The sequence below is a fragment of the Rhopalosiphum padi genome, chromosome 1 (genome assembly GCF_020882245.1).
Source record: "Rhopalosiphum padi isolate XX-2018 chromosome 1, ASM2088224v1, whole genome shotgun sequence".
Classification (NCBI taxonomy): domain Eukaryota; kingdom Metazoa; phylum Arthropoda; class Insecta; order Hemiptera; family Aphididae; genus Rhopalosiphum; species Rhopalosiphum padi.
In genome coordinates this window covers 83,872,281-84,001,707 of record NC_083597.1, presented here as the reverse complement: position 1 = coordinate 84,001,707, position 129,427 = coordinate 83,872,281, and the positions used below count along the sequence as shown (strand labels likewise).

The 129,427-nt window shown below is 24.9% G+C and overlaps 1 protein-coding gene across 6 annotated transcripts; it reads left to right on the top strand.

The window, feature by feature from the left end:
- Positions 1-25,007: 25,007 nt before the first annotated feature.
- On the top strand, positions 25,008-126,092 carry LOC132917305 (G-protein coupled receptor dmsr-1-like). 6 transcript variants are annotated; one of them, XM_060977995.1, is made up of 5 exons: positions 25,008-25,506; positions 62,200-62,258; positions 108,956-109,387; positions 122,578-123,379; positions 124,996-126,092. In XM_060977995.1, the coding sequence occupies exons 3-5, from the start codon at positions 108,975-108,977 to the stop codon at positions 125,038-125,040; spliced, it is 1,260 nt and encodes a 419-aa protein (XP_060833978.1). In that variant the 5' UTR covers positions 25,008-25,506; positions 62,200-62,258; positions 108,956-108,974; the 3' UTR covers positions 125,041-126,092. The 6 variants fall into 6 exon arrangements, with proteins under 6 accessions (XP_060833978.1, XP_060833976.1, XP_060833974.1 ...); XM_060977993.1 differs by having other exon boundaries at positions 25,009-25,506; positions 122,578-123,404; XM_060977991.1 differs by adding an exon at positions 27,522-27,559 and having other exon boundaries at positions 25,011-25,506; positions 122,578-126,092.
- Positions 126,093-129,427: the final 3,335 nt, after the last annotated feature.

Genomic DNA, 129,427 nt, shown 5'->3' with positions numbered 1-129,427 from the left:
AACTATTTCAATTTATTATAAGGGGGTCAAATAACGTACAGAAAATTAAATTAAATTAATGTTAAAATTCATTTTTCAAGTGATCGTTGTTTAATATTCAAATGATTTTTGAGAAAATATAATTAATCTCTAGTAATTATGTTAAATATTCAAATATTAATAAATAATTTGTTGGTTTAGATTTTAATACTGATTAGTATAAAAATACTCCAATCTAATTAAAAATAATCACCAATCGATGTTATTTCATGATACTTGAAAAATACAGAGGCATTTATATACCTGAAGTAATAAAATAAGTTAGGCGAACTAACTTAATTCATGGATTCTATTATTTCATGTGCGATTTAAATTTATATACTAATATATAATATGAACCTGTATATCATGATAAAATCAAAGTTTTTTTAGATTAAAAAACTTTTGAATACTTACATTTGAATTAATTTACATGATTAGATTGTGTCTGTGATACTGATATAGTGATATATTCAATTCTTTATTATTTGCATATATTTTTTTTATTAAGAATATTTAATTTAGCTCTAGCTAGATTTTTTTTAATAACTAGTGAAACGAATAATTGTAATGGAAGGATGAATACAATGGGCACATGAAATATAGAATCCTAAAGAAAAATCATTATTTTTTTTTAAGAATTTTACATAAATATATACTTATACTTACAGTTAGTGTATAAAAAAAATAATGTACAAGATACGAATAATATTGTATAAACATGAAAAAAGTTACTTTACTGTTTTGATCGTTGGTAATCATAAATTTACTCGTTATTATATAAATTACTAAATCTATCATATACATAGATAACATGAATAATTTTAATGAATAGCTGCTTCCAAACAAAGTGATTCTCACAATATTTTAGAGGACAATAAAAATCTACGTTCTACATCCTTTGTTTCAATTGGTTAAATGCTGTGTTCTACACATTTTGATGAGTATCATGGAATTTCAAGTATCATATGTGTTGAACATATTGTGTTTGTATTTCATTGATGATGTTTTCTAGCTGTAATCAAATATCAAAACTTTGATATCTGTAAAATGTAAAAATAAATTATTGACTTGTCGGTTTTTTTTTTTTAGAAATAACTAAAATAATCGTGTCTTGTGACATAACGATTGATAATATTTTAAGAAAAAAATTTAAATCAATAATTTAAAAACACTTTTTAGCAGAAGACAATGTATTAAAGAGAGTTTTGAACTGTTTCTATGAAAGATTCCATTAGATTTATTACATCTCATTTATGTTCTACCATTATTACAACAAAATGACTATTGTCATGGCATATTATTGGATGAAAAAATGTTGATGGAAAACGTTTTTTTTAAACTTGATTATTCATAATATTTCGATATCGATATCAATAAGTTAATGTTATAAATAATAGCTTAAATTTAGTATAAAAATATTTAAAATCATAATGGGCGTAGATTAAATTATATGCATAAATAAATTTTTTTAAGTTCTAGCGACGATTTTTATTTTAGTTATTGACATTTAAATTAAAACTAAATAACAAAACCGCTCGACGAAAAATTGTAATTCTTCGGTTAATTATCTAATTTTAACTTTGAATTTAAAAATAATGTCTATATAAAAAAACAGTTGCCTTAATATATTTTCAATGTTAAAAATACTGTTGGATTAGTTTTGTATTAAACTTTCAAGCCTTAGTTATTACAGTTGATAATTTTAAATATACATTTCAAAAAAATTTGAAAATTTTCACGATTTTTAAGTATATTATCAAAATTCTTCTGTTACTTTTTATTTTTTTTATAGTTTTTAATTGTCGTATGAAAAATGTGTGCTATAATAATCTGTGTATTAAATTGTATAATAAAACTGACTAGAAAATACAATTTTTCTATCAACATCAGTTGAAAAAAAAATTAAACATTCCAAAATGTATAGTTATTTATCAATTTTGCAATTTAATGTTACAAAACCGATTTAAAGTTGAGAATTGAAGCATTTTTATTGTTAGAAAAGTTGATGACAAATACGAAAAAAAATAATAAAAAAGAAAAACGTACATTATTCTAAAAAACATACATTTATTTTGCTCTAAACTAAAACATAATTTACAATTTTGGTTATTATTTATAACTAATGAAAAATATGAAAAATAATCGCAAGTTAATAGAATGTTAAATCTATAGTTAAACATATAAGAGTTTTCAAAAATAGATTAAGTTGTAATTGAATAAATTATAAATTAAATAAAATTACCTTTTTGAAATCTAATATATTTCTTATTGCTATACTCAGAATCTAAAAGCGTAGAATATTGCTATTGTATTAAATTTGAGTACTGACGATAAAATTTTACCAAGAACAGATACTTTGAAACTGCATTTTAAGTAATAATATTTTACCTTTTATTTTATAAATAACATTTAGTACCAAAAATCAATGCTGTGCATTTTATCAAACCAGATCAATAGTTTTTGAAAAAAAAATATTTTTTTTTTGTGTAAAATATACGACAGCATGTGCTTACAAGATATAACACGAATTATCGAATTACATATACAAATTTTAATTCTCAATATCTAACATTAATTTCATTAACTTTCTAACTTTTGAAACTATAATAACTATAATATGGCAAAAAGCTAACTATTTATACGTAACTACTAATGCACTAACCATATACTTTTTAGTGTCTACCGTCATAATTGTACAATTTATATAAAAAAAATATCATAAATTAATTTGAGAATTATAATTAGCTTACATAGGGCAAATCTTAAAGTATTAAAATCGATTATTTTATATTTATAATTTTGACAAATGTTCAGAAGAAAACAAACTTAAAACGCTTATGAAAAACCCCTAACGTATTTTGGTAATCTTTCAAAATTATTATGAAAAGTGCAGGGAATTTCCTATTTTTAATAACCCAATTATCAAGGAAAGTAGTATTAATAATAATATTCCTCAATGTTTAAAGTTGGAATAAATTATCTGCTCTAAAACATTAAGACGAAACAAAAAAGGAATTGACGCTATTGTACAATACGTACATCTTTCGCTTCTTTCAAAATCTAAAATCATTTCATAGTAATACAAAGTTAAATCTATCTCTAATCTGTTTGGAAGTTCAGTTGATAGCCAATGATAATATTATCACTCTGTATATTATAATATTTGTTGTAAGGTACATTATTTTTAATAATTAAATAATTATACAGCAATAACGGATTCATATAGAGGCAGCACTTCCGGACATCCGTTGAAACAAAAATAATTTCAGAGATATTTTTCATGACATAAAATTAATTTTTAAAATTACTTATTGAATATTCTAAGAATTTTTTTTATTTAATCATTAAATTACATTAACAGAATCAAAAAAAAAAAAATTATAAAAAAATAGACGTTGTTCGTTAAAAATCAGTTAAATTAATAGAACCAACGTTATATACTTTGGTGTTTTGAATTTTAATAATGAATAGGTTATTATTGTTACGAGACTACCTCATCAGAAAAATCATGCTAAAAAAAATATCAAGTATTTATATCACTGTAAAAATAAAATAAATTGTGAAGTATTGATACATTATTTTGAAATTTGTAGAGCATACAAGCTAAAACAACTCTAAATTTGTAAAATCATTGATGTTTGTCAATTTTCAAATAACACTTATATGGTAATAAATGTGGTACAAGTCTTTTTATTATATGTAGTCGAAAATAATTAATAAGCCACGTCATTGCATGCAAAGAGTATTACGTATATTATACTGTTCTCTGCTGAAAATCCAATTTATGCTTCAGAATATTTAAAAAGCTTGGAATTTAAAATAATCGATTGATTGTTTATTTTAAGCAACATTACAGCTATTACAACAAGTCTAATGGTAAATAAAGATTTTCGAGTATCAATTATTAATTAAATATAAATAAAATACTTCAAATGGCTAAAGACTAAACATGTGTTATAAAATCAATACATTTCTATATGGAGAATACGTTAATGGATGTGTAAGCATTAAACGAACATGCATAATGTAAAGTATAATGTGAAAATAATAAATTTGAAGGTATCAATATATTTTACTCTGTACATGGTGATTTTTTAACTTTACTGTAAACGTACTCATTACTTAGAAAAGTATTAACGTTTTTGAAAATATCTAAAGTAAATTTTCATTACGACTCTGATCAATATGTTTTAACTAGTTTGTACACAGTTTATTATGTGTATTATAATAAGTCTCACCCTAATCTTTTGTATTCTTTATAATTTTGATTTATCATTAAGTTTTTGAATCATAACCAATACTCGTATTTTAAATTTCATATTTAAAATTAGACCATTTTTATTAGAAATGTTATTAAATAAAAATCTTATACGCTTATAAATAATTAAATATTAAATCAAAATTCAATTTGTTTACGTTAAAATGGTAAAAAAAATATTCTGCCAAGAAATATGAAATTAAGAATGGAATTAATTTGTCATTCGAAAAGTAAGAAAGTGAAAAAATATTATAATTTTGTTGAAACAAAATTATTTTTAATGACTTCATATCATATGTATAAAAAAAATATTTCAACAAATATTAATACTCTCAAAAAATGAGTGTTTACCTCTTTGTAGACACGAACCACTTTGTATATACACACGTGTTCGAATAACAATATAACTACTCATTTCGACAAAGAATTGTGATACGTCATGATACGTCATATTTTTGTCGAGTGAAAAAAAATATATGCATAAAATAGAGTGAAATTCAAGTGTAACACACATCAGATTTATGTATTCGTAAAAACTGTAAAACCAACATTCTCCGACATAGAGAAATACAATTTTAGCATTCAACTCTATCTAGCATGCAGTGTACGCTAGTAAAGTTCCATTGTCCTTTACTCATATTTCATTAAATTAGTGTATTTTCGGGTCACGTATTTTCTTTCATCGTTGAAATACATAGTTCATTTTACATACAGAACTTTTAATATTAATTATCTAGAAATTACATTGTAAGTATCGTACGAGTATTGTCTCGGTAATTCAGTAAAGTACAGAGCATTTGTCTTAATACTTGTAATGACAGCATTAAATTTGCATAATTATTTTATTGGAGTATATATAATTATTGGTTGTACTCAAATTTATTATTATTGTGTTACATTTATGGTTAATAATTATGTAAAAACAAAGAACGAATTTAAAATTTATTTTTTTCCATTATTTTTTTTGAAACAAATTTAATCAAGAACGGAGTATGATAAATTAAAATAATTATAACTCTTAGTTTTTTTGTCCAGTATAGGCCATCGACCTTTTTATAATAAAATTCATGAGCGCTCGTTATGTTTTAAAAAAACACCATACATCAAATTTAATTGAACGAGTTATGTTTTTAACATCAATGCAAGTAAGAATTAAGTTTTCATGTTCGTCACAATTTCTTTTTATTTGTTTCGTTAATAATAATTTGCACCAAAAATATATTTTTACTTTTTAAAGAACTTTGTTTATCAATTTTTTTTTAGATTCAATTCACTTTCCTTTTATACCTATAATGTATAATATACGACCAAGAATTTATAAGGTGTGGAAAATCTATTCGTTTCTTCAATTAATGGGTTGAATTTTGTTTGTGATATTAGTTGACACCGACGTAAGATAAAGAGTTAACTATGAAAATGTCTGTTTTGTAAGCAATTGTCGGACGTAAACGTGAAAGTCCCACGCAACGACTGATGAAGTTAATCTTCGATGTTGGTTGGTCGTCTACAAAGTCATCGTTAACGGCGTGGGTCCTATAATAGTATTAAGCACGTAGTCGCGAAAACTACTATTTTAGGGAATATAGATGGTCGGCTAGACTTTGACAGTCGCTTGATGAGTTTATCGCTGAATAGTAGAGATTGTCTTCATTATTATTGTGATCCGTTTTTTTTTTTATCGAACTCAATATCTTCATGAGTAAGTAGTCTTGACGAGTAAAGAGTTGAGAATGAAATGAGTATTGGCCTCTAATAATATCTATATAAATACCTGTTGTTTGATTGTGATTCAATAACTAATAAAAGCGATCGAAAACACAGTTTTTTTTATCATTCTCTGTCTAAAGTATAGACATTTTTGATTGGTTTTAAAATATATTGCATATATAATAGATTACCTATTGTATATATATATAAACAGGTTTACAACTAAAACTAATGAATATTTTGAAAAAGAATACCAAAGAGGTCAGCAAAAAGAGACATAATTTAGTTGGGTCAACCGTTCTCAAAAATAATTGATTTATCATCTGTCTATTTGGGGTTTTTAAATGTTAGTACAATATACTATACGAAATAACATCGAATCAGATACTTTTATTTTATCCAAACTGCCAATACATAATATGTATCTTCTTTCAGGATTACATTTTTAAAACTTACTGTAGGTATAATAAATAAATTATAAATTATATTAAATGCATTAATTAGATTTATAAATGTATTTGGTATAAATAAAAAATAATATTGTATTACTGAAATACAAATTTTATTATTACTTGTGAAATCTGTATTTTTATACTTTTATTATTAAAAATAAAAACAATATGTATCGAAGACGCCATTAGTATATAACTACTTAATTCTTCTACAGGTCATCGTTCATATCAATTTGTTCGTTTCTATGAAGTCGTTTTATCTTACAAAAAAGTTGTAGTAATAAGAATAGTTAAATAATAAATATTTAACATTAAATTTTATTAAATTTTAGTGAAAGATGGTGATTTCTGAGTAAGTTTTTATTCTTTTTAAATTTCAAAATTATTTTTCGTCCGAAGATAATATGATGGGTTATGATGTAAATATTTTTAAAAAATTAAAAATATTAAGAGAAATTGATATACCTTTAGACTGATCATAATAGAAAATGAACAAAATAATTCTATGTTTAGGTATATTGTAATGAATTCATAATATTCGTAAATGAATATTATCATTATTTAAATATTTATATATATTATTGTAAATTTCCAAACCTGCTTTACTACGATAAGATAATTTTTACGCACAGTAAACATACATTGACATATTACGCAGGAGCTTATAAATATTCAAACTTATTATATTTTTAGAGTTAATAATAATTTTAAATTAATACATTAGGTAATACCTATTTAAATTGAAATTGATAATTTGTGGTTAGTAGTTATGTTTGAGTACCTAAATTCACATTCTTTATACTATTATGTTAAATAAAAAAATGTTTTATTTATAATAAATTATAAGTACGTATTCAAGAATAGCCCTGCTAGACATTTTTACTTACAATACTTATACTAAACTAAATTTATGGCGAGACTTAATCATTTATGCGTCATGGCTTATGTATATTTTACATGTTTGTACATTTAAACTTAATATTATTGTTGAGGTTAAAAAAATACAGCCTTTATTAACTTTATTTTCATATAAGTAATACATGATATTGGTTAGGTAGTTATATGTTTTCAGTTAAATATTTTATTAAACAAATTGTACAAATATATTATACTTGGATTGCTTATTTAAGTATTAACACATTTAAAATGTCATAATTACACAATAATGACGAGTAATTTATTATATATTTTTTGTATACCAATATTACTGACAGGATTTTAATTGAAAAAAGAAATAATAATTATTATTACAAATAATTCATCTGAATGAAAATAACTATTACAACATTGTTTTCTTAAATATATTTCTATCGAGTAAATGATCGGTATAATTTAATACAAATTAATTTGTTTAATTATTCATTGCGTATTTAAACTATTCATAATATTTCCTTCAATCTGTTTAGTATTGTCTTCAATTGATTTGAACATAGATAACTTAAAACTATCAATAAATGTCAATTACCCAAATCAATTAAATTCTACTTTAAATAACTTGTGTCATAAATAATTTTAGATGTATTGATGAATGTCGAATTATGCAAATTAAATATATTAAAACGATCAGATAGGTAAACAACTTCTCACAGAAGAACGATCAGATAAACTATGGAAAGACAACTAAAACTTAAACTAAAATAAATCTCTTATTCTAAGTTTAGGAAAATATTTAACGAGCATTTAACAAGATAATACGCAGAACAAAACCAACAAAGATAATAGTTTATTTAATTAGTTAATTTCAATGTATACACAAAGATAAGATAATGAGTGATTGTAATGTTGTGCGTAATGTGGGTTATATTGTGAGAGGAAATAAGATTGTTATCAAATACTTAAAGTTTTATTATATGCATTCATATACAGAGACACAGAGTTCACAGTTATGACGTAATGATTTTTTAAGTAATGTAGTGATGAATTTTCCGTTGTCTAAATTACACGAAAACCGAAACAATCAAAACATTATTGTGGTGAACTTTTATTTTATTTCAAAATTAGATAAAATCTGTGAAAATCGTAGATATTAAAATTATAGACATGTGTCACATACTAATGTTTAACAAAATAAATTATAATTTAAAGTATTGAAATGTTCATTATACATTTATACTCCAACTAATAAATTTAAATGATTAGAAAAAATAAATTGGAACGCAGTTGTAAGAAAAATAATTTTTACGATTTTAAAATAAATATAGTATTAATATGTTCAAGATATTAAGACATGGAAATTTGAAACAGATAATACTGAATAAAAATAATATATATATATATATTCATAGAATCGAATAAGTTCCATCAGAAAATTAAAACTATACATAATTACGACTCAATTTGACTCAATAGTTATTTGTATAAAGACAATATTATTGTTAAACAGGAGTCAGACTATGTTATTGCTTAACATAAGTTTCCAGTTTCCTTGTGGCCTTCTTAAACAGTTTACCCATTTCAATAAGATGAAACTTTCATCAAGTGGCGTACAATATTCTTAATTGGTATTAAAATAATGTATTTTAGTTACACAAACCAAATGTGGATTATAAAGAGGTTATCAATTTTAATTATTCAGAGATTAAAGTTATAGATAAAAAAAAAACCTTTTTTTCATTGTCAATAAAAATTAGTATCACTGCTGTATTATTCACGCTTCATCCAACAACATTCTTACCACTTTAAAATTTAACGGTGATTAAATCTCTTGGTCAACAAGCATAAAACATCTTGGAATTATTCTAGACAAAAAAATAACCAGGAACTCGTATACTTCTTCAAAATTACAGTAAACCCATCAGCGACTTAAAATTCGTTTTTGCTTCGTAAATCGGTAAATCAGCTTTCTTAATTGAAAATACCCTTTTAGAAAACAATTATTGTTCGTTCCTCATTACTCTACGAAGTTCTTGTTTGGGATTATTGTACCAAAATACATATAAATAAAATTCAATCGCTTCTTGGTTCGTATGGAATACTTCACACTGACTTCAAGGTACTTACGAACAATTGATATACTTTTAATAAACTTCTTCAACCAAATAATATTCGACAGCTGCGTGAAATTCTATCATATAAACGACATAACTACCTTTCAAACGGGCATGGACGATGTTTTCATACTATAATAATAATAGGAAAAAAAGTTTGTTATTATTTTTATTTGTTTAAGAAATGCAATTTATGTATCATGCTTAAGTATATTAGTAATTTCTACTTGCAATACAATTTTTAAAATATTTCAACTAATTTTAAGCAATTTATACCACGAACCGGTTCACACAATTGACTATTCTATGTAAAGTACGATAGGATCGATTTATAAGTTAGTAAAAATAATTTATGATATAATATTACCTAATAACATAATATATGCGATGATTTTTTTTCAACAATTAGCTTAATCTACCTAATTATTAGTAAAAAAAATAATAAGTTAGGCAGTACTTTTTATAAATATACTGTTAAATAATATGTTAATATATGCTAACATACCGTCTCTCAGAAAGTCAGAACCATTTTTTGTACCTAATCAATAATATATTATTGAATTCAAATTGAACACAAATATTATAGTAACTTAGAAATGAAATACATTTGAATTGTGAAATTACAGTAGTGTGAGTTCTTCAGTTTTTTTTTATTACTCTTTATTTTGCTTTGACATGTTTTGCTTTAATTCGATAAATTTATTGATTTAAATTTTCTTAGTGCAAAATTTAAAATACAGTATTAACGAAATTACTTATTATTAATAAGTTATTAAATTAAAATTAAAGTTATTTCTGATCCGTATAATTGATAAATTACATACAATTTTTTAAGTGTATTCCATAAATTTAAATTGTGTTATTTTTAAACAATTTTTTGTAAAATATATACAATTTAAACGATGTTTTAATAATATTATTAATCTATAACTTTATTTTTAATTAAAATTCATATTCTCTATAAGAGTTAATCAATTTTAACTAATATATAACTTTTTTTTACTGTTGATTATTTAATGTTGAATTATATAATTAAAATAAAGTAGAAAACATTTTTTTCTAGATGAAAATGAAAATTTTTTTTGTGGATTATTTATTTCACAAACAAAGCTTTCGTTTGGATGATTGTAGGTTTTGTTGGGTGTTCTTTGATTTTCTTTTTATTACCTTTCGGTTGATGGCTACATTTTTTACCATTATACTATACGATCCAACGCGTGTCACATTTAAATTTTAGATCGTACTATTTTCGTTACAAACATTGGATACCTCTATAGATTACGTAGGTGAGACCCTATTTTCAATATTATATTGATCCTTATTTCAACCTTTTTTGACATTATTACAAGTCAACTGTATATTTGTTTTCATTAAGTACGGTAACTTAATTATTCTTCATTTTTTTGTGGTGCTTGACATAGGTATAATACTTGGTTTTTGCAATTTTCTCAGTGTACTTTGTTTTGACTTAGGTTATCTATAGGCTATACTGCTATAGGTTTATAATTTAGATAATATTAGTTTATTGTTCGCAATAATTTTGGTTTTGGGTTCACCTCGTAAATTTTTAAATCGTGTTGTTTACGGTCCACACATTTGTTATAATTTTTTTCTTTGTTCATATATTATGTCTCTTGTACTTTTAAAATTATGCACACAGAAAATATTGTATATGATTAGATAATAAAATAAGTCTAAGAAATTTAAATATACTATACTGTACCAAAAATTGTATTATTTAAAATACACTGAAACTCTTTGAAGATGCAATATAATATTATTCAATTATTTTATTAATTATCTGAGTAATATGGAATATTCTTTACAATACAATTAATAGTGAGTTTGAAATTCTGGGCCATATTCATGTATTATTGTATATATTAATGCATGTGTGTACCACATATACATTGAATAGACATTATTATTATTTAACATTCATAGAATAATTTTACTCCCTTTTTGCATAATTAATTATTTTGATTGAAATTGTTTTCCCCGAAAACGTAAAAAACGTGTTTTCTACCTTATATGATAATTTGCTCTTAGTAGTTCAATTAGTTGAAAATGTTTTGGTGACCTGCGGTTAAATTGTTCTGTCAAGTTTCCAACTAAGTAAAACAACTTACAAGTACATATTATAGTTTGATATCCATTTCTGTTATGTCATTTTCCTGTCATGTACAACTATTTTATATGTCAGTCAAAATCATCCAAAATATAGATAAAAAAAATATAATTAGCTGAATAAAAGGAATTTTCATTGTTGTTTCTATTGTATAAAATGTCAAAATATTAAATGATTCTCCTAACCCTTAATTGAAGGGAAATTGTTTAAACACGCCTTATTACATATGTCATATTGGTATCAAATTGGACTTGTCAACTAAGTTATAACTTAAGTATATACAAATACGATGTATATATATACCATTAGTAGGCTACCAACTTATATAATGAAAATATACTAAAAGGTTGCTTTTATCATTTGCATTCTCTCTGTTTCATACACATGACATATAGTAAATTTATATACTGGATTATTACTACAGTTTGTTCAAAGTTAATATAAGAACATTTTTTTTATTTTATAGCCAACAGATCTTATTCCTTAAGCGGAAAGTTAAGATTATTCCAACCCGTGCAATATTTGATTTATTTATTTTTATTTGCAAAAATATTTGTTATTGTATTAAATTTAAAATATTTAGTTAAAAACAGATAAATATTTTTATTAACAACATTTTTTTTAAGTTATTTATTTAAAATTTGTATTAATGTAATCTTACTTACAAATATATATTTATATAAATTAAAAATTATGAAATAATTCAATATAAGGCAAAACCACTAAATATGTTCAGTAAAAGTGCATGATATAATGAATGGATTTTAGTTGGTACAACTTAATTTATTACCAAAACAATAAAACATAAAATTATTTTAGTCAGCAAAATTTTAAAATATTTAAGAATAAAATCAATTTTTATACTATTCATGTTTAAGTAAAATAATTATATTATCAACCTGTATAATACTATAATATAAATTTGATCGTAGCTTAAAAAAAAATTATAACATACAACTTAATTTTTTGTAGAACTTTAATATGAGGTATATTTTACTAAAAATTGAATCATTCTCAGTAAAATTAAAATGATGAATATTATTTATTATAATACTTTCTATATTTTACTAAAACTATATTTTTAATATGTATTTAATTTTAAAGTGTAGGTATTCATAAAGTTTCAAGTATAGTTTTGTAGAATTATATTTTTAGATATAGGTATATGCTGTATACATTTTATTCAATATTCGTGTAAAATGTTCATTAAAAAAAGTACATGACTTATAATTGTAATTTAATTTGTGTGGATAGGTAAATTTTTAATGCACAATTTTTTTTATTATAAAAAAATTTAATAATGTTTACAAATATGAACGTGTTATTTTTACGTTTTACTAATTTTTTCATATTATATGTTATTTTATGTGTATATACCTATTATATTGGTTTAAAATTTAAATTTTTAATATTTTCTAATCTAATTTCGACGAGTATATATAATGTAATGAAAAAGGGTTATGTGAACCATCTAATACAACTGGAGAAGTGGAGATAGTCGATGCAATTTGTTCGGGGTACTCATCAATCAGTAGTGATTGATGATAAATGTTTCCTATTTATTCACGGAGGAAGAATGGACTATTGTGGTCGCTTTTGAACCGGATATATTAGTACGTGTGAGGTATCTACAGGATTAGTATAGATAGGAAATTACACAAGAAACCAATAGACAATAATACAATACAAATAAAGCTAATTATTGTTTTAAACGTTTATACTAAAGTTATGTATTTTATAGTTTTATAGGAATTTATTCTTCTGATTTGTTAATAATACTAAATCAATTTTAAGTAAGAAAATATATTTGAAAATTGTATAAAAGAAATGAAACTTAATGTGATTCAAGCCTAAGAGAATGCCACACTTAAATGTGTTGTCCCCGTCTTATAAACGTATAACATAATAAATATTTATGTTCAGCGGTTCCAATTTCGCTTAGTAACATTATCTTCAATAATAGAGTTAATTGACCTATTATGAAACTTAAAGGTAAGAATTATTATCTTTATTTTCTCGTGGGATTTTAATGATATTTTAATTTTTAAGTGAGTTCCAATAGATACTCAATACTCATAACTTGCTTAAAAATAAAAATATACGAGGAAACACTGATAATATTCTTACCATAAACTTTATTAATATTGTATCAAAAGGTTACTACGTAAAATTTAATTTGCTGAACACAAATGTTTGACATTGTACCTTTGTAAGACAGAGAAAAATCACGCGGGTGAAACTTTCACTTAAGAATAAAGTAAAAGATAGTATTTTAGTTTTAAATATAAATACGAATTATTCAAATAGTGGAATACCTATAGATATATGTCTTGAGAACTATATGACAGTTAATTGATAAAATATTAAGTAAATAATATAGTAAAAATAGCTTTTAAATTTTAATAAATAATATATTATTTAAGATGTGTATTATATTTTATCTACCACAAATTTATTTTATATATTTTAGGAAAAGTTTGTTGTAAAGTATAAAAATATTTAACTATATTATATTTTTTAATTTAAAAATAATTAAGATAATCTTGATTTATTTAATATTAAATATAAATAAGAAAACTATTCAACAATGTTAGTGAGTTATTATATTTTAGGTATATTAAATGTGTGTGATTTTATATCCACTAGTGAATTAATTTTATACACTGTGATCATTTTTAAATTTTAATATTCGTATATTAGAATTGTACCTAAAAGTAAATTACTTTTGTTTTACGGTAAGTTAGATATATTATTTTGATAAAAATTAAACTTGTAAATACAGAAATTATTTTGAATTTAAAATAATATTTAAAGACAAAAACCAAAATGTATAAATATTGAAAATATACGATCTATAACTTTAAACTCGCGTATAAAAACAACAACAACATTAATTTTTCATCCATCTACATTGGTGTATATATTTTAAAAAAAAATAGTACGCAAAATACACATTGGTACCTATATCATACTTTAGACTTTAAACGGAGCGATGAATGTATTGGTTTTACAATATTAATTGTTTTTTTTTGTATCTGCAATTACTTGTTGGAGCGGCAATAATGTTTATGCACAAAAATACTCTGAAAATATTATGATTTGGAATATGAAATTATAAATGTATATTGTCATTCATAAAGTAAAAACTTAAAAATGGTAGAGCTAAAAATTGTAAAGAATATAATTAAAAAAAAAAAGTAATATGTAGTAGTAACAACAAATTAATTAAAAAAAATAGAAGCTTATTAAAATAAAAATGGATATAGACATTTAAATAGACCAACAGCTTGCGGTATAACGAAATCCCGACCATGAATCTCGATTGATAACCGCATCATAGCTCGCAAGTTTGTATTTTTGTTATATTATGCAATGGTGAACCAGTCTTGATCACGTCCGACCGACGACACGTGCAGTCGCCTGATTTCCGAGGATTATATACTAAGTGTCACATCTTGGTAGGATGAATAGTCAAATGCTAAAATTTCAATATTGTATTGTTTACAAATGGCAAAAAATATTTTGCATAGGTTTTCATCATAATATTTTTTGTTCGTGTAAAAATGTGTTTCCAGGAAATAGTTAATATTCCATAGAAATTATGAAAACAATAAACATCGAATAATTATTATTAATGATTAATACAATTATTATTTTATAATAATTAATTATTGATTTCTATGATTTTGATTTCAAAATTAACCATTTCCTCAAAATATACTATCAAAATTACTGAAAATTATAAACGAGCATTTAGCGTACAGCCGGTTTTGGTAAAATTAATTTCGATTATTTTAGTTGAAAATTTAAAATGAATAACCATAAAGATTTAAAATTAAAAAAAAATATTAGCACTATTGTTTTTTGTACTTGATATAATGTTCCTAAATGCTGTGCTCTTTTTGTTCTATTTATAAGTATTTTAAGTTTTCGAATTTTTAGTCTATTTTGGTATAATTTTTATTTATACATAAAAAAACTTAACAATTTAATATACAAGGTTCCAACAACCGATTCTTATAGTAATTTTAAAATTTACAAAAAAATGTATTTTTTAAAAGTTTTGAAAGATCCAATTTTTACACAGATTTTGTTTCTGTATATAATATTTTTTGTTTTCTATAAACTCTATCTTAATTCCAGACAAACCAACTTTTTTCATTTAGAAATAAAAATTGTATGAGAAGATTCTTCATTACGTAAATATTTTTTTTTTCATACACATCATCACATTAACATTTAATGAAGTTTTTGTTTGATATGTTTATGAACAGATGGTACAAAATAAGAAACTAAAATTGTTTATAAGTTGCATAAAGTTAGTAAAATTTGTCACAACTAGGTACCTACTCTCTTTTCCGTCAAGGATAGGTGAGGACTGTGCTAGACGGCTCATGGAGCTGGGTATTATCCCTATCACAATGCTATTGTAGGTGTTACCAACTAAGTCTCGCATCCCTCATCCTATGGCACCACGCGTGCGATGAAGATCACAACAGATCCATTTTTTCTTATGTTGTTACACGGGACTCATCATGTATTGTTATAAAGATGGTTTTGTATAATTAGCCCGCTGTTGTTATTGTTGTTATTGTTATTATTATACAATACACGACATTACTGAGGTGGAAAGTAATACTATCATAGTTCCCACCTCAGTTGTGAATGTTATGATACCACAGGAATAATAAAGGTACCTACTCTCCAAGTTGTCTAATCAATAGATTTGATTATTATGTTATTAAAATTATGTTTATATACTTATTGAAATGACAAATATACTTTAACTTATATTTATTCATCTACTACGTATACTTTAATTATATTTTGTATATTTTATTATGTGTCAGAATTACTTAAAAAGTCAGCTTCTATTATTGTTAAGGTTATTAGATTTTAGGAATAATTTAAATGTTAAATATTTGTAGCCCAACAATAAAAAATAAAATCATTTTTAACTTAAAAGAGGCTGATGAGTTTATAATTACTAAATTAAAAAAAATATATATATAATATAATACATTGGATTATAGTGTTCTTAATCGAATGAATAACAAGGCAAATAACAAATAACAGTATCGCTCTCTGTTCGTGAAATGCATTATTACTTATTGCATAGCCTAAAAAACCAACGTTTATTATTTAGCTGACTCATATAACAATATTTAATTTAGTATTATTTTTTAATAATGTATTAAAAGTTTCTCTAATTTGAATTTACTTATATAAAATAATTATATGATTGTGTTTTAAAATATATTAAATGTACAACAATGTTTATCAAGATTAATTACAAAATTATACTTTGAGAAATAGTTTATCAAATATTGTATTCAAGTTGTTTCGATAAGTTTTAAACTATTTACTCTTTTATTTTAACTATTACATAGGGGCTAAACTGTTTGCATATGACTTGGCCCTCATGTAGCATTGTTTATAAACAACAATAAAATATAGCGATCATCGATCTATTAAGAAGATTGAAGAGTGCTTTCCTCAGTACTTGGCTAGTATGCATTTGCAGTCTCTAGGGCCTAGCGAATGATTTTTATGACTTTTATAGATGTTAGGGGAAATAGTCTCCTTCTTATCGAAATTTACTAATCAACTTTCGTTATAATATAATATAGTTATTCGTCAGCCTGGAAACATATTTTTGCCTCAACTCTTTTCAAGCCGATTTTACCCCGTCACTTAAGATTTCACGTTCTGTGTGTCCTTTTTTTGAGTTAGCTCCCATTGAATTGAATGCCATGTATTTTCTTTCACCTGTCTAATACACTATTTTATAGATGATTTTGAACGATTCTTCAGCTTATATCAGCCATGTCTTCATGATTCGATGATAGATCCTCAGAGATCGGACCATACGTCTACACAGTAAATGGAGAACGTTAACGTGATTTGACTGACAACCCAGACGAATGATGAGTTTCACTCTAAACTGTTTAGTATGGGAAAACGAACAGGGTATGCTCTGCCGTGTCCACTACACAGGGCGGTGCACGCAACACGGATTGGGCTTGGCAGCCATGTCTGTGTGATGGAGATAGTGCTGACTACACCTATACTCTGTGAGCATCTGTGTCATAGAGTATGATATCGATATGAGGGTTTTCGCAACCTTCCTCTCAATCCACCGACCAACGTCGGTAATCAATTGATGAGTTCAAGTCGCTTTGGAAATTTGAAACTATCTAGGTATATATTATTTGTAATCAGAATAATCGCTACTTTACTTATGTATTTAAATTTCATTGAATAGCTGAATACTGAAATGATTTTAAATAGTATATACAATTATCCCGGATACTTAATATGAATTTTCACATTGTATTAGTTTATTCATAAATTGTGCGAAACAATTTTTACTACCACATAGTAAATTACCATAGATAATAGGAGTAATAGGCCTAATATTAGCTAATAAAAATATGTGAAATATTATATTATCTATTTTTCTTTCAAGTTTTAAGCAGCTTTGATAAAAAAAAATTGAAAAATATTTCTATTTCAGTACATATTAATTATACATTATAGTATTATAAGTGTTTAATTATACTAATGTACCTAAACTTTCAGTGTTTTTATATGATTTATAATAAAATATTTCATTATTATAATTATGTATGACATTTAACTTTTTGGAATATTATATTATATTATTAAATTAAAAATATAAAATTGTATTAATAATTAAAATAAATGAAAAAATAAGTTTTTTCTAAAATAAAAACACACAATATAATAGATTAAACTATAATAAATTAAATTAAATTAAATCAGGTTAACAAGTTAGAATAGTTTGTTATAATAGTAGTTCATATTTTATTAAAATATAATTTGTAAATTAATAATTATAATAATAAAATTATTTTACATTGTTATTTCAATTTTCTTAGTTGAATTTATTTATGTATATCGTATTTGTTAAATACATTACATTTAATATTTGAAATATGTTTAGAAAAAAATGTTTATACCATTTTTTTTTTATTTAAAATAATGATACAAAATGCTAAAAAAAAATCCCAAGTATACTTTTATGCTAAACAGTATGGAAATTTGTTTGTTGTTTTTATCTCTATTCAATTAAAAAAATTACTTAATCACCATACAAGAATAATTTTGTACAGAAAAAAAAACATGTAGCTATTGAATAGATATATTTATATTTAAATACTCATAAAAAAAATATATGCAAGTACTTTTTCATTTGAGTATTTAAATGAAATTTGAAATGACTATAACAAAAATTTATATTTTATAAGTATGTTTTATATTTATATAATACAATTCTTTACTTATAATATTATTCATACAAATTCTATAACTTAAGTTTTGATTTTTTTTTTATGTTATAAAGTATGTGATTATTATTCTGTTTTCTGAAATAATACTAGAATATTTTATAAAAACATGAAACTAGTATTGTTACTTTTATCTGTTGTGTTTATATGGTTGTTCATTACTATTTACCGATACAATTGTATGTTTTTGTAAAGTAAGGAATATGGTTTAATTAATATTATTTATTAGGATAGAATATATTTAAAGAAAAAAAAAAATTATATTTGTCTATAGATCTGTACAAAAAAAGTACATATAATGCCTTTTTTAAAATTACGGATCGAATATAATTTTCACATTTATTGCTAATGTGTACTGTGCAGTGAATCGAGGAATGACGGATTACTGACCCGCAATTAATGTAAATTTATGTAACATGTCTTATTATTAATACGCAATCAATCTTAGGCATCAATAACCTAACTAAATATCTATACAAAAAATAATCCCTTTATTGAACATAAAAAGAATGGTTTGCTTGTACCAATTAAAAAGGAGAATATGGCCTATTTAGATCAAATTTAGGAAACTGTGTTGACCAAAAAAATAGAGTAAGTATTTTCTCTCAGTATAATCAAACATATGGACACAAAACATATAATTCTTTGAAATTAGATGATAACATTAATTTTTGAACATATTATAATACCAATTATCATATTCATTTTAATTGGATATTATTTTTTGTATGAGTTATGATCCTGAATGTTATTTCGTATTTTGCATTTAATAGTTTATAAAAATATAATGAATATATTTAAAACTATATTAAATTATTCAACTATTTTCATAAAATAATAAAACGAACTATTTAATATAGCCATTTAGGAAACTAGGAAAATATGTTTCATCTAAAATGTACATTTAGTATATATTTTAAATAATATATAAGCTATATTTACGCTGTAAATATTATAATACTGTCATAAAATACCAAATCTCAAAATAATCTGTTTCATAAAATGCATTACTTCCATTCAACTTAAACTTAATTTATATTTATTTTTTATTATGTTGTACGAAATTAAATAATAATATCTGGACGGCGTATTATAATTAGTTCTGATTTTACAATTTTTTAGTTAAAGTGGTCCTTATAAAAAACAAAATGGGAGAATCACTCTATTTTGTATCTATTATCATTAAAGCACTGACAATTGTTACGGGTGTGTTAAATTTGAATTAATAATAATAAGATCATGGGATATAAAAAAAAAAAGATTCTGAGCGGTGACTATTATTATTATTTATATGGTATAATATATTGAATTAACTATTTCCAAAAAAGTCGTATATTTATACTATATTAATTTGCTATTAAAATTTAAAATGTTGAACTTTTTGAAATTATTTCCCAATATTTTAATTTTGGTGAATTTTTCAAATTTTGAATTTCAAACGCTTAGAAAAAAAAAAAATAATCTATGTACCTACATTATTTAGGTGTTTTTAAATTTCTATATATATCGTACAATTTATAAGGTGTCTTGTATTATATATTTAAGGTTATTGACCGAGCATACGAATTTTATGTGGCACAGTGGCATCTCATATTATTTCATTATTACTCCGTTTATCATCAACTTTAAATATTCATTACCTATACTTGTTTGAAAATCAATTTTATTATATAAAATACATCGAAAAATGTTATTCCTCGGAATATGAGATTAAAATTATATGTTCTTATTCAAAAAGATAAACAACTTAAACAGTGATTACGATTATAATTCATAAACATTATATTTTAAAAATTAACTATATTTTCAAACAAGTACCTTGTACATACTCAACACGCCGAGCAGTTTGTATAGAAAGGATGATGCATTCAGTTACATATTGGATGACCTGTATCATAATATGATGATAATATGATATCATGCCCTTGTAAGTTCTAGGAATTGCTACAATTCCATACGCCTTTATGACGTTTATGTATAATTTATGTGTCTGTATTCGCCTAACCTGTATATAATTGTGTACTGTGTAGGTTTGTAAAATCTAAGTAAAACTTAGGAAAATAGTCGTGCGACATACAAGAATTGTTCTGCATTATTTGTATACTAGATTTGCATTGTATATACTATTATATTGTGTCCGACAAGGGTTACGGTATTATTTGGTAAGGTGAGAATTAGGAGGGGCGAAAGACAAAAGCACCACGAATAATGTGCGGGATTTTAATCTTTAGATTATGGTGTATAATATAATATATTATGTAATGTACCTACCGGCAAAACACATAATATTATTTGATGGAGTGTTACAGGCATTTAAAAAAAAATAAATATTAATTGCAATAAAAATATTACAACTCAGTGTTAGTGATGTACTGGCACTTAAATAAATTGCATAAAAACAATATTTGATAACAAGGATTTATGCAATAAAAATTAACGAATAATTTAATATTATTAACGACCCGCTATTTTTCAATACGGTTATTAAATATTACATAATAATTGTATAGTTTGCTTTACTCTATATTAATGGTTTGTATAAATTCTGTCTTGATTCATAAATTAATGTACAATATGTTTCATATTTGAGAAAAAAAAATTAATTTAAAACTTCATAAATTTATTGTATAAGGTTATCTATACATATATGTAAATTGACTAAAAAGTTTCTAATACTATTGAAAGATAGTAATAATTATTTATTATAATTTTAGTATAATGCGAATTCGATACTATAAATTAATATAAAATGTATTAAGAATTAATTAAATTAATAATAACTTACCAATATAGGTTTATTATTTATATGATTAAGATAGGTGTATGAGTGTACACATAATATATATCACTTGTGAAACGATACTACTTCTTGATAAATGCTTGCATTTATGATTATCGATTGTTTATTAATATTACAAGTTTCCTGGACGTATATTTATTACTTCAAATAAATAATTTACAGAGCACACTCACCAAGTATATAAACTCGATCAAGAAAGGGTTTATTTATAGTTTTGGAATTCCGTTATAAACGTTTCGATTGTTTTAAAACTAGCTCAAGCTTATTATATCGCAAAAGTTTAGACAAAAAGTGAATGAAAGAAAAAACTGAAATTTGTTATTATCTCGGGGACGTTGACAGGAAAAGAGAATAAAATAAATTTTCATCTAATTACGTTTTTTTTGCAGACAAATTGACTTTTGTGAGATTTTTTTATTATTCCATACAACAGACTATTGTCAACTACAATCGAAGCCCAGCTCTGTTTGTAATGGGCCAGTCAGCCACAGTTATTATCGATAAGCACACACGTGTTAATTAACACATTAATGGGGCGGATATTTGAGTATGGTCTGAGTAATAGGAAGTTCATCTTCAGGTAAAAATATTTTTTCAATGAAAACCAGGAACCGTGTATGGTTTAGTTGAAATGTATTATTCTATTAATAATACAAATTAGAACATTATTACAGAGGTGTTCGTTATTGACGCTTAAATACGTTTTAATTCATCAGTTATAATATAGCCAGTTCATCGTTTGTAAATTCGGGATATTGGTCATACACTTATAAAAGTTATAAGTTACTTTTAATACACTGAAATGTTGTCGTAAAACCTTGGACGTTATATAGAATATAATATGTAAATGGGTACATATGATTTGAAAGATCAAAAAAATCGTGGGTATACAAAAAAAACAATAGCTGTAGCTATATGATGTACCGAAATTGCATATAATTACTAACTTAACCACGTTTATTTTTACCGGTTTAAATATATTTTGTAATTTATGTCTTTGAAATTGTACTAAATATAAAATTATTATCTGCAAGTTACGAGTGATAAATTTCCCAAAAAAAGTGAGGGGAGGGCGAAAATAATGTAGCAAACGTGTAGTTCTAAGGATATAGTGGAATTATAAATAATAAAATAATCGACAAACACAATATTACATATTGTGGTCGAGGTCTTTTTTAGACAAGCGATGTTCACAGTTTTTTGCTTTTTGTCGAAAAAAGACTAACAACATGGAGCTTGACTATGATACAATAATTGAACATAAAATACTTTTTTTACAACACAATTGAACAAATTTGTTGGTTTATCAAAGTATTTACAAATACTAAAAAAAAGGATAAATAGCTTTGCGACGTGGCTATTTGAAACTTTGAATGAAATATATTAATTTAATTAATAAATTATAGTAATACAAAATATATAATGGTATGAGTAAAAAATGACACGATTTTATGGCCATATGCAATGTATTGTTTATATGTTAATTTATTTGTTTGATAATAATAATAATAATAATAACATATTCAGGCTCACTGGTTAATGCCTAGCGTGAATTGTTAATTAATTAATTAATTATATTTTAACATATAATATAACATTGTCGATAAAGCTCATGTAAGTTTGGTATCATAATAATTGGTGTAACAATGCGTGAAAATAATAAATTACAAAATGTCGGCAACGCGAATGTGGAAATATCGTATAAAATATTCTATGCTCAATCGTGTTGCTAAAAATGCATATGCTCAATCGTGTTTTACCATGGGACCATTGAGAGGTTATATATACAAAAACAATGAAAATAATGGGCTGCATAGGTACTGTTAAAAGCTTTTCACTAAATTCTCGTGTGACAAGCATTGATGTCCTATTTATTCTTTTATTATCTATTTGTGAGATTCAAATTGCACGACAAAATTTTATTTCATGTCCGTCTCCTCGCAAGTCGTAATCACTTGAATAGACGGCTACGCTGTATCGCAAAAATATATGACACACTGCTTGGTTAGGAATGGAATTTCTTATCTAGTTGAACTTTCTAAGTCAATCACGTACCGCGTGGCTTGTGTCACTATCGTAATACGTCAGTAATTTTTATTGCACTAAATTACTATAAAAATATATTATTTACTTTATACCTTTAGTTTATAAATTTTTTTTTTTGTTACACAAACGGTGGCAATGTTTACAAGCAATACTATGTGGGACGGCCAGACATACTAGGGGGAATTGGGATATCGAAGATTCCTGCCCTATTTGCATTACCGATTCCCTGAATTGTAGACGACTGTCAACTATGATATATTTATTAGTTGTATAAAATATTCAGTATTCAATTTAGAGATTGTTACTATATATTATTATAAACTTGTAAATAAATTAGTCACTTTACTTCCAACCAGAGTTAAATGTTGAGAATTTTAAAGCTTTTGTAGAAATTAATATTAACTAACCTAACCCTGGTTCTGTTTCACCGAATCGGTGTGTGACTACCATATATCGATACATTGGCTAAAGCTATATGCATGCTTATACTCGTATTATTGTTCAATATATAGGAATAAATTAGACATATTTTTCATGGACCTTATTTCTCATACATAACTCCGATTTTGTACTTTAATAATGAATTTATTCAAATGTTGATTTTGGAATATTTAAAAACAATAGTTTTTTAGTACAATATGTTATACAAACAATACTAGTATATTTTTATACTACTTAAAAGGAGTGTCATAGATTTATATTAAACTACAATTTTCATATCACCATAAAGTTCTCATATCTTCCAAACCCATTTTAAATATAAACTTATGTTTAATACCTACATTTAGTTAAATTATTTAAAAACTGTTCGTTTGAATTTTGATTTCGATTTGGCTTAGAGTATATTTTAAAATTTCAAAAATCATATTTTGTATAACTATATTATTAAAGAAAAAAAAAACAGTGAACATATTATAATGTTTGGCGGATCATCGTGTGTTTATAGTTTTGTTTAACATCGAGGGAAAAAAATGTTGTAAAAACATGGGAATTTGTTTCGGTATTAATTTCACTGTCAAAAGGTGTGCGGCGGGCGGGGGAAAAGTTAATTGTCCTAATCAAATGTTTGCACCCCCTCGTGAAAAAATTGAAATGACGTCGGCAATAAAAATATATCATGACAGTATACCATGGGCAGCGTGTGATTTTTTTTTTTCGCGCGACATACTGCAGCAGCGACAGTGCGACCGCCCCCGAACGAACGACTACGCGATGAACGCCGACACCGTCGTCAGAGCTTGCGCGCGTCAACCGCCGCGGCGCGACTCGCGAGCAGATGGTGTGACCGCCGCGCCGCGAGTATAACAACAAGAATAATAATAATAATAATAATAATAATAATAATATACTCTCCGCCGGAAAGGTTTCACGCGCGCACGCCGACCACTGCCGTGCACGTTGTAACAGTGCGACGTCGTCGTACCGACCACCGGGGCTGTTGTCGCGATCGGCAGTCGTGTGATTCTCCGGCGCGTCACTCTACTCCACAGCCGACTCGCGCCCGTCTCGAGCAATCTCTGTCACGCGATACCAATCATAACACATAATTTATCATCGCACACGGTCGCATAATATTCGCCATACGGTAATAGCGTTGCACGGACGGCCGTCTATAATAATATATTTCAACATACGTAAATACAGTTTCGATCAAACGATTTATATTATTCAACCAGAATAATATTATAATATCATCATTACGCGTCGTATTGTATTTTATTTATAGTTGTTATTTTTTTCGCGTCGCCTTCGGACAGCACAATGCCACGGATATTCTTCCGGCCCCCCTAACAATACGTGAGTATTTACGTCCGCTCAGATTATAATATTATATTTCTGTTCGATGTGTATTATATGCAGATACGTGCCTGCCGTGGTCGAATTCTGTTTGGGGTGTATTTAAACACGGGGCGATTCGTCCACCGTATATGATGCTCATCCCCGTTTTTTCCCTTTAACAACACGCCGGTTTGTAATTCAAATCCTAATTATTGAGATTTTTAAATGTATAATATCTGCTCAACCACCATATTTCCGTTTCACTAAATTTGCACGTCGTTTGAGAAGCGTTTAGGTACCATTTTTTTTTTCAAACAATATCTAATACATTTTTTTTATTGTAAGTTATTATAAGCACATGACCTAAATAGTATGACTAAATCAAAATTCAGACGAGTAGTTTCTGAGTTATTAAAACCTAAAAACTAGTAGGATTATGGTCCTTAACATTGGTTGTACAAAATTATAAAATATATGTCACATCTATTGGATATTATAATATTTTTTATTATACTCAGATAATTTTTGGGAAATACGAAATGTTGATAAATGTACATTAATTACTAAAATTATCAAATAATCATTATAGCCTAGTTATATCTATTATTATAGGCCTATTGTTCTTGGTACACAAAATAAAATAAATCATATTCGTTTGAATTTCGATTTATATAATTACGAGTACATCGACATTTTTAAAAAAGTTGTTGGATTAACGATTTATAGAAAACACGTGATTGTTAATTTAAAATTATAAATTGGTTTTGCTACATAATGCAAGACACTCTTTAAATAGTATGAAAATCTTAGTATTTTAAAATTTAACCTTTGACTATTTTTAAAATATTTAATAGTTTTGGAAAATTTTGATTTTGATTTATTCATTAATTTAGTATTATAGAAATAAATGGAAGTGAGCACTTGGCGAGTCACTCTGTATAAATGCATGCGTGTGTGCGGACGAGAACTTTCTATTATGTTATTATTGTATTTTATTAAACGCCAAACAAAAGCAATTAAAACGTGTTTTGATTTGTTTGGGTCGTTGTAATATTCTTGAATGTTACAAAAAACTCGTATAATTGGATATTATCTATATTCTATATACTTTATTAGGAATATATAATTATAGTCGGACGAATGCGTAAGGTGTTCTGCTATACTAAAATGAAAAATAATCGTTCTGATTCGACTTACAATTTATTAAAATATATTTGATATAACTAACTATATATTATGTATTGAAGCAAACAAAAAATCACAAAAAAAAAACATGATAAACTATTATACATGATATTTATTTTTACTTAAAATTAGCATTGACATAACTTTTTAGTCAAAAATGTGACTACTTTGATGAAATAAGATATTTAAATTTTATTAGATTTGTATTTTCAAGTAATTTTATTTTTATATATTTTTAAAACAGTAAAATATTTTATTATAAAATAACATGAAAATTAAATTGCTAAAAAAATTGGAGATCGTTTTAATACAAGAAATAGCTTTTTCTCAATCGATAGTTTTTACTTAATATGAAATACATTTAAAAAATAATATGCATGCTTACTATTTGAATAATAATTTTGATATCAATAATTTAGTTAATTATATAGGTGCTTAATTAAAATTTATTAGAACAACTATTTTTAAAATATGTCGCTGACATGTAGACTTGATTGAAAACCTATTGTATAGATACTCGCACATTCGAATAATATTTAAATTTATTTTTAATATTTTAAATATCTTGTTTATTAACGGAATTGTATTATAAACTAAATTTATATAATATAAGGACAACATTTTATATTAATAATTAATGTTACCACTTTTTTTTTAACAGGAATATATTTACGGGATTCTAATTTTTTATTATATTTTCAAATTAAATTTTATATATTTTAATGATTTAAGATAATATAATATACAATTTTTAATCATAATTTTTTTGTTTATTAAATGCATATTTAATAACAAGTAACCATTTAGTCTAAAAGTGCAGTAGAATTCACGTTTATATTTTGTTCTAGGGTCACAATTAAACTACAACGAAAAGGTTTTGTAAAAGGTATGTTACGTTTATTTATAAGTTTTCCACGAGGCTCTTCTTATATTTTCACCGAGTATCATTTCAATCTTAAATCCACTATACTGATTTCGTTCATTTTTTTTTATTTATAATTATTGTTTACCATTATTAATGTCAATAAAATTAATAATAGTGTTGGTTTTTTATTAATGGTGTTTTTTTCTAATTTAAACACTTAACATTTTTATTTATAGGTTAGTCTATCAAGACCCGTAAAGTGATAGTTTTGTGATTTAAAAATTTTGAACTTTTTTTAATTCAAATGTGCATATATAATATTTAACTTTTAAAGTAAACATATTATTGTTATTATTATTATTAGTTAAATGTTTTAAATTAAAAATAAGCTAATAAAATATTGTCTTGAATATTTGGAAATGTTGAAAGTTTTTCTTAGAAATATACTCATGCAGTGAAAGCTTTAATCATTAAATACTCTTATTTTACCGAGAACTTTTAAATTAAATTATTTATCGTTAAAATGGTAATTGATAACTTAAGACGGTTAAAATATTATAAATTAATTAAAATTAATTATTAATTATTATACTTTTAAGTAGTAAAATATTGCTTATATTATATTTAATTTATTAATTTTACGAAACTCAGACTGTGGTTGAGAGGATGACAATTGAATCCACGGTATATAATATGTGCAAAAATGTTATGCATTTTAAACAATTGTAATTATTTTTTTTCCAACTATCTCAATAACAGGAATAACACAATATCATAGTAGTTTATATTATTATCTTTAACATATTATCATAATATATTCAATTCTACACTATAAAGAAACAGTTGAATGAATTAAATAATACTTTGATTTAGAGCTTAGGATTCGTATAAATTTTTTCATTTTTATTATTATTATTATACGTTTTTAAAAATGTATTGTATAGATTCTATGCCGAAGGTGGCACGTTGATAAAATTGAAATTATTAAAATGTATGCTATTTATAAAGTTTCGTTTATAACTGTGTTAAAAGAAATTCAAAGAAACAAATCATATAAATTTATAAAATTATAATTATAAAATAAAGGTGTGCCTATATTACTATATTACTGTGAATAGTAAATATAATATCATCACATAGAAACAGATTGTATAGAGTAGGGGTGGCGAACCTTTTTAGGGTCAAGTGCTAAATTTTTTCAATAAAGGTTTTGAAAATTTTTCACATGCTAAAAGGAATTATATTTTCTAAGGATAAAAATAAAGTTACAGATTTATTATATATTATTTCATTAATTTAACATTTTTCAATTATTTTCCAGAGCGTATTGCAAAAATCTGTATCATTTAGACAAATTATGAATTAATAAAAAGTTATGAAAGAAAACTTTATACATTAGTAAGCAATTTAATTATAACCATAGCGAAAAAAATTTAAAAAAAAATATAATACAAATTAAATCTAGTTATAAAATAAATATTCTATATTACTAAAAAAAAAAATTTAACTTTAACTATAAATATTTGCAAATGTGCTTCAAAAACTTTTATTAAATCTATTAGGTATATCTAGCTTCCTAACTCATTTTAAAATCATAAAATAAAATATTTTCTGAGAATATTTCAATATTTATTAATATCTATCTAAAACTATACAATTATGTACTGTTGCACTTTGAAATTTGAAATAATAGTAGGTAACACTTGTGTTGAGATGGTGATCGAAGCAATATAAATTCATTGATTTTAGTTGTTTTTCATTTCAAAATATCGGTATCGTTTTATTTATCAATATTAAATACCTAATTAAAATATGTTTGTATGATATTAACTATCATTGGTATTATACACACTAACAACACGATAAATTATAAATACTTAAGTAAATGTTTTTTTTATGAATCTCTATTATTGTATATTCACTAAAAATATAACATACATTATAATATGTAGCATATATAGTACATTTTATAGTATACATTATAGAATTTAAGTAACTCGTATAACATATAGTTTAAATATTAAATGATGAATCTACTTTAAAAAAAATACACTATATTACCTATATGGATTTATTCACGATATTTTTGAAAATATTGACGTCAATATTAATCATAAAATATTGGGTATAAGGAAAATGTTGTAGATCAATAACTGAGGTCAAAATTAATCGCTTTACTTTAAAATAAATGTTATTGTTACTATTATACTTATTAAAAAAAAAATCTTCTGAATCTGACATTAAAAAACTTTGATGTTGAGAGTTTTTAATATTAGCATCTATTCTGTTGTTTGTTACGTGTCGTAAACATACAAAATGGTTATTCGCATTATCGGATATTTCTAACAGAAATGCCCAAACCCTATCTCCCTAAGGCGGAACGAAAAAAAAAGTTTCATTCTATTATTATACGTCTTTAGATCGATTGTGCTCAGAAACAGTCTTTAATTATTATATATATAACAGTCTCTCTGAGGTTCGTTAACGACTGTTTCATAATATGGTATTTTTTGAACGTTGTTTCAACCGGTATATACCACGTGTGCTAGTGACAACCACAAATACCGTGGTGGCAATCTTTAAGTCATCGGTTACTCGTAAATTTCCGAACTAGCTCTCAAAAACACCCGTTAGGCCACATTTATGTGTGAGTGGAACGTGTTTGTGTAAAACAATAACAAGGATTATCGGTTTAACTTTGACATTTTTTTCATTTTCACATGGAAAATAATGAAATTCGCCAACAGCTATTGATCCATTGAATTGACTAAAATGTATTGCTTGAATGGTGTCGACGCTGTATATGATTTACTATGGTAAATGGAAATTGTATAGGCCATTTAACATTACTTAATGTACTAATCTTGATGTAAACGGTTTTGGTTAAATCACTTAATGTACAAGACAGCCTACTCCAGTAAAATACTGAGTAGCAAAAAACAATACGGACATGATTCTTCTTTGTCTTCGTGTTATTTTTTATTGCAGAACAAAATAAACCTCGAGAATAGAAATTTTCTTTGTGATCTTATATAACACTATATCTAGATATTTTTACAATGTTGAGTAGGAAACATAAAAATCAAATACAAAGTTATCAACTACTATAAAATTATAGTTATCTAACACACACACACACACATACATAAAATAAATAGTGCCTATGTTATTTTTTTATGAATAGTTATTGAAAAACAATTTTAATCCACGGCGTAAATATTATGTTATGCTAAATTGCTAACAGCATGCATTATGTATTTCCGAAATACTCTGTAGGTAATAATAGTACGTCAAGTTAATCTGATTATTGATCAGACCACACAAATTAATTATTTAGACTTCATTTCATAAAAGGACTTTTTTTATTAGCGATTAGAAAATACTTTTTGGCTTTCAAACTTATTACACATTTTTGCACTTTATCCTTTACATCGCTTGCATGAGAAGTATATTTTTCTTTTTTATAAAATAATTTAATACACAAGTCCACCAATAATACATGTCCTTTATTTGAAATATTCCAAGTTGTCTTTCTTTTCTTCTTCTCTATTTCCTCTCTCTCTTTCTGTCACTCTCTTTTTACAACCTTTTCTTTCTTTTAGAGATTGAGATACCCTAAAAATTATTATTCTAAGGATATAATTTACGCATAATATCGTTATGTATTTTAAAAGGGGAAAATATATATATTTTTTAAATATTAACTTAAAGATATTCTTAAGTTATTCAAGATTTAAAGGAAATCACTTAATACCTTAATCCATAAATATAGATTATTCGTTTTAAATAATTTTCATCCTAAGCATCTTGTAAAATTATGTAAAACAACATTTTTGTGAATGCTTACATATGATAATTATGGTTTAATACAACTTGATAGATTATAGTTATCATACTTTTAAACTATTTTTTTTATAAAATTCATTGAAATATTTGTCGTTAGTAGTTAGTATATCTATCTAAATTTATATATGAGAATAGAATTAAAAAAAAAAACACAATAAACATTTTAAAATAAACACCATGAGATTAAAATGTTTAAATAAACGTTTAAATGAAATTAAATATAACTTTATTATTAAATTCGAATTTATCGTTCTTAAATGTATTCTTATATTATTTAATCAAAATAAACCTATTTATGGTAAAAATTATTATTATGAGTATATTATTAATAGATAAAAGTACACAAATGTATTATATTAAATAAAATATCATTCAGAATTCAATATTTAAATACTTAAAAAAAATTAATTTAACGTAAAAACTAGTTGTTTGAATTATTCTGTGCTAAATGTTATTCTACGTGTAAACACTACCTGCACTAGGGGAGCATTAAGTTGACTGGAATGACAATTTTCAAAAACGATAGAATATATAATCTTGGGATGAACATGCTGACCTATTGTACCTGCTCTTTGCTGTAAATTAAATGTGCATCACTGAATACGATAACAGCAAATACGATTATGTTATACTCAGTGGAAGGGTGATAAGTCTATTCATAATGGACATAAATATAGAAGTTCCAATAAATGGAAACTGGTAGATTTTCATAATAATAATTGATTTGTATGTATTTTAAAATATAAAAAAGATATAATCTAAATATATTATGTATATTTGTGTATAATAATATATCTTTATGTATTATTAACATAAATAATTGTATATAATATTTTAAACTTTAAAATTTGTACTTAGGTATATATGTACATCAATGTGCTTTTAAGTTCATAAAAACTGTAAAGTGCTGTTTTATATATTTAAAATTTTAAAATTTTAACCAATGTCTCTATTAAGGTGTTATAATTTATTTTAAAATATTATATATAATATGTGTATTACTTTTATTATAATTAACACGACAAAATATATTATTACTCGAATATTAAATATAATGCTAAAATACTTAAATCAATATATAGTACACATATACTTACACTATACAATTATCACCATATAAAGGTGATATGAATATTAATAAAGAAGTATTATTTCAAATATAAAATGATATAGACAACACATGCAATAATATATATATATATAAGATTTAATTAGTATCAATATTAGTATTTAATTGTAATTAGTTTATGAGATTATAATATTGCGTAAACATAGATCCTCAGAGTATATCTGCTATTTGGTATACCAGTGTAATAGTTGTATCAAGTTTGAAAAACCATACAAAAAAAAATAGACCAAAATTCAGAGGTCCAGTCATAAAGTTCTATCATCTTGTTACAACAGCAAAAAATAATATAAATGTATATAATTTAAGTATTTTTTGTTCTTATATTGTACAATGTTAACTATAAAAATAATAAAAATATAAAAAATGTTACCCTAATGGCCAAGATGTCGAAGCGTACGTGATAGATTGATATCAAAGTGGGTGAAAAATAACACCACAATAGTGATTGTATCAGTTTATTGTATGTTTATGGATAGGAAAGCTATGAAATAAATATTATTTTTAAACAAATATCTTTATAACAAAAGTATACAAAGGGTGTTAGCACTGAAAACATGTAATATCAAGTATATTTAACTAAATGGCAAACGTAAAATAACTAAATTTATCATATAGTTATAATATTATTGTATTATAAAATCAACGTAATTATTAAGCATTCAAGTATTTTGTGATTTATTTATTTTCTAAAACATAAAACAGTAAACGTGTAAGTACTATAAAAATAATATGATAAATTATTAAGAGTAAGCTATATATATATGTGTGTTTTCTCATTGTAAAAATTAATTAGGTTCTTAAAATAATAAAAATTGCATCATATCGTTAATATAATATAATATTATGTATGTGTAAGTATACTGAATATGTCTATTAAAATCTTTATACCCCTCCCCCCACCATCATGAAAAATCCTAAATACACTACTAATATATAATATATTTCATTCAATAACTATAAAGGATCAATATTATTATTATTAATTGTATAATTTCCTCCCTATAGTAGTAGTTAAAAATAACGTGTAATGAATCACGTAAAATTGATAAAAAAAAACAAATTGGACACGATTTTTTTTCACACATTTGTTTAACTAATTCAAGTAAGTTATAGATAATTCTCAGACTATTAAAAATGAAAGAGAAATGGTTGTTTAAATTAATTAATTTAAACTCATTAAAAAAATGAACCCAAACACTTTGTTTTTAGTGAAAATTAACCCAAACGGAATCATAATGGATCTAACGTAATAAATAGAAAAAAAAGATTTTTACCCATTGGACCGATACGTTTATATCCACAAATGGTATAGTTTAAGTATTATTAATTATAATAAAAAACGAAATTTAACTATAAAATTATATTCTAAACCGATATTTTCGTCCGTATTGCTTATTTGTGTTTAAATTATCTGCATTATATTATATTATAATATTATCCTTATTCTAAGGAGTTATTATTTTAATTTAAACTCAATGCTCAATTAAATAATTTTTGTTTCTTTTTATTTACTATTTATACTTTTACTTATTTTTATATGAAAGAAAAAACTTAATTTAAGTTTATGATAATATTCGTAAAAGACTTAATTTTATTTGTTACAACTTCAAATACGAATGATAATTGTTTGATAAATTTGACGAGTTTTGCGTGGTATCATTAAGTATATAATACTATGGTAATACAAAAACAATCATTTGTTATAATAAATTCACACTTTAAAATAATTATTCTAATTAATTTTAAAAAAAAATAATAATAATAGTATTATCATGGCGATAACATTTTTTAAAAACAGTTTATACTTTTCTTCATTACTTTATCTGACATTTGATAAATCACATTATCGATCTAATTAGTAAATGATTATATTATGAATGTCAGGTAATATTACTACTAAGCTAATAAACATATTTTATTAATCCCGTGGAGATGAACTCTATATAAAATTAATAAATAAGTATTAAAATTATATTTTTTCAATGCTAATAATATAATAACAACAAGTCAACAAAATATAAAACAAATTTTCCTTTGAATATTTCATTATAAATAAATAATACAAATTAAATTATATTTTTGAGTAGGTATAAACACGATAAATGAACTATATTACATTAAAACAAAAAAAAATTTGAAAAATTATGATAGTTAATTATTAAAAATAAAACTTTTCTTGGGGCAAATACTAGCATGAAAACTAAAATTTTTTTTATGTGAATTCCATGGTTTATTTATTTATTTATTTTTACATTAATTATTGTTTGAAAATTAACTCATGGTGGTATCTTCTATTTTCCATTGAATAATACAAAACAATAAATATTTGTTAATATTTATAAAATTATAATTTATTTTAAATTATATTATAATTTTTAAATTGGGTAAATTTAAACACTATTTCATAAATTTACATTTCTTTTCATGGCGACATCAAAATTGCTCTAATAGTTACTTTTAAGGTAGGTATTACTATTATACATATTTTTTTGTATTATATGAATAAATATAATTTAAACAATCGAACAACTTATAATTATTTGCGTATAACAGTTTTTTATACAAAAAAAAATGAAAATATCTATGTAGTATATCAGTTTAAAGAATATTATAATTTTATCTAACCTGTCTAGTAGGTTGTAAAATATATCTAAATCCTTTGGGACATCAGGATGATAGGTATTATAACCTCCTTATTCCTTCCACACCAGGAATATCAATAAATACAAAATATGCAACTAATCCACATTTAATGTTTATTTTACACAAGTGTTGTATAAACGGCTATGTTCAAAAATATAATAAATGCAATAATAGATTTATAATTGAATATAAATTATGTTATATGTATATCTATAGTTTATTTTTCTTCACATTTAAATTTCACAATTATCATTGAATTTTTATGATGTTAAAATTGTATAATGATTTAAAATAATAATATCACCAATAATTTGATTTTTTTTTTTTTATAAACAATCAATTATAGCTGACAATTTTACTGTAATAATAAATAGTGCATGCAGTATACAAATAGTTTTATATACATAAATTCGATTCATTAATCATTATTTTATTTTTGAACTTCTCACATAGTTCATCTAGGCATATATTTATTTTGTTGCCACAAAAAAATCTGTATAGATTTTTGTATTGATTGAGAAATATTAAGGTTGTACGAAACTATTAATAGACAAAATACGGGTAATTGGGTACCACTATGTTGTACTTAAAACAACACCTAGTTGAGTAAATTTACTGTAACGGATGTATTAAATTTGAGTTCAATGATATATCGTTGTATACAAAAAGCGATTCTGAGCGAAGATAGTTTATCAGCCTATATCACTAAGTTGATATATTTCATGTTATATTTATTGGAATTATATTTATACATGCTATTAGGTAAAGTAATTTATTTTACTATTAGGAGCATAGACATATTGTAGGTTGTAAAATTTTTTTCCAAAACCAATGCATTTGAAAATGTTATTACTGTGTGTACAAAATGAAATAATAATAACGTAAAAGTTTTATATTCCGTGAATAAGATTTTTGAATGTATTGAAAAATAATTAATATCGTTATTCATAGCTTAAATATGTAATTTCGTCTTAATTTGAACTTAAAATGTCTCTCTTTCTCTCTCTCTCTATAGATATATACTTATTATGCTTATATATATTTTAGTTTTTTTATTTCAGTATGAACTGCTCATAAGAAACTTTGTATTCGATTTTCAAGCGTTAGCTATAAAATTGTATATTTTATAAATTTTCAATTGCAAAACGATTTGCAAATGTTCGTGATTTTGACAAATATTGTTAACATTTAAACTTTAAATGCTTATAAAAATAAATAATACTCGAATACAAAAAATATTTTTATATTGCTATAAAAATAGTTTATGTAGGATTTTGCATTAAATTGTCAATGATTTTTAATTTAGTATTTTTATCAAAATTTATATAAAAAAAAAAAAAACGGAAAAATTAAAATGTCTATAAATAACCCCCAAAAAATCAAAATATTTTTAAAATTATACCATTTTATTTAAAAAAGGCTAGAATGTTACACTAAAAGAAGTAAGAACAAAATCGATTTTGTTAAATACCGGTTTTGCCAAATAAAATTTTTAATTTTTATCTCTTTAAAATATAAGCTATATCAAATGTTATAATATCATAAACCACCTTTAAAGTTGAAAATCAAAGCATTTTTCGATTACTTATAGTTTATGCATACACACAAAACGAAAACCACACAGACTAAATCAATATCTTCATTACTCTGCTCAAAATTGAAATTGCATTTACGTATATAAAAATTTAACTAAATCAAAATTATAATATATTGTATAATTTATAAAAAATACATAAACAATTACAGCATAAGTTCGGAAAAAACAACAAAAGCTATGATCCATTAAATTACATAATATTGTAGTTATATTTTATGGCAATACATATATAATAGCATTATATTAAATATTGCAAATATTAATAAGCCGATTGATGTTGATTTTTCCAAATTATCCGCAATTCTATACAATTTGAAAATTATATTTTATACACGTATTATAGTTCTATATTTGTAATTATAATTAATTGTAATATGTCTTCAATAATATATTTCCCGATATCTATTGGGAGTATGAGGGGGTAGGAGTAATGTATTATATTATTAATAACAATTACTCTACAGGAAACACGTTCAATCCTTTTGTATAATTGTCAGATTGATAACTGTATTTTTTCATCGAAGAGAAGAAGATTTTATATCTCACATTTAAGATTTAACTTCAATGTTTTAATTTTATTTCATATAATGGTATAAATTAATATATTAATTATTATAATATATTAGGTACATTATATTTTATTACATATTACGTATAAAGTTTAAAATAGAATATTTAAAAACGGAGTTCAATGTGTGTTGTAGAATATCTATTTCCCTTTATAAATTAAAATTTAAAAATTAAGTTAATAATTAAATTTAATTGATTCCAGTGAACAGGATCATTATTCACGTAGTGTATTTTCGAGGACAAAATGATATTAGTGCCGGGCACCTTGACTGCATCTCGCACATGTCTCAATTATTGTCGTGCTACACAATTATTCAACATCGTAGTTATAATATTATATACGCACGAAAACCGTATCCAATCGCATGTCTGAAACTCTCTCGACATTAATATTGATATTATGACACGCCTATAAAACGGTAAACAGGTGCATGGAGTGCGAGTTTCGTAGACGCAAAGGGCGGGTGTTGAGTGCCTATTAGTAAATACACTTTGGAATTGTCAGAGGTAATAGCGAGGGCACACATTCGTGAGATATCGTATTGATAATATTATACCGACTCGACACCCGCCAAGTTCAGTGATCGGCGTGCACATTAATGCCTACACCACCCATATAAAATGCGAATAATATGCGATACACACGCTTCAGCAGCGTGTATAATAATATATTATGTGCGCCATACTAATGCAATAACGCACAATGTGTTATGTAAAATATAATATGATATTAAAGTGGAGATTTGAAATATATTAGTGTAGAATATAAATAAAATATTGGTAGAGGTTTATAGTCAATTTGACGTCATTAATAATATTGTGCAATAGGTATTATCTTGTAAATCAGTGGCATATTTACGGATTTTTGTTGGGAACAGATGGAGAATTTAGAAAAATGTTCTATTTAATTAATCGCAAGTTGTAATATAACTTTTCACATTTAAAAGTGTAATGTGCGAATCTAATATTTTTTTCAGCATTTCGTGATTTTTTTAAGATTGAAACGATTTACGTTATATTATTATTATCATGATTTTATTTATCCGAGCTTTTCGGATTAATTTTTGACTAAAATTGTAAAATAATTATATATTTAAAACAGAACTGAAAACAATTTGAAAAGAAAATTAACTTGTTAAGATATCATACAATATTAGTCAAGTATATAATATCAATATTCTGCCTAAAAATATTAGCTTCATTATGTAAGTAATGGTAAAGTTTTCATCTTGAAATATTATTAAAATCAATGAAACGATTTGCTATACACCGTATAATTTATAACGAATTGAAATAAAATATAAATATTTGTAAGTTAATTTTAAAATTGTATCGGCCTTATAACCGTTAATTTTATGATTAGTACCTGTTTTTTTTAAACAAAAATGTGTTAAATAATATAATGAAAATAATTTTATTGATTTATGAATACAAAAAAATAATACAAAGTATGGAGACATTAATGTATAATGAACTGTCTAGAATTAACTACGCGTTTATTTAAACCAGCCGTAGTTTATTTTTAAATATTATTAGTATAATATAAACCGCTTCCATGTCGCTCACCATCGAGTAAAGAATAACCTTTGCTTGCTGAACAGCATCAGCTCATCGTTTTTTAATGTTGCATACAGTTGTATCCATTATAAATGCTACTTTAATAGTCATAATCTTATATTGATCACTACCAATCAGTTAGTTTATATTAATTTATTCTGATCTATAGCGTATTCTAACAAACAGTGTTTTTGTTTGCCAATATTCACGAAGCAGCTAATGTACGATTCGTTTCTTACATTTCACGAAAGGGGCATAGTAATTTTAAAGTAAGGTTAAATTTAAAGTAGTTAATGACTAAAAGTTTGTAAAAAAAATTCCTCGAGATAAAGTAAGTGTTAATGGTGAATCCTCAAAAAAATGTCCTGTATGTATGTGTGTGCTTAAGTGCAATTCTTTGTGTGTGTGCGTGCGTGGTGTATGTGTATTGACGTTTATTATGCCATTGTAGAATAATTGAAAATTTGTTTTTACTGGTTTGCTTGTTTATGCTTGGTCGTGTTTGATGTGTATACCCACGGGATGTTAGTATACATTGAAGGGAGCCAGGATATAAACCGAATTATGATGGTGGTTCATAATAAACATGTATCCTGAGGGGTTTTTGGTAACCAAATATTCCTTTTTGATATTATATCGAACATATTTAATATGAAATAAATTATTTAATAGAAAACAATTTGATTTATTAATTATATATTATATGAGTTTTATAACTACAATTGCTATTTAATTATAATTGACTCTTAAAGCATAAAAATGATGACAATTTTCTGACAAACGGTTGTGATTTAAAACACAAATTACTGCTTTATTTGGATATTATTTAAACAACTTTTAATACATATGTATCTTTAACTCTTAGGTTTTTTTCATTGTTTTATCTTCAAAATTGAACATCTACTATTATAAAAAATAATACATTTGTCCATCCTGTTTGTATATATTTTTTATGCATTTTTTTTTAAAAACAGTGAAGCTGCTAAGCTATATATTATATACATAATGAGTTTGAAAACTTATAAAATTTAAACCATATAAAGTCAGAACAAAACATTCCAAATTTTCGTTAATTATAAATGTCCATCATGGTAGGTATTGATATGTATTATTATTATATATTTTAAAACAATAATAAATCATTATATTCAAAATTTCAAACTAATTATGTTTAAAGATAATAAATAAATTAATATTAAAATATTAATGAATAATGACTAAACATTTTAAATACTAAAACTAATACTTAAAATATATAATACAATTTAGTTTTCATAAAATATAGATAAATTATAATAGGTACCTAAATAAGGCAAAACAGTACAACACCATGTAACTTCAAGAAACTCTACTTGAAATTCTTGCGCGTTCAACAAAAGCAATCATCAATACACTTATCAAATGTTTAAATCAAACTGATTTTTATCGAATAAACTAATATAAATTTAAATAATCTAAACACTATGATTTATAACTGTATTGGCTAATAATTTTGGCGGATGGTGCTTAAAAATATTAAAAATGTATATATTTATACATATAAATAATATATTTTAATTTAATTTTAGACATATATTATCATTATAAATTTATTTAAATTAAATTACAATATTTTAAAATTTTTATTTTTTGTAGGTATATTTTAATATTTAAAATTAATTTAAGAAAGCATTTAATTAAATAATACACACATCGGCGTGCAAACAACTAAATAGTGAGATTACAGTATACACATAGTGTCATAATACTATTATAGATATTTAAATGTTGTTTTTAATAAAAAAAGACAATATATCCTAGACTTTAGAGATGATCATTGAAATTTTTTCTAATAAAACGTATCAAATATCTTGTAGCTTACATTGAATTGGCTGTAAAAATACGGTAGAAGCTATAAAAAATAATAATTGAATATCGTTAAAAAAATTATTTTATAAGCTTTAAAAGTTTTCAACACAAAATATGATTTATCATTTATTCATCAGTTAATGTATACCACCTGTTTTATTTTTTTTAAATACAGTTGATCGATGATAGTTTTTAAGTTTAAAATCCTGTGTCATGCCAATTCATGTAAACGAACAGTGTAAAATAGTGAGACTTGAACGTGTGAAATAATGTTTTTAACTTTTTAATTTATTTTAAAACGATTATTATAATAATTGTTTTTCACTCAAATAATATACATATTAAAACTATCGGGTATGAAATAAATAAATAAATAAATAAATGCGTTTTCTTAAGTTTCTTTTCGGATCTAAAATGTAAATTTCATAAAATTTGATAAATTTATTGTATTGAACTATGAAGATCTTTAAAAACAGTTTATAAGGTTTATGAAAAAAGTCTGATTTTACTTGAAGATAAAACATAAGAATTTCAATATATTCTATTGCATTCTTATGAAAAGTCACCTAGTAAATAAAGTTTTTTTTTAGAGAATTTTATTTTCGATGTTATTTAACTGTCTGTTTCGTTAACAGCCTGATACTACGGAAACAGTCAAGTAAACACGTACTTAAAGCCACATAAATAAATGTATTTTGTAAATACATTATTGCATTGATGTGTTGTTAACAGTAAAATAATGTTTTCATTGTCGGTGACATCTTTTATTCTTTTCCCGATATATATGTTTTGAAAACATCATATTGTAAAGTTTAAATAAGTTAAAAAACTATAAGGAATTGTTATATACGTAAAAAATACGTGATTATTGATGGATAATAAGGAGGATTATTTTTATACAAATTTAAAAAAACGAAATTTCATTAGTTAAAAATTAAAACATCGTTGTAAAACCAATATATTCCTCACTTCATTAGAGATTAAAAAGTTTGAAATATTTTAGTGATATGTGTTTTCTGTAATTTAAACTTCAAGTTTGTATAAATAAAAATGTTTGAACTATAACGATAAACATGTATAGTTGAAATTGTATGAAATTAGATTAGATTAAGTTTATGATTATCATAACATCTTGTATATTGAAATAATATTATATACCGTGTATAAAACGAATCCAAATACCTATTAATATTATGTTATATTAATATATTTTATAATTATATATGCATAAATACAACATTTAATAATTACATTATAATATATATATTTGTATGATAAAACTGCTGATGTCGACCATATTGTATATTAGAAAGTTCTGTTCTTGCCAAGATTTAATAATAATTTATCTACTTTTTAAGGTCCTTAATAGATATCTATAAAGCAAAAAAAAAAAAATCACGAGGATATAACGATAGTATAGGTTGAACTGAAGTATAAATAATTTTTTATTTACTGGAATTGCTATTTGTTGCCAAGTTTTAGTCCAAACATTATTTGTAGCTAAATATTTGATAAACATTTTAAATACTAACATATATTATATATTTTTGAAAATGTATTTTAAATATTTTTCTTTTTAACAGATTAGTAAACAATACAAAATTATACAAAGAAATAAAAATAATAATTTAAGAAATGTATATTAATCAAAATAAATTTCTGTTTTGAATACTTAAACAATGTTTTTATGATATAGATGAATTATTGTATGGAGGTTATGTGCACTTACGTAAATAATAAACCGATTTCACTAAGTTTAAGTGATTCATAAATTAACATGAAATAATTTCAAATGAACTCTAATTAAAATGGTTTATTTTATGAATTTTAACTTATATAAATGATAATGTTTGTCCACCCGCGTTTTTAATTAAAAAATAAATCTAATAGTGATTTTCTAAATACTTTACTGTCTAAACCAGTAGTTCTCAACCTTTTTATGCTCACGGCACATTTTTTATAACAATACATTTTGACGGAGCACTAAGAAAATTAAGTACTGGAAAATTTCTATTTTTAACACCTAATAATACTATACGCGTGTACTATGGCCGCGACTCGTGGCACACCTACAGCTAGTTCGCGGCACACTTATGTACCGCGGAACACCGGTTGAGAAACACTGGTCTAAACATTTTAGTTTAAGCTTTATTATTATTAATTTATTTATTTACATAATTAAAATACGAATTTGTTTTGAAATATAATATAAATAATTAGCTTTTAAGGTCTAACGTTGTAAAGCGTAAAGTATATTTATTTAAATTAGCATAATATCTAATTTTATCATCAATCAATACATATACAAATACCAATATAAAATACTAATAAACGAAAATATGAATTATATAATATATTGGTATAATGGTTGTTGATTATGTAGAAAGCTTTATCAAATACTTATTGTTTTATATAGATTTAATAATATTGTTTATACATTTCACACATATCCTGTTATCGTTATGTATGTGTTAGAAATGTTTTTTTATAATTAAAGTTTTAAGTGATCAAATATCACATACCACACATTTAACTAAGAAGATAACAATTTATGTAAATAACTATTGTTTAGTATTATTTAGAATTATACTGCTAGTATTGTTTATTTTATATCAATCAGTATATTTGTGACATTTTTTTTTTTTAATTTATGATAGATGTAGTTTTTAGTATTGCAATAAAATCAAAAACGTCCTAATTATCCATTTTTTTTCTATACAATTATAAATTATCAATATTCCTCAATTGTATAATTTTATACAAAATAAATAAGTTCTTTATTACGATTATTGTTTATCTAAGATTCATGCAAATTATATTAAGTAATTAAATGTTTTTATATTATTTTTAGAGTTTGTACTTTTTTATAGATAGTTTTGTATGTTTATTTTATCAGCCAATGTAAGGAATGGAATAGAATATAATAAGTTCCTGAGTGAATTGAGTGAAGATTCATATTTTTAATTTAAATATTGTACATATACCTTTTACATTGGAAATATAATCAAAAATTTAATTGAAATTGATCTAATCTTAACAATATTTTTTAACGCGTAGAGATAAAATTAAAAAAACGGCAAAAAATATTTATAAAATTGATTATTCTTAGCTATAAAATTTAAAATTTGTAAACGAGGTCATTTTCATCCGTATATCGATGTAACTTTAAATAAAAATATCAAAAACCATAAAACGTAACATTTGTTTAAAATATATAAACATATAGTTTTAACCAAAGCGAAATTCTTTAATTTACCAGTTGAGGATATGGAGGGTTATAATATATTTTATAAAAATGTCCGAATAATCTAACAAAAACACCTATTAGAAGTCAAGCTAATGACCATTGATATCGTCACGTTTTCATTTGATGTATATGGGTTTAACGACAAATGAATTTTCCCAAAAACCATTTTCAAACTATCGGTATTATATTGTTATTATTTTGCTCGGGGGCGTTAAATTATTTGTTGTTTTGTTGACCCAAGCGCCTTGTAGACCAGAATTACTGCGGGAATTAATAATACGAAGGAAAAATCACTCCGATTATATTTATTCTATTATGTATGTATGAAATATCAACACGCATTATACAAGTTATATAGATATTTATAGATAAATTGCATTACAGACGACATCGACATTGTATTTCATTCAAACAAAAACAATCCATAAAATAGGTATGTTTGAAATTGCAAATGTATGTGATATAATTTTGTCAGAATCGTATCAAAATAATTATTTTTATAATAATAAAATAATACCAAATAATTATTGGTAATATTTTAAAAACCAAAATATTTTTAGATAAGTAGTATTGACTAAATACATTTTAGATTCGAAGCAGAGTGATGAATTTATTGGTCTAACATTACGTTTTGGATAGTAAAAATGCTTAGAATTCCAATTTGTAGGGAGGTAGGTATTTTTTACCGAATTGGATTTAGTTAGTACTTTGGGGGTTAAAAGTAAATAATTTCCAGTACTTTTCATAATAATAGGGAAGAACAAAAAGTAGTTAAGGTAAAACGGACATTGACAAAAATTGATTTCTTTATTTTATTATAATTCAAAAATAAATAATCATAGAAACTTTAAATTTATTTAAAATACATTTTCTCAACTATTTATTTTATCATTTTCCATGCATTTCTATTTACAAATATACTTTTTAAAATGCATACTATTATTATGTAAGGTGAAATCTAGAACATTTTTTATTTAATTTATATTTTCATGTAGCATTGTAGTGCATTGTATAAAGTATAATATATGTTGAATTAGGAAAATTGCATTGGTAAATTGATACTAAGGAAAAAAAATTCAGACCTATAAAGTTTTAAATAAGGTCCAGCTATTTCCACTTTGTCATTTTATTTCTGAATTTTATTTAACTAGTTTTAAAATATTTATAATAATATATTTAAATAGTATAGGTAGAAGTTTCTAGAAATTTTCTGTAGGAACCGTGAAATTGAACACTTTTTATGTTATTCAGTATTCACGGAAATTTCAGATATGATTAGATTTAATTTACACAAGTGACTTGTCAATATGCCACTATGGAAACCACTAGAACAAGAATAATAGTGTTTTTGACCTAGTAAATAATATGTATTTATTTGAATAAATAATATATTTTCAAACTGGTTAATATAATTAACTTATTACTAAATTATGGTTACGCCATTAAATTTGATAAAATTATATAAACTATGCATCAATAATAAATTAATTTTTATATGTTGTAACAGAAATTTATTTTTCAGTATCTATTAGAATATAATATTCTACGATATGACGCATGCAACTATGATTTAAGTTTATTCAGTTGCAATTCAGTGAAATGAGAATGAAATTAAAATTTATATGATACAATTCATGAATGATTTAAAATTTTTTTGGATTATTTTAGGGTTGTATGGAAAAATAAGGAACTTAACTATTTTCTGACTCAGACTATTTTAAGCTAATAACACGTTTCACTATGTAACTTCAGTATTTCATAATGCATATGCAATGTATTAATATATTATTTACATCGTGTTTTTAAATATTAAATGTTATGACATTTTTGTTTTCATACAACAATAAATAACAAAAAATAAATAAATTTTTAAAACCAACACGGTCGAACGAAAAACGTACTAGAGTACCTATAGACTATAATAACATTATTTCATATTTGTATTCAATGTATTCACTTGACTTTTATACAATTAAATATTTAAACTTAAGATCCTGATACCATGTTAGAGTGTAAAATATATTTCAATTATAAATAAAACCAATTATTTCACTTTAAAAATGTTAACTATAGCAACAAAAACATAACTAAATATGTATAAAAACTGAATAAAATAATTACAATCTTTACCATCTTAATGTAATCCAATTTCTACTTTTAATAACTGTTTTATTAGCAATGATTTATCAGTGTTTTTATCTTCAGAGACACTTTCTAATGGTTATTAGTTGTTAAATATTAAATTGTATAATCTATACAATATTTTATAAATTATAAATATTTATAATATATGTTTTTAGTTCAAAATATAATATATAATTCATTCTATAAAAATAAAAATTTTGTTTGACATCCAGAAAGTTTTTTGGAAAAAGTTCAATTTTATTACATAAATAAATTTAAATGTAATTTTTTTTTTCACTTTTTGCTTATAAAATTAATTTAACTAACACTTTTGATATTATGATTTAAGCTTTACATTGTTATAACTTAATTTAGGTGATAAATGTCACCATATACAGTAAAATCCCGTTACAACGAACTCCAGGGGACTGAAGTTTTTTTCGTTATAACGGAAATTTCGTTGTAACCAAACTTCGAATAAGCTCTTTATAAGCCCTGCTTTTCGGTAGGGGACTTCTATGACTTTCGTTATAACGGGACTTTTCGTTGTATTGGTATTCGTTGTAACGGGAATTCACTGTATTTTGATATATTTTTTTACAGGATGTTGTTAAAATGTTTATTGAAAATCGATATTTAAAAGTTAACGATTACACTAAATTAAGGTAATATCTAAATTCAAATATCTTTTTTTTTGTATAAAATACAACAAATCAAACAAGAAAGCTTTTTCTTAAATCCGATTTTGTTCATTCACATAGTCATTCTGAACGTTTTTCTTGCACTATAAAGCTATCCTTTTAGTTGTTTCACTTGAACGAACATTTGACCAACCGATAATGGTCATTTGTGATATTAAATTCTTACTTGCTTTATCAACTGATCAGCGAAATTGAACAAAAAGTTATAATTTACCGCCTTTACCGGTGTTGGACAATATAATATATGATGTACCTATCTCCGGTTTTAATAAAATGCATTTTAATTATTATATTTATTTCTATGGAAAATATATCATGCAAACTTAAAATAATGTAAGTCTAAAGATGTGTATAACATGTGGATACTTGTTATTAAAAATAAGTTTATTATGTATAATATATAATTTTAAAAAAATTATAGTTTGTAGTTTATTACTATAAATATCATTTATAATATTATGTGGAAAGAAAAGTTTAAAACTATGGAAGATTATAATAGCAAAAAAATATGATTTTTTGAAGGGTGCTAAAGATAAATAAAATGTTAAGAATTTTGCATTGAGTATACTATAGGCATGTGTACACATAGTATGAAGTATGAATCATAGAAATGTTATAAAAAAAACAAGATAAATAAATCAATAAAATATTCGATACATTTTGGCGTTCAATCTATGAGTGTCTTTAGTTTGATTAATGAAGACAGTGAACTGAACTACTATAAAATAATAGTTTTAAAAAATGTTTCTGAAAAATAAAATAGTACTTATACTAAAAACATAGTTTTATATTTTAACAGTGATACAAATTAAGTATATTGTATTGTGTGAATAAATATTTAGTGAATTATCTATATTAATAAAAATGTTTCTATTGCCAAATAAATTCTAAGCTCTTTTGTTCTTAATTTAAATTTAAATAATTCGCAAGGATAATAATTATTATACTATATCAGTTAGTAGAATTTTAATAACTGTGGGTTTCAGTTTAAAATGTGTTCTAATATTATGATGTCAATTTCATTGTGCAGTGAAATACGAGTATCATTTGTCTAAAGTCTAAGTTTTTATCATTTTAAAATCTTTTAAATATTATGATAGTAATATATGCATTATAAAAAATTTAAATGTTCTATTATTATTTAAAAAATATATACAAATATGTTTTTTATGCTAAAATACTTCCTGACCCTAAAAATATGCTTTTATATGTAAAATAATTTCCTCTTTAAATTCTATGGCTTATGATCAGTACACATTTATTATCCATGCTCTGGGTAGACATAGATAAATATAATTATATAACGTTTCAACAAAAGTGAAAATGTATGTTTATTTATGTTTGCTTAACATGTTATTGATTAATATTGTGATAATATGTTCGTATTTGGAAGTTAGGTTATATATAGACTGAAATCAAAATTAACATTTTCGACCAATAAATTATAAAAATACACAAATTGATTGTTATAAAGGTATATATTTATATAAAAAATAATGATTAAAATTCTTTAGATTCCAAACGGAGTTAGTAATGAATTATTGGTTATTTAGTGATATGTGGCTAATTTTTATTTTTTAAATCTGTTTTTGTCTTATTTTTTATTGATATCGTAGTAGGTAATGTGAATGATTTATTAAAATAAAATATTACCTATAGGATATAGTATATTAATATTAATAGTGAAATGTACCACACTTCTAACTACCTACTCGCGGTAAAAATACAAAATTAATGAAAATTAATGAACACCTAATGAATATTTTGAAATAAAATTTTTCAACTAAATCACAGCGTATTTTATACCAAAACTAAAGTATAACGCATAGTTAAATATTATAATGGATATAAAAAGTTAATATAATTATTATATTAAATAAAAAAATACCAAAGAATCAATTACGATTCTTTTATCCATGTTTAACAAAATACACTTTAAGTTTTCCTACCGAATCAATATTCTATTATTTCTTAAATATTCAAATTTAATTTTTCCATGACTTTTGTGTTATACAAAAAGTTTGTATTTGTTTCACAAATCAAATATAGCATAATACAGCTTATAGTGTGTGCGTGGGAAATATATGTGCTTATTTAAAAACAAAACCCGGACCCGAATCATTACTAAAAGCATACTCGAGAAGACGTCACATACGCCACGACCAAAATTAACAATATGAATTTATATTTCAACAATACATAGTACTGTCATTACTGAGTGCTTTTTAAAGTGAAGAATGATAATTGATAACTCCTTTAACAATTGCTGTATGTGAAAATTGTAATAATATGTCACATGGGGGAATATATTTAATCCATATTAATTTGAAATCTTACTAAAATAGCGATGTCATTAAGAATCATATTTTAATACTTGATATGAAATAACAATAATAATTATACTTATGAATAATATTAATTTATTGTAAAGTCGACATAAAAAAAGTATATGATAAAGTTATTTTAGTTAATTTTGGAATATTTTGGCTTATTAAAATCGCTGATATAAATGACTCATATTTAGAGCTTTAAAATAAATATAATTTTAAAAATAATAATTGCAATGAAAAAAATGTCATTGAAATTCTATAATTTTATAGTTAAATTAATTACAGAACATAACAGAATATATAGCTGTATGTATGAAGTTATATTCAAATTAAATAAAAAAATAAAATATTTTATACAACCACGCCTTTCTCGGTGACTATATTATTAATAAAATAGTAATAAAAACTTATATATATATATATTAATTGTATTGGATGATATTATATTAAAACTTAAAGTATATTTAATGTAATATATATATATATATGTATGTATGAAACTTGGTGTAATAAATAATTCTATAATTCTATAAGTCATTACATTTCAAAAGGTTATTTTAGAGAGTAGCATTATAATTTTTAACGTTTTTTTAATTTTTATATATTATTTTATAATTTTTTTTCTCTATTATTTAAAATATTTTATTGTTATCTGGGAGGGATTTTAAACGTATTCAGTTAAAAGTTTGAAACAATACAAAAACAAAAAATGCGATAATAAATCCACATTGTATTTGGGTACTTAACAGTTAACGTATATATTTTAACTTTGTATAGAATACTCGCAGTAAAATCCGTAGATTGGTGCTCTTGTGATCAATTTAAATGGTAAAAGTGAAAAAAATGATGTGTTGAATTGACCCGTTGAATTTAAGGTAGCTGAAGAGTAGATAACAATAATAAATTAATATCCAATCATGTGTATAGGTAAGTTTTAATAAATTCGTTAAAATAATTTTCACCTTAATTAATTACTTATTGTTTCTGGAAAATAAAAAATATATATTTATAAATGTGGACTATCAATAATTGTGAAAATAAACGGTTTACGTTTAAATGTCAAATTTATGAAGAATGTTTATTAATGAATTAATATTTTTTTATTATTATTTTAAGTTTATTGTAATAAATACGATAAGTACTTTCATTAAATGAAAAGAGTGTGGATAAAAAAAAAATCGAAATCACTCAATCACAGGAAAAAAGTCTAATTTTTAAATTGACTGTGGTGGTTTTTTTTATTTTTTCCAGATAATTTAAGATAAAAAAAACTATATAAAATTTAATATTTTAATATTTTATACTACGAAAAAAATATTTTTACAAATGTAATCATCGAAAAATGTTCAAATTAACTAATTCTCTTTTATTCTCGGGTGCACACTGTGTTGAATAGACGACAAAATTGATTAAAGAAACTAGAGATAAATATCTTTTGACATTAATTAATTTAAATTTTAAACATTTCTAAATTATATCGTTCATACAGAAACCGATCTAAAATGAATTACAACAAATATCAATATTGAAACAGTCTTTTTTTTAATAAATATAATATAATATTTATAGAATTATTATTATAAAATATGTATTATTTTAACATAATAAATTATTTTATTATTGGTGGGAGGAACAGTCGATGCGGTCAATGCGGGTCGTTGATCGCTGTAAAATAATTAGATCATTGCAATTTTAGGTACGCTGTGTTAGGTTTACATATCTAATTTATTATGTATCTTCGATAAGCTATGTTCTGCATTGTACACATGCATTTCACGTAAGAATCATATTTTATTTGAACGAAACACTACCTATGCGGGCAATTACTCGAAGACTTCCCGCTGATCGCTATACTGTGTAAGCACTGAAGCAAGCATAGTGTGATAAAAAATAAACGGGTTCCATCCATATATACCCAAATTAGTAGTCGATATATTATATAAAAATAATGTGCGCGTAGTATGTAGAATTATATGTAGGTACCTCGCAGGTGTACATATAATAATAATAATAGCGATAGCGTTTTTCAAACAAATAATATAATGCAGAATAAACTATTTTCTATTAATATATCGGTAATATATTGGATATACCATAAAATAAACATTATTTATTCAAATATTGTAAACATTTAAAATATAATATGTATAGTTAAATTGAACAGTCAGTTTAAGTTCTGCAGGCTAAATTGTAACCCAGTAAATAACTTACACTTAAGTTATTTGATAAATTTACGAGTACTATAGTTATCTAATATTATATATTTTTGAGTAATGCAGGGTTCTCCCTATTAGTTTTTTATTTACAGTTGAAAAGTTAAAATTTTGACTAAATTCGTCTAAACAGCTAAAAATGTATAAAATATTTTGTAGTTAATTCTTTTAAAAAGTGTATTATTGTTATCGAGATAAATTGTACCTTCTCTAACTTAAAAACAGCGAATGAAGGCGGCTCTCGAGGCAATGACATAGCACCGTTTCTATTCAACGTGTTCATTAGTTACCTTCTTCCAAACAACAACACACTTGTAGGCACATTTGTCAATGACACAACTATTCTCGCTATAGATACTGACCCTATTCAAGCAGCTTAAAAGCTCCAAAACAACCTAGAAATGCTAGTCACTTGGTTCAAAAACTATGTCAACCTCTTAAAATTAATCCAGATCATCTTCACTCTGCCCCCAATCGAATTTTCTCATACCTACATTGACAACACCCAAATCCCTATTTTCAACCAAACAAAATATCTAGGGCATCTAGGATTTATCTTTCAAAAAACGTCTCACCTAAAGTTTCCATCTAAAGGTTAAGTGCCCACTAATGACTTTACCTATTAAGACCCCTTTCATTCAAATCTCTTTCTAAAAACAAAACACGTGACATATACAGCGCTTTTACGACTTATCTGGTATTACGGTATAGAACTATATAGGCCTTTCTTCTAAGCGCTCTAAATACAGATATTTAAATCAATATATTTAAGACAAATAACTTCAGCATTCTGGTGCATCATAAATGACTACCTTCATAAAGAACTTGGCGTTCCAACCTTAACCACATCTGCAATTCTTACTTACAAAAAAGTTCAAAAACTAGTCAAACTCATTTGTCAATAGTCTCGTCTCTAAACAAATTCCATGTAATTTACCCAAATGTCTAAAAAGGAACAGGTGTAGTGTCCTAGTCTCCCTTTAAAAATCTGCCGTGACTAGACAACTTCCCCACTCTTGATTCATTTCCATACATATTTGTTACTTATTGTACATATTCTATTTATTTTGAACAGATTATAAATTAACATATTAAAAAAATATATATATAATTATTATTTCACAGTATATTATAAAAATACATGATATACACTAAGTATATAATAATTTGTCTCAAAAAGTAAGCTTGAGTGGGAGACAAGAATTCTAATTTAAGTAAATCTTTGTACGTATGTACCTATATAAGATTACAAATAGTTTAGGTATTATATAAATAATTTCCTAATACCTAATATTTAAAAATTTAATAAAAGACTGTATATAAATTATTTTTGTTAAAATTAAAAAAAAAAGTTAAAGATAATAAATTTCAGAAATATTTGAATTTTAACAAAATTGGATATTCATTTATAATAATCTAATAAATAACGATTTCTTATCAAACGATTGATTTTATTATATTGTTATAATATGAAAAAAAATAACCATTGATACTTAACATTTTTAGCAAATATATTTATTGCGTTTTTTATGCGTGATGTAATTTTTATTGAGCTACCTATTTACAAATTTGGCATTTTTAATTTTTCAATTAATATCGATAAAAAAATTTTCGTGAGGTAATTAAAGTTCTATATAAATAGTTCATACCTATTATAACTGTAAAATATATAAATTATAAGAACACAATTTTTTTTATAAACATTTTAAATTAAATTTGATCAAATTAAATTAAATTAAATTAAACAAAAAAAAAAAAGATTTTAATTATTTTCTTGAAATTCAAAAATATTGTTTGTGGATACTTGAAACTTTTGATGTATATTATTAAATTGTATACACACAATGACATTTTAAAATTCAATAATTTTAGCAAATAATATAAATACATACATATATCATAAAATATATTTACTAATATAGGCTTAAAACCGGTATTTGTGTGTAATAATTTTTCATTGATTCAAATTTAACACATACAAACAACGACTTACCCCTCGAATAAACAGCGAAATCTAATTGATTCCTACTGGCTATACTACATATATCGATGTGTCTGAGCTTGGTAACTTATAAATGTCCCTCTTTTTTTGGTGGGACTGCAACTCTAGCATACTGTTGTCGAAAATGTTAGCTTAATGAATTCGTGGAAGGAATCATAAAATTCTTACTACAGAAGTCTACTGCACGTATCCAGTCTCTACTTATAATTATCCAATTATAGGAAAATGATAGTTTATGCGACGTGTACGGCCGCCGTGGTGTGTCGAAAAAAGTTGTCGTTGTCGCCATGTCGTGTTCGGTCTTTGCGCAACATGATTATATTATAATTTATAATACTCATACAAAAACCGTGCATTGTACACTTCGGGTATGCCGCGAAGACTTACTACAATTTAAATCAAGTAATTGAAAATTATCCTATTCTAATTATTCAACCCTGGTAGGATGCTCTGAATTTAATTATTACGGTTCCTATTCGGCGACCAACCGCGTCGCCTGTATCCAGGCTCATTAGTACGAAATGGTAAACAAAAATTATACATCTAAGATATTAACATTATTCTGTCATATATATGATATATATAAATTATTACCCATGCTAAATACAGACACGTGTATAACACAGAGACGGGTTTTATCACTCGCCAATATTAGGTGGGGGGGGTTGTTAATTAAGATTTAAGTTTTTTACTAGTTGTATTTGATGTTCAAATCTAATAATATGAGATAGGCCATAGCCGGTATTCATAGTCGACACAATTTTATTTAGGTATATAAAAATATGTAAAGTTGTATAATATTACTAATATATATATTGACGCGAAAGGATGCTCATCGAATATAGAAAACAATCCAAGAAAAGCTTTAAACTCTTATCAGATTTAATTAGATTTTTCAACTACGATCGATTACTAGAGTTTTAGTTATATTTTATATTTTATATTAACCATTTATATTATGGTTATAGCATAATTGATAAATCTATTAAAAAACCTAGGGGTTAAAGAAGAGTTCTGAACCCGCCCATATTATATTTATAAGTTATAATATAATGTTTATATCAATTTGACTTAAAGTTCTTTCTTTTTAGTTTTCTTAGAGAAAAACATAAGAAATATAAAATCAATACTTTAAAATAAATTTAAAATAAATTATACTTTTCTAACTAAAAATGTTCTTTTTAATAGTAAACTTTAAACTAGATAAGTTAATATTTTATTTCTTGAAAATTGAAACCAGTGTATATTTTACTCCATCTACGCTATTCATAATTCTGTGTATATCTAAAAGCAATAATCGTTTCAATATGTGTCTTTAGTCTTTTCTACATTATTGTATATATATATACAGTTCTTAGCATGTTTTTCATTTGCTAATTGAATTTTATTTACTAAATATAACATAAATTATTATTAAGGATTTATTCTTAAGTATACATTTTTACGATTAGATACTAATTATTTTTGCTGTGTCATACGATATAATAATAATATATGGATAGATATGGATAGTGTATTTCAATAAATTTGTTTATTAACATTATGAATTGCGTTTATTAATTTCAACCTAGAACAATATGGTGTCATCGAAATAATTGAATACCCTAAGGATTGGAGAGATTCAACTCCGTTCCACCTAGTCTCAATTGGGCAATGTAGACTTGAACATTACCTAAATTCAATATTAATTGCTAAGATTAATTTGGGTATTTTATTTTAAATGACACTCAGATTATAACATTTAAAGGTATTCTATAGAATTGTATACTTTTGATAAATTAACTTAAGTTTATTTATTTTTATCATACTTTAAAAACATATGACTAAATTAATGTAATAATATTAAATACAAATAATGTATGACCATTAAAAAAATAAACAAGGTACACTATTTGTGAAAGTTTTAATTATAAATATCTTTCTCTAGTAGTAAAGATGTGTTACAAGTTATAACCCCCACATAAATAATAACACAGTTAATTTATTAATACCAATGAATCAAAATAAATTATTCAAAATTGTAAAAAAAAAAAAATGTAAAATGTTCACCTTTTAAATAAATTTAGAATTTAAATTTGCAGAATTTTGTACTTAGTTGACATTATTGTACTATATCTATTATATTCAAATACAAGTTAGGGCAAACTAAGTACTAACAATATAATATTATGTTAATATAGGAAAACAACTAAGTAATAAAAAATTTAAAACGTACATACTAAAATATTGAAATCATTGTAATTACTTTATAGTATAACATTTTAAAGTAGAAATGATGTATGTTAAATAGTTAAAAAATATAAATATAATGCGAAAAATTATATTTTACAAAATGTGTTTTACACCTTCACTATAATAATATTAACTAACATATAGTCAATTAATTAGTATGGGTTAATCTGGTAAACAAAATAAATATTTATAGAGTGATTCATAAGATATAAGTAATTGTTATACATATTTTTTAAATTAAATTTATAATTTATATGAACGGACTACGATGTGATGTATAAATGTACCATTTTACCTATGTTTTTTGCCGTGTAACAAGTTATGTAAAAAATTAAAGAAAAAAAACTAGAAAGTAAATGATACTAATTCGTTTTATTTCTATAAAAACGCTACTGGTTGTATTTACTCCAAGTAAAGTTCATGATAATAAAATATATTGATTTTAAATAATTCTTAGTTGAAAAGTTAAAGTAAATGAAAAACATATAATATACATATATATATATATATATATATATTTATGTATATATACATCGTATAAACCTAAACGTAATTGGAGTTTTTTTTAAGCAAAATATTCAACATTTTCAGAATTAAAATTATATAAACGATGTTTAGTACTTATGAGTGCTTGAAAATAATGTTAACTTATTTTTTTTGCAATTTCTCGGAATTTTTTCAGTTGGTTTAGAAAAACTGAAGTGAAAAACGAAATATTACTTAAATTAAAATTACATTTTACATTTAAAGAAATGTTAAAACTTTTAGAGAACTTATTTTAATATAAATAAAAGTCATATCCAAATAAAACCATATGTACATTCCATATTCTATTCGAAGTCTGAAGTTTCAGTAAAGAATTAAATCATCACTTATTTTACTAAAATAAAAAATAAATGGATTGAACGTGATTGAATGTATAACATTTAATAAAATTATGATGCAATTTTAATAGATATTAAAAACAAACAATTGCGTGTAACATAACATTTAGGCATTTACTTTATTTCTATGAATTTCGATGGAAATTTTCAAAATATATTAATTGATTTAGTTTATTATATGTTGTTCAATTAACTATTCTTAAGTGGATTAATGTATATTATATATAATAAACTAACTTAAAATAAAATAACACCATTAAAATAAAATATATTAATGATATTTGATATTAAGTTGCTTATATTATTAGAAGATGAAACCTTAATTTTATTGAAAGCACTCAAAAAGAATCAAGTATATTGTAGAGTTGTATATATTTAACGCTTATTATTTGTATCAATAATTAAAAAAATAAAACTTAAAAAAAAATATGATAGTTTTATAATATTACATGACAGATTTATTGAGAAGCCCAAATAATTTTTAACCTTTTGGTAGGTCAACATAAAGTTTTCTGACAATAGGTTGAAAAATCATACATTTTAAATATTCAATTTAGAAATGTTTTCTCGGAGTTTCTGCATAGTCTCGGAAATATCGCTAAAAATAGATCTAGATCTAATTTTTACATTGTATGGTGCTTGTTTATAAAGTATAAACAAACTAAAAGTTTATTTGTTTTGAACTAAAACAAAAAATATATATTTTAATAATTAAAAACAATTAAATTACAAGAATGTATTGATAAAAGCTATTGCATAAAAAAATGAATGCATAACTCTACTTACATAATATTATATTAATGCATAAAAAATACACTTTTTTAAACAATTAATATAATATATTTAAACGATGTCCAATATATTATACACATATAATTTAATTCAATCAATTAATTGGCAAATAAATGCGACTAATTTTACCAATTGTATCTAAAAATAATACATGATATTTATTCTAATAAAGAACTTAATTATTATATAAGATTCAGAAATAAATAAGAAAACGCTGAGTTTAATATTGCTATTTTAATTCGTTGTCGGTAATATTATTTTTTTCATTTGTTATTTTTTAGCGTTTACAATTTTAAGAGTTTATACTCAATGCGTAACTTAAAGGTTTGTCTTAGAAAATACTATTAATAATATTTAGGCATCTTCTTCTATGAACTGTATAATGTTGGAAACTAAAATAACGAGTAATATATATATATATATGTATATTTTTTTTTAATATGAATGGTACTTAATTAATATCGTGATCATAGATGTTATGTTCTGTGTTAAAATTTGATGTTTAATACTACAGTTTGTTGGAAGTATTTATATGTAAATAATGCTGTTTTCCCCTCAATAAAGATAATAAATTATTATTATGTATTAAAAACATTAATATTCATTTATATTGTTGTCTTATTGCACTTATTGTGCAACACTTAATAATTATTTAATCTTATGATAGTTACAAAGTAATAAAATAATTTAATTTTTTTTACAGAATTCAAATATATGAATTATTTTTATTCCGATTCCATTCATTTTTTACATAATTAATAATGCTATAAATATTTTTTTTTCTTCTAGTCACAGTAGTCCAACGAGATAAAATGTTCATGTTTAATATATTGACTATTGAGTATTTATTTACTATTTTTTACATGAATGGTAATTAAGTTAATTGCTTCTAAATTATAATATTTCATATAGCTGTAAAAATAATTGGTTTTTTACAAACTGTTAAGTCAGATTCAAAAGCTTTTAATTCAATATTTTAAAAAATCTTGAAATCTCAAAAAAAAAATATTAAAAATAAATAATGTATAATATATAACCATTAACAACACACAGTTATTAATACCATCCACATCCAAATTTATATTTATTTTCTTACAAGTATTTAAGCAGGGGTGCGTGTAATTTGAGGTGGTGTTCGACCATATTTTTTTGTAAAACGCTTTATTTTGCTTATACAAAAAAAAACGCCCCTTGTATGTTTTAAAACTTCTATTATGTCAGTATTATAATATATATATTGTGCCACATTGGTCACTGCTAATTGAACTCATTCGCCTACTGGACTCAAAACGGCTGGACCCGATTTGCACGAAATTGCACACAGCAACCAATTCGTCTATTAGATTCACTGCACTGGTTAAATGGGTCATTTGAAAATTTTATAAATAAATTTATACAATGTATATTTTATATTATTATATATAGAACGGTATTAGTATTTAGATATTTAATGGATTAACATTGACGAAAAAGCCTGAACAACTGAAATCATAGCCGAAAAATACATCTGTGGTAAAATTTAGTTAAAACAGTGAAAAGAGAATCTGGCTGGTGATAGTGACGAATAAGAATTTAATGAGAAGCTATCATCAACAAAACAGATGATAAAACCGCTTAGTTCTACGAAGAGGAATTCAGCATAAAGGAAATTTTGACTTATATATACTGGTAAAATGGTATCATAAAGCCTGCGAAGAAATGATCATGAAGTTGGCCGAGAATAAGGGAAAATTCCAATTAACTCTGGATAGATTTTTATCAAAAATCAAATAGATACCTAGATTATTTCAATATTTTACTATTTTATTTTTGATTAAACAAAATGCATTCTATTAAATAACTATACCTGACTGTAGTATTTTACGTTTTATTACAAAATAGATAAAATAATTGCATTAAATATTTTTTTTAAATAAAGAAGTACATTTATTATTTTATTTTATTTTTTGCGTCTTCTGCATTATTGACTCATTTGGTGAATACACTTAAATGGTCTTGTAAATCAAACAAGAGATGACCACTGTTTATATTATTTTATTTTTTAAACATATTTTTACTGTGATCAACAATTGATAAATTATAAAATCGATAACACTAATAAGTAAATTATAAATATTATTCATAAAGAACAAATAATAATAAAAAGATAATTGCGAATTGCATAATGTTGTCGCGTGTACTAAGCACACTATACTTATAACTACAACCAAAAAGCACGAACTTTAAATCATTAAATCGTAATAATAGGAAATCACAAAAATTTATTTGTTTCATAAAATAAAAACAAAAATGTAATTTAAAATTGTATTACTAGTTATTTCCTTTTAAAATCCTACGTATTACAAACATATATAATATTTTGTAAGAAAAATTATAAACTCCCAGATATTCACTTGAACATTACTAAAGATAATATTATAATTTCATAAAAATAAAGTATAAATAATACAGTGCCCAATGTTATCAAGTGTTGTAGTGGAACAATAAGAACAGTAAAATATATTATTTCATATAGAACCATTGAAAATAATACTCCTATAACAATAAGGGTGTTTTTTTTAACGACTTAGACTTTACTACTATAGTTGTAGTGATATATGTATATTAACTTTTGAAATTAGAGCTATAACAGTACCTATTCCAAAATGTGTTAAAACAGCTTGCTGACACTTTGACACCAACAATTAAAAAACTAAAATAACACACCTTTAAAATATTAGAGTTTTGAGTTTAAATTTATTTTGTTGTGAATTTTGTATCAAACTATATATTTAAAGTGTAAATGATGTGTAACTATATAATATAAATATGTAAAGTTTTATTACTTTTTTAAGTGCTTATAAAATCAAAATTTGATTGTAAATCAAGCAATATTTTTTAAGTTTTTTGCAATATTCATACGACTACTTAAGATTTACGAAAATATCGTTTCTAAAGTGCCACCAGTGACCACTTTGGAACTCGACAATGGAGCCACATAAAACTTTTGAAACACTTAACCACTTAAGCTGACCAGAAAAGTATTTTTCGGATAAAAAAAATGAATTATTTTAAAACAAATATATTCTTGGATAAGCAAAAAATAATATTATAATGAAAAAATAATTATAACAGTGTAAATTACTCGTTTAATTTAAAATGTTAAATGGATATTTATTTTATAGAACTAATTAAGAAATATAATATATTCACGAATGGGAAAATATAATTGCACTCGTGTTTTATACCTATTAAAAATATTTTTTAGAAATAGCAGATATTGTTCGTCCAATAACATGTTTAAGAAATATACACATCAATATAATTTCATTAAAGGTAAAATAAAGTATAATACCTTAATGGTTATTATTTGAATAGAAATTACATAATTCTTTAGTTTTATTTACTATTTGTATACTTTTTGTAATTTTCTATTTTTATAATAGTACATTTTTTGTCAAAAATGTATATTGTTTTGAACAGTTTGAAAAATGACATTTCTAGTAAACTATTATATTTTCAAAAATAACTTTAATAACTTGTCTAAAGTTATATTAATTTAAATAACATTACTCATCTTAGTACTAACTCAATTAAATGTCTCAGCATTCTCTTTGACGCTAACCTTTTATTAATTCTTAATATTATTAAAATTAAGGCACTTTTTTCTATGCATAGCTGATCTCCCTTTAATGTACCTCTCACCTTTTAATGCCTCTTAACCTCTCTTGTTGGGCATCATTTTGAATATGCTACGGTTATCTGGGACTCGGATAATAATTATATTACCAACCAAATTGAAGTTGTTCAAAACAAATTTCATCATTTTATTAGTTTTTAATTTAACATTAAAATATCTTTTCATTTTGTGTAATAACATTGTTATACCATCATTAAGTTATAGATTCACTAAAGTAGATCAAAGAAATTTTTCGAAAGTAACCTTTTGAAAAAACAAAATTAATTAACGAAATAAATTAATTTTAAAGGTAATAATTTTCATAGTATTTACATCCCATGTTACTCTCCAATTAAGAATTTTTTATTTATTAATGATTCCGTTAATAGTTGTTTTAGTTTCTTAATTTTAAAAATCTTTATTATTCATTACTATTACTCTTCTATTTTTGCTCTTTATTTCGATATTAATGTTTGGTTATAAAGTTATCATGTAATTTCATATTCATACCTGTATATTATATTGTAAATTCATATAATATAATAAATTATATTATTATATATAGTTTGACTTATATTTATCACCAAATAAATAAATACATCTGGTAATACTAACTTAATATAAAATTAATTGTACTATGATTTTGCAATTTATTTGCAAACAACGTTATTAAAATTATTACGACTTGATGATTTCTCTGAGAAAAACTTCTCACTACATCTAACCAGCAGATATTGTGTCCTCAAACCCATTACTAATATTATTTTAAACTATGTATTGTATTTGTAACTACGAATTTTCATATTATTTTATATTTGTTACATCATAGTACCTATTTGAAAAGCAAGAAATACAATTTTGTTATCGTATTTTACGATAAAAAGTCAAATATTATATTATTTTCACAAAATGAAATTAATTAATTATTTTCTATTGTACAATAATATTCTTGTATATAATATTATATACCAATGTGATTATGTTTAAAAATAACAACATGTAATAACATGTAGAACTGTTTTAAATTTTTTAATTCCAGATCAAAAAAAAAAAAAAAATGCTTTTAAGAACACTGATTGATGTTTAAATGACTTAATAATATTTTAAATTTATAGATCATATTATGTGTATAGTATGTGTAAATAAATTTATTCAATATAGCCTAAAATTAGTTTTTTAAAAATCCAAAGATTACGTATAAGCGTATAATACAATATGAACTATATTAAATATCTTCTAAATTTATCCAAATGAATGTTTATGTTATTACTATGTTCTGTTTCAGCAGTAAACGCTCTTTGGTCATTTATTTTCTGCAGAGAATACATTGTCTGCTAACAAGCATTTGTAAGTATACTTGTTTTTTCTTAGCATAGTAAAAAGACTTTAACTTATTTTAAAAATATACAAATACATAATTCATTGCACCAAAAAGAAATTTCATATTACTTTGGTATAATAATGGTTGCATCACGATAAGTAAATCAATTTTACTTGGGAAGTTTCGATGGAGTTCTATACGATATTATGGATGTTTAATAATTTGTTAATTGGTTGATTTAATAATATATATCTAACGCTTATACAAAAGTATCAAAAGAAAATCAGATTTCGTAATGCCAGTGTGCCACCTTTAGCTCCATACCTGCTTGAAAACGTGTCTTCTATACTCAAAATAAACAATTAAAATTAAATTTTTAAAAACAAACAAATTGTAAATTCAATATATTTGTTGCTTTGTCCAGAATCTAAAACCATTACACAACTTAATGGAAATAAAGTAAATGCGATAAACCTAAAATCAATTGAAGGGTAAAACTATACTGCGAGAGCCGATAGCGACAAGTAAACGTTTTAGGCGTAACAATTGATCGGCGAAGATGAATGAGAACAATAATAATACACTATACGGATGAAAGGTATGGACATGAAGTTCCAGAAAAAGCTGAACAAATATTGTTTTACAGATAATACCATTTTATTCAATTATACGATCGGGTTTAATGAAATGTGCTTAGGTTATTATTTTTGTTGTAAAGAATGATTTGGGATATTTTTCAAGTTATATAACTAACACGACTTCAAACACACAAAAATAAAAATAAAACAATAGGTAAGGTTGGGGTTTTATATTTTTTCGTGAATTTAAATATTCAAAGTATTCTTAATATTTTATTTCCACACTACTTCTAAATGTATACTCATATAATATTATATATACGTACATTTATACGTTTGATCAAGACGTAATTGCACCTGATACAGACCTACTTATATGGCAATAAAATTATAACCTGCAATGGGTAATAAATTACCTAAAAAAAAAACATATATATATGCAATGATATTTTATTATTTTAGTGTTTATCGCGAAAGAGCAATGGACGTTAAACAATATGTATGACGACAATTAAACTACATGACTGTGAATTCTACTGTAGTATTTTAGTATTTATACGTATGTAGGTGCGTTTTGCCTGGTGGATTTTGTATTATTACCGTACGTTTGTGGAATTTTTATGTTTTACTAGACTCTATAGTCAAATGTTGCGGAAAGGCACTTAGTTATATGTATGCTCGTACTTGTTAAAATTATGAAAGGTTTTGTAGTAATATTAAATAAAAACTCGTGTTATTTGCCTCGTGTTTCGGCCACAAATTTTTCACGCAACAAAACATTCGAAATAAAATATGCTATAAACTGTACGTAGGATTTCCATTCCATGACGAACGTGCCTTTCGTATTTACTGTTTTGGTGAGATAATATTACACTTTAAGTGTCTCTGTTTTGAATAATATGAATTAATTTTAAGAATTTACGCAAAATGATATAACGTTCAAATAATGATATCATCTCGTTTTAAGTTTAAATGTGCCAACAACTATTTGTCAATGCTTATTGTAATCTATAATTTATAATTATTAAAACTAAATACATAACATATAAGTATAAGATAGGAATTATTTAATATTAAATACATTTAACTATCTGATACTTGTGATATGATCCTACTTCTTACGACTTACATTTTAAAAGCATTAATCAAGAAAGCCAGTATAATTTTCTTCTTCATCTTACACAAGTGTATTATAGTAAAAATCTCTCCGTTTTCACGTATTGTTGAAATTAAAGTAGTATATTCTATAATAGCAACTGTTTATTATCAGTTATATTGTCTATGCTTTGTCGGAAATTTGTTCAGTATTTATATTTTTTTTTAATTATTAAATTATATAAATAACTATAGTCTATAATATAATATAACTATTATCAGAAATAAAATAACAAAAAAATCAAAAAAAATCTTCTAAACAAAACACAGATAAATACCTAGGTATTCTTTTTAAATATTACAGGTAGTAGTAATCACAATGAGTGAAATACGAAAAGAAGTGTTTACAATCTTCTACGGGTTTAAGACTAGAAGACAAATGTTTATTGATCTGTTATTTCAAATAAAAATACACACATTTCAATATAATATACCTACGTTTGTAAAATCTACAAAAGTAAATACATTATTTCAATTATTATGCAAACTAAATATTCAGATAAAAGTATTTATTTTAAATAAGATGGTAAACTATATTTTCAGCAACAATGATTTTAAATATTCAGGCAAATTAATAGAATATTGGAATACTGGTTTTGATAGAATTTCTAAGTTTTTCACGGACCAATAATAATTAATATATCAGTCGTCTTTTTAAAACAAATATTTTACTTTCATTTAATCTCGTATACTAAGTACCTACGATAAATAATAAATTTATTTGAAGTAGATGATTTATCAATTAGTCGTAATGCATATTTATTATTTTATTTTAATTTTTTAATGAATTTAAAAAGCTAAATCTGTCATCAAACATTTTTTTTTACTTTATAATTGTTTACATTTGTGAGTTAAAAATAGCGTTGAAAAAAATTATCAGTCCATTTAATATTAATATTGTTGAGTTAATTTAAAATTGTCTAATAGGAATATCTTAAAGATCACTTTATACAATATAATAATTTATTACTTAAATATTATAATAGATTAAATTTAACACTACGCAATTTCAACTATTTTGATGAAAATTAATTAAAAACATTTTATGCAGCGTTTATATATATTACGGGGTGTGTTAAAATGGTGTGTCGAATCATAAAATTGTGCGGCGTGGATAAATCGTCTAAATTATAAACGCAAAGCTCTAATTTCCTGAAATATACAAACCGTTAAACAATATAATGTTAACTGGACATAAATACACAGTATAATAGATATTGACGGAAACAACACATAATTTATAAGCAACGCATTTGATTAGTGTAAATTTATATTGTACAATAAGTAATAACTAACAAATAATAGTATATACCCCAAGAGAGTAAATAACGTAACCTGTGCCACGGCTTTCGAGTGACCTAGAAGTTATTATTATTTTATAATATTGTGTAGTGTTGCACTAATTCCCAAACGTCACATTGTACATTTATCATTTCTCTGTGTGGCCGCGGAACGTCGTTAATATATTGACACACCACTCGTACAAGCATGTTCAATGAAGTAGTAGTATTTTACTATTTTAGTATTCACACATTCATAAAACATAGCTACCAAGCTTACAAAAAAATCTACGGGTGCCAGAAAAAAAAAATAGGTTAACATTCAAAAACAAATTTTTTCTTTCATAACTTTGGGAAACGTGCAAAATAATATTATATAACATTTTACACTTAAAATTTAGATTTGTTCACATTATTACGTCATGGTGCATATTATGATATTTTCATTTTTTAAATAATATCTGTATTTTATTTATGTATATTTTTCAACAATACATTTTTCAACTGAAATAAAATTTAATAAATTGACATTACTGTTGTACCTATCCAAAACTTCATAAATTAATTATATAATCATTATAGTTAATAACTGATTGAATTGTGAAAAAAATTAAAATATATACCTAATAATTATTCAGTATATTTAAATTATGTATAATTTATTTTTATTTTGCATATTGAAAATATTTCTGATTTTATAAAATTTTACACATTTAAAATAAAATACAAAAAAATAAACAGCAAGTTATCAAAACTCTTTGGTCAACGAATACGTCCTGTCTGAATTTTTTTGATAATAATTTGTTGTCTGTATAACATTGCCATAAAACATATTTTCCAGTTTCCACTATAAATTTTATTACTATTGAATAGCATTTAACATATTTTAGAAATAAAGGATGTCCCTGTGATACGGAAGAAACGGGAAGCCAACGAATAAACATCCCAAGTATTAGCAATCAACATAAAGTCTTTTCTAATAACAAATTCCATAGGTAAAATAATCCCTCGTTCAGATTTCCTAGTGGGGACTATGAGCAAGGAAAAAAATGTCTAAGAGGATAAACGTATTATAACTTGGAAAGTAGAACAATATTATAATGTAGAAAATTGGAAAATCTGAATTATAGAATGATAGAATAATACATACATCCTGGCCTAGAAGTAGGATTTGTGATAAAAAAAACATCCTAGAAAAGAAAATAAAAGTTTATATATAACATGGTTCCAGAATTATTCTAATGAAATTTTAGTCGAAACTGAAAGATAAAATAATAGTTTAAGTGTAGTGTATGCCGATAATAAACAGTAGTGATGAAAAAATAGAATAAGTAATTAGAAATTAATAAAAATTAATCGAAAAACGGAAGGAGGGAAAATTTAATATTTACGGGTAGTTGGAATTCGGTGGTGGGAGAAGCAAAATATTTAGTAGAAAATTTTTTGATTTATCAAGTAAATAACTAAGAGGAAAGCAAACAAAATAAGTAGATACATTTTAGTACCTACCTAAGATCTGAGATCAGCAGTCACGGAAACAATAAGAGTGGGATAGTAAAATCAAGCCAAAATAATTTTTAACGTTAAAAAACTATCTTTACTTCAATTTACATCATTTTCGAAATCAGAAAAAAATATTTTTATGACATATATATATATATATATTATATAGAGTATAAGTACACTATATGGGTATGAAACCTGAAAAATATCAGTAGAAGAACGAAGAAGATTAGAAACGTAAGGGAAAGCTATTATGGAAAAATATAGTAAGAAGGTATAAATGAGTGGATAACCAATTTCCTAAAGGACTGTTAAAACTAATTATAAAAAGAAGAGTGGAAGGGAAAAATCGTAAAGAAAGGTCAAGAATGGAATACATTCAATAATTAGTAAAGGACTAAGGAGACGACTAAAACGTACAAGAGATAATAATTAATCGAATATCTAATCAGTGGACTAACAAGTTTCTAGATCTCTTATATTTTATTATAATCGTATAATTGAATTTTATTTAGTTGAAAACAGATTACTGACTATTACATCTGTACATATTATTATATTTCAACATGACGTATTCTGGTATTCATAATTTTATAAGAGTTTTTCATTGCACCTACACATAGAGAAATTATTGTAAAATACGTATTATTTATTTATTTACCTTCCAAAATATTCACAAGATAATACAAATTCTTTGAAATAAAAAAAGGCGATGTATCTATTCTCTAAAGTCTAAAGTACAATACTATAATATGTTAAAATACATTTCCTTATGTATGATATCATTACACACAATTTCCTGTTATTTTATATCTGCTCTAGAACACTGACATAAATCATTTTTTAAACCAATACAGCACTGTATATAATCTAAAACGCGTGCTGTGTGTAATTTACTATATTATTTAACTTATTTTTAATACCGTTGTGTACGGATCGTTTTATCAATACTTAATGCTAATATACATTCAAGAGGCAGAATTTGTCTTTTCGTCGAAATCCACCCAAAGCTAAAATAAGTTATCAGATCTAAAACGTTAAACGACTTTGAAGCTTTTTACCCTCTGGTGCACATTAATATTCGACCGTTTTGATTGTCTGTACTTATACATATAATCTTGCACAGTAATTAATTCCTAAACTTCTTGTGATTGTTAAAATCGAGTTAAACAATTATTCAACAAATCAGATTGCAAATCGTTTAACTGCAGTATCTGCCTACATGCTCTATACGCTGATAAATTATAATAAATAAATTGTATTTAGTAAATAGCTAATTAGGAATAGTAGAGTATCATATTATTCATATTATTATATGGTTAGGTACTTGAGTATACATTATGATGTATAATGTGTAATAGTGCAACGTATAGGTATTCCAATTTTCCCTCTCGGTACAAATTAATTAATTAATCGATTAAATTTTTGAAAATGGTTAAAAGTTAAACACAATAATAGTACCTATAATGTTCTGAAATTAAAATATTTTATCTTCAATTTCCAAAATTTATATAAAAATAAATTATTAAGATACATAATATTATTGTAATAAAAATAATATTTAACGATTTTTTTTCTTCATATTTTATCGATCTTTGTATAAAAAATATCACTGATAAATGTGTTCTTTTTACGTACAATTGCAAAGTGACACACACGATACAATATTATTTTATTTTTTTGTCAAAGTAATAACGCAACTACTACAACAATACGGGAAACATAATGTATATGCCTGTTCATTATACGCTGAACGTACATACCCTACGGGAGATTTACGACGTGTAGTTCGGTGATTCGTTAATGGACTTCCCATAAACCCTATACTTATAATAAGGAACTCTATTTCTTGATTTTTCCCGTTCAAGAAATATACGGTGATGTTTAGGAGTAGTGATTATTATTTTTAAGAAGATTTCATTAGTTTTGCAATTTTGATAAACGTTTGATATCCAATCGTTATGTTAATTAAATTATATAAATATTATAACAATTTAAAATCACTGAAGTGTTATAATAGCCCATATAAAAACATACGATCCCGTAGAATATGATCTTACAGTGAATAAAAAAAAAAAAAAATACTACCCACGTTCTATTAATTTAGTTTGTTCACAAAGGTATACTAAACTAATTTTTATACATCACCTGCGCAGTTTGAATTTAAATTTAATAAAAATTAAAATATTATATAAATCTGTTTTAATACATTTAAGCAAATTACTGAAAATATAATTTAATGTCAAAGATTTTTTTAAATTAAATTTCTGAAAAAAATTTAATTAAAAAAAAGTTTTTAACGGATATACATATTAATATAGTGCTGAAGGACATTCGTTTCAATTCGTTCACCTCGGTCAAGGATAGTGGTGACACACTTATAATATTGTATTTTTACTTTAAGGAAGGATATTTATAATGGATAGCTATATTTAAAAACTATACTGGACCTTTTGTAGTAGCCTATAATGGTACAGTATTCAATATACAAACTAACTGCTCATATATATATATAATATATACCAACATTTTTTTTTTGATTTCTAATTGTCATTTGAAATTTAATTTATCATTTCGCGAGTTAGATACAAGTAAATAGATTAAATCCGTAAAAAGGTATTTAATAAATATAATTTGCATAGAAGAATATCATAATATAATATATTATTTCAACAACGAACACTTCTAGATTCTAAACGGAGCGAAGAATGTATTGATTTTATAAAGAGATATGTGTCAATTATTATTTTTCCCTTTTGCTATAATTTTTTTTAGGCGGTAAAAGTTTGGAAAATTTTCAAATTATTTTTTAATTAAAAATGTAAAAATAATCAAGTCTTATAGTTAAGGATACAAAATATAATACAAGTTTTCTGACAAGTAGTTCATACTGCAGTAACCAACATATCCTTAAAATATGTATACATGTATCAGACAAAACTAGATATTATACGATGAAAAACTAGTCAAGTTATTTCGTTGTAATTTAAAATATTATTCATGACGGGAACTTGCAACTTTTGACGTGTATTATTATATTCACACAATGAAATTTTCGAATGCAATGTTCTCGGAAAATTTAATTCAACCTACCACATTACTTATAGCAAAATAAATTAACTTAATATCATAAAATAAACTTATAAACATAGAATGACAAACCGTTTTGGCTCAGATTTTTTATATGCAAAGATTTATCGTTGAATTCAAATTTAACACATATATTACAGTTTACTTATTCCTCGATGACGAGGCACACTCGGCACCTACTGTATAGAAGAACGGTTGTCTTCTTCCCCTTTTTATTTTTCAGTTAGCTTGTTGATTGTATTTTTACCACCCATAACTCAGTATAATACATCATATAAATTATGGATATTATAACGTATCCTAACCACTCCGTATCACCTAGCTAGAGAGTCGTACATCGATATTTGCATAAAAATCAAATTTTGTGCGTGGCGAAAGTTTGCGTTAAAATATAAACCTGCCGATACTCTGAAATGTGAATTGATTTTATTGACTGTGATGGGATTTTGATTGATTTCAGTAGCTAGGCGTTATTTATATATACGCGCAAGTGTGTATGGCGTATGCATGTATGGGCGGTGGATTTACGTATTTGTATGCAAAATGACAGTGTACCTCATTAATAATAATAATAATAATATTTCTCGGTAAAATGAAATCTCTCGAGTCTCGATTGGCCAAATGGCGTGCTATTGTACTTTTCCCTTGTCGCGTACAACACAACTGACCAAATCGAATTACCGATCACTTGCCCATCATAGTCGTCCACCTACAACTGGACAACCGGGACAACATTTAATGATTTATGAGACATTTGAATTCGACAGTCAGTAATTAAATCAATTTGCCATTTTGTGGGGTACATTTTTCATAATAAACGTGTCATATTATTGTGTTTTTAAGAAACTTTTTTTTAGTGAACCGATGAAATGTTTACATTTATGATTCATATTTGTGATTTGATAATATCACAGTTCTGCCTAAGCTACTTTTATACTTCAATAATTGTCATACAAATTGAACACTGTGTTGACAATTTATGTATGCCAATCAACCAAAATTCAAATATATTTTATAATAATATAATATACATATTATATACTATACACACATTACTTTTAAATGCGTACACACTCTTAGGTTAGGTCATTATGTTTATATGAAATCTCACAGAAAGTCAATTTTACCTAAATCATGTTTATTGACAAATACCAATTAACTATAAGTATTTACTATTTTTACATTGAATGAGTATCTACAGATAGTTACAATTTATACCAATGAATACAATATGTAACTATTATTATTGGTATAAGTTTAGTTGTTAAATGTATCTGTCTGGTATATAAAATGTAAAAAACATTTTAATTACAATATTCAAGCGTATATTTTTTGTCAAAATTCATAGTTTTTTTAATTGCATTAAAAAAATGGTGAACATAAACTAAAAGTAAATACTTTTTATTAGTTGTGGACAATTTTTCAACTTTCGCAGTTATGGAGTTTATTTTTTTGTTCTATGGCTTTAATCTAATTTTATAAAACTCAAGTTGGATTAAATAATATTATTTTGTTGAAAAGATTTATTTTAACTTCAGTAAAAAATACTTATTTTTAACAGAAAATGTACCTTTAAAGATTATTTTCGTCATATTAAAAAAAAAAAATCGTTTATTTGGTGAATTTAAATGTTTTATTTTTGGTTTTTTTCCTCTTTATAAATATAGAAATTAATACTTGAAAAACACGAATATACTTTTATGGGAATATAATGTATACTAAAGAAAATTATATTAGCTTTTCCTCAAACAAACTATATTTCCTCGACAACTCAATTGTATTAAGTATGATTTAGTTACGTAAGTTACGTTATTATTACGAAATATTAACGAGTAATGACTAATATTTCAATATGAACTTCACCGAAAGTCGCTTTACTGTAAGTAGATTTTAAGTATAGGTCACTGCAATGGATGTTTTAAATGTATTCAATACGAACAAGTATACTTAGACAACCTGTCTCTGCCTATCATCAGTCTATATTTCTAAGTATCCTAAATTTAATGTTTATATTAATTATATTAAACGTCAGTATTATAGGATGGTCATTTATATTACATTGTTATTATAATATTATCTCAAATAATATAACTAGCTGTTATTTTAACATATAAGTAAATATTATACTGATGTACCAAAGAACGGTGTTAATAGATTCATGGTATAATTTTATAAATAGCTTAAAATACATCAATCTAAATGTTTTAAAATATAACTATAATATATAATATGAATGTATAACTAAAAAATAATTTACATATTTTCATGATTTTGATGAGTTTCGTAAAAATTAAAACTCAATATATTAAATAAAAAAAAGTTGTGACTTTTCTTGATAATTTTTAACAGTGGTGATAATGACTTGTATTAAATTGTCAAACTTCTAATAATTGAGAATAATCAACAATGTTATCACATACTAACCAAAAAAAAATTTAACAAACTTCTAAAATTTCAATTATACATTAAAAGCACAAAAATATTCAAAATATTTAAAAACTATAATATTATGTCTCACACATCTATCCCTCGTTAAAAAATGGTACAATGAGTGAGGGGAGAAAATAAATGATTCTAAATCTATACACTGTACCTTTACTCTTAGGATAAGAATTTTCCGCTCACCCTAAATGAGCAAACTTTTCAACTGTACAATGCATTCGCTACATATCATTATCATTGATCAACGGCTTACATGGTCTTCTCATCATTGCAACAAACTTATATTTATAAACGATCGACTTCGTCTTCTTCTCTCTCTCTCCTAACCTCTAACCACGTCAAATTACTAACAAAATAACTAATATATAACTCTATCTTAATCCAATGTGGGACATACGGAATCCAATTATGGGACTTTGTAAAAATTTCAAACATTGATATTATTCACCATATACAATCCAAAACTCTTCAAGCTATAATTAAAATACCCTTTTACGCTTTCAACCAGTCCTTAAATAATGTTCCTGCCATCTCGTTCGTACACGATGTAACATTAACTTTTTAAAAGACTGATTAAAAGACGTGTCAGCAAATAAATCCGATAATCTCAGAAAGAGACTAAAAAAGCGGTGGTGTCAGGACCTATTAACCTAACTAATGCCCAAATTGTATTTATAATATCGTAAACGTAAATAAATGTATAAAAAAAGTGACAAAGTGCCTTCACTAAAAGTCCTGCCATTCAAGCTGTAAATCGTTCACCACTTTTACTTATTGTTCTATTTGTAACAGATTAATATGAAAAAAGAATAATAACAATATTATGTCAAGTAAATACTGATATGAATATTCGAAGAAAATTTTAAGTCTCTATTTATGTCTGAATTATAACAAGAAGTAAAATCGATTTTGTCTAAGTTCTGAGTTGAAATTCCTGTTTTCTCCGATTATTTTGTAAGGTACTACAGATTTTTAATCGTCCTATAGAACTTTCTACATCCAATTATCAACCTCTCTCAAAGTTAAAAATCGAAGCATTTTTATTACTTCTATAAGTGTAATGTCAGATACAGATAATAAACACGTACATACAAGTACACATTATTGTAAAATCAATACATTTATCGGCTTTATCGCTTTGCTTAAAACCTAAAATACTTAGTAACTCACGAAAAAACAATATTTGACTCAATATTTCTAAAAATTATTTTTTTTTTTTTTAATAGTTACCAATTAAAAATTAAACGATATAATGAGTATACTATGACATAATTTTTATAAAGATACAATAATGACAATATGAATACAAATAAAAGATTATAAAAACTTTAAAAACAAAATCCGTAGTGAACTATACAATAGGTTACAATATAACTAGTTTTATTATACTATTACTTTAATTTAATAAACACACTATTATATGTGTTATGCAGCAAAAAAATAAATATTATTGAAAATATCAAATACAATTACAAGTTTTAATCAATTCGAAATATTCGAGAAAAAATATATTTGATTGACTCTATGCACCACTTCTCCTATGATCTGACATGATATAAATCTAAAAAGTATACATGTTAAAAGTTTAACATTAATAACACTGATGAGTGAAGATGTACCTATAATGTAATTGAAACAGTTAGTATATATTTGTTTTTATTTTGTTTGTCGACAAAATTATCAACTTATTGAACCTATCTGTCTCTTCAATTTTTCAATATATTTTGTTGTCATTATTATATTATTTATTAATATTTAATGCATAACAACTTGTATTTAAAATGTGTCATATTTGATTACCTATTTATTTTAAAACAAATAGTTTACCAGCTTTAACCATTACAATTTAGGATTGTTACAGATCATGTGAATAATAAGTACTGTTTTTATTTACATTTTACACCATTGCTATACATCACACTTATAAAATATAAACAAAATATTGCTACTAATAATTTTAAATACCAAATTGAATAGTTATATACATTTTTTATTAAAAAGATATACATTCAACATTGTATATCTAAGTCACTAGAGTGATATTTTAAAAAGCCTGATAAGATTAACTTGGTATTTATATAAAAGCAAGAAAAAATGGTATACTTTAGTAAATTTGAAAGCAATGATAATTGATAAATCAACGCATTCGAAAAACGATTTTGAACAAATATTGGTTCAAATTACGCTCGCGCAAATAATTTCTTAATGTCTTTAATACTTATCTGTAATTTTTTTCTTATGGTCAGGGAAACTACAGAGAAAGTAAAAAAAATACTTTTTCAAACTACCGCCTAGATTCAATTTTCACTCGATTAACAATGATACATTATTAATACTTATAACTTTTGAATCACTTCTTTTGCCAAAAAAGTGTTAAGAAAAAGAAATAAAATATAAAAACGTATAAAGTTAAAGAAAAAAAGCTTTATTTAGATAATTACCTAATCAAATTAAATATTTCTGAATATTAGAAAAAAAAATATAATACATTGTAAGACTTTTAATAAAACTGGCATAGACTATTATTAGAAGTATGTACGTAGTTTGTTTAGACATTTTTTTTAAAACACTTGAATATTCAAAAACGTCGTTAATATTGACATGTTGTGTTGTTTTAAACGCATGTAATTATAACATATTCCGTCCTTAAAAATAACATTATGTCATTTGAATCAGTAAAAAAAAAAAACAATATAGTTTAAATACATTATAATATTAGCACATTTTTAAAAATATAATTATTTATAATCTACATTATTTGATAAATACATATTTTAAATGAAAGATTATTATTACTAATTTCAAACATAGTGAACACAAAATTGTACCAAACATTACTTATTTGGTTCATTAACTTAACTTTTAATGTTTTTGTTTTGATTATAAGTTCAAAAAAACGTAAAATCCTACATACGATAAATAATTATTTGTGATAAATACTTAAGCAAATATTTCATCAGTTCTTTAAAGTAGGTAAATAAAACCAAAAATGATATAATTTGTAAGATTAAATTTAATAATTAATTATCTAATCTTGTTATATGAAAATAAAATATACATTAGGTATACTAACCGATATGTATGTATATGGTATATATATATAAGTCAACAATTCAAATATTAAATTAAGTTAATTCAATTGCCTAATGTCCAAAACAAAGTTATGTTTTATTTACTTGTTTTTTTATTGTATGGTCATCGGGAATAGGTGAGTGCTATGACAGTGTTGACCTATTTATTTTTTATTTTTTAGTTTCGGAGTCAAGCATAAAATATGTTGGTTTTTTGGTACAAACATTTTCCTTTATAATAAAAAAGTAAACACAAGAAATGTTTGAAGTTGATATTATAAAATGTGAATTGTATAAGAAAGTTAGAATTTTCCTTAAATGAAAAGAAAATACTAGTAAGTAGTTGATTGATAGTTGGTATAGTTAAAATATTTGATTATTAAAAAAAAATAACAAAATATAATGTATGATTTTTTTTTATAAAAAATACATTTTAATATTAATATTACCGTAGAAATTACAATTTAAAAAAAAAAAACATAAATAGATAAGTACCACTGAAGTGTTAAGTAGGTCACTATTTTGAGTATATTAAATTTAAATTCAGCAAAGACCGTCTCTCAGCCTACATTACTAAATTTATTTTGTGATACCTATGCGTATTTCGATGGGCGATTTCGATGTGATGCGTCGTCCGGTAATAGTGAATTTGACGGGCCGTAGCCCGTAGGTATTCATAACGAAACTGATGCGCCACCAATAACACACGAGGTTGACTCATATATATATTTATATGTGTGTGTGTGTGTGTGTGTGTGTGTGTGATGACTGATGGCAATGCAAATTACATACCAAGACATTAGACGAATGGTGAATCGTCAGGAGGCCGTACATTTTATGCACCAAAACAATATATGGTTTTAAGTGTACCAAACTCTCATCACTCGATCTACACAAATTAATTTTTAATCACATGTATATCATTTATTTTTTCAATATATATAATAAAACTTTTAAACGGTTATATAATCTTCAAAAGACTTAACATTCTTAGTGAAAATAATAGATATTCTTAACATAATAGCTAAAACTTCGCGAAAATTAGATTTAGTATTGTAATTTTTTCTTTATATCAATGTTTATACTTAAAAAAGTAGGTATTGTACTTAAGTAGCTAGTTTTCATAAAAAAATTTCGTATGTTTATTAAAAAAAAGTTCTACTTTTCTATAACTTATTTTCAAAAACACCCCCCAAAACTTTTTTCTGCGTACGTCACTGGTTTTTATGATATAGTGATTAAAGTAATTTGTTTAATTTTTAGTATCATGGTAGGTTGATATAATTTTTCCAAAAATATTGCATTATATTATTATATGGTTAGTATCTAATATCTATAGCATTAAATTATTATCAAATTATACGTATAACTCAAAATTTATTAACATATTTCATTAAAAATCGTAAAATAGATTCATATACCTAATATGAATAAAAATACACAAAAATTTCAAATAGAAAAATTCATAGTAATACTCGTATAATATAATATGTAACAATTTTGAATTCCTACGAATAATGTTTTTAAATTATAACGAAATAATAAAGTTAGCGTTCTTATTTTGTATATTTCTTATAATTTTGACGAATTTCAACAACATTTTAATTTAAAATGTATATAGTTTAAAAAAAAAAGTTGTGGCTTTGTATTTTTAATATTTTTATCTGGATATAAGAACAACTTTTGTGGGATATTGCATTAAATTTTCAAGAATATTGACTGAGTGAATAATTTTTATAAATAAAAACCGTAAAACAAATTGTCAAGCCTATAAATAATTTTTAAAAATTGATGAAATAAACATTTGATAGCAATTTTTAGTATATACATTGTAATTGTAATTTTTATTTTTTGAAATATAATAAAATATCAAAATTGTTCAAGGAGAAATAATAATTTTACAGTTAAATATCGAATATTGCATTGATTATAATATTATATTGTATATATTATAATCAATGAATGTCGTAAGAATTTGAATTTCAAATATTATAAAAAATTAATTTGGCTTTTCGGTAGTTTTTTTAGATTCTGAACGAATTGAAAAATGTATTGATTTTACAATTATGTATGTTTTTTTTTTTGTGTCTGTCATCACGATTTGGAGTAGAAATAATGCTTTTATTTTTTACTTCAGCCCTTCTTTAAAAAGAAAAATTCCAGTAGTTTTCAAAAGCGTTGGGAAAAACCCTTAAAAAGTGACGGAAAATGGAAATTTTTACGCATAATCAGTTTTTGACAAAATCGATTTTTTTTATTTTGCTGTAACTCGAAAACGAATCATTGTAAATACTTGAAATTTTCACCAAATGTTTATACTAGCGTTATCTATTTACGATTTAATTTTTAAGCTATTTATAGACAATTGAAATTTTCGGTTTTTTTAAGTTTTTTTTTTTTTAAATTACTATAAAAAAAAATTGTATATCAAAAAAAATCTTTAAAATTTAATACAAGGTTTATTATAAGTTGTTCTTATCGTAGTAAAAAAAAAATTCAAAAATCGTTAGTCACAGTTTTTGTTTATAAACATTTAAAGTTCAAATTTTACGAAATATATCAAAATCGCGAAAATTTGAAGGAAATTTGAAATTGAAAATTCGTAAAATTTGTGCGATTTATACCTAAGGTTAAAAAACCCAATACAATGTTATCCATAAGTTTTTTTTTAAGTAAAAAAAATTCCAGCGTCAATATAGAAAAAATTTTATGAGCGTATGAAATTTATTTTTTACAAAATCGAGTAAAATAACGATATATTACAATTTAAATATAGGTAATAATATAATATATTTTATTAATTATCCTAGACTGACAAATCATCTCCCTTCAGAATCGTTTTTCGTATACAATGATACCTGTTATTGCATTCAAATTTAATACAGCAGAGCAATACCCACTTGCCCACCTTTGTTTTTCATTTACAAGTTAAGAAAGCTACGTATTAAGAATCTTGTATTAAATTTTCAAAAAATTTAATTCAAAAATAAATTCTCATGTATTTCTAACTAGAAAATAATTTACTAATCTTCGTGATTTTTATGATTTTTGTCAAAATTCTAACTTTAATGAACGTTTATAAATAAATATATTGAGTATAATAGATTCCCGAGATACTTTTGAATTGATAAATTAAGAAATTATTATTTTACATTCAGTTTTATAAGCATTTCTACCAAGCAAATAATTTTTAATCGGCATTTATAAAAATAAAATAAAAATTCCTTTTATCTATAATAACTCAAGAATAGTCTAAATATTTTGAAAATTTTATTGTAAATAGAAAATGATTTTGTGAAAATTCAAGTATTTATAGTAATAACTAAAAAAAGAATAAGATAGATTTTATTAAAAATTAAATTTTTGTAAAATTTCCCGTTTTATTTTTTTTGTTTTTACAAATTATAAAAAAAAATATTGTAATTTTTTATTCAAAACTTTCCCTCATTTTTGAAAATCGAATTATTTTTTCGACTTCTATTATCATGGATACATACATATTCATAAAAATACATATCATTCTAAAATCAATACATTTTCATCGCTCCGCTCAGAATCTAAAATATTGCATTTAATATTAGTTTAATGTAAAAGTCTGGATGTGACTTAGCGTCACAAAGATTTAATAATTTCACGTAGTATAATGTCATATTAACACCGTCGGGTGACATGTGATTAGTTAATACCTTGTAAGATGAATTACACTTAATTTTGGTATTATTTCTAAATCGTATATATATTACAATATTAATATTCATATGATATAAAGTGTAAAGATTAATTTTGATTAAAAACAAAGTGAAGGATAAAAGAAGAAAACAAATAAAACGATAGAGTTAATTTAAAAATGTAATTTGTTCGCTTTTATAACCAATTGTTATAATTAATAATTTCGTAAAATTTGAAATATCACAAAATACAAGCAAGAGTTAAAATTTGCATTTTTCGAGTCGTTTATGAAATAGTCAACGCGTTTTGCCAACTTAAATACTATAAGACTAACACTATGTAGATGCATTGCACATTTGTCTTCATGGCTGAATTCCCATGTTGATACTTCCGTTGCATTGTTAAGACTGAATAGATTCTTTTTATCTCCTCTCCTTGGTCTTAAGTTGTATAACTGTATAAGATATATTACGGGTACGTGCATTCCACTGCTATCTCCCACTACGACTTAGTATTCTGACGTTATTTGTTATTTTTATGTTTCTGCCGATCACCTCTGTGGGATTAATCTAATAATTGCGTTCATAGTCCGTAGGGTTTTATAAGTCTATTATAATTCATTTGAATCCATAAACTCTTAACAAATTAATGCAATCAACCTGTACATAATTTTTGATTGTATTATTATCATATTATATTATCTTCGCATACATCGTCTACGTCCATACGTTGTTTGAGTTGATAAAAAAAAGTCCACATATTAATATTAAATTATGATATAATACAATTTTTTTCATCTTTTCGTTTACAACTTCTATAATAATAAATTATAGTTTGTAACTTCGATAAATGTTCATCAATTAAGGTACTTATTCACGGTAAATTAATTATACTGTTTTTTTGCTCTGTTAATCTCGTTAGAAAGTAATTTTACACATTTTACAAAGCATGCCAATTATAAAATAAATATAGAAACATCAGCAGATTTAAATAAAAAGTTATATCTTATTTGCTCACGGTAAATGTTTTTTTTTTTTAACAATTTACTTGAGTAATGATATTTTATTAATTATATATTAAAGTATATTCCCGTAAATATTAAAATATGTTTGACTTATTTTATCTGTGAATGGAAATAGTTCGTTGTTTATGAAAAAAAAAAACAGTAATGATCGTAGCAAACTTTTGTTTTATCAACTAGCTGTAGCCGTAGTATTGACATACATCATGATTGGCGCTCCATAATTAGTATTTTTAATACATAGTTTTCTCCAAAAACTATATTATCCAAACCATATTGGGTCCAACAAATGTCCTTGTAACTAATATGTAAAACTTACTTATACTTTAATTTCATGTGCGACACTTCATTGAATGTCGATATAATTAGAAAAATGAATAGGTATTATATAGCAAATCAAATTTAACGGCAATCACGCAACGACCACGTGTTAAAAAAAAGTCATGCAACTTAAAGGTATATATACCATTAAGATTTAAAACCAAGTCCTATAATAACATTTACTTTAGTGAACGTATACATGCGAAAACTGACGTTCCGGTGGCGCTATCGAAAAGCATAGTATTATTTTAATTACATGAATTATCGAAGTTCGACCTTCTTATTTGCTCTCGATGTGTTTATATTTCTACGGCTAAGTTATAATTTATAGGTACTTTATAATATAGTTATTGCACTTTACGTGGTCATTATTTTGTATGAACAATAGAGTAGTCATACTATAAGCTTTTACCGAACGATTTCAACTAAAAATCCTTTTCCACATTGTCCGTGGCCGGTCTTTGTGTACGCTGCTCTCGTCGTTATTGATGACGACGTTCAATTCTTCATACATACGAGTATATGCCCATTTTATTTTAACACAAACACTATGCTTATAGTACGACATAAATTTCCCACGATAGTTGCACGGACCATTTGACGGGTAATGTACTGCCGTCACGACTAAGTCCTAAAAATACGCTGTGCGTTGAGCGTTCTTAAGGCAATTATTTTCCTTTGTTGGCCAACCGTCAAGCGGACGATTAGCGTGGAACACCAATTTTAATAAAAAAAAAAAATTACAATTTTTTCACATTTCAATTCTTATTCTTATCTCGAGACTCGAGAAAGCAATAAAATTACGTGACGTACAACAATGGTTGACGGGAAACAATCGAATAGCTAGGTAGTTTTTTTTTTGAATAAAAAAAAAAATTGTAAATATTATGGTTTCTCCTAACATCATGGGTTGAAATATAAATATGAACAGTAAAAAAATGAGAATTTTACTTTTTATGAAGTAAGTAAGTTTATATTTTCTCTGAGGTTTTTATTATCCGTTCGTAGAGCTATTAAGCAATCTCACGGAGTTTTTATTTTAAAAAAATACATATTTATTGCTGATATGAATCGTTTTTTATGTACTATTATTTAATGAACTGAAATAAGTCTTTTTAGTTCGTTTTTATTTTTACTGTTTGTATACAATTTTTAACACCATTTTAAATAATCGTCAAAATTGCATTATGTACTTATATAAAAACAAACATTTTACCAATATGTATAGCATAATAATTGTATTCATTATAATAATACTCAAGACATATTTTATTGAAGACAAGAGGTTTTAATTTGTTTTTGAATCATTCTATCTCAATTATTTTTTCTCAAGTATTCCATTTACATTTTATATTACTAACTGTTTTATTAAAAAAAAAAACTATCTTTATAAAAAAAAACAATATTATGCATCTTTTAAAAAATTTAAGTTCTAGAACAATCAAACTTGATAAAAACTACATCGTAAAATAAATAAAATATAATGGTTTTTTTGCAAATCAAAAATATTTATCCCCTCTCGCAACTTATATCTTTCCTCGTTATTTAAACCAAATCATTTATGATAAATTACGACTTACAGAGACTAAAATACATCACTGTCATTACTCTCTTTAGTGTTTGAGCACACGCAGTACTCACTTCAACATAAACAAGAATATTAAGTATTAAAATTGTATTTAAAGTAATTACTAATTGATATTGGCATATGGATCTTGTGGTATATCTTATAAAACATATTTCATCACACAATTACGCCAAGGAGATGATTAATTATAGATGTACTAAGTATCCGCACAGGGATTATTGAGTATTCAAAAGAAAAATAATTTCCTAAACACGGCTTTTTTTAATCGTTTCTCAGTGCTCAACACATTGGACATTTTTAAAGTGTTCATATGACTAATAATTATATATATATATATGTATATATATTATTAAAATAAAACTTTCCATCAATCATTTCATAGTATAATATATTTTTCATATCAACTCTCATATTGATAACATTGTCTATGTGTAATAACATTATTAAGCTTGGATGGTGAATAAGATGGACTCTAAATGTTATATAACTTCTTGTTTTATATTTAATATATTGTCCCATAACTTGATTTTATTTCTGGATAACAACAGTATTATATATTTTACTCAAAAATAAATGGACGATCTGATTATTTTTTACTAGAGGATATTCATGACTCGTGAAATATCTTGAATACGATATTATGATATTATGTTGTTTCGCCGTGTTTGTCCTCGTCAAGTTAAAGAATAAATATAAAATATATAATAAAATAAGTGTTTGAAAATGAAATATAAAATGTTTAAATATTTGGGTATTTTAATAAAATTTGTTTTTATTTTTTAAATACGTTTTATTTTTACAAACATTTGTCATTCCATTTATAAATGTATAATTTACCAACAACTTATAAGGAATTATAAATGATTAAAGCTACAACTTATAGACTATATTATTATTAATAAATAAATACTTATGTAAAAAAAATTCAATGTTTCCCGTCTTTGTGAAATATTTCAGACTTCAAACATTAAATATAGTATAAACTATTTAATACTTATTGCTTATTATAATTTTGATTATATTATGTATTTTATAGCTTATAAAATCATGTATAATAAAATATGAATCTTGAGTAAAAGAAAGACAAATTCAATGATAAACTAAACCTACTTCTAAAATACCATTATATCATTATTATTAATTATAATATATATCTTTAATAATATATTTTTAGTTAAAAAAATACATTTAATTATAAACTAAGAATCAATTTAATAGAAAAAAAACATTTAAGAGATTAGGTAGGTACGTTAAATTATTTTTTTTTGCGGATAAATAATATAGCTATACATTTTTCATGCTGACAAGTTAGATAATTTAAGTTCACTAATAAATCACGATGATTGTAGTTTGGTCTTAATTAAACCTTTAAAAATATGATTTTATGTTAATATATTTTAATTATGATTCATAAAATAAACTATTCACAATAAAAAAAGCTTAAACTTGGGTGTCTCGTAATACTCGTATTCTGATATATACTAAAAAATAATTAGGTACTTTTAGAACCCAAATAATAAAAATATTTAATATTTAAATTACGAAACTCTTTAGAATCATATGTTATGTAACGTCCGTAAACTGTGCATTGCGTAATGCAATATTATTATTATTTAGGACTTTTATGAAAATAATTATTAATTTTATTCCTAAAACTTTTATACATTGTTCTAAGAGAAAAATATAAAGGCAAAATAAACCATTTTTGTATCAAATACCTTTATTAATATATAATAGGTATTACATATTTACACCAAAAGTATGTGTTTAAGTATTTACTATTTAGTAAATATTAGTGGTTTTAGTGGTTGGCAAACCACACACAAAATCTAAATTCCTAATTATTTGAGATATTTAAGCCCGTAATTTTTTTTTAAAAAAATAGGAGAACAATTAGAAAATTTGTATAAACCATGATAAATTCCTAAAAATAAAGCATATTTCGATGATAAAAGTAAAATTATACAGTACATGTACTAATTAAAATTGGATAACATTTCCATACGGAATTTTAAATATTTCAAATCTATACTTATATAAAATAAAATTAATTACTTGTTTAATATCAAATTAGTTTCACGTACAAAATTTAATGATTTTCATTCGTGCCTTAAATGATCTACCATTTTTAAGAAAAACTTACTTTATAAATATGATTAATAATTTGTTTACACGGTTATGAGTTACAGTGTAACTTTCGTATAGCGGATTTATACTTAACGAAATTTTCTATTAAATAAAATATTTTTGAGAACCATAGCCAAATAAGAACCAAATTTATATAATTCTACTCAGCGAATTTCTCTATAATACAAATTTATTTCGTTGCCTGTTGAAACTTCATAATATGGAAGTTTCACTTTATATTAAATTTTCTATGCCAAGTTCTTAAATTATAACATATACCTATTTTGTCATTTGAAATAGTTAGATCAATATTATTCACATTATTAGTTATTAAACTATATCATGGGTCAAACCTAAAGATTCTCCAAAATTGTTTACAGTATCAGACATCAGTACATTATGCTAATAAACTTGGGACATAATCACAAATCGTTAATGTTTTACTAGAAATTTAATTTAGTAAAGAAGGAGTTGTAGCTTCTGACATTGTATTTACGAGTATATGGAAGTTGAGAGTTGTTTCGAAGAAGTTTCTAAATTGGCTATGCATCTATCTTGCTCCGCTTGTATTATTCACGACAAGTGATGATTTGTTACTTGACAAAGCTTTTTTTCTTTTTTAATTATAGTAAATAGGTGGTTTACAAAATGGGTTTCAAACAAAACTGAAAAAAATTATGATATATTATACTAAATTCTTAATAAAATTTTGTTGGCATTAATTAATATTAACATACAAATGCACAATCAAATAAACAATGAAAATAAACATAATCAACATAACTATTATACAATCTTTTAACATCGGGTATTAAACCATAAAGTCCTAAAACTTTTGAAAATGTGTTTTATTTCTGTGTAAAATCTTAAATTTTATAGTTTAATAGCTAAACAGTATTATATTATTAAGATGATCGACTTTCCAGTTACCATTTATGAAACAAATAAACATTTAGAAACATTTGCTCGTAATTCGTTGGCCAATTCGACTTAAAATAACTATCGAAATTAGGTACTGCAGCTATAATATAACTTTTCACTTTTATTTAGCTTACTCATTTTTATTTCTCCGGCTGAATAAGAAATTATCATAATATGCTTATCTTGATATTCTTTTAACTGTATTTTAAAATTCGGTCTCTTAAAACTAAGAATATTCCTAAATATACATACAGACATAATTTTTATTATGAGCAAAATCTCTCTATTTTTTTTTTTTTTTTTTTTTTTTTAGTACTTATTAAATAACAAAAATAATATTTTACATTTTTACTTTCGTATAAGAGTTATGCATTAAATTAACAACTAATTAATCATATGATAATATTTTATATCATGAATCATTGATGTACAAATTAAAAACCAAAGTAATTAATATAACACATTTTAGATTATACAATGCAATTTGTATACAATACATACATAAATAATAATATATTTAACAAGTTATACCTATAAATAAACTATTTGTATAGTAATAATTTAAATATCAGTGTTCATAAAAGGACGAATGTACTTAGATAAAAAATACTTTTCCAATATATATTTATTGATGTTCAAAGTTTTATTAACTACTTAAATTATAAGTTTGAAGTTTTTATTCATATTTTATTTAATAACACATTTTTGACAGATTTGTATAAACTTTTTTGTATTGCTGTTATGTCTATACCTACTGCAGAAAACAGTAAAAATCATTTAATTTATACGAAGCAATGAATGATTTAACCATAAAATGGCACGTGTTTATTTATTTATTCATTATGGTTTTTATTTTTTGTATCTATTATCACTTTCGTAAAAATATAACAAATAAGAATAATTGATTAATTATACAAAGTAAGTTATGCTAATAAATATTTAAATAAATACAATTTTATAATATATATATATCAAACAACCAATAACAAATTTTAATTGAAACAAATTCAAGTTTGCTTTTTATTTATAACATTAATAAATAACTTACAATTTGAATATTGATGCATGCATATATTTTTTGATTCCGAATAGCAAGGAATATATAAAAAATATTTTTTTCATATTTGAGTTAGAACGTAGAAAAAATGTTTCAATCTCTGACTTTGATGATATAGTTTCTAGTAGAAAACTAGATTTAGTCGGTACTTAAGGGAATTAAAAGTAAACAATTCCGTAAAAAATGATACAACATACAATATTAAATAAACCATGAATTATCCTGGCTCACCATCTCCACAATCATTTTCTTAATCATGGAATTCATATGTATTTAACATTCAGTACATCGCTGTCTTATCAAATAACAAGGTATCGTAAGTACTTACTCACAGAACTTACTAAATATTTTATTTATTTTACAGTATGCACATTGTTATATGAATTATCATAATAGGTTTTGTTTTACTGTAATATCTATTAAGTATACGTCTAAAAGAACAAACAATTATAATTCTTTAAAAATATATCTAGTTTTATATTAATTTAATATTGTTAAAATTATTTCGGCAACAACTCTATGTGTACGAATAGTATTAATCAATTAAAATATATAGTTTTAAAACTGTAATCAAATAAAAAATAAAAACACGGTACATTTTAATATCAATTAACCAAAAAGTAATTTCGATTTTACATATTTTTTAACTGTTATTTTACATGTATTATACTGCAATTAATATATAATGTGAAAATGTAAAATGTTATGTTAAAAAACTCTGTATTATATTTATAGTCATATTATTAATGGTTATTTTTCACTTTAGTTGTTGGCGTCGGTAAAACTGACTAAAAAACTAATTCAAAATCGTTACACACATTATATTATATAGTGCTGCAATATATGTATATAATTATTATACAAAAATAAATAAATAAATAAAAATTTTAATGACGTTAGTAATTATTTTATTTAAACGTATAAATATAAATATACAATAATATAATATCCTCCATTGCTCGTCATCAGTATAGAAAGGATAAAACGATTTATTATAACCCAAATCTGCTACTTAATCGTGGATGGAACTAATGTGGCCAAATTTATTATAATAACGGAAAGAAAAATCCAACTATTGTTCCAGATAAAATTATAATGCTCTCGTAACCGGTTTATACGTCCACGTGATATTATACATACATAAGTACCTACACACTACTTAAAAGCAAAATTGTGCATATTTTTACTACCCTATTATCTTTCAATAACATTAAGATTAAATTCAAATAACTATGTTACTCCGTTCAGTGTTGGATATTTATACTTTTTTAGTTATGCACCAAAATATTTGGAAAAATTGTCTACTTCAAATTATAATAATTTAGACCTATTTCAAATCAAAAGTTTATATAAGTATAGAGTATGTGTATACATATAATGTGGTTTCAGCAACAAATTTAAAGATAATATAAAAATATTAGAATTGCATGCGTCTTATTCGTCTTAAATATTATCAACTATGAAAATATCTAAAAAGTGAGGTAAAAGAGATTTATACAGTAAAAATTCCAATCACAATTAGACATAACTAATAATTTAATATACAAATATATATACACAGATATGAAAAATAAATTCACATTTTATTTTTATTCATTACAAAAGCTATACTATTGTGAAATATACTATCTAAGATTAGTTCGAACAGAGTATTTTACTTATGATTAATATACAACTATGAAAATAATTAAAACGATAATATTATGCACACGTTTTAAAATTGAATTAAAAATAAAAATGGTCTTCATGCAAATTTTGAGCACTAGAGAATTCTCATAAAGTAAAATATAAAAATGAAATAATTCCATTTTTTCCTGTATAATATTAAATATTGAAGTCATAAGATTAACGTGTTATCCTATAGAAATGTTTTCATAAGTGTTCATACAATAAAATTAAAACAAAAACCAGGTAATAAATTAGTAATATTAACCGAAAACCACCACGATTTTATTTATTCTATTTAAATAATGGTGTAGGCATATAATTATTTGATTTAGTTAATTTTTTTTATTCCAAAATGAATCTGTTTTCAAAATAAATTCTGATTGTTTTCATTTATTAGTGAATCATCAGTTAAAGTAATGAATAGCCAAGAAAATTGCGTATAATTCTAATAAGGTGGATGTAAGACATTTAGGTAAGTACTGTGAACATCTGTTGAAGTGCCTTTGTTTGGTCTTAAAATATAAAAAATGAATGACTAAGTCAGTTTATGAGATAGCGGAATAATGACAACGGATGGTTTATATGATTATACTAAAATCAGTGCAAACCATTTTTTCCTTATCGCCATTATCTGTTTAAACGGGCCATGCCATTTTTAAAATCCTCAGCCACAAAAGATATGCACTCGACATTTTGATTGAATGAGAAACTTTCAGTACGAAAAAAAGATAAACTATTTTACATTCTTTATACCGTCTAATTGGTTTTTAGATAACGTGTGTTAATTATAAAGATAAACTGTTTAATTATCCGAGAGAAAAACAATTTGTTTTTTACACTTCGTCACCATTATTTTAGCGAAAAAGCAACCAATATATTACGTATAGAAGTATACAACAATTTTTCATTTTCATTTTTATATTATAATCATTCAAAATATGTAAGTCCGTCTACAAAAAATTATATTTTAACAACATTTGGTCTTGATTAAGACACATTTAACAAAATATTTATTTCGGTTTTGTATTTTTTATTTTCATAAATAAATTTTATTTTTATTATTTTTATTCTATGCTTATGATACAACATAAAATTCTATCGCGTTGTTGAATAGTTTTTTATACATGTTTTAAATCAATTGAAGTGATTTAAATTTAACCTATTATAGCGCTTCACAGCCAAAGAATAAAAATATATTGATTATTCATGTAAACTAAATTAATAAATGACCTATCTTTGTGTGAAAAATCAATATATATATATATAATATATATTCTATCATAATACTGAACTGCAGGACGAACGGCGATTTTTTTATAAAGCTATTTTTTTAAGTTTTGGCAATTAAATAAAGGATTACAATATGTACTATACATAAAACGTTAAAATATACCAATCAAACCCTCGACCTAACGCTATAGATACACGTACACGTAGCTTTATTATAATAATATTGTTGCAATCGACGATTATTTAGTTGGTATTATTGTGGCAATATATATTTTATTCCGGGTCAGTTGGATATTTAGAAGTATGTAAGATTAACACAATATCTTCGAGACAACGAATAAAATATATTGTGGACCACCGCACTTAAATTAAAACTAATGGCCCGATAACGCCAACCGTAGTGACCGATAGACTTACTACGTAGCCGTTGTACTCTCCGCAACCATGTTAAAATCGAGGACCAAAGTTTCGCTACTTTATTAGATATTTGAATTTATTTTCTCTCTCACGAGAAGATGGATATACGCCAAGATAAAATATTTATGGCAGGTAAATAATAGTTAAAACAAGAATAAATAAATGATAACAATTTTAAGCGTTATATAGACCGAATTTAAAAACTTCAAATATAATATTATTATGTTACTTAAAAGATCACTCTTAGCAGTATGCATTCGTATTAAATTTGTATTTAATTTATATTATAATATAAATATTATTATATGAAAATATTTCTAGAGCGGTAAAATAATGTGTAATAATACATAAAATTACTTTTCTAATTTATTTATTAATAAATAATAATATAATATTTATTTTACACTTAGGTAATTGTAAACTTAATATGTACGTACTACGTTTATTATAATATGTATTAGGTACACATTTGTGACTAACAAAAGTATGTTTACTACATGTAGATATGCTATACTGGAAATAATATTGATTCCTATCTATTTTGAATTTATTTAAAAAAATCAATGACAAATTGATAAAAATTATACATAATTCCATACCTAAATTACATTTTTAGGATTTTAACTATCTTTGATTATAGTAGTGTGAATTTTAGTTGGTAGTTAACTAGTACCATTGCTCAAATGTTCATAATTTATTTTTATTTTTAATTCTCATTTAAAATGTTTTAAAATATTGAAAAAAATTCATACTAACCATCCATACCGAGAAGCCATGAAACATTTAAAATTTACAATAGTTCGTTTAAAAAATTTTGAAAAACGTTAACCTATTATACAAAACTATTTCTGAGTACCAGATTTCCAATCAAGACCACCTTAATAAATATATAAATAAAAAGTTATTCGACCCAAAATATTTCAAATAACATTATTCGTAAATTAAAAACAATGTACACTCGTTGTTATACGATTTTTCAATTATGTATGTAATCGGTCTTGTAAAAATAACTGACAGACATCAAGTGAAAGAGATAAAAAAAATCAATTTTTATTATCTATTTGTTCAACTGTGAAATCATTTTCACCGAGTTTACAATATTTTGATAAAACCAAAGTTTTTTTTAACATTTTAAAAGTTGGAATTGGAACAATTAAAGTGTATGTTACTATAAACATATTTGGCAAATTTTGGCAACTAAAACTAAAACCTTAAAACCAAGATAAAACGGTATGGCGCCGTATTTTATGTTTGTTCCTTTTTTTTCCCGGACGAAATCGGAATATGCAGTTAGTTATAATGCGTTTATGATTTAAATACAATTTTTTTTTATTTTGTTAAGTTTTATTAGTTTACTTTATTTATTTACTCGAATCGAAATTATTTTGCCTGTCGTATTTACATTAATTTTATTGTTCATATATAGTAATTTCAATTTTTAACTTTTGTTTAGTTTGTATAGTATTATAATAATACACGTTATTTATTACAGTTTACTATGAACATTTTTAAATAAAAATGGCACAAAAAAAAATCCATTTTTTCACGAGATCTCAAAACTTTGAACACCTTCATCGGTGATTTACCAAATTTCCATTCACATTTGACCATCAGTGTGCAACCTACAGAACATTGTCCCAACCAAATAATTAATATTTTCGTGGATGATAGTCCAGCCCGTGTTGGTGCGTTGACGGTCGTATCGGTGTGAATTGACGGATTATGATATTATAATTAATATAATTATATTTAGTCGGGCCGTGCCGTGCCATGTCAGTGTGAATCAGGCTAATGATGTTGGCGTTGAAAACATACAGGGTTTCATAAAAAAAAAATAATATAATAAATAACTGACGCACAACCAAGCACCATCGAATAATGCTAACAAGTAACAAATATTATGTTGCCAGAAATATTAAACATTGTAATTGAGTGTATATATAGTAGACTATATTATGTGTTACTCTCAATGGTATTACGTATGCATGAACATAATTAAGGCCATATAGAACGTTGTTTACACTAACATATTGTTTATACATACTTGTTATAAATATATATATATATGTGTGTGTGTGTGTGTGTGTGTGTGTGTGTGTGTGTGTGTGTGTGTGTGTGTGTGTGTGTGTGTGTGTGTGGATATTTTCATAATGACATATCAAATCCGTCAGTATAATTTGCATAATATTAGGTAAAACAATATGAAATATAATTGTCTTTTTCTTGATCATGTACCTAAATTTTGTGAAGAAAAAAGTTTTTATATTATATTTTATGTTTTCATTAATTCAAAAAATATCTTGGCATAGTTCCAATAAAGATTCAAAACTTAACCGTAAGATTTATTTCGAAAGTTAAAATTAATTTTCAACTCTTCCCTTGACAACAAAACGTATATCTAACACATAATATTATGTAATTATAACCAATACTATGTACACAATTTCAAACTTAATATTGTATGATTTGAGATAATTTTTTGAATTTATTACGCGATATCGTATAAAACCATAATATATTAGGATAACGTGTTATTAAATTTGTCGTACACAAATATGTTTCCCTCTAAAAAATATAATGTTAATCTCCCGTGCACGTAATTTATTCCAATTAAGGAAAAAAAGAAAAACCAAAACACAAAGTATTTTAAGCTTAGTTTTTATGAAGGAAATAAGGCTAGTACAGAATTTAAATGAGTAACATTACATTTTATCACGATAAAAAAATGGTTATTTTATCACAATTAATATAATAATATACATTTATACTATTGTTTTTTTTTATTACTATTACCAATATTACAGTGAAATTTTACATTAAAAACTATAATACATTTTAAAAGTTAGCAGTTTTTTAATTTATATTACAATAATAATATGCGTTCAACGCTTAAATAATTAAATCAGTATTACCTAGTATATTACCTATATAAAACTATTATGAACAAAAAATTGGTGGAAAAATAATGTCACATAAATAGTTATGAAGTAACAATGATTTATTTATATGATAAATTCCAGTACTTAAAAAAAAAACTGTCTGTATGATAGCATAAGCTCCTTACTTAGAGGCAAGTACAAGAAAAACATAAAAGATCTATTTTAATTTTCAAGCCGTTAAGTTTACTTAAGTATTATTATTAAATAGTTAGAGTTTGTAAGACAGTTTTTTTCAAACAATGCGTTAAATTTTTTAATTTCACATATATATTTACTAAAATCAATTAATTGTAATAAATAAATGATGTTCATCATATTTTTTATATATTTTTAACTTAAAAACTATAATTCTGCTTACACAAATTACATATTTGGAGAAAAATATAGCAATACACCATGTAAGTATGATATTACGAGCTTTGGTTTTTTAATGATTATCGATAGATCAAATGGAATTTCAATAAAATGAAAATGTATTCATTTATTTATTTTTTAATAACAATTTTGGTACATACTGCATTCGTGTAAAAGATAATTCAACAAAAGTAAAATTACAGATACTTCTTTTTAAAAGTATTTAAAATACGTATTACTTAAATACTCGCTAAAAAAAAATTATTTATAAATATTTTCAAATATATTCATACATTTAATATTTTTAAATGACATTTTTTGGTATCTTATAAATCAACAAAACGGTTTTCATATTATTTTTATTTTTTACATTCATTGTGTAGATTATTATACAAATAAAAATAAAACTTCTGACAAATTTGTATTATTTTATAAATATAGACAATAAATTAAATTATAATTTCTGCCTCAAATCACATAATATTAATCATTTCTCATTTTTATTTTTAACTTAATTTAATTGTAAATACAAAATATATGAACTAAAAAGATATAGTATTTAAAAATTAGAATATGATTTTAAATACAGAGAAAGTATTTAAAATACTTTGTCCAATTACTTTTTTTGAAAATATTTAAAATACGTATTTAAGTACTTAAAAAAGTATTATGTATTTGTATACTTTTACTTAAGTACTTTAAGAGATTTAAATTAAAAAAAAAAAACATTTATTAATTAAAACATAAAACGTTTAGACTTAGATTTTGTTTTGTCTTTGCGACTTATACCTGAAATCTTATTAATCATATTGTCAATATAAAACATGTTTCAGTAAATATTTTTTGATTAATTATTTTATTTAAAGTAAAGTAAATTTTTTTTTATATTTTTCAGTATCTAATTGTTTTCGTTGTACTAGTTTTATTTATAAAAAAAATATAATTTATTATTTCTTAAAATTACAGTTTATTACTGAAATAATGTTTATTTTTGTTGTATATAAAAAGTTATATCATTAACAAAATCATCGTCAGCTTCTAGAAGTTTATTTAATAAATTTTTTAAATTTAAAATGATCTAACTGTACTTTTTGATCGTTTTATAAAACTAACAAATGTGTTGTTACCAAAGTAATACTTTTAGTTTATTACTTTTTAAACTTCTTTTACTTATATAAAAAAAATACCCATGTATATAATACATAAGCCCAAACACTGCTTCGTATAATTTATCTATAATTTTAGATCTCATAATTTTCTTATTAAACTTAAAATCTAAACTATTATTTAATATTGAAATAAAAAGCTCTCGTCTTTTGAGTTGATGGGTGTTCATTATTTGTAATAAGTCAAGGTAAAACTGGTAAGCCAATTCTCAAAAGAATAATAAGCCTTTAACCCTCACTTGTCTTAAAAAAGACATAATGATTTTTTATGTACGTAGCTCAACCTCTAACAAAAGTATACTATAGTTAACAAACGCACAATACATTTATTTTAAAATATAATAAACGTATTTTATGATTGTTTTACACACTATTATATGTAATCCTAGTAATGCTGATAAAGCAGGTTATATACTAATAACGTCCTAAGTCGCAATCATTTACAAGAACATTTTGTTGCAGGCCATATATAATGTATAGAAATACGAATACTTATGAGTACTTATTTGTAAATCATTATTTATTTAATTATACATCGTTAAATATAAAATATATTTCATTTTTATTCTTGTTTCTATTACTAAAAATCTAAGACTGAAATGCAATAATTTAATTAGCGTTGAATCGAAAACTTGCACACTTTAAAATTTTAAATGTTTTTTTTAGTAAAATACATATCAAACCACATACTTACTTTTTAAGTTTGTGTAAAAAAAAATATAATTACTTAAAAATGGATATATTTTTAAATATAAAATATATTATTTATCATTTATATATTTATTTTAATTAAAATAATATATAAAATATATTGAATTTTACTAAATTCTCTTCATGATAGTTAAATTATAGTTATTAATTGTTTTTTTTAATATGATATTATTATAACACTTTAATCTTATTTGTAAACATATAAGTTATTTATTCATTTTTGGGTGATAATAATATTACAATTTAAAATAAAATTTAGTACTTCTACTTAACCTATTAATAAACTTGCTAAAAGTTTTCGACGTTTGAAATACTTTTCTGGATTTTTGGTCTGTAGATTAAAAATAGTGTATATTTTGTTGTACAATGAACCGATAAAGTATTTGTCTATCGAGTATATACCTTTTTAGGTCAAAACTGTTTGATTTTTGGGTGCAACCTCATCTATAATTTGTATGCATAATGCATTCGGTTTATAAGACTAAATTAAAAAGTGTTAAATAAAAATAAGGAATTATGTGCATCAGAAATACACTTTCAAGGATGTTACGAGAGGATAAACAAAATTGATTCGCTAACAACAACTCCTTTAAAGATAACTTACAATTTTCAAATATCTACATCATTGTGGTTAATTTAATTTTAAAATGTTTTTAACGAATTAAAAAAAAGATTATGTAACATATTTTATTTGAAAACATTAGTTATTTTTTATGTAGAAACCTTTAACATGCTGTTCGGTTAGGGTCAAACTTATATTTGATTCTAGGTAGTTGGGGAAATTGTTTTTTAAGTTGAAGCTCTGTATTTATTTATATAGAACGTGAAAAACAGTTACAATCATTGAATACTGAAGAATAGAACGATAACTACACGATCAAATTGTGTAGAAATTAAAATAATAATTGTTATTGACAAGTTAGATTTCCGTAAAATTTGAATTCATTTATTTTTACAATAATACTATATTATATATTAATAATATTTTTGTACGCTACCTTTCTAAGAAAATAGAGTTATAGTAGGTTGTACTTTATGTAGGTTTTTAGTGCAAAACATTATTTAAAGTTTCATTAAAGCATATACACTGATATTAAGACAAAAATAATTAATTATTAGACATAACTGTAAACTCTAGAGTAAACTAAAAACAGTGTAATAAATAATAATAACATCATAATAGTCGCACATTTAACTTTTTAAGTTTTCAAAAATTTACGCTGCGTTCTATGAAAACAGTTTTTAGTCGAAATTGTTTAGAGAAAACAAAATTTCATCCACGACATACGAAATATATGGTACCATTAAAACATCATATTTTAAGTTATAAGATTGTGACCACATCAGCGCCGTATTATTATTATTAAGCGCCACTAGACATCTATAGTTTTCGGGGTATTATTACTGTAGATATTGGATTGGTTTTACTTGACATTACATATTAAAATATCTAATCAAAATTAAAATAAATCAATTTACAAAAATATAAAGTTTGAATATTTGGGGAAAGATGAAATCTTAATAGCCATATATGTACAAAATGAGAGAGAGACTAACGAGGTATAATATCGTCCCTTGTAAAATTTACCATTTTCCATGGCCCGTATATGATAGTTAAATAAATAATATATCTTTAACGTATTTTAAAATTATTATAGCTATTAAATTGTTTAAACATTATATTATCACAATAATATTTTATATTCGTTAAACTTTGCAAAAAATGTTTAATAAAATAAAATAAAAATCGAATATTTTCAATCAGTGCTTTTATATAATTTTCTTATACGGTGTTCGTAATATATTTTATAGTTAAAGTTCTATCTAACCTGTGTAAACATATTGTTATATAGCTATGCGAATATTACAATCAATGCCAGCGCTACTACACCGTCCATTATTATAAAACCCGTGCCGACGATGACACAGCTCTAGCAGTATTGTGTAGTGCGCACGCCGTACCTACTACAACACTGCATGCGAAACTAACGTACGTCCACTTTGTTACTACACGCGATAAAAACAATGCTAAAAACTACTTTACAAATTATTTTTTTGAACTTTTAAATTACTCATCTTTACATCAAACACTTTAAAATTTAAAAAAATATACCATGCAAACCAGCTCTATAAAACTTTACATATACTTTTACGAAACAACTGTACAAACAAAAACCTCCTAACATTTTAAATAGGTAGTAATATAAAAGACGAGTAAAGGTAATAATAATAAAAAAATATTTGTATACCACTGCATAGAAAATGCAATCTTATACGGGGGGTGATACGTCAATTAACATAAAATACTGATTATTAAAAAGCTATTATTGTATTAGAAAATATTTTTTTTCTATAATTTTAAATGGTCCGAAAAATTGTCTAAAACAAATTATTTTTTTTAAATATTTCGATATTTAAAAATGTATTTTTAGACAAGTAATTTACTTATAAGTATTTAAAGTTTATATTTATCTGAACTTTAAATACTTATTAATAATTAACTATAGTTGTCCAAAATTTCTTTTTATAAATCAAAATACTCAGAATAGAATATGAAATTAAAAATCTATGTCATTTTAAACAGTAAGAAAACTTTAAAAAAAATAAATAACAATAAGAAAGAGTAAAAAATTTAATATATTTTTCTAAAAATGTTATTTTGTAATGACTTAAAATATTATATAATAGAAATATTTTGGAAAACATTAATGTTTTTTGAAATGTTGATTTTCATAATATGTAAAATAATAATGAATCATTTCATATTATAGTTGTATTATAATAGATGGTTATCTTCTAACTGTGTGTACCAAACATGTGTGTTCCATACTGTTATTCTATAACAATAAATTAATATGTGGTTACTTTTATTTCCATACAATGTAAACAACAATAACAAATTATATTTGAACCATATCGGTAAAAAATACATTAATTTTGGGTACATAAATAAATTAGAATTATGTTTAAAGTTTACCTTTTATTGAACTGTTCGAGGTTAATTATTATAATTTGTCATGCTAGGGCATAATTTCGTTATTTCAAAATTAAAATGTCTGTTCTTGGTTTGAAAATATTTTACGCGTTGATATTTCATAATAACCGTTTTAAGGCTAAAATTCTGATTGAGAAGAATTTTAATGCACCCCATATTATATAATTTTAGCGTCCCCGTCCAAGTTTTACGCGCCAACGGTCACGCGGAGAACTAGCGTTAATCGCGTATATCGTAATTTCGATTTTTTTTTATTTTCAACTGATCTGCATGTGGTACGGCTCGTTTAAAAACATTGTACTTATCAATTTTATAGTACAGTAGACTCAACGTCATTGTAAACTAGATATATTGCGTGTAAATTGAGTAGCGACCGGTCAACGATGGAAAACGTTCTGTACGCCACGTGTATTTATCGATGGTACATGTTGTCTATCATGCTCGGAGGACTGGATGCGAAGACTTTTTTAGACCGCGGTAACCCGCACAAAATAAACGTGACAACCGAACGTCACTGGTTTTTTTTTATGTTATCCTTTTGACCCGTCTGTACATCGAGTACACATGCATCTGTACAACTGTACAGGATGACGTATACTTTCACACGCGTCACAATGTCACATTATAATAATATACTTGCACACATGATATTGTCACTTCTGTATCGCATGCAATACAATAAATTATAATAATAATAGGAATAACGGTGTCGTAGAACATTTTGAACACTGCTGTCATCCAGAAATTCTGATTCTAATTCGATTCACAATTGACGAATCGTGTAAAGAAAAATAATATCGAGACCCACTGAAACGTGAACTTGTGTGACGACGCCGTCTAGCCCAGGGCGGTTTTCTGTGGGAGAAGAGTGAGCGGGTTGCAGCCCAAAGGACCCACAAAGTCTTGTAAATATTTGACAGTAAATACAGAAAAATGGAGCACCTTAATATATATATTCAAGTATTCAACCAAAGGTCCACTGCACATATTGAATATTCGAGCCTGATCTAATCTCACTGTCGAAGTTTATAACTAGCCACCAATCGATGATTGTATGTAATATTAATAATAACTGTAATACAGGAATTCGTTTTACTTATTAATTCTGATCATTTTTATTATTTTTGAATTGACGGACTGTTCGACTCGATAACAACGACAAAAGGGATTCAATTATGATTTGGTTTTAGGTTATTCGTTTTCGGTTTCATAATTAAACGGTCGATTGTTCTTTAAAACAGTGCAGAACTATAAAATGGTACTCGCCGTATAATATAATATTATATATTTCCATCAAATGCTGTGACACACCGACTTTCAGTATAATAGGTCAATAGCGGGGCATACTCGACGGAATATATTCTCATTAGCTGTCTAAATCGCGTATGAAAAATAATTTGTCGCTCGGACGAAAGGTGCCGTCGTACGCGAAAAACTCACAGTGATACGTAGGTATACCTGTATATATGCGAAATTCCGGACACAATAAACGGCTCAAATTTTGGTAGACCGCTTCTGTAGTACCTTTATAAAAGCAATTTATCACCATTGATGGTGAGCATCGTGTCATCGCGTAGTAATTGTCGCTAGACACTTTTCGTTTAAGATAAGCCGTTTACAGCGTCCAAAAACTCTAGAGCATGTGCGAAACTCGTATAATTAATTCCAACATAATATATGCGTTCATCTGTTAATGAATACGTATTACGAAATAATAGATAACAATTCAATTCGAGCCGAGTATAATGCTCTCGAACAATTAAAGAGTTCTTTTATTTAATAGTTGTCCGATTAGAAGATAGTTGAACAATAATTATGCAGAAGTAAAGCGAGAAAGCAATAATCACGGGTAATTAAAAGTTCGATGCTGTTTAGTTTTATAAACCATAGTCCATTTCCTTCGAGACCGTTTTTCCTCTATCGCGCAATTTGCGTAACGTCGTGCAATATATAGCCAGCCCACAAGCAAATACTTGTTTAAATATATAAATAAAACAATTATGAGTACATATTTAATATGTCAATACTGCTAAATACCTATACTTGAACGATATTAATTAGTAGACTAAAAGTAATTTAATGACGGTAAGTTAATGACGGTGTTTACTGTTTTCCATAAAAAGTTTCGAATAATAGTGTTAGAAATATAATTTTTCGAGAATTAATATTGGAAAAGGTTACATAAAAATAGTCACGCAATAATTTTTACAGTAAAAAGTACGACAGATATAATTTTTTTTTTAATAATTAGAATACAATAATACATTTTAAATTATAGACGATCATCATAATTTGTCTTGATTTTAATTAATTGTTTTGATGAATTAATAAATTAGACACTTATAATATTCAGCAAATACATATCCGTACACACTACACATGGTGTGCATAATTTACGCTCTACACACGAAAAATCTACATAATTTATGTTTTTAATTTATTAAAAAATATTACTATGAATATTAGTTTTAAGTAATATGTATTACATAAAAATATGAAACAAATTTTAAACTAAAAAAAAAAAAAAAATTAACCAACAATTATACTGTGTGGCTGTTTATATAGTTAAACGACGAAAATACAGAAAGTAATTCCTATTAAAATTATTCTGCACTTTTCACGAACAAAATACCGAGGAGAGAAAAGCTATGAATTAAGATTGCAATAACATAAATAGTTATTATTCAGTTTTAAAGTTTAAAATAATATCAATAAAAGGTATGCCTTAGAAATAATACTTTTACCTTTAAGTTTAATAATAGATTTATTCACTCGAATATTAAAACCAACAAATGATTCGCTGAACCCAAATTTGATAAGTTATACATTACATTTATAATAAGAAGAGCTTTTAAGAAGAAACTTTTATTATTCATGTGATTCCCATGCATTATTAATATTTTTAAATTACGCCACTTTTCTTTAAATCGTTTAATTTCAATTCACATTCATCAACATTTAACACTAATTTATGACGATTTTTTTTAATAATTTATTTTCACACAACCCTTTTATAAAATACCGGCAGCAGTCAGTGGTAGTTAACGGTTTGTCAAAGTTTTCGAACAAATTATATTTGTATTATTTTTTTTTATCCAAACAAATTATATTGATATTCATTCGTTTTTTTTTTTTTTTTTGGTATAAAAAACAATGTAATTACAAACTAAAAAGTACAGATTTTTAACACGTTTTTTTTAAATCAAAATACTTATTTTAAATATTAAAATTATCATACATACGCATCCAGATTATTTTATACAATTTTTTTATAACTTTTAGATAATAAACTTTTTACAAAAATATATAAAGTCAATTTTAAATTAACTTTTAGAATATTTTGAAACAACTGGATTGATTAAGTTAAAACCAAAAAAGACAAATTTTCGATTTTCAATTGAAATGTGGAATTACGACACTCTAATGCAATTTGACATCCCTAGACCCTAAGACTAATAACTCTTTGAAGATTGACAGAATTAATTTGCATAAATATTCAATTTGGTTCATTGTATTGTATTTAGTAGAAAGTGTATTTGATAAAAAAAAATAAAAAAAAAACCGTTTAACTAAATATTGAACAGTTTACAACTAAAAGTATGCCAGTGATAAATAGAAAAACATATTTTAATTTTAATTAAATTTTAACATTAATTATTGTATAAATCTTAAATACTATTAATTATTTGAAATGACAAAAACGACAAGGATAATAATTATATTTATGTTTAGGAAATTTAATAACTATAGATTTATTGATTATTAATTTTGAGTATAATAAGTATTTCCTTGAAAAACAATAAATTATCTATCTCATTTAATATACTCACCTTAAAGTTCAAACAATTTATGCTAGATTTATCGTATGTTGAATTATTTTTGCTGACTGTCAGTTCTCTCCGTAGACTCGTTGTGTTGACATGAAACATATAGATACCGTAAGCCGGGCAACGTCAAATCTTGTCCAATTTACGTAAATCATACCTGCTCTTAATGTGACATTAGGATTTGGATCGTAGGTGTTGTGTAACTAAGAGATTCAGAGGGTATTCAAAGATTTATTTTAGGGCAGCAAAGGTTCGAATTTTATGACACCAAAAAATATTGGTGTAATTTTATAAAATGAGACCTTTGCCTGATGGTGCCGACATACCTAACCGTTTTTGTTATCAGAAACATTAAGTATGCGAGCATCTTTTTTTGAACTATATTTATTATTTTATTTTATTTATTGAACGTTGTGTAGTTAGGAAAATTATACTGTTAGAATGCATTACATATTTTCCAGGTTTCTATACGTAATAGAAGAACATAATATGGTAGGTATAATAATATAGGGTTATCTAGAAATAGATAATAATTATAATACAATATATAAATAATAAATTAAATTATTTCCTTGTTCTAATTTTCTTCTCATTTCTCTTTTCTCATTCCATGGCTAGTTCTATCGACTGTTAATAATTACATAAATAATTTTGAATCAATAAATAGAAGCCATAGTTAAAATTTCATGTGTGATGTGTATATTTAAAAAAATTTAATGCGTATCATAGACCTATGCGCACACGATCAATCAATATTGATATATAGGTAATAAAATTAATTAATTTGAAAAAAACCAGATGGTTGAACACAGCGACGGGAGGTATATAATATTTCTAAACTTTTTATAGAAACTTAGGATTTGATACAATTATTTCGTTAAAGCTTTTTTTTAATGCTTGGGAAGCCCAAGATGTGGGAAAAATACCACCCAAACCCTACCACCTTTAATTTTCCAAGTCGATGAAAGTAAATTTATTACCTCAAATAGTTTCGGAAAGTTATGCTTATGATACGGGTATTATAGGGGACGATGTTTGAAATGTGTAAAATGTTTCATTAATTATTATGAATAACATTAAATAATCACTATCCTCCAAAATCCGCAAACGTCACCGTCAATTATTTTACATGCCATCGTTTGAATAAATAAATTTATACTTGTCGAAAATCTGTTTATGAAAAAATGTCTTTTTTTATTTGTAAGCAAAATGGATACATCCTTTTCTATAAACGTCTATTGCATACAATAAAATTTACATAGAATATCTAAATATAGTTTTAAAATCTAAACAACTAAATACATTATGGTACATGACAATTTTTTATTTACTCAGTTTTGAAAGCATAACTTTGAACATAATACAAAACATGGGTAATAATTATAATAATATGTAAATAATCAATTTAAACAAATAAAATTTGTATTATTTGTCGACTGACGTAATGTCTCTTATCTATTAAATTTAATGACAAAATGTGTTTACATTACTACCATTATTTTAGTTATTTGATTTATCGCTTTATTATACAGTAGGTATGACAATTATTATTCCCTTTAAGTTTCATCTAAAGCAGTATTCCATTTCCTTTAGGTATATTTCCGTGTTTTTGTTTAAAGGTCGTATATTTTTGGTCTTGAACGTTGGTTTACATGTCATGTATACAATTAATTCTATATACAAATATTAAAGCAATAGTATGAAATACATAAATTAAAACCTGTCAAATAATAAAACCCATATTTTATCAAATGTACAATCATAATATTATGATGTGTAAGTACCTATAAAGAATAAATTAAAATTATTGTATATTAATTAGTTTATTAATTTTGATAAAATCAATTCCCTGCATAATATCTACTATTTTGGTTAGTCGAATTGAAATAAAAAAACCGAACAAAATGCATAATATAATATTATATAATATGTGGAATTTAATTAATAATTATTATTTAAATGTCAAGTATGCGATTTAATTACCAAGTTTGATAATGGCGTGAATAGATAAAAAAATGTTATAGCTGCCATTGTGTATTCTTTTTTTATAACGTACTATTAAAACTTTTAATAAACCCTGTTAATTAAAATCGAAATCTGAAATTCCAACTGAGTGTTTTTTATTATCCATTTTAAGTTAGAGCAAAAAAAAACAATCAGAATTTTCAAATAAGATTTTTAGTTTATATTATTTTATATTTTTAGATTTCATCAAATACCAATTTATTTACCTTAATATACCCGAAATACTGTTGTTGAACAGTATTCTCATCAAGTTTTAGAATAATATTGTATTACACTTATAGTTATTAAAAAATATTCTACATTTAATTTAATACCTTTCTGCAATTTATATATACTTATTATTCTGCCATTCGAGATACTTTTGAACAATAATTATTATACAGTTTATGTATTCAAAATAATACACGACTAAAAGAAACAAACATTTAGTCCATTGCTTAGTAATATTGTATAATTTAATAATGTCGTCTTAAGCTTATAACTGGCAGTTTAAAATGTAAATTGACTGAATATTATATACTATATAAATGTATTTTATTTGACTTCCAATCATTCATAAATACGAATACTCTTGGACGCATAATACCCGTAAGGTATTTGATAAGACTATTTCTTTTACTGCTTTTTTGCTTTTTACATAAGAAGAAAAAACATCATTTTTTAGACAACGATGAGTTTCTTATTCCAAAACTCGCCATCTTGAGATTACATTTATGATTAACAAAAAAAAAAAAGAAGAAGAAGAAAATCTCAGTAGGAATTGAAAAAAAAATATGGATTCATCAAGATTGTATTTTGTAAATATTTCTTTGTTGAGATACCATTGTTATTTTGTATAAAACCACATAAATATCTTCATCGGTACACTTGTTAAAATAATAATTACGACAGAAGCCGCGCAGAATGTAGACATTATTATGCAATTCTTCAGTGTTGTACAAAGATAACCAAAAATAGGTACGGTAAAAGTCGATTCATTATTAAAATTGTATTTAGATAAGATAATAGATAACAATTAAAATAATTATCTAGATAACGGATAAAAATAAATAAATAATTAATAACTCGCGATCGTAAAATAGCATTTTTTTCTACTAATAAAATAATACATTTATATTTTAACGTACGACGTAACATAATATTATGTTTACATTTTTACATTCGTAAATATATTATGCGTTTTAATACCTTTACACATCGTGGGTACAGCTATCATCTGTTTACAGAAAATGAACAATATTCTACAAAAACACTAAGAAAAAGAAATAAAAGAAAGAAATCAAAAAAAAAAAAATCAAAATCAAATCAAATAAATAACCTATACGCTAAGAAAAATTAACACCTCTTCAGAAAAAAAAATATAATATATTATATTCATATCTAGATAATATACAAAACTGAATTTATGCTCTGTTTAACCGGTATTTTTCATCCGTTGAAATAACGACGACGTCATTGTGTGTGTGACGGTATCGCGGTTCTATATTTGTTTGCTGTTACATCAAATATTTAAGGTATCGCGATACTTATGAAATGCGTTTCGACGTATCTCGGATAGCGTTGCTTGTCGCGAGATAAGATTCTGGCTGTAAGGAGAAAACACAGCATTCGCCGTATCATCTACATTATATTTATATTTAAATAACCGGGTTTGTTGCATTTTTTTTTTTTCGAGCTCTTATTATTAATTAACTTTCAAACGAAAAAATATCTCCTGTTCCGTTCTGCAAATAGCAATAACGCATAATATACATAATATTACGTCGTTGCTTTGAATCGTCGTGCCCTTATATAATACGCTCCTCGAAGCATAGCGCATGCTTTTCCGGCCTCGTTTGTGTGGTGTATATAGACATGTAGTAATCGATCTTTAGTGGTATAGAGCGATAGCGACGACTTCCAAAAACTTTTTTTTTATCATACTCATCTTTATTTATGTTTATAATTTCAATACTTTAAACTTTGAAACGACGCTGAGCTCTGGACATTAATGATTTTTACATTGCTCAAATCCGACATCCTGACGTGAATTTTAATCGTTGCTAGTGTAAATAGTTGAATTCCGGATTTTATTCATCCAGACGCGTTGCATGGCCAGGGAACAGAAATTTGTGCATATTTTTTGTATTAAAACAAAAATTATGTAAGCGCCCAAGTGTGATTTAAAACTAATTTTCGCCAGTATTTGTACTTAAAATTGTGTATGTTTTTTACTTTTCAAATACGTTTTTGCTATGACTTGTGGGATGATTAGCCAATTACCGAGAGAAAATTGATATGATATAATTAAATCGTATTATATACAAAACAAACAATATTCATGCAAAATGGTCAAAAAGACGATGTTTCGTGATACAATGTTGTTTGTATAAATAAATTATAACCAAAGCATAAGAACTAAAAATTATAATCGTTAAAACAACTGTTATTAAGAAATCATACAAATCAATAATTTCTCATCGAAATATAAATAAGAAAGAGAAAAATTAAAAAATGGAATTCCAATTGTTTTTACGTATTAAATCTCATAGTCAACTTACTATTAAATGTACAATAGACATATAATAGTATACTGCTAAAGCTCTTAACTATAAGATATTATTTTAAAATGGCCTATACAGACTATACCATATATATTATGCAAAAAAACTGAAATCAAGTGCCTATATTAGTGTTAACTATAACTACAATGGTATGTGGGCCAAAATAATAGGTACATAATAATAATAATATGGTTAATTGTTGATAATATGTTTCCACATAGTGTCTAATAAAAACGATACTATTTTCTTCTTCGAGTCATAATTTTTTCACCATGTATGATAATATTAACAACCCACATTGCGCGTCATGATATATATATATATAATATATTCTACGGGAAGAGTTTTTGTGGTTGTTCCGTTCGAAGGTTTATACACAAGGGGACGCAAACTCGTCATAATATTATATATAATATATCGTAGTCTGCCATCGTACACGCGAATTAAGCCACGTATTATAAATAATAAATGTATAATATAAGTATGGGGCCAAATTAAAAAAGGATTCGACGATTTCGGCGCCAACTAAAAATGGTACAGCATCGTCAGCCACACTGGCGACATACATTATGATCGCAGTGACGAAAAAAGGGGTGTCTTATCCGGCTGACTATACGGAACGTGACTGCGCGGCGAGTACGGTGGTTTCCGATTGCTAATCCTGACCGCACGAATAAAACGCTCTATATACATATTATGAGTATATGGGTAGATGTATTGAAGCTTTTTTTTCAACATTTACCGCACTCCGGTAACGGGTCTCTGCAGAAAGAATTCATAATGATAATAATAATATAAATGTATACACATTAGCTTAGTACCTTTTTAGCCATAAAAAATCCGATTTACTGGTTGTATATAGGTAAATTAGTAAACTATTCTGAATTAATTGTTTTATGACTTATATATAATTGTGCACCATTTACTGGCAATAGACTTAAAAATAATTCCAGTTACTACTATTTTAATTATGATACGATTTCTAAATTGGAAATTGTTACGTTAATATGAATGTAAATAATTGTATATTTATCTGTTAATTTTTATTATTCTATAATAATATCCACTGTACCTCCATCCCTCGCTGGTATTAAACTTTTAAACTATTAAATAAAATAAATAAATGCACATAAAATGCACGCTAAGGGCTATTACAGTTTAAATACACCCGTTGCAGCATCAGCACCACGACGATGCATAATGCTATATTTTATTTATCTATTGAAATGTACAGACAATAAGTTCTATTACAATTTTAAATTAGTACTAAAAATTAGTTCCATTGATATATACATTAACAATTGCATATCATATATTATTATTGGGGTTAGGATGATGTCTACGCACTAAAAAAATTATGAATATGTATGAACTTATGCACTAAATAACAGTTAAAAATGCATTAAAAAATAAAGAAATGTGGACAAATGCAATAAATATATAGAGACAAATTTAATCATTAATAGAATCTAAACGAATTGAGTCGATACTATTTTTACGTGCTCATTATATTAACAACTATTGTCTATTACATTTTGAATTTTCTTATTTATTATATAAAATAAAATAAAATATAATAAAAATACATTTTAAAAAGAGTTGCAATGAATAATTATTGTTTGTTTTAAATATTTCGCTGTAAATCTTCGTTTATTTTTGGTACTAATACGTTTTTGAATCTATTTGAAGAAATAAATAATAATTTATTATAATAACGAATAATATGTTATTCGTATACTACAGGTAAATAAGTTAAACTAGTTCATTTGAAACTACAGTGACATTTTCATAAACTTAAACTATAAATCTATCATTATGTACATTACGATAAGCACGCGCAGGTCCCCTTGTATAGTCAATAGTGGCAAGCCGTAGCTAGGGGTCTAGGAATTCAGACCCTTCCCCCCAGATTTATTTCCAGGTACATCATTGAGGTGAAGAATATTCTTTGAAATTAATCCTCACACGAAATCATGGATATGGTTATATCAAACCATACTGGCATACTGGTATTAATTTTACCGACTATATATGGTTAGGTTAAACATAACAAAAAAGGGAGAAAGTAGGTAACCGCTCTGCTGTACTTACAGTGTTATAGGTGTCGAGTATACCTCGTCATTAAATAAGTTACTGTAATGCATAAAGGATGTAAATTGTAAGGGCCTATCATATAATATTATGTCGTTGTACGCTTAGATATTTTAATTATGATTACCGATCGAATTTCAATAAAATGAAAATGTAGGTATTTGTCTCTTTATTTTTTTCGTAACAATTTAAAGTATCTTATACACGCAGTGGTTTTAATTAAAATAACTAAAATCAATTTTCTTAGAAACTACATAATTCTAAGTTAATGATCAAAGTATTTTTCTGCTAAAAGAAGTGTCTTCAAGCACAAAAGTAAAAAATAAAAATACACATCATCGTAAAATAATACTTTCATTACTCCACTAAGAATCTAGAATATCACAGTAACAGAAATAATAATGTTTTTAAATATCAAGAAACCAAGAAAATATAATTTTAATATTTTAACTTTTGAGTTACGTTTTTGACACTGTATGTGTTGTCACAAAACAAACTATATAGGAACTATAGCTAAAGCTTTATTATCATTAGAAAAAATATACGTACAATAATAATAAAATATATTTATTTTTATTATTATTTTGAGTGCATATTATAAATATGCACTCAAAATAAGTAAACACTTTGTTGAAGATCTATGGGGAGGGAGAAATCTTGCGAGGGAGACAGCTGTCACTTCTGCTTTTCTAGCGCGCATGCTGATATTAATTACAGTAACATACATTCCTACATAACAGTTAAAATAATGATATTTAAAATATTATATTATTGCCACTTTTATTTTTTAATAGTTTTTAAAAATTGTACAATAACCATTGTCCATAGACTTATCGATACTTTCATATCAAACCGTCTGCCATAGTGTAGTGAATGTTTCCGCATCACGATAATTCCGTGTGCGAATTTTCAATTTTCTTCTCTATTCCTCCAGGTGGTATTCACGCTCACGGATGGAACGCGGTAACGGGACTTCCGGAGCTGGCGGCGGTGCAGCGCACATATCGCCGTACTGCGGTGATCTGCTGGTCGACATGCACGATGTGTACGTCCACTACCACGGTTACGCCAGCCTGCTGGTGTGCGCATTCGGTTCGGTTGCGAACGTGCTCAACATCGCCGTGCTGACGCGCAAGGAAATGGTCTCGCCCACCAACGCCATACTCACCGGGCTGGCCGTGGCCGACCTGCTGGTCATGGTCGAGTACGTGCCGTTCGCTTACCACATGTACCTCCGACCGACCAACTATCCGCGCGCCGACCGCTTCTCCTACAACTGGTCACTATTCGTCTTGCTCCACTCTGACTTTTCGCAGGCTTTTCACACCATATCCATATGGCTGACGGTCACCCTGGCCGTGTGGAGGTAAGTGTGGCGCAAAATATAATTAAGGTATACGGATTTCAAAATTGTCTAATTACACTTTATACCTTGCCCTGAAACAATGCTCTCTGAGCACAAAATTTGATATCGTCAATCAATATAATACCTTAAAAATTTGAAATTTTTTAATTTTTATATTTGTGTTTATTTTATTAGGTGAAAAACATTTGATAACAATTTATTTACCATAAACCATATTCCATTAAAAATAAAAATAGTAAATTAGTAATATTTAACTTTTTAGCTTTGCGAGTATAAATATTTAATTTAAAGTTTCGGTTACATGGTTCATGCAATCATATATTTTATTTTTTGTCTAATATAATAGTTGTGATAAACAATCTACTGCAATACTGTGGGTAATACCACAAGACACAAGTGGTATCATATTCTATTATACGATTTAATAATAATAAAAAAAATAATACATTGGGGAGTGTCATCAATGAGTAGCTTCTTTCATTATAAATGTTTATCATCATGTCATTGTCACTGTCATTGTTAGCATATACGAGTATGCTTATTATATCGAACAATACAGATTAAAACTTTCTATATGGGGTGATTTTATCATAAAACACTCGTTATTTCAAAAAGTATTCATGTTTTTGAATATATTTTTTTACATAGTTTTAAGTTGTTAAAAAAACAACGTTTTTATTAAATAATTATATTTTTAAATATTTGTTATCCTTATATTTTTTTTATATTTTTACTTTTTTAAATGACAACATAGAGTTTTAATTTCATATTCTAAAGCAGAATAATATTACACTTAAAAATAAAATAAAAATATGGAATTTTTAAAATATTCAAATCCATGCCTTAATAATTTATCTAACGATATTTTCTGTATTGGAACTATCATTGGTTATAGAAGTATAACTGATTAGGTAGGTACCTATACTTTTAGTGTGACTTTTTTTTGCGTTGTGACGAATACCACACACCAAAAAAGCAAAGCTGCTTAGCGTACTAAAACAGCTTTAGTATGAGTAATAAAAAATAATCTTTTTAAAAAATAAATTTATTCCTATTCAATTTTTATAACAAACACCTTAAAAATAGGGACAATAACGTCCTTTTTGGCAGAAGGTATGTTAGCAAGTACAAATATGATTTGTCTATTTCTGCTTTTTTAATTTTCGATACTATTGTGATGTTATTAAACTTATTATGACTAAAGACAATTAAAACAAAATGAATTAAGGAACTTTAAGCAGTTTTGCTTTTTTGGTCTGTGGTAGGCCTTAAACTTTGGCGTCAGGTTCTTAAACCATAACTATTGATTTTCAATATTTTAACAATACTTGAGAAGAAAATTGTATTAATATAAACGTACCTATACTTGGTACTTTTAAACCATTACTCTAAATTTTAAACACATCATTAATACATTTAAAAGTTGAATACCCACCAATAAATTTTTTTATTTAATACTTTTAAATCTAATGGCTATATTGATGTTATTATACATTGAAATATAATTATTAGAATTTGTAACATGTATTGTTTTACTTACTCAAAGTTAAAATTGTTTTGTATAAAGGTTAATTTTATAAATATTTTAAAAATTTAACTTTTATTTTCCTTAAAGTATTTGAATAACTAGGTAAGTTTTAAAGTTAAAAGGAGGCTGGTAAAACAATATATTTTACTCAGTAATACTAAGTGGATGTGTATGTAAGAAGACAGAGTGAAACACTCCATATGTAGTATAATATATATTATAAATAGATATAAATAAATACAGGCTGAATAGCAACTAAAAAAGAGACAAAAGTATGAAAATATTTCAATTATATTTTGAAAAGAAAATATGATGATTAAAAAATATATTGAAGATTTTGACATAATAATAAGTGTATCACTAAGTAAAGAAAGAGTATACTCCTTGACATATCAGAAATTCAAAGCAATAAAAATAAAGTTCACCATATCAACATATTTAAACCATCTATTCATTAAACAACTACTCAAGATAATACAACTACAACTATCCAAGAAAATAATTATTTCACTTGAGGTAACAAAATATCAATATAACTACCATTATTATAACATTTTAGGACTTGAAGAGTCAAATATAATTATGATAGTTGTTTGAGATGTATTTACTGTTATAACGCCCAAGGTAGTTTTGATACCACCCCTTAACAAAATGTGTCACTTCAGCTATATTTGGATACAAAACATTAGCAAGTACTTACAAACACTCAACATTTGAGACATACTCGTTAAGTCGTATATATCAAATCATTAGGTTTATTTTACATAAAATATTTGTCTAATTTAGGAACTTTATAAATAACAAGTGAATTTTTTTTAATTCATTTTTATAGTTAATTTTCTAAAAGTTTTATAACTTTACTAATTTTTATTCTTTTACTATAGAAGTTTATATATGATATTATTTTTATAATATTATATTAACCAAAGTCAATAAATACTACAATGAATCAATAGATATAAGCTACGACAAACCTAAAAATAACAAAATAATAACTTTAATAATAAACCATGGATTAAAAAAATTAATTTAGATTTTCAACTTATTTTTACTAAGTAATACAGCAGCAACTTGTCTGTTGCTGTGTTAATTACGCCACAGATTTGAACCTGTATAAAATAATTGTATGGTATTATAAAACGATAATATAATATCAATTTTATTATAATTAAATAATGATGGATTTACCCAAAAAAATAAAAAAAAATGCATTCAATTGGGATATGGTATAAAAAAAATATCATGAATTTTGATTAACGAACAACGATAGACGATACATGTTGGTTGTGGACAGCAATATACTTTCGAATTTAAATCCCTAAAAAAATTGCTCCCCCCTCCTATAAATCTAAGTTTTACTGGCATACTCCAGTAACTATTACGAAACAATTTATATACCTCATTTAAAGTTTTCGCGCACTCTACACAGAAATTGTAAAATACAAACAATGTACAACGAGAGTGTATAGTATTCGTTAAGTCCGAAACGCTCTGGGAGGCTTACCCTATATAGGAAGCCACGAACCCGCAGTATTGTTTTTAATCACCGAATGCATTTGATTTTAGTATTGCTATAACTTAAGACTTGCAGAGCTGAAAAACAATAATTGAAACCCAATTGAAACCGACACACTATCTAACCAACAATATATACTACAAATATATTATATTTAGGTGTATATACTTTACGCTGCTAGCGACAGACTTCCAAAGAGATAGATAACCAGAAGCCTTTTTGAATTTATACCTTTTACGGATCGTAACCGCTGTACACCGATACGACTTATTATTAAATCTGTATCATTTACATAACTTTTGGGCCTAAACTATTAGATTTATATCTAACCACATCGGTTTTCAAATCCTGCAGTCTCGTACGTTTTTAGTTTATTTATTTAGTTTTGGATATTTTCCAATATCTATTATATTTTGGAGAAAAAGAAGTAACTGTTTCACGGTTCGCTGTATACATAAAAATAAGTGCGTTAGTTATTAAGACGAAATGGTTCGAGATTAAAGAACTACCGATAAATGTGTAAAAAAAAAATCTAATAAATTAAAGTACTTACTTAATCCGTTAAATCATATTCATTGTATGTTTTGTCGGACACTAAAACATAATACACGTTTATTTATATAGTATCGATTTCTGTTAAAGTTGATGACAAATTATTTTTACAACGTAATACTATACCCTATAGAAATCGGATGAAATGCAACATTTCTATAATCCGGTAAAAAATGTCGGCTATTGTTAAGTTAGTTGTACATTTTCAGTTGCCTTTAAAACGACGTTTGAATTTTTCCATTTCCAAATGAATAACTTTTAAAAAGCAATATTATTTCCATAAAATTTGTTGTTTTATTTATAAAAATATGATATCGTTTGGCAAAATATTTTCAAATATCGAATTGCGACTTACGAGTAGATTAAATTACACAAACCATTTAATCTGGAAATATCACTTTATGTCGATTAGCTGAACTTTATATAATATAAGACAACGTTGCAAACAGACATATACGGATAAATTGTCTATCTAATTAAAAGACACAAAATATAACGTAATATATCAGAAGCCAGGAAACCCCGTTCTCTAAATGAGTTGCTTATATAAATGTGACACAGTATTACGCTATTGGATAATGTCTCAAATATAAACTAAAAATAAAACATTAAAATAAATTATCATTATTATTAAACTGAAACCGTTTAAAATTGTGTAATTCAAATAAATAATATCATTTCAAATAATTATATTATTATTTCCTATATAAAGCTGTAAATACGTGCATTTACAATTAATTTTAATAATATATACGTACTTAAAATATAAAAACAAATGTATTAAAACAAAATTTCATAGATAATTTAATATTTTGCCAAAACATATCTTATTTGTTCAAATCAAATACTTAAATTAAAAATATAGATTTTATTAACTACCTAATAATAATTATCAATACTAGGAAAGGTATTAATGTATTAATTCAATAAAACTATTTTAAATTTATCATAAAATTACACGGATTCAGAAATCAAATTACTTAGAAGAAACTAATACGAAATGAAATAGTTTAGAACTAATTTAAGTAGTTTAAATATTTCAAAGCAATATGCATATGATACATAGTTAAAATCCTAATTTAATTTAAATAATTTGTAAATAAAAGTAATAATATATTGTACATGTTACTGTCGAATTGTAATTATTGAAGAAATATAAAGTATAAATATAAGTATAAGTATATAAGTATTTACGTATTTCACGAGGACATTTATATAATATCTACAATAGTTATATTTATTTGAAATTTAAATTCATATTTATAATAATGTATTTAATTATTCAAATAATATGAAAAATGAGTTTCTTTTATCGTTATTCCGAGAATTATTTTTATTGAACGTCTATTCTATTTATGAATACTGAATACAATTTTTCTTTTTTTCGTATGGAAAATAAGTCAGAGTTAACTCGGATTTATGTTTGTAGAATTCCTTTACTATTTTTCAACGGGGTTTAGTTTTCCACTGGCAATTTCATTAATTTTTTCGAATTCATCTAGGATTCAACGGACAATGGCCATTTTTTAAGGGTTTGCATTTAAGGTCGAACATATACGAGAAAATCGTGATACGACTGAAGGTGACAAGATTAAGTGTTGTATCGGTGTAGGCTATAATTAACTATACGAGTAGGCAGAGTCATTGATTGTTTCACTTTATCATTGAAGTTGCCTTGAAGTTCGATAGGATATTGCTTTTTTTCAATGGAAAAAAAATAAACCTATACAAATATAATAGCAATATTATACCACCCAAATTTGATTTATATTTTTTGAATTACCGCTTTATAATATTTATAATAAGTACTTCTGTTTATACCTAGCTAAATATAAATATTTCATGAATACAACCAAGACGTTATAGTCGTATATTGTATGATGCATTGGTTTATATTATTTAACAGATACGAAAAAAAAACGTCTATTTCAATTAATTAAGTTTGAATGAATATTGTATACCTACTAACTAAATATAATTATAATATATTGCAATTCAATTATAATTAATATTTATAATTCATTATTATTTTATAAACTAATATTTATAATCACATTTTTATGATAAAATTATTCTGTACATTTAAACAATAACAACAATTAAACAAATATATTAGGAATTCTTTCTATAGTAGGTACCTAACTAATTTTTATTAAATATTAATTTTTCTTTATAGAATACGTAAATCTATTAATTAAGCGAAGAATTTAATATCTAAGTCTCCCAAAATCTTAGTTGGTTCTTTCTATGTGTTAAAAATGTATCTATGATAAATATAAAAATATCCTTAGAATTATTTAAAATTATATCCTGTCTAAATATTAAACATAAAATATAATTTAAATCATAGAACATACTGATAGTAAGCTTTTAATACATAATTTATGATGTTTCTATATTATATTACTTATATCATTATTGTTTATTGGTCGAATCTAATCGATGTAATTCTCCATATATACGAAATCTTATACACAGATAAGTATACAAGCTAAAAGTACTTATCCTCTACTAAGTTTTGAGGCATATTAGGATTTTAAAAATCAGGTCAGGAGTATCTGATAACACGCGTTAAATCAAACAATTTAACCTAATATGTTGTTTATGTCCAACACCCTGTACACTTTAGAAAAAATGTATGCTCTTTTATTATATGAGTATTTTGTTACACGTTAAACCTCAATTTTATAAAAAGTATTATACTATATTTCGAAACCCCTAAAAATGAGTTTATTAAAATAATGAAATGAACTAATAAACAATAAATCCTTAACTTCAGTAATTCCTTTAACTACTTCATAATTTATATTATGTAATTATCTACGTCTTACATAACTTCTTTGATAGATGTACACATCACATTTGCAAATTTTAGTAATATATAAATAATCTTTTATCAAAAAATTACACACTTTTTGTAATATGTGTGCCAATTTATATAAACGATAATAATTCACAGTACATGTAAGTATATTGTATATTTGTAAAAATATATAAGTACCAACCAAACATTCAGTTAGATACCTATTTCTATAAGTGTACATACGCGAGTTTATAACACATAACCCTGGCAAAGAAAAGAAAACACCATTTAATTCAAGTCGCGTGCATAAAATGTGAAAGCTTTTAGATTTCTTGCGAATATGTGACAGCCGTTACATCTTTAAAACATACAGAAAATACGAAAATGAAAAGGCGACGTTTCATTTCAACTAAAAAAAAAAAAAAAAAATAGATTATGTTATAAAAATAAGTTATACTTTTTAAAGTGGAATAACCTACTATACGATTTAATGTATTTTTTTATAAATTAAAAAATAATTTATAGAATGTATTTATTGAATAATGGCATGTATAAGATGTAAATACATTGACACATTATAACTCTTGTGCGTCTTGTATAATTACTGTTGAACTATTCATAACGTACAGGGCTCTTTTTTGAAACAATAAATTTATGAAATATGCACACACTTGTACGGTGTACATATTAAATTTATGAGTCAACGGCGTGAATAAAGAAAAATATAGTTTGAAATGTTAAACATTTTCTACGGGCATTCAAAAATTACATAGATGTTATACACTAATCGTAATTTTTTTTTTATTTATTCAAATGTTTGCTGAAAACAAACTAAGAACAAACTATTTTAAGATTCCATATTCAAAATTCATTGGAAAACATTGTAACACTATTCATTGGCGCAAATCCCAGTGGAGCTAAGGGTGCTAAGCACCCCCAAATACAAATTAGCACCCCCAATTAATTTCCACTGTATTCCGTTATACCAACTATAATTAATTTATTGGTGTATAAATTTACCGTCGCACGAAGACAATATTTGTTGGAGTGATAATGAATTGTCCGAAATTGTCCCATATTAACTAGTAACTAATATGATTATGGAAGCACAGAATTATTCTGTGGTAGAAGTATGTTGGTTTATGTAAGATTAAAATAATAAACAAAATAATTACAGTTGATTATTTTTAAAACATATTTAAAATACATAATATATTGTACATTACATAAACGATAAACATGTTAATTTATCTTTAAGAAACTGTTTTTTTTTTTTTGTTACAACTTATAAATGACTGATATAAAAAATAAAATTTGTATTTATTAAATTTATTATTTATTTTTTTAAATTAACTTATTATTTTAAATTTTAACACATAGAACACTTATTGAGAGTAATAGGTAGTATGAGGTTAGCCCTCAAGCCACTCGCGGGTCTGTGATGAGTAATTTCTGTTGGGCTTAAGCACCCCCATGATTTAATCAGGATTTGCGCCAATGACACAATTAAAGTATAACTCGCAATATCAAGACATTTGTTAAATAATATCTACAAGTAATTAATGTATAATAATTCGTCTATCCCAGATTGTCATAATTATTTATTCATAATATTGCAGTACCTAATTTAAGTGTTCAAGAATTAAATGACTACATAAGTGTAATATTAATATATTATGATTAAAAATTATTAATTCATAATAGACTATAAAAATAAATATAACTATACCACATTTTTTTTTCCTAACGCTTATACTTCATGACATACATTTTGATTTAAATTTTTTTTATACAAAATACAAATTATTTTGTTGATTTCTATTTAATTTGTTTTGCACGGGTAAACTGTATTTAACTTAAATTCACTATCAATTTCATTATAAATATTTTTTTATAATAATTTGATATAGAATTAAAATTGTATATTATAAATTATTTAGATATAAAAGTATGCAAGTATATTATCTTACTCTTAATTATCTATTTATATTAATGCACATAATGAAAAATAAGTAGGAAACTCCATTTGGCAAATAAATATAATTTTAAATAGTTTAATATTGCAGGTAACAAATTGTATAAAATATATTAATATAATCTATTACTACCATTAAATTACAATATTTTAAACAAAAACTTTTTTTTTTTACTATGGGTTTATTTTTATTATTAATAAAGTACGGAATAAATAGTATTAATTCAATAATATAGGGTCTTCAAAATTGTATAAGTGATGAAAATAGCGAGGATCAACCCACTACAATTTTGGATTTTGGAAGAGTATGAATAATAAAAAAAAAAACCATTTATAAACTGATTTATTAAATATTTGATCGAAATGAGAATATACTTGTAATCACTTATCAGACAATACCATATAAATAAAACTTATTATAAATAATAATAATAAATTGTTTTAAAATAAAAATTCAGACAGCTAGATAACTATGAATCACAGAATTATTAATTATCAATTCGATTTGTTCAATTTGGTGTAGGATTATAGTGTTGTAACTCATTATTAAAGATCTAAAAGCTATATATTAATTTATTGCATTTTAAAAATGATTTATAGCTCAGTTAAATACATCGCTGTTAGAGTTTCGAATACATTTATCGATGGACTTCATGGTACTTCATCTTTACGCTTAGAAAAACGATTCAAAAAATTACCTCTTCAAAGTATAGAGACAAAATAAATTTAATTTTCATATCATGTATGTAGTCACTTGAAAGCTATGGAGCATTTTTTCTACGCAAAAAAATATTCACAGAATAAATATTAAATGATGAAAACATAACAGTAATACATAAGTACTTCACTTTACTTATATATTTAATCAACATATTTATTATAAACATAGAAAATTTCAAACCACTATGAAAATATTTTTGCTAAGTTTATTTATTATGCGTATGCCTAAAATTTAAATTGGCCAAAGCCAGGGGCGGACTGGCAAGGTGTGCTAGTGTGCCGTAGCGCCCGTAGCACACCGGGCGGCTCAATATATGGGCCGCCGCGCTGGGGGCTCGTGATGACTAATATTGACAATATTATATAGTATATTACTAATAAATGTATTTTTAAATTTTAAATACTAATAACAGTTAAAAACTACTGCTATTGGTCGCCGGTCGGTAGGTACGAATGATACGATACTGTTATAACTTATAAGTTAATACTTCGTAGTCGAATAATTATATGGTTAATAGTAATATAATGTACATTGTACATTACATAATATTTCATAAACTATTCGAAAAAATAGGTAGCAAGGTAGGTATTCATAGAGGATGGTATAAACTGGTTGGGCCGGCTGTTTATTTTTGTAGAATACTGGGCCGTTTACCTCCCAGTCCGCCCCTGGCCAAAGCTGTTCGATAACCAACTATTATGCGTGTATGAATGAATAACATTTAAAATTTAAATAATATGCGATTGTTGAAAATTATATTTATTAAATTTAAAATGTTTAAAAAAATGATTCCTTTAAAATTATTTATTTATTTCTTATGTTTAACCAATAATTATAAGAACTTCATTTGTCCATTTATATCTAATGAACTTATGTAGCTTAGATTAATTTATAACATTACAATATAATATATATAATATAATATTGATACCTACCCTAAACTGTTACGCTGTAGTAATCGATCAATTATTTTTTTCATACAATATTCGTAAACTCACAATTTTAAAATGTTTTATTTTTCAAAGGAAACTGTTAAAAAACGGTTTCTAACTTAATTTCGGGTCTCTTACGTCCGTTTCTCAAAAATATTGTTAAAAAAAATGATTTCCAATCACAGTTTGCAAGTAAAAAAAAAAGTACTTTTCGAAAAAAAAGGAAACTTTTACCGCGAATCGTAGAATAATATATACACGATATTATACAATTCTATACAATATTATGAATGGACAATAATGTTTGAATGAAGAAAACCCGTACAATCAGATTTGTGGGTGAAATCCGTAACTGTTATTATTATACACTGGGGAATAGAAAGTTCCAACACGAGATTAACAAGTTAAAAATTACATACGTTAATTCCTATAAATGAGATGTGTTAGTTCCTATTCGGTAAAAAATGTACATAGGCATATTATAGTTCCTACGCAGTGAAAAAATAATTTACTATTTAATATAATCACAAAATTCTGTTATAATTGCTGAATTACAAAACTAAACATTTATAAGTAAAATAACTCTTAACATTGTTATTAAAAATAAATATATTAATTAATTATTTTTTTAAGTCAATTGTATGAATATGTATTATTATCTTATAATTTGTGTAGAAACTTTATATATTATATTATCATATTATTTTCTGCTGTTTGGGAAATAGCATACGTAATATTTTTTCATGTAATAAGTTACATACCTATAACATTTTTCCACAATGTATGTAGCAAGAAACCAATATAATATTATATAATATTTTTTTATTTAACCTGTCTCGTGAAGGAGCGCCAAAGTTTCATACCGTAAAAAAGATATACCTACACCTACATGAAATATGTTCCACTAGTCACTACCTATAATTATGGACAGGTAATACAATTTTTTTTTCGTTTTCCGGGGGATTTCCATGGTGTATATTTATAAATGTGTTTATAATGGATTGCTGGACTCTGGTCTCTGATATTATATTGCGATATACCTATAATAATATTATAAATTACAATAAATATGGATGGATTTTGTTTTCAGTTTCTAGTTAAAAAACATTAATAATAAACTAGTTTTTCGTCAACTCGGTTATTAAAAACTTAGCCTCTAAACTACCCTATCGGCTTTTATTTATATATTTATATAATGAATTTAGGTAATAACTAATAATACATTAATACGTCATATTTATTATTTTTTGACAGACATTTCTGGTTACATTTGTGTTGTTTATTTATTTAATTTTATATTTATCATATTATTGACTATAAATAATTTTTGATTAGACATAATTTAAAATTAACTTTTATTTCACACTCAGCAAACATATTTTTGATTGAGTATATTAGCGTTTCTCGGTATTTTTTCATCCGTGTACCTCTTAACCTCTCACCATTACGTACCCCCAAATGTCAAATTGTCGTATATTTTCACATAATATAATAAATAGTAAATTATGAAATTAAGTTTAATAATGAAAAAATCTAACTTAATCGTTATATTTAAATATTATGAAAATTTTATAAAATTAAAAAAAATAATAATTACGAATATGAAACCACTGAATATTTATGTACTTACGTCGTATATGATACAGACACTTTAAAAAAAAAAGCAACTAACTAATTATTAGAACATATTATATCGATATCAAACCAAAACTTTTTTACAAAAAAATTTTTAATAGGCACATGAACGATGTTGTGACGAACTACGCTATTGCTAGCTTTACTACTCGATCAACTAAAATCTAGAGTACACTCATTTATTATGAAAAAACATTTTTTTGTCAAATATTATTATTAAAATATTAAATATAATATCACAAATAACAATTGATATTAAATACTTAAAATTTCATTTTTTCGATCATTACTTTGTTTTCACGTGCTATCGTTTGAGAAATGCTGCACTATAATATGATAATGTTAATTATATTACATATTTATTTTTTATTTATTTCCTATATTATGTTATTGACTTCTAATTAGGATTCAACATATATTTACTTTTTTATTACATCACAATCATCATACATTAAACAAACAAATTGTTTTAATATACCTCTGATAAAAAAAAAAAATTAATTTAGTTATATATTTTAGCAACCGTTAGTTAGAGTATAGTGCTACTTATTTTCTCCGCTGCACGAACAAACATTCAATTATAGATAATATGTACACATGAAAATTATGATAAAAAAAAATTATATTTTAAATTCTATCTAACCTAACTTTACCAGTAACTCTACCAGTTATTAGCACAACTAAAAAGAAGTATTTACAAATTATTTACATAATATAAAGATTATAAAAAATCCATTGTGGTTATGAAAAAAAAATTTACATACAGCCCAAAAACCAGCTAAACCATATCTATGTTAATATATGAATTTCATCCCAGACTAGGGACATAATTCGTGGAGTAAGGTCGAATTGCACTTGAGTCAAAAACAGGTAAAGATCAAATACACCAGTATAAAAAATATGGCTTAACAAAAATGTCTAAAAAATAAACATAATTTAAACGTTTTAAAAACACTCATATTATACAATTCCACTTAAAATATAATCATTGGAATAACAACTATTATCGTTATGATATATTTGTTCATATATTATTATATATTATACATAATTTAATGAAATTATAAGAAACTAAATTTATATTATAAAAATATAATAAAACAGACAACAGCAACAGTTTTAGAATTTAGATTAATACGGTCTATAGCTTTACAGCATTTCAAAATCATTCCAAATGTATCTAATTGGATACATAATTATACATCAAAAAAACCTATTTTTAACCATATCAAATATCGTTATCAGTCCTAAGCATGTAAGTGAAAAGGAAAACGAGCGTTTTAAAAACGTTTAAATTAAGTTTATTTTCCAAGCATTTTTGTCGAAACATCTTTTTTAACCAAGTGCAGTCCAAACATTAACTTTTTTTTCACGCAAGCGCAATTCGATTATTTTATTTAGGTAAAAAGTGTAATTTGAACATCTCGAATTCGTCTATACCACTTTTACGAGACGCAACCCGCGTGCCCACATTATATACACGCGACCTTGTTGTTGACTGCTGTTTATGTTGTCCGGATTTCCGCAGGTACGTGGCCGTGGTACACCCACAGCTCAACCGGATATGGTGCCGGATGGAGACCACTCTGTCAGCGATCGCGTTGGGCTACGTGGTGTGCCCGATCATCTGCATACCCAGCTACCTGTCGTTCAACCTATTCTCCCGGGTGGAGACACTGGACGCGAACGGCAACCGTCCGACGGCGGTGCTACAGTCGGCGCTGCGGCGGGCCAATAACGGCACCGACGTCCACAGCGTCCACGGCACCGGTGGGGGCGGCGGCGGAAGCGGCGGTGGCGGCGGTGGAGGTGGCGGCGTAGTGGCAAATGGCAGCCACGGCGGTGTCGGGCCGCTGCGCAACGTCACGCTGTACTACGTCAACGTCAGCGACCTGGCCACGTCCACGTACCTGGCCGACATCAATTTTTGGGTGTACAGCGTCGTCATCAAGATCATACCGTGCGTGGCGCTCACGGTGCTCAGTCTGCGGCTGATATGCGCGCTGCTGGAGGCCAAACGCCGCCGGGCCAAGCTGACGGGCAGCGGCCGCAAGTCGGCCGACAAGGAGCGGCAGACGGACAGGACCACCCGGATGCTGTTGGCCGTGCTCATGTTGTTCCTGATCACCGAGTTCCCACAGGGCATACTCGGCCTGCTCACGCTGTTGCTCGGCAAGCGGTTCTTCCAGGACTGCTACCAGAACATGGGCGAGGTAATGGACATGCTGGCGCTGGTCAACTCGGCCATCAACTTCATACTGTACTGCGTGATGAGCCGGCAGTTCCGCAACACGTTCAGCCTGCTCTTCCTGCCGTCCTGGATCTCCAAGGTTGAGTCACAAGCTCTGTCGCACGGTAACCCGACCACTACGCAAGTCACGCAAGTCTAAGGCGATCGCTCTTTTGCGGTCGTTGTCCCTCCCCCCTCGATTGACCCGTCGTCGTCGTCGTCGTCATCGTCGTCGTCGTAGCATTCATGTGCGCCACCCACCACCCACAAACCACCGGCACCCGATCATCACCGATGACGACGAGGACGATGACGGTGACGACTATGATAATAATATTATAATATATGCAGGTGGGGTGATTCATCAAGCATGCTCATCCCCCGCCCACATTTTTACTTGAGTATGCATTTATTCAAATATTGATTTTTGGAATCTCAGGTCAATAGGATAGCATATTTCCAATTGCCTAGATAGATTTTTATACTGTTTGTCCGGAGTGTTCTGTGGCGATACAAACTTTTGTTTTTAAAAATAAAAACCGTCCATACTGTTGATTTATTTAGCAAATGATTTTTTTTTTTTTACATTTTTGATGTATCCAAATATTATTATTAATATTATATCCAGTTTTTTCCGAGCTGTTAACTGCTATGTACAGAGAATTATAGTCAATATAGCCAATGATAAAGGATTTAAATAAATATGGAGCTTAAATGTTATAAAACGTCTAGTGCCTAGTTAATACTAATATAATATTCACATTTTATAGTTTGTAAAAATTATCCGAATATAGTGAGTAACATTTAAATATTACATCTAATTTATAGTTTTTTAAAACCATTTTTAAGGATTATTATCATTGGTACAAACATTTTAATGAATCGGAAGCTACTAGCTAACATTTGTATTTAGATAAAACAAAATAATTTATCAACCTGTCATTTGAACTACAGAAGTTATCGTGTATCGTTACAAGATACTCTCGAAATGGTATAAAAAAATCTAATTGAATGTAATATGGCTTTTGAGTGTACCTACATGAAAATTACAAAATTTAAATTTTTAATAAATTCGTTACTAAAGAAAAAGGGGACGAGCGTGCTCGGTGAATCACCCTATATTTAAACATTTTCGGATAACATTTAAGCCTCTTTACGACTCTGAATTATAATGCCTATATGTTAACATAAATTATAAAGCGACCACACAGGGTTATTGTTTTTAATCTACACGCTGTTTTTAGCACTGAAATATTTCACTGTTCATATGTTTCGAGCCTTTTCACTATCCCGTTGGCCGCAAGACTTAAGCTCGTATTCTTACCGTACTTTGTTCAAATGCCTCTATGTACTCGTTCAAATATTATCCACTGCCGAACGTTTAAATAATAATAAACGGACGCAATATTAATAGCCTTTATGTGTGTGTATATATATATATATACGAGATACGAGTACATACATATAAATAAATAGTTTTAGTCTATTTCTGACAAGAATTTCTTTGGATTATCGAAAAATAATAATAATAATAATACAACTATTCAGTTTAGATTTTCGGTATAAAATATATAGGTACCTATGTATTATTCAACAAAATATTTCGATAATTTCATATTTTGTTTAAAAATAATATTATTTATATATGGTATTCAAAATTAATAAAATAGTCGAATGTCAAAATCAAAAGCACATTTATTTCTGTTTTAATTTTAGCCGTTAATGCAGCAGTGTAGACCGGACAAAAGAGTGCTGACCTGAAGATGTTTTTGATTCCTGAGTTTCCGCGAGGTATTATCCGTACAATAACTCTGTTGCAATTCCAAACGACATAAATTATAACGAAAACTTTTGAAATTAAAGTGAATTTTTAAACATATTCTGTGGTTGTCAACAAGTTTAAAATATTATTATTTTCATTCGTTCAACTCGAAAGCCGAAGACATCCAAACTATTCCATTATAAAAAATGACGCACACAAAGATTACATTGGTATAATGGCTTATGTAATTATTAGTAAAGTCTATGGAAATGTCATTAAACTTGTATTTATTTACAAAAGTTGAATCAACAGGATTCACTCCGTAATAATAATCATAAAAGTGACTTAACCATACCATTTGCATAGTGTAAAATGTTATATTTAATAATACCGAAATCTAATGATGGATATTATCAACTTAAATGTAAAATTGAAAAAATGTTGTTAAATTTACAAAATCTAACCATTAGATATTATATTATTAATAATAAAAAATGTAGATTTTATTTTATAAACTCGAGTTCTATTTAAAATATTAGATTGGATTATAATATGTTTACTGTTAAAAACTACAATAAATTACCCAATGTTATAATAAATTAAACTATATAAGTAAATTGTACTTATTGTGTATAAACATAATAAGCGTTAAGATGAAAATATTGTAATATTAAAATAAATAAAATTAGTACATTCTAATAAATTTTTAGTTAAAGTATAAGATAGGAACATAAATGATTATTTAGTCTATAATAAAGGGACTACCTATCAAATGTTATATTTTTATTTGTTCGCGTTTGATATATGTTTTGTAACTAAAATATTACATAGCTCGGATTTTTATTGAATAATAAAGCAACGTGTTGTATTTAGTAATAGCTTTTGAAAATGTTCGATCATAATATACATTTCTATGTTTACGTAAATTGTAGTTAACTATTCGTTTTTCTAATTTGTTTTGATTGCATACATAATATACTTAATTTGGTGTATTAAAATTATTATGCATTATATTTTGTAAATATTCAATAAATATATGTATGTGCTTTAATTTGGACTAACTTCATTTATAAGGCTCTTCTGTATGTATTCTTCAGTAATCCAACTAGTAATAATTCAACTCAGTTAATGTCCTTAATACTTTTTTCGTGATTATTGATTAAACCTTCGAATAAATAAATTGTAAAAATTAACTAACATTTAAAGTAATGTCAATGAACATCTCCTTCAATCAAGCCAGCGTATCTATGTATTTTTATTATACGAAGCATTTATTGTATTCAGAACATACAATTTTATAAATATTATAAAATCAAAATTTTTTTTCTAACATTTTATTTTGAAAGTTACTAATTCCCCCTCCGCCTACCCACCTATGAAAATAAATAGAGGTATTATTTAAATGTAAGGCTTGAAATGAAATCGATTTCAAAGTGAATTTTAAATATTAATAAAAAATGTTAAAAATCTTTTAAGAAGTCGAAAGTCATATATATTAAAATCAAATTTTATTTTAAAATATATGAATAATATTCAAAATGATAATTTATATAAAAATAATAATCGTTTTATATTTTTTATATACAATTAATATATTACAATTTTAAATTCAATAATAATAGTCAACAATCCTATAATATTATTCATAAGTAAGTATTACCTAAGAAATTATATTAATATTTTGTATTCTTAGACCTGTTTTGCAACAGCCGATAGAACGCCCGAATCAAGATCCTGCACGTATAAGGTAAGTAGATGGAAATCAAAATTAAAAATATAAAAGTAATATTTTAAGTGGATAAAAGGAAAAATACTTATAATTATAAAACAGAAAATAATTATATCGATATATTGTGCAACAAAATATAAATCATTAAATGGTAAAAATCAATATAGTATTTTGTAATTATTAAATTAGTAAAAACTAAAAAAAACTAATACCATAAAGGAAAATTAAAATCAAAATCGAAATGTTTCGTTTAGATTTCAAGTTTATGTGTATTACATAAAAATGCTTATTATATTAATTTAACAAGATAATATAGAATCTATTTAGCATATTGCGTATTAAATTAAATTTGGTTCATAATTGTTATTTCATGAACATTTTTTTGTGAACTGTACGTTTATTTTAGTTTATAAAAAAATGTCTAAGGTATATTAATCTTTATTTACGCGGCGTTTGGCAATCGGACGCATACTGACAATGGTATATAATATATTTATGCTGCAAAATTACTCCATGAGGGATAATACGCGATAACAATCTGGTTTACAATAATTATCATATTCTAGATAATATAATATACACATTAAAACAATTTTCATATTTCATGAATTAAAATAAATATATTTTGATATTACGACACAATTAATTGTAAATGCTAATTTCTAATCAGCAACTCGTTAAAAAAATAAAAATGTTTAATAAAAGTAAAAATTCAATTATATAATAATATAATTTCGCAAAATAAGATAATTAACGTTTCATTATTTGTATTACAATGTATATATACTAAGTTTCAAAAAAATCCGACTAAAAAGTAAAGTTGTCTTCTTTTTTCAGCTCTTACCCTTTTTAACCCCTAAGGATTTAATTTCGTACAACACGTTCTTATAGGACATCTCCCACTTATATAATACCAAATGTCAGCTTCGTAGGTCATACAGTTTTCGAGATTTCGTGTTTAATCAAAAATACTACTCTCTTTTAGATTAAATATAGTTAATAATTAAATATTAATAATACGACAATAAATACGATATATTTTCTGGGAAAAATTATGTTAATCTACCGTTATAATGAAATTAAAATAAATAATTTTAATAATATTATTATTATAATTATAAATATTTAGCATTTGACATGGGCACGATTATCACTACTTGTAAAATGTACAATGCGCGACTTCGAACTTTCATCCCTTATTTTAACCCCTTCGAGCTATTTTTCACAACAAAAGGTAATGTCCTTCTCCAAGGTCTAATCTATCTCTGTAGCAGATTTCATCAAAATCGGTTCAACGGTTTAGACGTTAAAGCGTAACAGACAGACGGAGTTACTTATCATAACGATTTTCATCTGTGTAACAGATTATAGCTTGGTAAATTATTGAGATATTATACATTGTTAAAAGTTAATTGTTATAGTTTATTATAAGTAAGTAACGTTTATATAGTTATAGAGGTCTGATAATATTGATAGATTTTGATCGTATCCTGTTTGGCTCTTTTTTAGTTTTGTTTTTTATGCGGTTATTATTTTCGTTTGGTGGACATTTCATTATTTTCCTTTTTATACATTATACACAATGATGACACTTAGGCATAGGGTGTTTAAGACAAACATTAAGCATTCGAGTATGTATTTTGCGATACTTTATAAAAACCACTTTACAACAGCTTTAATGGGAGTGCTTTATAAAATACTTCTCATGTTTTTACTCACCCGTGACTGCTGACTGGACTTACGCACAAATAATCCAATGACAGTTCATACTTCACGTAATATAAAATAAATATGAAAAACCAAAAAATTAAACTTGAAGAATTATTAGAACATATTAAATATTTGATTAATAAATGATTTTTACTTCGAATCAGTAAAATCCTGATTTATAATATATAAATATATATATATATAAAATATGTTGACATTCAATTATTATTAGTAGTGCATAATGACGACATGACATAGCCATATTTTTAATTCGTCATGTTATCGCGCCAGCGTTTTGTTGGTTACAACAATTAGATATGTTATTATTAAATATTCATTTATAATTAATAGGTATTCAAATTGTTTCAATTGTACATGAAAACTATTTATTGGGCATTTTAATATAGTTATAAGTTATGAATTACTGTATTAATAAATAATAATAACAATAATTATAAATAAAGAATGGATTTCATTATAAATATATACAGTGAAACCTCTATATAGTGGACAGTTACGGGGAATTAAAAAATGTCCTCTACAGGGAGTTGTCCACTATTGAGAAAACCTCTACTTAGTGGACATTTGCGAGAAATTACTAAATGTCCACTATACGGAGACACTATAGAAAATTGGTTATACACTGTATATGAACATATACATTGGAATATTAATTTATTATTTATTATACTATAATATAAGTATGTATATGTATATTGTATGTATGTATTAAAAAATTAGTATAAAAATGCTTAATGATTATGTAAACTTAAAAAATTCTGTACATTTTAATAAATTTAAAATTTAAATATTTAAATTTAACTGTGACTTGCTTGTGAAAAACCGTTCTGCTAATACACGAACAATTTTCCATTTCCTTAGTTTTAATAATATTTGTTTTTTCTTCTAAGTTCAATATTTTTTTTCTATTATTGTTCATTTTAACG

Coding starts and splice junctions, on each gene's coding strand:
- LOC132917305 (XM_060977989.1), top strand. CDS start 108,975: ATGGAACGCGGTAACGGGACTTCCGGAGCTGGCGGCGGTGCAGCGCAC. Junction 109,388..122,577: donor GTCACCCTGGCCGTGTGGAG/GTAAGTGTGGCG, acceptor GGATTTCCGCAG/GTACGTGGCCGTGGTACACC.